This window comes from Hyperoodon ampullatus, assembly GCF_949752795.1.
Source record: "Hyperoodon ampullatus genome assembly, chromosome: 12".
NCBI lineage: Eukaryota > Metazoa > Chordata > Mammalia > Artiodactyla > Ziphiidae > Hyperoodon > Hyperoodon ampullatus.
The window spans coordinates 58,724,056-58,868,234 of NC_136925.1; the positions used below are offsets into that span (position 1 = coordinate 58,724,056).

At 38.0% G+C, this 144,179-nt stretch overlaps 3 protein-coding genes across 3 annotated transcripts; 1 reads left to right on the forward strand and 2 right to left on the reverse strand.

Moving 5' to 3' along the window:
* Positions 1-602: 602 nt before the first annotated feature.
* On the forward strand, positions 603-65,191 carry ENPP1 (ectonucleotide pyrophosphatase/phosphodiesterase 1; the record flags this gene model as incomplete). The annotated part of the gene is made up of 25 exons (XM_079716597.1): positions 603-842; positions 33,195-33,267; positions 35,474-35,590; positions 36,322-36,447; positions 37,352-37,412; positions 39,531-39,628; positions 41,508-41,587; positions 42,488-42,607; positions 43,679-43,788; positions 45,155-45,220; positions 45,528-45,600; positions 46,753-46,861; positions 47,838-47,969; positions 50,089-50,120; positions 51,098-51,225; positions 52,483-52,552; positions 53,416-53,503; positions 55,204-55,373; positions 56,234-56,285; positions 57,654-57,837; positions 59,387-59,511; positions 60,586-60,666; positions 61,501-61,633; positions 63,249-63,411; positions 65,021-65,191. 25 exons carry the CDS (start codon positions 603-605, stop codon positions 65,189-65,191), a joined length of 2,802 nt encoding a protein of 933 aa, XP_079572723.1.
* A 43,556-nt stretch (positions 65,192-108,747) lies between these two features.
* Positions 108,748-110,710, reverse strand: CCN2 (cellular communication network factor 2; the record flags this gene model as incomplete). Its single annotated transcript, XM_079716101.1, has 5 exons — positions 108,748-109,044; positions 109,442-109,653; positions 109,785-110,036; positions 110,315-110,537; positions 110,645-110,710. 5 exons carry the CDS (start codon positions 110,708-110,710, stop codon positions 108,748-108,750), a joined length of 1,050 nt encoding a protein of 349 aa, XP_079572227.1.
* Positions 110,711-143,187: 32,477 nt separating this feature from the next.
* LOC307061191 (short transmembrane mitochondrial protein 1-like) lies at positions 143,188-143,331 on the reverse strand (the record flags this gene model as incomplete). The annotated part of the gene is made up of 1 exon (XM_079716236.1): positions 143,188-143,331. One exon carries the CDS (start codon positions 143,329-143,331, stop codon positions 143,188-143,190), a length of 144 nt encoding a protein of 47 aa, XP_079572362.1.
* Positions 143,332-144,179: the final 848 nt, after the last annotated feature.

Sequence of the window (144,179 nt, forward strand, 5' to 3'; positions counted from 1 at the left end):
GCTGGATAGTCCTGAGTAGCGTAGGTAGTGGATAGCAGGGCTTTGAGGGAATTCTTGTCTGTTGCTACGTAGGAGACAAAGGTCGCTTCCCCCAACGCTTGACCCCATAGCCTCTCTGCTTGTCCATCCAAAAACACACAGGTCTGTCCTGACTGCACTCTCCCGCCTTTGAGAAGCTGCACTAGCCCGGCGGCCGGATCCTCCCTCTCCTACGCTCTATTTTGGGGCCCCATGATCTCATGCCCTCTGCAGACCACGCTCTGCAGCTCCAGTCCAGCCCGCGCCGCGAGGCCACGGAGGGCGATTCCTGCAAGTGTTCGGCTGGTGGCCGGGGCGCGAGGCTGGGAAGGCTGGTGGGTGTGGGAGGGGGGGAGTTAAAGACGCGCCCACGTAAAGGACCCAAAATAACCCACACACAGAGCGCCCGCCATCAGACAGGAAGCCAAATAATCCGGGGCGTTGAGCTGCTTTCCCCTCATTCGCAGCGTCGGGCTGCGGGCGCCGAGCCAAGGGTCTGGCGGCGAGGGGCGGGCGCGGCGGGGCGGGGCTCGCGCGGAGCCTATTAAAGGCGCGGCAGTGGGAGCCGAGCGCCCAGGGCCACGATGGAGCGCGACGGCTACGTGGGGGTCGGGAGCCGCGGCGGCGAGGGCGGGCGCGGCTCCCGGGAGGGCTCTGCGGGGAACGGCCGCCACCCGGGCCGTGGCTCTGCAGCCGAGGCGCCCGGGGAGCCGCAGGCGGCCTCGTCCCTGCTGGCCCCCATGGACATGGGGGAGGAGCCGCTGGAGAAGGCGGCGCGCGCCCGCACGGCCAAGGACCCTAACACCTATAAAGTGCTCTCGCTGGTAGGTCCCGGCGCGCGGGAGGGCGGGGAGGGCGGCACCCGCTCCTGCGCTCCGAGCGGGCGCGGTCAGCACCGGGGGACGGAGAGAGACAGCTTTTGTGCCGCTCCTCTGCGCCTTCTCGCTCTCCTCTGCCGGCTTTGATCGGTGCTCATCACCGCCGAGCCTTCTCTAACCCCCGGGGGGAATAGTTCACTCTCACTTGTATTACTGAGGCTCAGAAGGGCCTGTTTATGAAACCAGGCTGTTAAAAATCGAGATCTTTAGAAATCCCACCTCTTCCCCCACCAAGAGAGCACAAGGTTTTTCGTGGGGAAAAATGACCAGCCCGAAAATTGTTGGTCTTAGGAAGAACCGACAAGGTGTTTTTGTTTCGTTTTTTTTTTTTTTAATTTTATTTTTTAATTTAATTTTTTACCTCTTTTGGGGGAATCTGGGTGCAGTATTGATGACTTTCCTTGCATTAACCGATTCCACTTGAAAAGATTTAACAGAGCTCTTTAAGTTGTATCAGGAACTCTAGAAAATACTTTTTCTCTTGGCTCTGTTTAGGAATTTCCATGCAGCTGTTCAGAAATTCCGTCAATATTCATGTTATGTGAATGTGAAGAAAAGTTAATGATTCTTCGTCTACTCTTTCAATCATAGGTTACACGGTTTTTGTTGCTAACAGAGGTGCACACTCTCCCTCTGCTATTTTGTCGTGACAGCTGCAGGATCCACAATTTTATGAAATGTGGGGTGGCTTTTCATTCTACATGTATGATAGGAAGTGCTGGGCTGAGAGTCAGAAGCCTGGATTCTTGCTTTCATGGCCGTTATTAATTGCTGGGGCCTCCTATAACTCTCCCCAAACCTCAATTTCTTCTACGTTAAAATGAGGGCAACATCACTTCTATGTGCATCAGATAAGATTATTGTGAGGGTCACTGTGCAACATTGCATGTGGGGGAGTAAATTCGAAAACTACAAGGAGATATAATCATTTTACTGTATTATATGGAAGTGACAGTTCTATGTATAGTGTACCTTAAAGCATATAATCACTTACATATTATGATTAAACAATGCAGTGTAGAAGATATCTTTTCTGATTTTTGAAATCTTTCCTTTCATAAGCATTTCCATTTTCACTGTGTCTTGGGTATCGTGGAGATGATACAGTGCTCTGAGGAACCAACATTCCTAGACTAAAGAGATGGTGTCATATAATTAGTACTTAAAAATAAGCCTAAGATTCAAAGGGTAAGTGTCCCGAAACACATACTGTTTGTATCTCAAGATACATTTCTGCATCATATATCACTGTTTAAGAACACCTGATATTGATGAGAACTTAGTTTTAGTCTTTTGAGTCACCTTTTTTGTTTTTGTCAATGGAAGACCTTAGCTTTTGCAACACTATCACTTAACTTAGTATCAGTACTTTTCAGTGTTTGGCAGGCATTCCATAATTGTACGTCAAATCTGTATGTAACTCCCGTGTGAAATCACTTCTACGTGCCAATCTACAGTCTTGAAAGTTTGGTAAATTGCCAGTTGCTAAATTCCATTTTAAAATCTTTCCTATTCATTTACCTATAAATCCACAATAGGTATCAGCAGAGATCTGCCTTTGGAACATGCATTTCAGTCTTTGACACCTGCAGTCAGCTGGTCAAAAAGCATTTCTTTATGCTCTGATGATGCAACTCTGGGCTTTGACATGGAAGTGTCTTTAGTACTTTTACAAGTAGGACAATCATGAATATATTTTATGCCATTAGGAGGGGTCTCTTGCTGTAACACACGTTGAATTGGACAGAATTCTTACTTCATGACTTTTGATGAAATACAGTGGGCCATTAATGTACACCAAAACTCATTGCTGTATTTTTGAAACTCTTAACTAATGGCTTCAGGTGAAAGTGAAACCTCTTACCCATTCTTCTTTCCCTCCCCTACTTCAATACCCTTCTTCCCTCTAGACTTTCCTAAATGCTGCACTTCTAAAGGGAAAAGCCTCCAAGAGGAGCTTGACAGTTGTCATCAGAGAGCTCTGGGACATGTCTTCTAGAGAGAAGCTGCAATTATGGGATTCCTTTTTCAGGTGAAACATCAGCACACTTTTCATAAACCTGAAGAAATGGGTTGACTAGTTGCATCTGGGATTGGGATTACAAGAGCCCAACCACTGAGGTGGTCCTCAGCCACACAGTTGTTATCTAGTAGGATAAACACAAGAGTTGCCTTCTGGAGAGATAGGCAGTGGTGACATGACTGTTGCATTTTTCTGAAAGTGTTTCAGATAAACTTAAATGCCCGAGGTATGTGAGAGTATATGCAGAAGGGACGATCCCGCCCTACCCTGGCTTCTCCCCATTTGATCCCTAGGAAGATCACAGGCTCTGCTCTGGAGGCTTTGGCCCTGGGCTCTGGAAGTACTCATGCCTAGGCACTGAGCCAGACTGTGGAAAACCCCAGAAGGGCAAATAAGTACATGCTTCAGTAGATACGTTAGATCTGGATGCCTTTACTGGTTCCAAGTTAAGTTTTGAACTGAAATGTCAGCTTCCACTGAGGTTGGCCACGGACCTTTATTTGAAATAACTTTCCTGTTCCCTGGCAGGTATTTTCAACCACGTTGCAGTACACTTCTCCACTGTACAGTAAGCTCTTCCATGGCATAATTTTGTGTTTGTGGCCTTCTGCTGTCCTTATGAATACATATACCTGTGTGTGTGTTCATAAGGGGCCTTGTGTGTGGGTGGCTGTGAGTGCAGACAACTTTCACCTTTTGATGAAAGACTTCTTTGTAAGTGGCAGAAGTTGCCCTTGTTTATCAGAAATTTGAGTGTGAAAGTTATTAATTCTGTTAGCTTTTCTCTCCCTCTTGCATCATATCATCTTATTTCTAGAATACAGCATGGAGAATATTCAAGACAGTCCTCTGCTCTTAATCTGACTCAGAATTGACATTGCTTTTTGGTTTGTAAAATTTTATATCTGTCCAGCTATAGTTGAGCATTTTATTTCAAAAATGACCAGAACAGGCTTCCCTGGTGGCACAGTGGTTGGGAGTCCGCCTGCCGATGCAGGGGACACAGGTTCGTGCCCCGGCCCGGGAAGATCCCACATGCCATGGAGCAGCTGGGCCCGTGAGCCATGGCCACTGAGCCTGCGCATCCAGAGCCTGTGCTCCACAGCGGGAGAGGCCACAACAGTGAGAGGCCCGCGTACCGCAAAAAAAAAAGAAAAAATGACCAGAACATCTTAGGGGCCCGAGTCATCTCCTGTTTTCCCCTTATGGTGTTTGTTGCACGTGTTCTAGTAAAACATACCCAAGGTTTCTAGGAACCCAGCAAGACTGTTGTGTTTACTTCTGGGCCTAAGATGGTACCTCACACTCAGTGTCATCTTTTGGTCGAATGAATGAAGTGCACTTTTACTTAGACTGAGTAACACTTTGACTTGGAAAAGGACAAGATGGGAAGACTAAATACACAACCACATACCCATATGGCCAGTTGAAAGTCAGGAATCCAAATATAGATGCATTAATAGAGATGACATTGGGTATCAATTCAGGGATAAGATCAAACTGGAATATCATTTGTTTAGCACATAGGGAGATGGAAGAGGCAGTGAATGAATGATAAACAAAAGTTCCCAACTAAGGCCAGCATACTGAAGAGGCCAGCAGGGCCTCCATGATAACTTGGATTCAGAATCAAGATCTAGCTACTGGGCACGCCCTCAGAAAGAAACAAGGCAGGTGCAGCCGTTTGGCAGGTACAAATAAGGCCATCCTTCAGGTACAAATGGGTCTCCCTTGCTTATACCAAGGCATCTTCTGTTTTGGTGACTTTGCTGTCACACCCCAAATTCAGTCTTTGTGGCTCTTGTAGGAAACTGTTTTCTTCAGCATTGCTTTCTGTGACTTACCTTCTTCTGCTTTGAGTCATATTCTGGTCTCTCTCTCTCTCATCATTTATATTTTAGCTGTTTCTTCTTCATGCAGCCTCTTAGGAATACACAGGCACCCTTTCAACCCCCTTTTTTTTCCATTCTATTCCACTTTTTCAGTTACCTCTGGGCACTCAGTTTTGCCGTCTCCTGCCCCATCATATCCTAATCATGACTGTGAATCATGACTCTCTCTAGAGCCATGTTGAGAGACCTTATGCATTTTGTATAATAAAGATCTGGGGACCATTAACCTTTTTAGAATATTTATAGGAATTTTTTTATCAGCTTCTTATCTTCCTCCAGTCAACTCTTTCTCTCAGATATCAGTATTAAAGGCAAATGAAAATAGTTTTAAATTCAGTTTTGTTTTTGAGTTTGATAAACTCCATTGCAAAATATCTGTGTTACTTTTAAGACATAGCAAATGTATTTCATCTATATTACGGACATTTTAGACAAGCCAAAGAACTTAATCATGATTCATAACTTTTTGGGAGGGTAGGTAGGGGGAAAGCCACTTCAAGTTTCAAACAACACAGGAAAAAAAACTTTTGGAATACAACTTGTAATTAGAGATCTGCCTCTGGTTAAAATAAACATGCCTCCATCAACCATGAAATATCCCCCAAACAACAAAAATAAACAAGAAACCTTTTAGCAAATGAGCCCAAGGCAGAATATAGATTACTGTTCTAAGTTCTGTGCAACAAAAACTGATACTCAGAGTGCTGACCCAATATGAAAACCCTTTGGCATCAAACAAGAGCTAAGTTATGTATTTACCAAGGAAAGAAAGAATAATAATATATTTAAAAGGGCTTCTCAAAATAATGATCAGAATGTTCAGCTAAATATTAACTGGAACATTCTGTTTCCTGATTGTTTTAATTGTATGAGGTTTGAGTACAAGAATTAAGATATTATCGATATCATTATAGATATCAAATAATGTGACATTTGTCTAAAATATGAACTATACTAGAAGAAATAAATAACTTAATAGTGAAAGAATACCACTATTAAAATCTAACATTTCTCTTTTTTTAAATTTCATCTCATAAGGTGAGATACTAACTTTACCTTGATCTTGAGCAAATTCAGAGATGAGAAAAATATTATTATCAAGCTGAGCATCCATATGTAGGGGAGCGTGGGAAGATGTAAACCTCTCATTTTTAAGCAAGTATAAGGTCAGTGACGTAGAAATCAGTTATGAAAATCCTTTCTGGTTCCATCTAAGTCAGTCTATCTTGTGCTGGGCTCCCTCCCACCTCCCTGACAGTCTTCATTAACAAACAAACAAACAAAAAAGGTATTATCGATAGTATTTTTCATTTTATCCTCCCACTTTTGGTTTTTAGAATAACGTTTGGTGGAAAAGTAGGCGGTAAAAGTTCAGATGATTATTACATAGCACTTTGTACTTTCAGAAGCATTTTCTCATATATTTTTAACTGATCCATGGCATATCAGCAACTCTGAAATAGGAAAGTATGGTGACAGTCAATCCTACTTTACAGATAAGGAAACTGAGGCTCTCAGAGGTGTTTCTTAAACATTAGGGTGCATAGGAACCAGCTGGGAACTGTTAAAAGACCATAGATTCCAGGGCTCCAATCCCAGAGACAGTGATTTAGAAGATAGTTATGGACTGAAGGTTTGTGTCCCTCCCAAATTCATACGCTGAAGTCCCAACCCACCAATGTGATGATACATGGAAGTGGGGCCTTTCAGAGGTAATTAGATTTAGATGAGGTCATGAGGATGGAACTCTCATGATGGGATTTGTGGCCTTGTAAAAAGGGGAAGAGAGAGAGGAGATCTGAGCACACACACCCATCCATAGAGGAAAGACCATGTGAAGACATAGTGAGAAGGCAGCCATCTGCCAGCCAGGGAAAGAGCCCTCACCAGGAAGCAAATTGGTCAATTCCTTCATCTTGGACTTCTGAGCCTCTAGAACTGTGAGAAATAAATTTCTGTTATTTAAGCCACCCAGTCTATGGCGTTTTGTTATAGCAACTTGAGCAGACTATGATAGGAATGGATCTAAAGAATCTGTATTTTTTAAACAAGTACCTCAAGTTGTTCAGATGTAGTTGGTTCAGTTATTCCACTTCTAGAAACAGTGGGTTAACTTTATAGGCATAAGTCACATCATTTGTAAGTAGTGGACTATGAGAACTGAAAGGACTTTTAACTACAGATTTTTATTCTGGGCTAATGGCTACCTCCTTCCCCCATTTATTTCCCTTTTATCAGTGTGAAGTCAATAATCATGTTATCGTGAGCTTCCAAAGTATACAGATTTGGGGGAAAGTGACTTCCTTCTTTTTTTTTTTTTTGCGTTACACGGGCCTCTCACTGTTGTGGCCTCTCCCGTTGCGGAGCACAGGCTCCGGACACGCAGGCTCGGCGGCCATGGCTCACGGGCCCAGCCGCTCCGCGGCGTGTGGGATCCTCCCAGACCGGGGCACGAACCCGCGTCGCCTGCATCGGCAGGCAGACTCTCAACCACTGCTCCGCCAGGGAAGCCCGACTTCCTTCTTAATCTGAGTTTCCTTCTTAATATATCTTTAGACGTACTACAACAGGAAAATAGAGTCATGGTAGTCGTTTTGGAGTGAGTGGATTTTCGCAAGCATATCTCATTTGTGGGTCAATCATTTTCTCACCATACCTTAGGACTCTACACAGATTTAGGTGGCAAATATTCTATCACTGATGTGGTTTGAGACCCTTAAAGATCACTCTACCTTGGTTTTCAGGGAATAGTCCTGAGAAAGTATTGGGCTGCCAAAAAGTTCGTTCGGTTAATGAATATGTTGTTCAATAAAGTTCTTGGTGAAAATGAAAAATGCCTTTTATGTTTACTTAAAACCGAAGGAACTTTTTGGCCAACCCAAAAAGCTGATTTCTTTCCCTTGATAAGTTTTTTGGCATTAGCAAGCATCTGGAGCCTTTGGTCTCTCATGGAGAGAGTGAACTGAAAAACTCAACAGTTTTTTTATGATGCTATTATGCAATAAAATAAATTTAGCTATTATTATGTGATTTTTTTCTTCCAAATAGAGTTTCATATTACTCCAGAGTACCTGTAAGTGATTTTGGATAAATACGTTTAGAAGCAAAAGGCAAGACAGGTAGAACAAAGCTTCAGCCAGAGTATTTCAAGCAACAGTTCTCAAAGTGTGGTCTGTAAATCCCTGAGGGGTCCCTAAGAGCCTTCCAAGGGGACTGTGAAATCTAAACCATTTGAACATTAATAGACATTATTCACTCTTCTCACTGTGCTGCCGTTTACACTGCTGGAAAACTGCTTGCCCCTCAGCAGGAATCAGGGCAGTGGCACCAATTGTACACGTCCTCATGCATCTGCAGTTAAAACCAAAAAAGCCAGTTTCACTTAATGAAGAAGTAAAGATATCCTCAATGAAGCAGATTTTATTAAATTTGAACCTAAATTACCTTCCTTTTTAATATTCTGTGCGACAACATTGGAAGTCTGCCTTTAGCACGTCTGCTGCAGCCTGAAGTACTGTTGTTTTCTGGAGGGAAAGCAGTTGAGCTGCTGTTTGAGTTGTCAGCTGAACTAGCTGCCTTTTTCATGGAACACCATTTTTATTGGAAAGAGCAACTGACAAACCAGTGATTCAGACTTGGGTATTTGGCACATACTTTCACAAAAATGAAAAGCATTAGCTTGTCACTTCCAGGAAAACAAAATGAGGTACCTGCTGCCTGTGATAAAATTCGATCTTTTAGGTAAAAATTGAAATTTTGGAGAACTTGTTTCTGCCACTGTAAGCTTGACAGCATCCCAATCCTTAAAGATTTTTTGGACGAAATAGATGGAGATAGTAAGGAATGTGATTTTTTTCATCTGGTACAATGACATGTGTCAACATTTGAAAGAAATACGTAGCAGTGAACCAATATTTTCCAAAGGACCAATGGATGATTTACAAAATTATGCATGGGTGTGAGTGCCAATCAAACTGCAAGATAGACTAATGATTTTAATATAATGGTATGAAAAGTTAATATTGTTTCAAGTTTCATGTTGCATTTCACCTTTAAGAAATTATAACTAAGAATTTTAGTCTAGTTTTAAATAAGAATGTATACAATTATCTGAAAAGGCTTCTTAGGGTCCTCAGTAATTTTTAAGAGTATAAAGGGATTCTGAAACCAACAGTTTTGAGAATATCTGCTTTAAGGAAAGGTGTGTTCATTCAATACTATTTTTAGTACTAGGGAGAGAGGGAAAGGAAATTAAGGCATATAAAAAGAATCAGCTATTTACAACAGTTGTATCATTATTTAGGTAAGATCCTTTATGGATTTCAAAATACTTTTACATCTACCACCTGGTTTGGTCTAAACCACACCTCTGCCATTATCTCCATGTTAGAGATGAAAAAATCATGCTCAGAGAAATTAAGGGGGCTTTCCAAGATCATAAAACTAGTATAATAATTCTCTTAATCTCATTGCTGTAGCTTATTGAGAAATGAAGTCAGACATAATTGGATTTGAATCCTGGTACTGTTATTAGCTGTTTTTGAAGGTAGGCAAATAACTTAAATTTCCTGAATATCAGCTTCCACAACCGTAAGATAGGCTTGATAAAACCCTGGTGGTGGTGTTAGGAGAATTAAATTAGATAAAGTATACAAAGTGGCACATAGTGTGCCCCGAATAAGTGGTCATTTTTGTTGTTATTTTTGATAAGCTTCAGTGTTATTGTTATTCAGTGAATTTAAAATTTTTTCCTTATGCAGAAGACACTTTACATCTTTGCTACCCAAAGTGTGGTCTGTAGACTAGCATATCAGCATCATCTCCTTGGAACTTTTACAGAATGCAGACTCTTGGGCCCCACCCCAGACCTACCCTACCAGAATCTGTATTTTCACAATCCCCAGGGATCTGTCTGCACATTGAACTTTGAGGAACAGCACTCCATAGGGCTATGAGGAGGCACAGAAGGCGCCCCCACCTGGATTTCTTTAGCTGGGGGTTCCAGTCAACCCTTATCCTGCCATTGACTTCATACATGTTGCTATGATTTAAAAAAAAATTACTGAATGTTCCTTACTAACCTCAACTGTGTTAGCGTTGGGTGGAAGTGGTGCTGCTGCTGGTTGCATTTGCCCCTTGCCTTCCTTGAACTTAAGAGGCATATCGATTAAAGTAGCCCCACCGCTTTTGTCGTGTCTACAGGACATTTCATACACAGTCTGTTTGTTTCTTTAACTTCCTTTCCTTACCCTGCCTTGGCTTGTCCTTTAATTGCTCTTTATCGCTGTCCGCTGTGCCAGTCTTCTGCCTTTGCTGTGATCTGATAACACTCCAGTGTTCTTTCCAATTCAACCATCCATCTATCAGAATATCAAGTAGATTTCACTTTACATTGCTCCATCAATAGAACTCTTCAGAGTTTCCACTTCAGTACATTCTCAACAATCTACAATATACTTGACATAATACCAAAACAAAGGAGTCTTAGACCAGGGCTTTTTCAAGTGGTGTTGAGGTATTGAGTCAGGTTTGGTGTCTTTGGCACAGAGTTTACTCCATAATACTTCATCGTCTAAACACGTTGGCTTCCTATAAAGTGCCACCCCGCACCATTTAGATTAGAAACCTCCAAGACCAGGAGAAATAGGTGAATGAAGTATATCAGGTGGGAAGGATGTAGGTTAGGAGCACTGTGAATAGACTGTTGATCTTATCTCTTTTTGGATTAACCAGAGAAACAGTACAAAACAACTCTGCTTGTACACTATTTAAATACCTTACTGATCAGCTCACAGGAAGTAAATGTGAAGAATATTGACATAGGAAAGTATTTATGCCTTTGTCATTTCTTGGAAACTTTCAAAGGAAAAAAGAACATTGATTTTTCTGGGAAGCTTCAAAGATCTTGAGAGACGGGTTATGTGAAGGGTCCTAAACTTGGAGTCACAAGAATTATTTGCTGTGTGACCTTTGAGCAGTTGTTTCACTTTCTGTGACCATAATATGAGAGTTTTGGATTAGGCGGATTTCTTCTCGGTTTTAAATCTTTGTTATAGAGAGCTTATAATATTTTCCCCTTGTTATAAAGGTACTACGTATTGCAGAAATTTCAGAAAGTATAAAAAAAAGTATAAAGGAGAAAATAAAGATTGTGTACTTGTTATTATCTGTTATTAATATTTTGTATTTTTCTCTCAGGACTTTTCTATGTGTATGTATCACTTCTTTTTTTTTTTTAACAAAAATGAGATCATGCTGCATATACTGTTCTATTTTCTTTTTTAACTTATATTTCCATTATGAGATTTTTCCATTGCTAGATGGATTTTTTTTTTAATTTTTAATTTTTGGCTGTGTCGGATCTTAGTTGTGGCACACAGGATCTTCGTTGATGCACGTGGGATCTTTCACTGCAGCGTGCGTGCTCTTCCTTGCAGCGCGCAGGCTTCTCTAGTTGTGGCATGCAGGTTTTCTCTTCTCTATTTGTGGCGCGTGGCTCCAGAGTGCCTGAGCTCTGTAGTTTGTGGCATGCAGGTTCTCTAGTTGAGGCGCATGGGCTCAGTATTTGTGGTACTTGGGCTTAGTTGTCCTGCGGCATGGGGGATCTTAGTTCCCCGACCAGGGATTGAACCCGCATCCCCTGCATTGGAAGGCGGATTTTTTACCACTGGACCACCAGGGAAGTCCTGCTAGACAGCATTTTAATGGACCTTTCATGAATGGGATTTTGAGACTTTTATCAACTTTAGTTCATGGGGTAATCTTTGAAACCATCTCTACTCATACCTCAGACATAATCATTCCCCAAGAATTTAAATATTTTTTAGGACACAGTTTTTGTTTAATTCATCCCTCAACTCCATCTCCATTGCCTGTGTCTCTTCTTATGGTTCGATTATTAGTTTTCTGAAAATAATTACTTCCTTGCACTTTGTTTCCGCTCAGAATTTCTCAGAGACTGCCACAACACGTGGGAAATTGTGTACTCTTAAATGCACTCTTCAGCTTTATTTCTTATTACTCAGGTAACAGTGTTACCACTTGAGGGCTTAACACTTAGAGCTTCATCCATTCACAGAAATCCTGCAGGCCTGGGACATATATATGTAGCCATTTATTAGTCCATATTTGTCCAGCACTCAGAGCAGACCCATGACATAGTAAGTGCTGTGTGTTTGTTGAATTCCCATATGCCTCTATTGAGTTTACTCTATGTCAGACCCTATGTTAAGCCCTTTATCTGCTTAATTGGCACAGTTGTGTGAGGCAGGAGGGAGCAACCGTGTTGGCTGGTGAGTGAGTCTGGTATGGAGCCCACACCTCAGGGGACTCTATGTCCCATATGTTATAGGGGACTCGCACATGTTATATGCATAACTTGGATTTAGAAGTTCAAAGGATTCAGGTTATTTTTCAGCTTCTGCTCTGGTGGTACTTTGCCAATTTAGAGGGTCAGAAAGGGTCTCAAGATGCCTGTCTCACAAAAGTTCCAGCTGTGTTGAAACACACCTTCCATTACAGCTCAGATTTTTACTGTTCGCCAGATACAGTTTACAGGGACCATTTCTTTCCTCTACCCCAGAAATGGTCTTTCACCTCCTTTTTTCTCACCCAACACCAGGTACCCCCTGGGATCCAACTGAATTTATCCTCCCAAAGGAAACGTTCCTTTACTGCTCTTTGTCTTGTATCCCCTGTCCCTGGATCACTTAACCGCAGTTGCCACTTAATCATATAAAGGCCGTAGAGCTTAGTGGTTAAGGGCCAGACTGCTGGAGTTGAATCCTGTCTCTGCCCATAACTGTTGAGTGTCCTTGGGCAAGTCCCTTAACTTCTCTATGCCTCAGTCTCCTCACCTATAAAATGGAGATAATAATAGTAGCTACCTCACAGGTTTGTTTTGAGGGTTATATGAATTAATCTATGTAAACTAATTAGAAAAGTGCCTGAAAGATAGTAGAGGCTAGATTAGGGGTTATTGTTATTATCATGGTTATGGTTAGTAACTTTTTCAACAAATATTTATAGAGTTCCTATTGTGTGGGCAGTAATGGTTAAGAGGCTGGGGGCTAAATGGTGGTGAGGGGAGAGGAAAGACTTACTCCTTGTTCTCATGGTCCATCCCCACAGGACTAGATGTTTATCAAAAAATCCTGCAAGAGTGTCTCTCACTGCAGCTGGGATTGGTGCTGCCTAGAAATTATATGCAGGGCTGTGAGAGAGGGTAGTGAGGGGGAGTTGGCTTAGTCAGAGAGGTCTAAGAAGGTGTCCAGGAGGAAGTGACAGGCGAGCAGAAGAGGATTCTGAGGGGAGGCAGCAGCACATACAAAGGGCCTGGGGTAGCAGGGAGCATGGTGTGACCCAGAATTGGGAGATGACCAGGTAGCTGGTAGGCAGAGAAATGTGTGATGGGTGATGAGGCAGGAAAGGTAGTCAGGGGCCAGGTGCAGGCAGGGCCTTGCAGACCATCTTAGGGCTTTTGGGTTTTGTTTTAAGAGCAATTGAAAATCACTGACATATTTTTCTGTTTGCTTGGTTTTGTTTCCACTTTTGTTCATAGTGACAAAGTCTCATTTACATTTTGGAAAGGTCGTTTTAGCTTTAGCGGCAAGAACAAATTAAAGAGAGCACGTTGGGTGTAGAAAGAGCACCGTCTTATTTTTTTACTTGGCTATTTCATAACTACTTTCTCTTTTCTACTAGATTTTCAAGTTTCACATGTGACTATGCAAATTAAAATTTGCATGAATTAAAATTAAAAAGTGTAAAAAGGAAGTCAGTTCCTCATCATGCTGGCCATTTTTTAAGTGCTCAGCAGTGATGTGCTGGTACTACCCTGTAGGGCAGCACAGACAGAGGGAACATTTTATCATCTTAAAAACTTGAATCGTGCCAAAGATGGTGATATCATAGGGTTTTTTACTTTTATGTTTTTTCCAGCAAGTAATAATGAAAATGTGCATAAAACAAATGTTGTTTGTTGAAGAAACATTTGTTAGAAGAAAAGAAGTTGCTTAAGGGAGTTAAGTTGTGAATGTTTTTACAAATATAATTTTAAGATTCCTTATCCAAATGAACGCATGTAATTTTGTTGACTTAAGCCTAAAGATACACATTAAAAGGTGACACATTTCTAAAATTATGGTTCCCTCCTAAATTATAAACCTCTATATCCATTACCAGATTTTAAGTTCTGTCTTTAAGTTGCGACTGTAATTGTGATTGAGTACCTAACCACTGGATCTTTAAAGAAAGCAAATGGTCATTTTAATCTCCCTGTTAATCCCATTCTCTGTTCTCAGGAAGAATACCAAAAATCCTCTGGAAGTTATCTTTTTGTTGTCTATTTCCACTGAGCTCATTTTTCAAGAATAAATGCAAGGTGCTCTAGTCATTATGTTCCAAAAATTATTTCAGAAAAAAACTAGAAATAAATCACATAAACTTAACTGAATATGACATTCTTTCTCTTTTTGTGTTTCTTCATCTCTGACGTACCACCTGCATAGGCAGGAAACCTGCCTAGGCAAGAAAAACAATGTCGTTTAGACAAAGCCCATAGCCCTTTACCTCTTAGTCCATCTGTTTCATCCTCCGCGTGAGGGTGGCAAGGGCTGTCCTGTACCACTAATAAACTGGTTTCCTCTCTTTCCTGTCTTATGAGCTAAAACAAAACTTAAAACATATTTTCCTAAAATGACTTAATACTCCTTTTATTTAGTGAGTCATGTCTTTCTTGATTGTAGCTTCTAATGAAACAAACTGTTTTCCGGATTATTTTGGCAGTGCTTTTTTTTTTCCCCCTTGAGATCCAACTGAAGCAAGATCTAATTAAAATATGTTTTGCATCTAGGAGACTGAGAACTAAAAACAAGTTAACTCTCAGAATGAAAAGTTCTTTGCCTATATTTGATTTAGCTTCGTTTATGCCTTGGGGTTATATGTATGTGTATATCTGATGTCTGATCATTTGCTGTACGGCCAATTAGAAAAAGACAAGTCCATACCTGGTAATTTAATCAAGAGAATTTAATATAAGAAACCAGTTACAAAGGTGTTGGAAGAGCTGAAAGTCAAATATTGGAAGAGCCGAAAGCCAAATGGGATGCTATGGCAATGTGGCAACCCAGGGAATAGTACCAGAAAGAAGCTTGTACTACCTTGAGGGCAGGAAAAGCAAAGGGGAAAAGCTGATGAAACCCAGAGCTGGCAGCCAGGACTTCCCTGTAGGAGCTGGGACCCTGGAGAGATGCAGCCCCTGCCAGGGGTCCTGTCTGAGGCTAGAACAGGGAAGATGTATGCTGACTTCTCCCGTCCTCCCACCCTCCGATCTTCTGTGTTTCCCATTGGCTTATCCTGGTCTGATGCTGGAGCCAGGGAGCCTGGGCGATATACTGATATTTACTAAGAGGTCCTTTCTCTGAGATAGAAGCTCAGGAGAAAGACAGTGTCAGAGTTTGGGTTTCTCAGGAAACTGACTCTGAGATGGAGACTGGCATCCCAGGGGTTTTATCAGGTGTGCCCTTGAGATCAGCTCCTATGGAAGGAAAAGGACTGCGGGGAGGGCAAGGTGAGCTGTGAAGCAGTCTCTCAGTGGAGGCCTCCCCCCCACTCCGTGAGCTGTTCCTCCTAGCATGACCATTTAGAGCTGTCCAGGAGGGAGCTGGCTTTCCTGGGAAGGGGTGTGGCATTGGGCAAGTTCTCTCTTCAGCTGAGGCAGGCCCTGCCGGCTGGCACCCCCAGCAGCCAGGGGAGTAATTCCTTCCTTCCCGAAGGCAAATCCAGGCAGCTTATCACAGTCTCCACCACTGACGGCGGCAGATGTGAAAGCAGCGTCTGCACATTGTTTAGTTTTAAAAATCATATAGCGCTGAAATATATAAAGCGGAGGTTCAGCTTTTTCACTTAACAATACCATGTATTGTTTAAATGGGTCTATATCCCAACCTATGGCTCTACATAAATTTAATAATATATATATTTTAAAGAATTTATTGATAAAATAAGAAATGCTTATGAAATAGTATTACATGCAAAAAAGAAACAAAATTATGTATAGAAGAATTTCTTGATAAAAAATGTATATAGAAAATATTGTGTACATTTATGTGTGTGTGCATGCATTTTTTAAAAAATTAAAAGTAGCCAACGTTTTTAAATAGTGGAAATTTTGTGGTGGAATAATATGGATTCATGCCTATTTCTTTTTTGCCTTCTCTTTTTAAATAAACTTTTAATTTATAGAATGGTTTTAGATTTACTGAAAAGTTGCAAAGCTAGTACAGAGAGTGTCAATATACCACACACCCAGTTTCCCTGTCACTAACATCTTACATTAGTGTAGTACATTTGTCACAACTAATGAACCAGTGTTGGTACAGCCTTATTAACTAATGTCCAAACTTTATTCATATTTCCTTAGTTTTTCCCTGATGTCCTTTTTGTTTGTTGTTCTGGTATCCAACCCAGGAATACCATGTTACATTTCAATGTCACGTCTCGTTAGGTTCCTCTTGGCTGAGTTTCTCAGACATTCTCAGACTTTCCTTGTTTTTGATGACCTGGACAGTTTTGAGGAGGACTGGTCATGTATATTTGTGGAATGTCTGATGTTTTCCTCATGCTGAGACGGGTATCATATGCTTTTGGGAGACAGACCACAGAGGTAAAGTGTCATTCTCAACATACCATATCAAGAGTCTATGCTATTAATATGATTTAATCATCGATGATGTTAACTTTAATTACCTGGCTGAGGTAGTGTTTATCAGGATTCTCCACCTCAAAGATATTGTCTTTTGTGCCTTTCCATTCTGTACTCTTTGGCAGGAAGTCACTGTGTCCAGCCCACACTTATAGAGGAGAGAGTTCTGTTTCACCTTGAGAGTGGGGTATCTACATAGATTGTTTGGAATTCTTCTGTACTGGAGATTTGTCTACTCTTATTCATTTATTCAATCATTTATTTATATCAGTATTAACTCATTGATATTTATTTTACACTTTGGATTATAACCTACTAATATGTTGTTCATACTTTTGCTCAAATTATTCCAGCTTTGGCCATTGGGAGTTGGCTCCTGTGTCCCTTTGACATACCCCCATCATTGTGTATATGTGTTTAGTACTCCCTTACTTTCTGGTGCTAGAAGATGAGTCTGAAAGTCTAAAACATCATCACACATGGTTACAGTTTTTTGTCTTGTGATGAGAACTTTTAAGTTCTACTCTCTTAGCAACTTTCAAATATACACTACAGTATTAGTAATTATAGTCATGATACTGTATATTACATCTCCAGCACTTATCACTTATTTATTTTATAACTGGGAGTTTATACCTTTTGACATACCCCATCATTGTGTGAGCATGTGTGTGTGTCTGTATGTGAGTGTATGTGTGCCTCCCCTTATTTTCTGGGATAGGACTTTTAGGCTCCTCTTGTCCTATTTTTTTCCCCCTAAATGTTTACTAACATTCTTGCTGCTATAAAACTAGTGAGTGTAACCAGAAGTCCACTTCTCCACCTGAAAATTAGAAGTGGACTTATGTAAACATATATGCCTAAACTCTCTGTGCATTGTACACATCACAAGTACACATCACACCACTCACATCCCTTTATCACTCTGTGGAATAGTTTTCAGACATTTCCCTTCTCTGTGAAGTGATGAAGAAGCAGGTGGTTACCTCTGAATGAAGCTGGCCAGCTGTGCACTTTCAGCAGAATCAGCTATTAGATTCCTTCATTTACCATTTTGCTGTGGAAATGGTTTAAGCATAAAGTCTGGGAGAAAGAAAAGCAAGCATGTTCTCTGATGTGGTCAGGAAGCCATGTTGGTTAGTACTACCAGCTTGATAAATTCATCTCTGTTCAGCATCTGGTCATCAGCTCTGTAGACTCAAAAGTCCCTCGTGGTTTTTGATGGGTCAGGGATTCAGGAAAGGCTTGGCTGGGCAGGTGTGGCTCAGGGTCTGTCATGCAGTTGCAGTCAGATGGTGGCTGGAGTTGCAACAGGGAATGGAGCATCTAGATGCTGGCCAGGCATCTCTCTCCCACTTCAGGTAGTTTCAGGACTTTCCCACTGGTCTCTGTGCCTAGGATAGTCTGGGCTTACTCGCAGCATGAGGCCTCAGAGTAGACTGCCAGCATGGCGGCTGAAGGCTTTAAGAGCAAGTATTTCAGTGATGGATTTACATAATTTTAAAGTAATTGGATAGTATTTTATATTGTTTGGGTTTACCATAATGCATTATATTAACTCAATTGTTTATTGACAGAAATTTAGGTTATTTGCGTGTCTTTGGTATTACAAATAATGCTGCAATAAATAAATATCTCTGTGCATATCCTTATGTGCTTATGTGAACCTTTCCATCAGATAAATTAAGAGATTTGGAATTGCAAGAGTGGAGGATATGTACATTTTGAATTTAGATAGATTCATCTAAATGACCTTTGAGAAAGACACTTATGCTTCTGTGAAGACAGTGTGAAAGTGCCTGTCTCTCCTTATATCCTTCCCAGCACTTGTAATTATCAATCTTTTTAACATTTGTCAATTTCATTGGGTAAAAAAGGGACTCTTTGATTTATACTTCTTTGAATTTTAATGAAGGCGTATGACATATTTTTATTAGCTGTTTTATTTCCCGAAATATCCGGTTTATTACTTTTGGTGTTTTAAAATTATGAGTTATCTTTTTCTACTTAACTTTTATACACTCATAATCTATCATGGAAATTAACTTTTTGTCATATGTTGGAAAGTTTTACCTTAGTTTCTCCCACCCTGATTTTTCTTGTGGTAGGGGTTCTTTTTTTGGAATTTTTACAGAAATTCCTAATTTTTATGAAATCAAATATATCAGCTTTTCCATTATAATTTTTGGATTTTGTGCCATGCTTGTAAAGGTATTTATCACCCTAAAAATATAAAAATATATGCCTATATTTTCTTCTAGTGATTTCATGTTAAACCTTTAAATATTTATTTCATATGTTATTTTGTTGTAAGGCAAGAGATAGAAATCCAGTTTACTATATATTTCCCTCAAGATCTCTTTTCTCAATAGATTGCTTTTCTTAAAAAGCTAAGGTAATTCTGAAGATTAGATAAAGAGAGGCCACAAAAATGTATTTTTCAATACTAACAGTCCTGTTGAAGACAGAAGACGGTTAAATAAGCCGTCAGACTAAGAACAGTGTTGATATTTAATAATTCTGTGATCCCTTGTGGGCATTACCCATTTGTGGATGTGAATAGAAATTCTAGGGGCAGGAGGCTATATCTGAGGAGTTACCCACCAGCTTTTTAAGAGGATCCTGCTTTGTGTTGAGGTGTTTGCTGTTACTGATCTTGTTGATTAGGTGCTTGCATCTCAAGATTCAGTGAGGGTGTGGGAGTCATGGAAGGAAGCTTGCCATCAAAGCTGAATCTCTGCTGAGACCACTACTTTAAACTACCAAATGGACTTTTATGCTTTGACCTTTAACTTCAGAGGGAAACAGAGGGAAAAGTCTGTGAGGGAAAGTCTTCAGAGGGAAAAGTCTGTGAAAGCAGTCACTGTGATCTGGGAGAAGTGATTTGCTCACTCAAGCAGAAGTTATAAGTACTGGATGTTTTTTCCTTTGAAAATGTTTGGTACTTTTGGAAAAAAAAATATATGATCATGTTTTTCTTTTTATTGTATCTGTATGAGATGATGAATGTTAGCTGAGCCTGTTGTGGTAATCATTTCACTATATATTTAAATCAAACCATCATACTGTACGCCTGAAACTTATACAGTGATATATGTTAATTATTTCTTAATAAAACTTGGGGGAAAAAATGAACACTATAGGAAAGGAGAATTACTGGCCTAGATAAAGCAGTTCTCTGGAGGCCTTGCAGGGTCCCCAGGAAAAGTTCTGATACGGAGGATATGGCTCAGGTGAGTTTCTGACCCCCTTTCTGCTTCACCTGGGAAAGTAAGGCTTGCATGCTAGTGTTTCAGGTACTTCTCATGACAGGCCTAATAGTTTATTCCAATGGCCTGTGTTCAACAAGAAATCTTAATACATGTATATATTTGGGGTTATATTTCTTAAGAGAGGAGGATAAAGGATGTGGGGTTAGGGGTGATCCAAATAAAGGTAACATCAAATGTCAGGGGAAAGTAGATTCATAGATATTTTAGATTTATTAGGGAGAAGAGAAAATACCCAGTCCAACCCAATAAAGGGGCTATAGATAACATGCTTTTCTCAATATCACAAAGCTCCAGAAGTAACTCACATCTTAATTTGGGTATAAAGGCATGAGAGTTATTGGTTTCTTTGAGATTAGGGCTACAATTTTGCCAGACTTATATTTTTAATCGAAAATGGATAGAATTTTAATAATTTCCTTACAGTTTATGGTAAAGTTCTAACATTGTTTCTGTTTTCTTAAGCTAGAGTTCTAATTTGATATTCCATTTTAACCTGTTCTCCTAAAAAAATATTTTCCAGTTATCATTACTAGCTCCCTGGGCTACTAATTTGAGCTTTCTTTGAGACTTTTCTTCAAATGCTTATTTTACCAGGATAATTCATTGAAAATTAGGGAAATGATGAAATGACTATTTGCTTGAATATTAAAAGTGCCAAAACCCTTCTCTGGACTCTTAGAGTTTAGACAAGACTCTCATAGTTTTATCTGCCTGAGAGACTGGTTGAACCAAGTGTGTACAGCACTGTGCTTATTCAAGATAATTGTTTTGAACTGCACTTTCTATTATCAGCAACTCCTAACAGATTTATATTTGATTCAGGGCATTATCTTCTTTATCTTTCATGTACATAGTGTCCTATCTGGATGGTAAAAAGTATGTCTGCCATTATCTTTCTTTCTCACTTAGGAAAGGGTTAAAAGCTCAGAGCTGCTGAGTGACAGATGGGGGGAGCCTTTAAGAGCCAGTATTAAAAAAAATAATATAAATATTACATTAAATATTTAAGTATTAATTTAATGATATTTTGCACCTCATAAAACTGCTCTACTGCCTTCTAAGTTTATTTCTCCTCTGTTCTTTTTTACAAGGATATGAGAAAAAAGATACCAAAGAAGAGTGTGTAGTTTCTCAATGTGAATATATTTCTTTTTACTCATGACTAGAATTCACTTTGGTAAAGTCTGTTAAACTCAGCCTGCTACTGATTTCCCCCATTCACTAAATATGAGAAGTAGTTTGTATCTTAAGAAATGTGCCAGATTTCATGGCAATATTTCTGACATAAATTGGAAGAAGTACTGTTGGAAATGATGGTATACATCCAGCAATTCTGTTAATCATTATTGTAAAAAAATGTGTCGATGGTGAATTCTTAGAAAGTCAACCAAAATTTCTGTGCTACGTCTTTGAAGCTTGTTTTTGTGGACTCCTGTCTTAGCATCTCTCATTTTAAAGGTAATATTTTCCATTTTATGTTTGTGGAAAATACAGTATCCGCAGAGCAGAGGTTCCTTCTATCCATAGAAGTAAGAGTCTCTCTGAGGGGGAGTGCTATGGCTTGTGATCTTAGGTTGCTTATAACTCATACAGAGGTCCTAGAAGTGCTTTAGCAGCTGGGCTTGCGCAGGTAGTGACACGTTCCACCCCACATGTATGGATCTGTCCAGAGTCAAAGGAACCCACCATGGTGTTCCTCTCCATTATGTTGTCATTAGCCTCGTGATTGGTCCTTCTAGTTACTCTTAGAAGCAGTGGTTTGATAAATGGCCTTGATCACCAAGACCCTGGATATTTTTGGGGTTTTGTTGTCATTCTTTGTGTGTGTGTGTGTGTGTGTCTATTATAGTTTAAGAAATTGCTAGTTATTGCTTGAAACGTCATAAAATGACTCCCCCATTACACTTTCATTTTAGCACCTCTTCTTCCCTCTGTCATTGTAATCTTCAACCTATGCTAGTCATAAGTTGGTATTGCGATAATGATTTCTGTGACTCCTAATTGAGACCTGTCAATGAGAGAATAAATATTATCATTATTTTCTTAATTGCCAATGCTGATGTAATTGTGAGGGTAAAGGACATCCAGCTTAATACAGTTGTCATATGAGATATTCCCTGGAATAGTACTGGCAGGGACTAATATTTCTTAAATTGAAATTGAAGAGGTTGAGCATGGGCCAGAGAGACAGAGATATAAAAGATATGTTTTTGGAAACTATCAGAAATTAGAAATTGAGATATGGTTTTGAAGTCATAATTTCATTTTATGAAGAAATTGTGCATGCTTATATACCTTATAAGCTATGTATTATATTATAAGTGAATTATCTTATATATGTAATATGTTGTATGAAGTTGGAACATCCTGTGGAGGACATAGGTACTGTGTAATTTATGGTGTATCCTCCATATATAAAGATATATACAAGCTGATCTCACTTTATCTACCTCAAGTTGTGAAGGTGGTCTCAAACTTGAAATTTCCCCAATGTTTTTGGCAGAAGCAAAACATAAATCCTTTTTGGAGGAAAACACCATCATCCTCAGCTTCAAAGAATCCTGAAAATTTTTAACATCAATGAACAGAACACAGTTACAAACACCTAAGCACACAAAGGAAAATGGCAACATGAGCAAAAAGCAGCAGAACCAGCAGAAGCATCACACAGCAGAAGCATCACACAGCAGAAGCAAACAAACAATGACTTCAGACGGTAGTGTTATCAGACACATTATAAATTCTTGTCCTTTTTAAAGAAAATATGGAAGAAATAATAGTGAATTGAATTAGAAGGATAATTTCTTGTGATCCTTCTTTGTGATACATGCTAGATAATGTCTTCTGATCTATTTTTCAGCTCACAAATTCTGTCTTCCACTACTCTACATCTCTTCTGATGTGAAGCCTAATCCCTTAATTAATTTTGTTCATTTTATTTCTAAAAATTTATTTGGTTCTTTAAAAAACTTTCTAGGTTTCCTGATTACTGCTGGTATTATCCCTTTTACCTTTTATTTTGGACACTATTTGAAGAGATGACAATTTTCTAGAACTGACGAAAGATATCAGTCCTTAGATTCAAGTAGCTCATTGAATCATAAAAAGAATAAATAAAAGAAATATAGGTCAAAAAGCAACAGAATAACATTGCAGAGTACAAAGGTAAAAATAAAAATCATTGAAGGTATAGGAGAAAAATGACAACTTTTCTTCAAGTGTGACGGACTGACAGCTGAATTCTCATAGTATAATGAGATCTTCACTGTGCAGAAAGAAAACAATTGCCAGACTGGAGTTGTATACCCCTGCAGAAATACCGTTCAAGAATGAGAATAAAATAAAGACACGTATATACTAACAAACACTGACAGAATCTGCCATGAGGAAAGTTTTAAAAGATTTCTTTATGCAGAAGGAAACTGATTCCAGATGTTTCCAGATGAAAAGTGTAAAGGAAAAAATGCATTAAAATGCACAAACTTGTAAATATTTGGGTAGACATAAATGTACTTATAAAACAACAATGTCTTAGGGGTTTAAAAGTTAGAATAAAAGTAATATTAAAAGAGAATAAAGTCCAAAAAAGCTAAAACCTAAGCGTCCATATCAACAACTTAATAAAAGAAAACCCAGAAAATTAGACCTGGGATATGGAAGGAAAGAAAAAAATAAAGATAAGACTAGAAATCAGTAAAATAAAAAAGAGACTGACAAAGTAAAAAGCAGATTCTTTGAAAAGGTATGATCCCCCATGGTGAGCCTGATTACCCAAAAAAAGAGAGAAGGCACAAATTACATCAGGAATGAAAAAAAGGAACACAAATTCAGTGCTACAGCCACTGAAAAAGTAACAAGTGATTATTGTAAATCACTTTATACCAACATAGTTGAAAATGCAGATGAAGTGAAAAATTTCAAGAAACACTGAGTCAAGAAAAATTAGAGAATCTAAGCAATTCTATAATCAATGAAGAGATTGAACCAGAAGTCAATAAACTTCTTGCACAGACCTTTCTAGGCCCAGAGGGCTTCCACAGTTAGTTCTATCCTTCAAGGAAAAACTACCTCTGATCTTATACTTCTTCACTGCTTATTGTGAAGTGAAGTTGGCATCGCCTTTCACTTGAAGATCTTTTTATTGTTGGTGTTCTGGTATTTTATAGTGATGTGAATAAGTATGAGCCTTTGATTTATTATTCTGGTTACTTGATATTAGTAGTATGAGCCTTTTGATTTCAAGATTTGTATGTAACTTCTTGAATCCTTTTGAGAATACTATTTAGATGGATTTGTTTTAAATGTTTTTCTCTCTTCTCCTCCCTGTTTTTCCTTTGTGTTGATCTTAGACCTTTTCTTTTTGTTGATCTCATATTGTAGGCTTACCTCAAATGACTGGTGAATCATGGTGGTTCATTGATATTTAAGAATGAGGGATTAGGTAGGTTAAATGGAGGCAGAATTTGTTGATTAGAGTTTGTTTAGAGTAAGTGGGCAGGGAGGACTTCCTGTTATGCTGAAGATCACTAAAATGCCAGAATGAGGTAAACTTTACTCTGGGTCACTAGTATCCGTGCTAGCTCCCTGGGTTCTCCAGTATACTGATTCTAAAATTATATGGGTTCATTGTGGAAACTGGAAAATAAAGGTAAGTACCAAGAAGATAACAAGAATCACTGTGAACCCATCAGCCAGAGATAAGACTATTTGTAAACTATGTATTATGTATAACATAAAATTAGGACCATATTGCCTATTCTGTTTTACAGTTTGCAGTTCATACTCAACAGTGTCTTTCCCCAGGTCATTAACTGTTCTTCTAAATCATAACTGTTAATGGCTGTATAATACTCATATTATATACATAGTCCATATTTTCTTTAGCCATTTTCCTATTATTAGACATTGTACATATGTCTATTTTTTGTTATAAATAGTACTGCATGTATATATTTGTATCTAAATATTTGTACATAATTTTTTTACCTTAGGATAAAGTGTAGGAAGTGTAGTTTCTGAGAAGTATATATACTTTAAGGTGTTTGTTTCAGACTTTTTCTAGAGATTTTTATATGCACAGTGCTTGGATCCATCCACAGCTAATCTTTGTTAAGTGTGCAGATATGAATCTGTAGTAATCTCTAATACACAAATTGGTGTTTACATGGATCCCTTTTTCAGTGGCATGGGTTGGAGAGCTGCTGTATAGGTATAACTAAAGTTACCAGTACAGCCATTCCCTGCAAAATAATAATTTGCTTTTCTTCTCTATTACACCTTTTCGACATATTTTCTTTACCAGTGCATGGTCTTCAATCACTGTTAAACAGATTACTGCAGAATTAACACCCCCCCCCAAGAAAAAGGGAAATATTAGTATACTAGTTTATGGCATCTCTTTTAACAGCAAATAAGAAAGAATGCCCTGAAGTTTGATTAAACATTGATAAGGTTATATTGTTCCTGTGGAAGAATCTGTAATGTCTCAGTGCTCTAAGTCTGTTGGATATTCCTAGTAGGAACTGTCATTTATGGAGCACCTCAGTGCCCCAGTCACCAATCTGGGTACTTTCTGTAAATTATGTCCAAGGCTTGTGCCAGTTTTTTGAGGTGTGTATTATCACCACTTCATAGATAAAAAATAATGTTTAGCAAGGATATGAAACATTTTTCTAAGTCACATAGTTGGTGGTTGTCTATAAGTCACAAGAAGGTAAGCTCCATGAAAGCACTGAAATGTTTTCGTTTCTTAGTGTATACCCAGCACGAGACTCTTCTTAACACGTGGTAGCCTCTCAGGAAATATTTGTTGAATGCTGAAAAAAAATGAATGAACAGAGGTGGGATTTGAACCCTCGCCATTTTGAAACGGAACCCCTTTCTGCCAGGTAGATGTCAGCTTCTTCAGCGTGTTCAGGTTTCACTGAGAGGTTGAGTGTGAGGTTTGCCCCTAAGTGATGTGCTTGTCCAGTGCGTAGTATCTCCTTCCCCCATTTTCATTTGACCAGTTATATAAATTGCTTCACATAAAATTTCACTGCCATTTGGGAGAATCTTCAGTTAAGTCAAATGTAACTAAAACGATACTGAGTATATAAGAGGCCAAGCAAAAGTCAGAACCTTGTCTTTAAAAAACTTCTCAGTACACTCAAGCAGTTGTTCTAACTTCTACACTGAATTTTGTAACACTTCAAAGTTCTTCAAAAACAAGACATTATCTTTGAGCATGACATCCCTCTGAGCCTCCGGTGGGAGTTTCTTGGCATTGGGCTTGTTGCATTAGGATCTAATCCTCATCCTCTAGGAAAGGAAATCCCCCGAAGACTCCAGCAACATGTAGGTCTGAGTTCCCACAGAGTCGTTTCCAGAAAGCATGCTGCTTGAGTTAAAGGTCAGAGGACTGACTGATAGGCAATGTGGTCAGCTAATTCATCTTCAAATTGGAGAGGCATCTGTCACATTTGAATACCAAATCCAGCAATTGTCCATTTCCTAAAAAAATGCTTTTCACCTATATTTATTATAGGCACCCTTTATATAAAGGCACTTAACAAACTGATTGACTTTGTCAACTCAGATGAAGAAAAGGGGGAAATTTATAATTTTCCCCCAAATTGTTTAATTAAATCAGTTTACTGATTTTTCAGGTCAACAGTTATTTTGAATGTCTATGCGCTAGGCACTCTGCTAGACCTAGAGTATACAGAGATGAGTCAATAAATCCACGCCTCCCTGGAGCTCACAGTCCAGTTAAAGACAGACAGATAAACAAATCTCCCAGAGCATGGTCAGGGCTGCAGTAATTGGAAAGACCCAGAGGAGGACAGAGCATCTCCTGGGAGAAGACAGGCAGGTGAGTGGCTTATGGCACAGCCTTTCACAGTGTCACCACAGGATCTTTCTAGAATTTATAAATCCAGTCATGTCGCTTTCATGTTTAAATCCGCAGCAGCTCCACACTGACTGCCCCGAAGGCCACAGCCACCTTTCGGACACTCCCGTGTGCCCCCCTCCTGCCCCCCTCTCTTTACAATCTGACTGCTTAAGTCCTAATCGTGCCCATGTCGCTTATCAACTCTGTGATCCTTGGCAAGTTGCTAACCTCTCTGCAGCTAAGTTTCCTTAAACTGGGTAAATACAATAATCTGTGTCACAGTGTTATTGTGAGGATTAAATGATTTGATAGAAAACTCTTAGAAAAGAGCCTAGCACATAGTAAGTACTATAGAAGGGATGGTTGCTATTCTGTAGAAGTGATGGCTACTACTGTAATCACTGTTATTCTCTCTTTCCCAGACTGGTGTTACTTTCTGTACTTCCCTGGCTCTGCACAAAGCACCATTGCATAGATTTGTTACTGAATTAGATACCAGGCCCCTCTCTTGGGGCGCTAGCTGAACTGAGGCCCCCTGGCAGGATCAGGGAGTTCTTTCCCGCGCTCAGGTTCACGCTGCCAATAATGAAACTGAGTTTGGTGCAAGCAAGACAGGCTTTTATTCAATGGCCAGAGAATGGAGAAGCGGAGCTCATGCTCTAAAGGTACCATCTCCTCTAAGGGAGGGAAGTAAGGGAATCTTAAGGGTCAGGAGGCAGACAGGTCATCAGGACACTAGGAAAGGGGTGGAGATTTCCAGGGGCAGCCTGGGCATGCGCGATCTTCCACACTCCTTTGCACACGGCACCAATTGTGCAAGCAGAGTACAAATCCCCCCGCTGGGCAACGATCTTAGCATGGTGATGAAGCACAGGAAACTCTTGGGCTCCTCCAGGTTTCATCTGCACAGATGCGGTCCTGTGGTCAAGTCAGGGCCAGGTTCTGAGCGGTTGACCACTGTGTATCTCTCAAAGCATGTATCTCTCCCAGTACAGCTGCAAACCATTGGCCCAACACCAGGTACTTTTGAAACAAACACAGAGATAAATCAGGGCAAGTGTCCTTCAGCTCTCAGGGGTTGATATGGAAACACAGAGATAAATCAAGTCAAAGAAAATGGTGACCATTAGCCTACTTTGTCTGCCATCTTGGATCTAGCTGGTTCAGTCTGGTTTTGCCACGGGCCTTTGTGGCATCTTGTTGATAAAACACAGCTAGCCTGTACAGTTAAAAAATAGTTTCTGTACCTATGCATGGGTGCATGGGTGACACATTGTCACTATGTAGTTTAATTCTTAGGTTACTTCTCACTGTCTCATGTCTTTGTCATCAACAAATTCTAGAGTTGTTGCCCTGAGTAGATTATCAACTCAGATTAGGGATTTCACCACAAATTCTTTTTGTTTTAATTTTGTACTTCTCCACAGAATCGAAGTCCAGTGCGTATTGCAGGCGCTCAAACATTTGTTTATTGATTGAAGGGGAAATTCCTTTTTTCTCCCCTCTCTCTTTGTGAAGCCTTTTGTAACCATTCTCTCCTTTTCTTCTCTCCACTGTGCTGGTAGCATGTTAACATTTTTTACATATTTCAACTGTAGCTCTTGTCCAGTTCCATTGTAATCATTCATTTTATTTTATTTTTATTTATTTATTTATTTATTTATTTTTTGCGGTACGCTGGCCTCTCCCGTTGCGGAGCACAGGCTCCGGATGCGCAGGCCCAGCAGCCATGGCTCATGGGCCCAGCTGCTCCGTGGCATGTGGGATCTTCCTGGACCAGGGCATGAACCGAACCCGTGTCCCCTGCATCGGCAGGCGGACTCTCAACCACTGCGCCACCAGGAAAGCCCTGTAATCATTCATTTTAATGTCTACCTGCTTTCTCTGTCGGGGAGGAATTGCTTTCATTTGCATCTCTGGCCTTTAGCAAAGGCCAGTGGATACATATTTGTATGAATACTTGATAAAGAAAGAATAATACTCATTATGTTAACGCCACTGTGTTTAAGGGAATTTGTGAGAAAAAAAATTGAGTGATTTCTTTATATCTGTTTTGGTTCACTAAATGTCCAAGAAATGATTCAGGGACTCTAACTAAACAAGCAGGAAACTCCAAATAAATATTGTTCTAACATAGAGGCAAAACATTCCAACAACTTTACTTTTACTTATATGTCTCCAAGCTTCATGTTTTCTAAGATAAAATATTTTGTCTATAGCTTCTAGGAAAATATCAAAACTTGAAAACTACCTAAAGTGTTATAGAGGTATGAAAGGATGGTGGATTTTGACATTGTTGGATTAAGCTACTTTGAGAAGAAAATTCAAATTGAATTAGATTTCGCAGCTCTGTTAATTGTTGGAGAGAAATTTCCTACTAAAAACTATTCTGATTGGGTGTTGTGTAACAAAGTAGTAGGTAATTTAAATTTCATCTTTTACAGAGGTGAAATGTTTGTTTCTATGGTCATACTTTAGTTTCAGTTTCATGCTATGCATTATCTAAAAGGTAAATCTAAATAACATCTTTTAGTAGCAAAGAGGTGATTAAAAAGATCAGCATGCCTCTTCTGTAGCTTAACAAGAGGGCAAAGATTTTCATATATCATGTATGCTTTAAACTCATGGTTGCAATTTAAATGCTTGCTTACCACTAAATCTTTTCATAGTTTTCTTCAAGATGAGACTTATTTGTAGCAGAACTGTTCACAAGTTTTGTTTTATATTTAGTTAGAACAGTAAGGTTATTGGTAATACATCTTCATGACTGAATTTCTTCAGCAGTGAGGGAATATGTATTGTAAGTCAATAAATTTGAGAATATAAATAACTTCTCTTATCATGATTTTCATTCATTGTCAAAAGGTTAACTCCGATTACTAGTAAAAGTAGTAGAACTTTTTCATCTTCTTACTTCCAGCAAGTACCTTATGCCAATTTCAGGTTTCTACTTTTGGGTTCACCTCCACTCCAAACCATCCCACTTCTGAGAACTCAGACTCTGAAATTCTCTTCAGAGTCCATAACTTCTGTTCTTCTTCCTTCCTCACTCCCTCCCTCATTCCCACTCCTTCATTCGCTCGATCCTTCACTTCTCACAGTTCTCCATCCAAATACCCATGTTCACGTGGTCCTAACCCTCCCTGTTCAGCTGTTGCAGTCACACCTTGACTCTCTTGTTCCCTTTTCTGTTTCCCCTCCCTTCCTATCTCCCCATGCCATGTTATCTTTTTACCCCACTCCCCCACTCCCACTCCTGGAATTCCAGGCCTCTGGGTCTTATTACAAACAATTCATGATCTCAGTTAAGCTGGGCCCCCAGAGCTGGAGGGTCTGTTCACTCTTCCATTATTGATTCCATCTCTGTTGTCCCTACTGATATGCTGCCATCCTTCACGTGGGGTCTCCTAAGCCCCCTTCATCACTTCAGAGCCCCACCTTGGCTTCCTCACTCCCCACAGATGCTTCTTACTTACAGAGAAAGATTGAAGGGCTGCTTCCAACTTCCTATGGCTACCCCTCAGCTTTTTCTGGTTTTTGTATCTTTAAGCCTTCTCATCCACCTATCTCTGAGGCTAATCCCCTGAGAGTATTTTATTGTATCATTAACCTGACTGTTTAAACCAGTTTCTTATAATGAGCTTAGGTTGTTTCTGTTTTTTTTTTTTTTTTCAAATACGAACAGTTCTGAATTAAACATCCTTGGATATATATATTATTATGTTATATACTATATTACTGCCCACTTGTGAGAGTACAGGCAGTGCTAGCTTTGCATGGTTCTCTGACATGTACAATTTCAGTTCCCACAGTTTAATTAAATAACACCAGTCTCCCAAAAACGTGGTTCAAATTTCAGTAACTAAGATTTATTGACTATGAGTAATAGCATAAAGTACAATCTTTGCTACTAGCTTTTTCAGTCCACAAAACACTTTGCAAATAGCAGATGCATATCATGGTCAGTGACCAATGTCACTTCTTTTAAAGTGTATCAGTGATTGGTTACTATGCATCTGTTGGTCAGTTCAGCACAGACAGAAAAACAAATATTTGTGTTGCTTTTTTATCTGCCAATGGTAGACCTACATCACATTTTATAGAAATGAATTATTGAAAGAGGGAATTGGCTGATAAAGTGCAGTTAAAAAAAGAAAAGTGATAATGCTGGAAATGAAATTCAGATCAAATGTAGTTGGGGTTACGGAAGAGATAGCTGACTGTGGGTAGGCAAACACTGCCGCTGTTCAACACACTCTAGATATACAGCCAAAGGAACTTAGTGACAGTGAATTTATTGACATGAGAAGCATGGTTGTGATGAAAAGGATGAAGATGTCCCAGAGGAAGTGACAGTGATACAAAGATTCATATTAATGGAAGTTTTGGAGATGTTTCATGATATTAAAAGTACAAAGGTTAAAACGTTGGAAACTTATCTAAACTTAGAAAGGAATGTGACAATTTGCCAAGGCATATAAAAGATTCTCACTCTGTATTGTGAGAAGTAGATAAAGCAGTGTTCAAACTATTCTTGATAGGTTTATTACAAAGAAATAAAACTTTAATTTTCCATGGTTTAAATTACAGGATACTAAATACAGATTAGTTTTACTGTTTTTTCATTTCCCTATATATTTATAATTGACAGTAAGAGAATTTTTATTGTTTTTGATAGATCCTTTAGAATTACTCTTCCATAAGTTTGTGTTAGTTTACACCACCATTAAAGGCTTAGGAGAATCCATTAGTACTCTTATGACCTTGTTCTATTTGCCATTCTTTACATATTTGTTCAAGCTCTTCTTCTGATGGCTCTCTATTTTCATGGACATATATACATTTAGGTTTTTGATTTCCTAAAAAAAGAACCTGACCTAGACCCTGTTGTATTTTAGACCCACTGTACTTTCACTCTTTTTTCCTTAACCTTCGTTTTCTTTAGAAATGAGTTAGACCTGCTTCCTCCGTTTATTTGCCATTCACTCCCTCTTTAGTTCTGCAGTCCCTTGACAGTAGGCATGCTGAGGACAGAGGTCATGTCTCTTTTACTACTGAGTACCCAGTACCTAAACTACAGATCAGCATACAGTCAACACTCAGTATGTTTTATTTGAGGGAATGAGTTCAGAAAACATAAAAAAGCCTCTACCCACCACCCACCCTGTCCCATTCACCCATCCCTCCTGTCTTTAGTATCTCTTCATCTTGGCTTTTGGGAAATGCCATGCCACCTTTCCACACTGTGTCCATTCCCCTTTTTCATATTCTTGGTTCCAGCCAAAGTAGGCTGCTCATCATTCATCTGCCACGTCCCATATGCCTTCCTTCCTGCAAGCCTTTCCTTAGACTGGCTTTTCTCTGCTCTGCCCCCTCTTCCCTTCCATCAGCTCTGCCTGGCAATATCATGCCATCATTTCCCCTCTTCAGAGTCCAGCCCAGAGGCTTCCTCTATGAAATCTTTTCTGATCTCTTTCTCACTGGCCACCCCAGCCTTTCCTCTTTAAACAGCTATAGAACTCTGCACATAGAGTCTACCAAATATGAGCCATTTGTGCTGTTGCTTTTGCCTTTTCCCAAAAAGTAGAAGCTCCCTGGGGGATCTCTTATTCTTTCCTTCAGTTCATAATATAGTCTTTACACATAGTTGGTGCTCAATGCATATTTTATTGAATTGTCCTGAAATGTGACATTCCAGAGAGCTGCCAAGGGAACTCCATTCCACTGAAAACTATTGAGGACTATTTTGTAGATTATTCTGCTCCTTTTTTTTTTTTTTCTAACTCACAAATAAACTTCTGTCATTGTTCTTGGGAATTATATGGTGTAATCACTTACACCATGTTAACCAAATGATCTAGTTAAAGTCAAATGTCAAAGTGCAGAATAGTGGAGAATGAGAAAGTTGCAAAATGTTAGAGCTGGAAAGATTTTTAGGGATCCAAGGAGTCCAGCCCTTTAATTTTATAAGTGAGTAAATTGATGTCTGGAATGTTGAAGTGACCTGCTCCAAATCTCTACACAACTAGTTTGTGGTAACATTTGGGTCCGGGATGTAGTCATCCAACCCTGTCTGTTGCTCATTCCCACAAGCTGTCACAGTGAATATGAGAATAGTGTTTAGGTTTGTGTAATTAAACTGTTAAAAGAGGCATCTGATATTCTTATATTGCCTTTTATAGATTAACAAGTAGAAAATTGTTAGGTTTTCTTTTCTCCCTACCTTAATTATTATAAGTTTTTGGACTGGATTCATTTACATCAACTGGGAAATTTCTGGCGACATTAACGCAGGAAGGCATAGATTTGTTTGCTAATATTTAAGTAAACTTTTTGTTGAAGTATGACATACATACAGAAAAATACCTGAAGCAAAAATGTGCAGTTTGAATTTTTCCAATGTGCACACATCACGTGACCAGCACCAGATTAGGAAACAGAGCCGCACCAACAAGTTTAGAAGTATTTAAAGAAATAAAAATTTGAAGAAATAAAAGGGCTTTGAAACTACATCATTTTTTTTCTCTCCACAGGTATTGTCAGTCTGTGTGTTAACGACAATCCTTGGTTGTATATTTGGGTTGAAACCAAGCTGTGCCAAAGAAGGTAATTAGTATAGTAATTAGTGGGTGTGTGTGTTTGTGTGTGTGTGTGTGTGTAGGGGTACTAGTCAGCCTTTTTCAGAATGTGATTGAGATAAGCGTTATGTCCTAATCCCTTGAGTACTCCATAGATAGTGCAAATTTGATGCTGGTTTGAGCCTTTTTCTTGAAGCTTTTTTATTATTTTAGCCATATACTATTTTATTTACTTGCAGAACTTCATCCCAAAATGATGAAGAGGGGCTATGACCAAAAAACCAACCAACCAAACAAACAAACAGAAAAACCTCAAAACAACAAAAAATAAAGAACAAAGACACAAACAAGCAGCTGGCTGACAGGTTCTGGTGCTGTGCTCCTGGAGCCTCTCTCCCTGACTTCCTCCAGTGACTCTCAAACACATTTTCTCCCTAAGGAGTTAGCCCTGGAGGTTACTAGGTAACCAGTTAGCATCCCTGGGCAACCAGAAACTTATCCTTACATGCTTGTAAGTCTTTTAAAATTGCAGACATGTCAAAGCAACAGTGATATTTTTAAGCTTCTAGATATATATGTATATATATATATTTTATTGAGTACAGAAATCTAGTCAACACTGACAAGATTACTATGAATAATAAAACTATGAATCACAGTACACTGTAGCAGTCATTATTTTGGCTCTGAGGTAGTTTTTATTTTTTCCCCGTTAAAATCACTGATGGTCTTCCTAGGGAATTTGGTTTTGAAAATTGAACAAATCCTTCTGTTCAACTCTTCTGTAATTGTAATAAGAGTCATTTTAAAAATTTTAGTGATTGTTAAGCTGTCATTTATTGTTGAAATGAATGAAATGTAATTTTATATATTTAGTCGGCAACTATTCAGAGCAAACTGTCAATGTTTAATAAAATTAAAAAGCTATAGACTTTAGTGTTCATCTGTGTAGCCTTTAGACACAAAGCAATTCCCCTTGAATTTAGTTTGGCATGTAAAAATAAAACCGAATGATTGAAAACAGCAATTTTAATCCAAACTCAACATGGAATGCATATTATTTTTTAAATGACTAGGAACATATTAGTGAGCTCCAAGTAATAGCTATTATTATAATAGCTTTTCCCCCTTGGGTCAGGAAAGTTAATATTTTTGACCCTAGAAATTATTATTGTCATTTCATGTCCTTAAAATTGCCTAGTTTCCCGGTGTTAAGTGAGAGTTAAACTCTGTGGCAGTGTCTTCTTGGGTCAGGAGACCATTGCAGTCAAGAGCTAGGATTATTCATTTTTTTCTTTTGGACTTCCATTATTTTATAAGTGGATTTTTTTTCTTACCATCCTGATTTTTTAGTAATCCAATAAAAACCTAGCTTATTCTAGATAACTAGTAAAGAGTTACAATGTAAAATTGTTTTTAATGAAAAGTATTTTCCTTCCATATCTGCCATTTATCCATTTAACAAAAACGTATTAGTACCAGCTATAGTCAAGGCTCTTGCTAGGCACCAGGGATACAGTGTACTGGGTAACATCCAGATGTGGTCTCTGTTCTTAAGAAGTTTGTGCTCTAGGGTGAGACTGGGATATTAACCAAATGATCTAGTTACAAATGGAAGTAAGTGACTGAGATGAAGGGTAAGGTTTTATACAAACTTAAGAAAAGGAAAAAGGACCTAGACTGGGAGTTTGGGAAAGTTTCTCAAAGGGAGCAGGCTGGATCTGAAGGTGCAATGGATGTTTTAGGTGATGGTGGGAGATGGGTCCTGCAGAACATGTTCTGTACAAACACATTACTTCTCCTTTACACCAGACTGAGAATGATGTAAGTCAGGTATTCTCTGTCTTTCTGAACTATTCATAGATTATCACTTTTTAGAGAACTCTGCATAAAATCTTCAGAACAAGCTCTTCTTATTTTTCTTTTCTTTATTATTCAAAAGTATTTAAGTTTTATTACCCCCAGTAGGGTTTATAATATATAAAAGAAAAAAGTCATCTTTTTTTCCTATGGCAAGAGATAAAATTGCAAACTCTATAAGGTTACTGCCTTCTGTTTGTGTCATTTTCTACATGTATTTGTGAAAAGATTCTTGGTTAACTTTATTGCCCACCCCATCTGTGTTTTCCAAAACAATATTTGAACCTGACTATAACTAACTTAGGTGTATTAATTGATGTTTGCTTTGTAATTATATAATGATTAGAAACATCTAACTCCTTCAATATTTTCAGTCAAAAGTTGCAAAGGTCGCTGTTTTGAGAGAACATTTGGGAACTGTCGCTGTGATGTTGCCTGCGTTGACCTTGGAAACTGCTGTCTAGATTACCAGGAGACGTGTATAGAGCCAGGTAAAAATATGCAGGGGAAAAGATGGAGTCATGGGCCTTGGTAAAAGAGCAAAGAAAAGTTCTGCATCTTTTAGGTATGTGATTTACCTAACCCATTTGAGATTTTTAAAAATTTGGCCTTTATATTTTGAGAGAAAAGACATTTACATATTTTGCCTTGTTCAAAGTTTTATGGAGAGCAAAACTGCCTGTTTTTAATGTATGCTGACAGCCTATGTAGTCTAATTTGCATTTCACCTAAGTTCAAAAAGGCTGCTTAAAATATATGAATATTTCTATGGGCTTATTAAAGCAAGAGTTCTTAAGATGTCCACTGAAACTTCAAAGTAAAGCTATCAGACTATGGAAATTTTCTGTTTGATTTGGTCTTCTCTACGTATGACATGGAATACCATTTAAATGAGAGCGAGCCAGGTTTAGATTAAATTTTGAGAACTCTGACAAGGACTGGTGGAAGAAGCCAAGGTGGACATGGGAGTTGTATAATAAGAATTATGTTTGTTTACATTTTAAAATGATGAGATTCTGGCTTTTCAGTGAATGATAATTACTGCCTGCATATTTTCTCTTAGTTCAGATTGACCACTGTGGTGGTAGGTTCTGTGACTGACTCAGGGTTAGAAAATGGTCCATTGTCTCTTCATGGATCATGTTCCAGAGACATTTCTGTATTCACTTTGGACATGTTGAATTTGGACCATGAAACGTATTGTGTTGATATTTGTTTCTAGAACGGATATGGACTTGCAACAAATTCAGGTGTGGTGAGAAAAGGTTGTCCCGAAGCCTCTGCTCCTGTTCGGATGACTGCAAGGACAAGGGCGACTGCTGCATCAACCATGGCTCCGTGTGCCGAGGTCAGGAGGTCATGCTCTCGCCGGGTTCAGATGCAGGCTTACCTCTTCCTAGGTCCTAGCGGGGTTTAGCACAGATGTATTTTTTACATTAGAAGTCATAGTTATTGACCAACCATATTGGCTGAAAAAATATTTTAAAAACATTGTATTAAGGAAATTTTCAAACATATATACCTGAATAGAGAGAATATGTGATGAAGCTTGTGTCACCCAGCTTAATAATTACCATTATCTAACATGGCCAATGTTGTTTTATCTGTAGTCACTCACTCTCCTGCTACAACCCCCTCATGTTATTTTGATATTAGCTGCATAGTTAACGCTGTACTTGTGGAAAGATCACTTTTGCGGGCCTGGCTGACTATATAACAGGTTCCTTTATAGTAAGTGAGGACGATGTCTGCTGTGCATTGAGAGAGTAGATGTGAAGTTAGGGCATAAGATTCTGTGTAAACTGATGTCATTATGATGTCTCGTCTAGGTGTTACAGGGTTCCTTGAAATTCTTTGACAGAACCTGGCTCTGTATGAGAGGAACTAAGACATCAAGGATTTAATACCAGAAGATTTTGTTGGGTGGATAGAAGGAGGGTTGTAAATTTTGGCTGAAAATATTAACAATTTGAAAATGGAAAAGGTGCCTTCAAGTTCTCCCAAATACAGTAGTATGTTTTAGTCTTGCAGTTATACATTCATTTTTTAATTCCTGATATCAGCTAACTTTTATTTTGAAACAGAATAACTCCCTTTATTTGTTTTGTTTCCCTAGAATCACGTCCCATATTATCTACGTATCTGTTAACATATTTTGTTTTTGGAATCTGTCCTAATGTGTCTCACAGGCATCACAATCATTGTTTCTATTGAGTGTGTTTAACTCATTGTACTTCTTGAAAATGTTTTAGGTGAGAAAAGTTGGGCAGAAGAAACATGTGAGAGCATTAATGATGCACAGTGTCCAGCAGGGTAAGATTATATTCTGAGATACTAATTCTTTTTAGGAGTACCATTTTTTTCTCTTTCCAAATAAAAATAATAATTATTCATTGGTTCAGTAAATATTATTTTTAGTTAAGCCTTCTTTTGGCACTGGTGGTATAGAGATGATTATGGCATGACTCCCCACTCTGGAAGCTAGTGGAAAAAAGAGAGGTCATAAATATTTAGTATTCATGAGTGCTGGGTGAAAGTATTTGTGTTTTCCTTCTTAGGAAGGAAGGATCTTTACATTCATTTGAAGTTTTTCAAGTTGAACTTATAGCAAATTACAGCTTCTTTTTATTTTTTTTGTGTGTTTTTGTTCATTTATATATTTTTGGGATAACGTGTCTGTGAGAAGATGTTACATAATTTTTATAATTTTTACTTGTTATTTTTGTATTTAGAGTATTTTTACAATACCTTATGTTTACAAGGTCATCAAAAAAAATTTGTGTGGAATTCAGGTGGAAATTTGGTGACAGTATTAAACATAATTATCTTTGCTCCACTTGAACAAAGATATATGAATTCAAATTCATATAATTTGAATTATTAATCTTCAGAAATATATTTTTCTGTCTTTAAAATAATGATTTTTCCAGACTGTTAAACATTTTAAAGCTGTATTTTAGCTTACTTATGTATATAATTTATTTTTGTTTTTTAAATATGTATTTTTGTTTTCTGTTGGATGGAAGAGTTCTTTTCTGTTTAAAACAACAGTAATAACAGCAGCAATAACTAAACCCAAAAAATTCCAACAGAAGAGACTTTTTTCAAAGAGGACTTCTCATATATCCTAAGATGTCTGTTAAGTCCAAGGTATATTGGAAATTTTACACTTAATGAATTTTGAATCTTCCTTTTCCTTCTAAACATTGACTATTATTTTCCAATTGTAATGTTGACTCTGTTAGTGGAAAATATAAGTCCTCCTTTCTTTACAAGAAGACCATAATTTAGGACATATTTTATTATACGGGAAATTATTATACCCATATATTTACCTGGAGGCCCAGCAAACTGTTTTTATGTTTTCTGTTGATTGAATAGAAATAATTTTATACAGACATGGACCATTGAGACTATATGCAGCTGATTCTGCAGAGTCTCCCAACAGAACTATGGTACAAATACTAGTTAGTGGAAATTATTCACAAATTTCCTCCTTTTTCCATTTGTGTTTGGGTATGAGAGTAAGCTGGGGAGGCAGTACAGTTGGAAAAGACAAGGTAAGGTAAATCTTTGTGCTCAGATTTTTAAGTTACTGAGTAAACTTTCAGTGGAAAGTTTTTTCATGGTTATCTAATGATATACGACTTTCCTACTGTCTATCAGATGTCATTAGAAGCTGCAAAATTTCTGAACCATGCCTATTTTGGTGTAGCCATGGAATGGTTGTCCATAGTTATTCTCTTTTGTTGAGTATATCATTATACATGTTTTTTTTGCTTCCCTCTTTGGATTTCCATACCACACATGTAAATCTGTGTGTGTGTGTGCGTATGTGTACCTTCATTGTTTGTTCATTTCTAGCTTTGGATCGTTTCTTTGTTGTTTATATATTTAAATGTAGTAAATACCTCACCAACTTCTCTGTTAAATATTAATATGTTTTAAATATGGTAAACTTAAAAGCTAAATATTATATATAATTTATGTGATATGAGATACTATCTATTAGGTTCAAGTAGAGACAATATCAGAAAATGCTTTTACAGAAAAAAAATAGTAGAAACAAGAACATAATTTAGAACATGCTGTTTGTTAACATTTATTCTCTTGCAAATTGGGAAAATATTATTACATTTTAGTTGCTTTTGGTCTAGCTTTTGGAATAGCAGGAATCATAAATGATGGTCTCTGTATGGTGGCTCAAAATGGTATGAGTGCTTAATCAGTACTATTTGATGATATATATAATAAAATATAAAAGCATATATATGAATATAGATGCTTACAAAATATTCTTTATGAGGATGTTTGTTGAGCTTGTTAGTTTACCTTAGATTACATACCAGCCTCAGTGGAAAACCTTCACTGGATCTGTGTCTTCTTTCTTCTTCTTTAAACAATTTTTTTTCTTTCTTTCTCATTATCCAGGTTTGAAATGCCTCCTACCCTCTTATTTTCTTTGGATGGTTTCAGGGCAGAATATTTACACACTTGGGGTGGACTTCTTCCTGTTATTAGCAAGCTGAGTGAGTAACTTCAGAGTTTACTATTGGAGTGCCACAGTTTCAGTGAGATAGACTAAGGAGGGAGTCTTTTTTTCAAAAAATACTGGCAGAATCTGTTTTACTAAACTCCTCTATTGCAAAAGAGTTAAACCTAATGATAAGGAACTAGTATTTAATATTGTAATTGTGAGATAATAGTATATAATTCTGAGATAATAGTAGTTATTTTAGGACTTTTATCCCTTGGTGATAGATGTAGATATAAGGATGAGATAAGATATACTTTTTTTTTCTTAGACTTTTGGATTCCTTTTATGGACAAATTATTTATATATTTATCTAATATGTACTACATCTTAAAATAGCATTTCAAAAACTGAAGGTATTTCTGCTATGTTTCTAGTAGTGTAGATATAGAATATTTGTTATTTATCTTATAGTATCGTGTAGCATCCTTCCAACTTCTTTATCTCAATAAAGCCTTAATTGAATGATTATTGTATAAGTTACTAATGCAATAGTAGAATAGTCTTTTCTTAGTATTAATGCCAAAGTTTTAAATCACATTAACCACTAGTAATATGGGCATCACTTGTATCATCATTGTTACTGAAAAAAGAAAAAATTAAATATGGGTATAAAAACTGTAGAACATTGCTTGTTATCAGTGATCAGTATTTAAGTAGCCACAGTGTAATGCTGGACTGAACTAGAAGTAAGTAAATACACTGTTTTAGTGTTCTTCTGGAGTTCTGAAACATTATTTACTAGACTTGAGTATATGAGGTTGGTTTAAACATCAAAGTCACTCTCAGTAAATACATAGGTACGTTTATCGCACTTCTTTTGTGACAAGCCAAAATAATATTTGGAGAACTTTTAAAATTTTCAGTTTTTAATTTCTCCTGGGAAGAAAATAGTTTTTATAAATAATCATTTGACATAAAAATGTCTTTAGCAGAGAGCTTGCATGGGCAAGGAAGGCTCTGTTCTTACCAGCCAGGCTCATGAGCTTTGAGGTTTGAATATGGCCCTTTGTTATCATCAGGAGGAAAGTTTGTTTCCATAGCACCAAATATGAGTTCAGAACCTGAGTTCAGAGTTAAGGAGCTGTAGGTACCTATATATGAAGTTAAAAGGAAATCAATACACAGTTAGACTAAGTCCTCTCTTTGGGTAGTTGGGGAATGTAGCTTGTAATTCTGAACTATTTGGAAGGCAGTGAGATAGATAGACACATGCCAATCTGAGGATTATTTTCAGGCAATGGGGTATTGATATGCTAGAATCATTAGTTATGTATTCCCTCTTCAATGGTAGAGACAGAAGAGGAATGTGTCACTAGGGCTAAATCAGGAACAGTTTGACTTCTGTCCTTTCTTGTACTTGAAGCCAGAAGGTGCTTTTTATCTTTAGAGCAGTGTTGAACTTGTCTAGAGTTAGCTAGATTGGATTTTTGGGGTGGGACACTGTCATCCCAGCTACTGCTTCATTCTTGTTTTAATTTTTCAGATTTAGCTACTAGTGCAGTTTTTTGTTGTTAAAATATAACTACATCCTATAATTTAGTATGTTACCACCAAGTAGTAGCAGACAAAGATCTAGCAAGAATCATTATGGTCCATCTGGAACTTAATGTTATTGATAAGTATGGGATAATTATTTCATTGGCTTAACTATTTTGTTTAATGATTTTCTAAGTAAGAGGAAAAACTAACTCTTAACATTGAATTCGAATCCAAAATGTTGCTTTGTAATTCACCCTGAATTTTTATATGGTTGTAAATCCCTTCTGGGTTCATTTTTTAGTACTATTTAGAAGTCTGTGGTACCAAAGCTAAATGAGGGAAACAGATTGTTAGTTGTATTTAATAACAATATTTAATTTTTTCCCTTGTAGAAACCTGTGGAACATATGCTAAAAACATGAGACCAGTATATCCAACAAAAACTTTCCCCAATCACTACAGCATTGTCACAGTAAGCTCTGCATTTCAACTTTTATATGTTCACAGAAGTGAGATGTAAATGTAACATTTTTCAAGAGAATAAGTAGATTTCAGATCAGAAAAAAATAACTTCTTTTTCATTGTGTAGTTAAGCAAGGAAACCTAGGTTCTGGTCTTAGCTTTTCTACTAACTAGTTGTGACCTTGGGCAGGTCACTTTACCTTCTGGGTCTCCATTTCCCATCTGTGAAAAGAGGTGACTAAAGACTCCAAGAAATGATTCCTTGGTTTCCTTTCAATTTAAGAGTCTCTGATTATTGGGTCCTGTTTTTTCTGATTAGTTTTTATCTTACTTTATTTGAGCCCCAGACTGTCTGCCCTCACATGTTCTCAGCTGTCTTTCCAATCATGTTGATGTACGAGTTCTAAGCAAGCCACTTTGCCTGACTTTAGGTAGGATTACAGCTCTATTTTTGTTTCACTCAAAGTTTGAAGATTTAATTTGAATCCAGAAAAAAAAAGTAGAATTCATTAGGCCTTAGGGTTGAAGCCAGAGAATTAATATTTTAGTTTGTGTTGGTACAAGCTATTCTTGGACCCAACCAAAAAGCAGTTTGTTCTGCAGAAATGTTTCACTGAGCAATGCAAAAGGACAACACAGTACTTTTTTCAAAATTAGGCCGCTTCTTTATATAGAACTTCATCCATATCATTCCTAATTTATTTTCTCTATTACATAAATTAAAACTCAAATACTCCATAAAATCTTGAGCGGTTGGTTGTGTTTTAACAATACCCATTGTTTTGTTCTTCTCTCCTTAAGCTGGGTTAAGCTCCGTGTAGCTTAAGTTGTCTGTTTCTCTTTGATGATTTTGTTCTGTAACTTTAAAAACTTAAAACTTGCATAAAACTTCTATTTTATATATTTTTAGGGACTTTATCCAGAATCCCATGGCCTCATTGACAATAAAATGTATGATCCCCAAAGGAATGCTTACTTTGCACTTAAAAGTGAAGAGAAATTTAATCCTGAGTGGTACAAAGGAGAACCAGTGAGTTGTTTGTTTTATCTATTAAAATTATTTTTATTGTTCTCATCTGTTTCTATCAGAGTAAAATATCAGATTCCCTGGAGCTTTTAATAACTCATTTAATTTACTATGTTTTATGCCATCCTTATGCAAACAGAGATGAATTCAGGTAACTCTAAATATAGCTTGTATCATTATGTAGTTTATTCCAGAGTGGGGTTTGGGTTATGCTGAGCCAGTTTTCTTTTCTGCTTGATTTTACCTTTTTGTCCTAGTAGCGAAGAGCAGTAGTCTGGGGGTAATATTTTGATCTGCACAAAGCTAACTGTTTCTACACGTGTAAACTTTGACTTTGTTTGCATTTGCTAACTTAGAAGATTCTCTCTGATTGTGATTTAGATGTGTTCTCCTTTTGAGTTTTTATAAATTGCCATGACAATTCTATAAGGTCTATTTGGATAGTCTTGATATTCCTCTTGGAAGGAGAAGAGCATTTGCAAGTTATAAATTCAAATTTTAGCTCTGACATTTAAAGCTGTGTGACTTTGGGTAAATTATTCCTTCTGTGCCTCAATTTTCTCATATCTGTACTGTAAATAATACTGTAAATACTGTTAACTACCTCATAGATTTATTGTGATGATTAGTTGAATTAATAATCTAGGATGCTTATAGAATACTATTTAGAACTGTAATTGGCAATAGTAAGTGCTTAATAATTGTTAGTTGCATAAGCAAAAATGTCAATAAGTTAAAGATATGTATATTTAAAAATTTTTCTTTTCTTTTTCCTTTCATGAAGTTTTCTTCTTTTAAGAGGAACCTATTAAGTAAAAGTATGACTATAAAAGTTGCAGGAGTTACCAACTGTTCATATTTTTTAGGTTAATTTAATTTCTGATTATTTAATTTCTCTTTGCTGCTGTTCAAAGTCACATTACATTGTTATTTTGTAGTCTAACTGCTGGAGCTTATTAACGTCAAAAACATTCTAGCATTTGGGAGGAAAGCATTGGTGTTGCGTGAACACGTGGTTTCCTAAGAAATGAATGCTTGCATAATTTCCTAACTTTCCTTCACTGGCTTCCCCAGATTTGGCTTACAGCTAAATATCAAGGCCTGAAGACGGGCACATTTTTTTGGCCAGGATCAGATGTGAAAATTAATGGAATTTTCCCAGACATCTATAAGGTGTATAATGGGTATGTATAGCTGTACTTTTTCTAGGACCTATAACATAAAATTGTTTATTTTCTTATCATAGCCTGAGTTCTCACATTTGAATGATATGTTGTTTGAAAAATGAGACCTGTCAGAATAAGAACTCTGTCTCAAAGTGTTTTAGATGGATGATAGATGGACAGTAAAACTATGATGAGTTTTTTCCTGGAGGTTTTCTAGAAAGCACTGGTAACATGTTAGAGTTTGCATTCCGATCTTTGGGCAGGAATAAGATTGAAGTCCTGGTGAAAGTAGAGGTCCTGCACATTTTTACTCTGAGGAGAAGGAGGTGAAAGTATTAAAGGGACACAGGTAGGAGTGACTCTCTGGTATCTGGAAATATTATTTAAAAGAAGATATTAATGGCACCCTTGGATTTACATTTTCAAATTACTTTGTTAAACGTTCCATTTAACGTGAGAACTGATTGGAGTAACCTTCCTGTGATATTCAAAGTCCATGAGGTACCACGAAAAAAACAGAAGCTTTTTTTCTGGAAAACTCTCTTTGGATCATTTTAGGGAGACTAGCAAAATAATTTTGTCTTTCACTTGGGAAATTGATGTCATAAAATCAATACGATAATGTATTTGAGGGATGAAAGGAAAAGTTCATAAATTCCAAACAAGAAATGCATAATGATTTCCTTTGGTGACCTTATGCTGTTGTTTATTCCTTATGGTTCACACGAGCACCTTGTTATTTGCCACTAATTTCATTCCATAGATGGTTATTGAGATTCTATGTGCCAGGCACTGTCCTAGGCCTGGGGTATTTGAAGAGTAGTGATATATGTTCTCTGGCTTCTCAAGGTCTGTTAGAGACCTTCTCAAGGTACAGCTAAGTGTACTTGAGGTTGGGCAAGCACTCTGTGGAGACGTGTAAGCAAAATCCTGTGCGCACAGGAAGGTGTCGTTAATTCTGCCCAGAAATTGTTGCCTGGAGAACTGTCTGCTCATTAGGTGTCCACTTCCCAATTTTACTAAGAGTCATCAATGAGTGAGTTCTTCATGAGGTCCTCTTTGAAGAGTGTATTGACACATGGGTTATTCATGCTGTAGCAATTGCTATTCTCAGGTCCAGGAGTAAGATCCTCAGCTAGAGTATAGGAAGCAAATCTTTTAAACCCGGCTACAACTTCCATATGTGTAAAATTTAATGTTCGTTTCTTTGTCGGGAAAACAATTTTAAGTTTTCAGATGAAACTCTTACATTGCTTGGAACACATTTGATGCCTTGAATTGTTTTAGTGTCTCTGAATGCAATTTTCAGTGAGACACACATTTATATCTTAAACCCAAACAGTTGTCACAGATTTGTTTTCATTTTGTTTATCTTTCATATTAGTTCAGTACCATTTGAAGAAAGAATTTTAGCTGTTCTTAAGTGGCTGCAGCTTCCTAAAGATGAAAGGTATGTAGACGATTAATTTCTGTCATAAAATACTCCTTTGTTTTATAAAAATGTCAGAATATTTTAAATAGATGATAGGAAAACTTTGCTATTGGCTATGATGTTTTATATCCAAATGAACTCTTTAATGCCCTATTCCAGACACATTTTGAAGAACTCTAAACATGTAAATTATTTCTCAGCAATTTTAGAAATGTTACCCCAGTGTTGTATTAACTTTTATTCACTATCAGTTGTTGAATTATTCTTTCTATTCTGTTTTACAATGTGTTCGTAAAATATTACATTTTGATACTGTTTGATTTAGACCACACTTTTACACTCTGTATTTAGAAGAACCAGATTCTTCAGGTCACTCTTATGGACCAGTCAGCAGTGAAGTAAGTATATTTTTATTAGTGATTACTTCATTAAACCTGATAATATCTAACTGAACCTTGCTTTGAAGCAGGTTTCTAGACCATTCTGTAAGAATCCGTGATTTCTGGAAAGAGTGAGTATTAAGCACATTTTTATTAAACCAAAAGATGCACTTTAATCAAAAAGAGTTGGGAGCATTGTTTTGTTTTACACTATCTACAGTGCTAAATTGAACCAGTGATGAGTTAAATTCTATGTTTTCAATTTCAAATGAGACCTGTCCCACTCCACCCTTTGTACTTTTTCCATCAAAACCTATCTCCAGTAACTTCAGTGTAGTTAACAACCCACATGCCCTTGCTTTGATTCTGTCCTTCAGCTAAGTAGAAATGCTCCTTCTCAGAGGTGGGAGATGTGTGGCCATCAATGCGGCCACGTCATAATTAGACAAATGGAAGTTTCCTGTAGTTCTTATCTTGGTTTGAACAATTGGCCAGATGCTAGTATAATTTTTATTCTTTCACTATTAAGACCCGTGTCTAGGTCAGTTTGGCTACAAGTAAGTCTAAGGATCATTTTGTAATTGATTATCAGATCACATAAGTTTTAAGACCAGTGCTATTTTTTCTATTCACTAAAGATTTCCCAAAGTACCTGCTTTTCTGTTTCATCTTCGTTCAAGGTCGAGCCCATCGCTTTTCAAATCATATTCATCAATTTATAAACTCAGTTAAATGCTAGTATTATTGGCTCATCGAAACCCACTTTATCTTCATACTTAAAAATTCCAATCCACGTTGCTTGGATATCTTTGAGTGAAAGAAAGACCATGTTGAAAGAGCTTGTTTCATAATACAGTGAAATACACAGACTATAGATAAAGGTTAGACTGTTTTGATACAGTACCGAAGACACAGGCAAAACTGCACAAGAATTTGCCTCCGGTGGTTTTGCCTGGAGAGAGGAGGAGAGAAGAGCCTGAGGTAATTTGCCAAAATCATATGCCATTCTGTGTCCTTGTGACATTCATATGCAAAATAATACAATTTGTATGGAAACAATGGGTTGTATTCCTAGAAGTTCTAATTTAAAAAAATTAAGTACATAGAACTATAAGAAGCATTTCGTGAATACTTTTAACTGCATGACATGAGATTGTTTCCATTTCTTAGGTCATCAGAGCTTTGCAGAGGGTTGACAACATGGTTGGCATGCTGATGGATGGTCTAAAAGAGCTGAACTTGCATAGATGTTTGAACCTCATCCTTATCTCAGATCATGGTAACCTGAATTTGCATCATTTTTCCTTCAGGTTAAATGGTGCCCCCAGAAATGTACTTGATTGATTATTGTTTTATTATTTCCTCTGACTTTTGTAGTTAATTCTTTCTTTTAAATGTGATTCCTTGTAGAGAGCCTTTAGAAAATACTACATTAAATATAAATCACAAGTGAAACGTAGAATTCACAGAAACCTAAGAGCCTATTAACCACAATGCACTCACCTCCTGATTTGGGGAGGGCTTACACCAGGAACTTGGAGAGTTAAAACAATTTTTTTAATATTAAATTTTGGTAAATCTACTCTAAAAAATTTAGGTGTAATTTGAATAGATTATTATGTGCTGCTTCTGTTTTCTCTAACATGATAAAGCTGACTTTTAAAAGCAGTATGTATTAATTTTGGCAATATTTTAAGTTAACTTTTACTTACTGTGACCTTTAGAACATGTATGTGTATAGCCTTGGGACTGTAAAAGCGATGTATATACAAGAAAATAAGAAAGAGGTTCTTTTTGTTTGGTTTTTTGTTGTTGTTATTGTTTGCTTCAGAAATAATTACTGAAAACTATTTCTAGAAACAGTCCTAAGAAGCTGTATCCTAAAGAAGCCCCCAGTCCTGGAATGAGGTTGAGAGTTTTATACTCATAGTTAGTATGCTAGGTGATTCTGAGAAAGTAACTACGCTTTCATATTCAGTCTAAAACTGTGATATTCCTCATAACTCACATAAAGATATTGTAATATATAAATAAGAAGAAACACTAATTTTGGATGAAGGAAAGGGAAAAGATTTTTTTTAAGTGACGTGGTAGATATACATGAAATTCTGTGTCTTACCTATTAGATGGTCAGCTGTCATGAGTGCTGACCTCATGTTTATTGATTTAAATTCTGGAAGTGAAAGAAATTCTGTCCTACATGTTAAACGTTTTTTATTAAAGTTGTAACATGTTTGGGGATTTTTTTGTCCTAGGCATGGAACAAGGCAGTTGTAAGAAATATGTGTATCTGAGTAAATATCTGGGGGATATTAAAAATGTTAAAGTTATATATGGACCTGCAGCTCGATTGAGACCCTCTGATGTACCAGATAAATACTATTCATGTAAGTATATCTCTATGCTAATTTTGAATATGATTATATTCACAATACATTCCTCAGAATCATTATGTCTCTAAATTAAAGGGGATCAATTAATTTCCTTTCCATGATTAAATCTCCAGGGCTGATCTTCTGTACCCAAAGGGATTTTATGGAACTACATGTGAGGGCACAAGTCTAACCACTTATCTGTTATTCATGGCTGAGAATATTATTTGATGAACTTGATACAATTTTATGTTACCGCTGTGTCTTTTGCTTGTGTTGGGTTCAAGATTACTTGTACTAGAAAAATAAAAACTTAAGAGAAAAGTTTGGCTACATTTATTCAACTTTAAATAATGTCATTTCATTAAAATAATTTACAGATGTTATAGGATAATATTCCATTATGAGGAGGAATACTGGCAGAGATGATTAATTCTATAAGCAACTAATTTCTGTTCTTAGAAATGACTTTCTTAATCTATTCCAAAAAACAATGAGAATGTGTTTTTTGAACAGAGAAGAAGAAATTTCACATTCTCTCTTGACCCCATGTTGGACTCAAACTAAACTACCAAGAAATTTTAAATATTCATTCTTTTGAAAGTCAAGCCTGTTTCAGAACTGATTGCACCCCTCTTTTTGATTACCATCCTTGGTAATTCGCAAATACTAAGGGCAGTTTTGTTTACGTTTTTGTTACAATTACCTTTGAAATGGAAGGAGAAAAGAGCTTTTCTGGCAGTCATCAGCATTGGATTAGGTTTGGGTATATGCAGTGCTATATGTTTCAGTAGATACTGTTGAATATTCATGAGAAGAAGTAGATTTCCCTGCAGGAAAATAGTTATGCAAATATATTAACATAGTAGCCCAAAGCACAGACTCTAACTTGTACAATAACAAGTTTTAATTAGTGTTTAAAAAATTTATTAAAGTAGTACATGATTGTTATAAAACCTGTTATAAAACTATATAGGCAATGGCAGTCCCCAGAGATGTTTAGGATAGAATGGCTAAGCTTAGCCACACCCTTATCTCAATTAGGCCCCTAAGTTTCTCAATTTAAAGTAAAAGTTACATATCTCTGTATCTACATTCATACATTAAAATATATATACAGTACATATTCTTTTATCTGGATAATTTTCTCAAACTTATGTAAAGTATAGCTAAAAGAATCGTAGAGAGCTAGGCAGTTACTGTTTACAGCACAGAGTACACTAAGTAAGTACACTGTGGGCTTGCTGTGCAAATTCAGTTTCAAAACTCTTCTACCTGCCCTCACTTCTAAATTCCCCTATGTCCTTATTTGGAATTTCTGGAATTATCCTTGAATATCAAAGTATGTAAAAAATAACAGTTTTCCACCCTAAATCCCCCTAATTCACAACTCAGTTCCTCTCTCTAGAGATAAATACTTAGCTTTGGGATGTGTCTTCCCAGGTATTTGCTATGTATATGTAAAACGCATTCATTTTTATTTTTACAAAGTGACATTATACAGGATCTAGATGGGTGGATGGAAGGATGGATAGATATTTGGATGCATGGACAGATAGAGAGACAGATGGATGTATAGGCAGATGGACAGGCAGATGGATGAATGGACACATGTACGAATGACGGATGGATAAACTGATGTTCTATAACTTGCCTTTTCACTTAACAATAGGACATAATTTCACAGGCATGGTGGTTGGGTGGTTCCTAAAGATCTGTCTTATTCCTGTCAATGGCTAATATATAATAATTGAAATCAATGGTCCCCAACCTTTTTGGCACCAGGGACTGGTTTCGTGGAAGACAATTTTTCCACGGATGGGAAGGGGGGATAGTTCAGGCAGTAATGCAAGCAGTGGGGAGTGATGGGGAGCGGCGGGGAGCGGCAGATGAAGCTATGTTCACTAGCCTGCTGCTCACCTCTTGCTGTGTGGCCCAGTTCCTAACAGGCCGCAGACCGGTACTGGTACGTGGCCTGGGGGTTGGGGACCCCTGATTTAAATGATCTGTTTGAAACCAGCTTTGGTATTTAAATATAGGGTTTGAGTCTGACATTATATATTTTTTGTATTATTTTTATTTCTAATGGTAGCATACCATTCAACTATTAATTCTTATCTTTGCCCCCCTTCAGTTAATTATGAAGGCATTGCCAAAAATCTTTCTGTGAGTATCTTTTTTCTGCAATTACTTTGTTATTACTAGTTTTGTATAAAATATATTTAGAAGAAACTTTCAGTATTTGTTCTTGGGATTGTAGAATTTAATCTAATTTTTTGAGTATCTGGGCCAACATTTAAATGCTCTGTAGTTTTTAAAGATCTTTAAGGACATACCCGAATAATGTAGGCTTTCTTTAATTTTAAGAATTTATTTATTGACACTGTTAAATTTATATGACAATATAAGAAATAACTGAAGACAATAGAAGGGAAAACCCTATAGCTGTACTACCAAAAACAGTTAGCATTATGATGTATTTTCTACCAGTCTTTCTTATGCCTATTTTTTAAAATAAGCTTTTGTCCTAGTGCTGATTTATCTATACTACATTTTTTTACTTGATAGAAAATTCTTACAATTAAAACAAAAATCTTGGGCCTCCCTGGTGGCGCAGTGGTTGAGAGTCCGCCTGCCGATGCAGGGGATACGGGTTCGTGCCCCGGTCCAGGAGGATCCCATATGCCGCAGAGCGGCTGGGCCTGTGAGCCATGGCCGCTGGGCCTGCGCATCCGGAGCCTGTGCTCCACAACAGGAGAGGCCACGACAGTGAGAGGCCCGCATACCGCAAAAAAAAAAAAAAAAAAAAAAAAAAAATCTTAAAATTGTTATGAGTGTTTGAAAATATGATCATCAGTAGTAACACAAAGGTAAACTAGTGACTCAATCTAAGCATCCTGGGACTCTTATGTAATAATTATGATTTTTCTAGAAAAATAAGAATATTCAATAGTTGGGAATATTCAACTTGTACTTTATATAGGTAGTAAGAACTCAGTTTATTTGCATCTGTGACTTATTGGGCATACTGATTAAATGTTTGTGAGAAAAAATTCATATGGAGTTAGAAAGCAATTTCAAGGGAAGTTTACACTTAAGAAAATATGGAAATAATGGTTTTTCTTTGCCTTCTACAATTTCAGTGCCAGGAACCAAACCAGCACTTCAAACCTTACCTGAAACATTTCTTACCCAAGCGTTTGCACTTTGCCAAAAGTGACAGGATTGAGCCCTTGACATTCTATTTGGACCCTCAGTGGCAACTTGCATTGTAAGTTCTGACAATCTCCCAGGTAAAGTTAGCTTGATCTTATAGTAATTCAAGGTAACCATTGGGCCCTTTCCAATGATGTCATTATATGAAAACTACAAATATGATTCTCTTCACTCTATCCCAGGGTCTCTCAACCTTGGCCTATTGACATTTTGGATCAGATAATTCTTTGTGGTTGGGGAGTTGTCCTGTCTGTTGTGGGATATTTGAAAACATCCCTGGCTTCTACTCACTAGATGAAAAAAACACCTTTTCTATAGTTGTGACAACCAAAAATATCTGCAGACATTGCCTGAAGTCCCCTGGGGAGGGGAGTCACCTCCAGCTGAGAACCACTGCTCTGTCCCCTCACATCCGTCTTGATTATTTCTTATGCTCACATTTGTGTAACCACCTTCCATTGTATCTCTTCTGCATGTTACAGTTATGCCTAATAATACCTTCAGAGTCTAACAAATAATTGGCAAAACTCTTTATAATAATGAGCCATTACCTTCTTCATTAGAGCTGTTTTTTCATTCTTGTTATACTAGTCCATTAATAAACCTCAGTTTATTGGTGTGTTCAGCAAATTATTTGGATGGTTCGTACTGTTAATATCTCAAAACTTGATCATTAACTCTGTATGGTTGCCAGGAAGCCAGGGATGATAAATACCCCTGTCCAGCAAAACCTAAGCAGGGAACCAGAATTCAGTCAACAGAATTGTACTGTCTCTGCTTTATTAGAGAGCTGTGCTTTCAGTGTTTAGAAAAAGGAATATGAAAGAAGAGGAGGTCCTCACCTTCATGGGAGAACTAATATTAGTGAGCATCTACTGTGTTCTAAGCACTTCTTTAGTACAAACCATTTAATTTTTATAAACCCAGCATGACAAATTGAAACCATGAGAAGATAATTAAATTGCCAAAGTCACAGCTGAGTAAGTAGTATGGTTAGGGTTCAAAACCATGCTAATGGTTTTCTCCTTTATACCATATTGCTTATAATTGATTCGTCTACAAAATGAAAGATAAAGGTGGCTGCTCCTTAATGCTTTTCAAAGACAAGTGGTTTTATTTACTTTTTTTTTGATTTGCTTAACAATAGTTACTTGTTTTTTATCAAAGAATATTAAAAATGTACAAAAATATTAAAGAAAAATATTAAATATTAGAGAATAGTTACTCTTTATTAATGGAAATAATGTCATGATTGTCAGTTTTACTTTATGAATGGACTTTACATTGTTAATTTATATTATGTGAAAATTAGGAATCCTTCAGAAAGGAAATATTGTGGAGGTGGATTTCACGGCTCTGACAATGCATTTTCAAATATGCAAGTGAGTAAACCTATTATATGTAAAAATTATAGTTTATATCTGAAGAAAAAACTGATATATAAAGTTTTAGACTTAAAATCACGGACTGTCATTATATGTCTTGAATGAGAATTAATGAAGCTTATAATTTCATGTAGCTGTTTTACTTTGGACATTAAATAAATTAGTAGAATTTTGTTAAATATTTATATTCATGTTTTATGAATGTGACTTATACCTCATACTAAATTTCTAGTAATTATTTTGTATGTATTTGTGCTTCATTAAGAATGTTGCTCCACAGTAAATGAAAGCCAGTAATTTAATAGGTGAAAAGATATCATAGTTATGTTTTAAATAAAGATAATGCCGGGAATTCCCTGGTGGTCCAGTGGTTAGGACTCTGTGCTCTCACTGTTGAGGTCCTGGGTTCAATCTCTGGTCAGGGAAGTAAAATCCCACAAACTATGCAGCGCAGCCACCCCAAAAATAATAATGCCTTCCATTTACCTAGCACTTTAAAATTTTCAAAATATACTCATAATAATTTTCTGATTTGATCCCTACGGCACTGTGTGTGGTGAGAGTGAGATTTAGATCCCATTTCACAGTTGAAAAAAGATTTCATCATCATTCTGTTCTGATTGTCATGTTAGGAATTATAATACAGTTAAGAAAAATAACCTAGGTGTCCTTAGATTAAAAGTGCAACAGGGGTTAAAATAATATCCTAGAAAGTCCACTGGGAACAGTATTTTTCCACTTACCTTAATATAACCAGTTTATATATGTACAATGGGGAAGATATAAAATACCTTTTTGGTGACCAACTCCATACATAACTGAAATGAGTAGATAAACTGTTTCTTTTCTGGCCAACGTAGGCCCTCTTTATTGGCTACGGACCTGGATTCAAGCATGGCATTGAAGTTGACTCCTTTGAAAATATTGAAGTCTATAACTTAATGTGTGGTAAGTGTGAACAGGCATCTTTTCTCCCTTCTGAACACAGAGCTAGAATAGGATTATCAAAAGTAGGTCACATGTTGGGCACCTTTCTGGAAGTGATGATACAGCAAGACAGATCCTTATATTTCCACCTTTCTTCTTCCTGACCCAGAGTCACTGAAAAAATGTGCAGAACATAATCGTCTGATGACTGACCTGTTCCTTCCACTAGACTGCACAGTGGTGAAATACAACACTCAGAGTAGGCAGGTCTGTACATCCCAAGTGCCCAGTACTTTGCCAGGCCCTGGACTTCATTAAATGACAGTTGAACCAGATCAGGGTGGAAGCCAGAGAAAAGAGTTTGGGGTTGTAGGGCTTCCCTGGTGGCGCAGTGGTTGAGAGTCCGCCTGCCGATGCAGGGGACACTGGTTCGTGCCCCAGTCCGGGAAGATCCCACGTGCCGCGGAGCGGCTGGGCCCGTGAGCCATGGCCACTGAGCCTGTGAGTCTGGAGCCTGTGCTCCGCAACGGGAGAGGCCACAACAGTGGGAGGCCCGCGTACCGCAAAAAAAAAAAAAAAAAAAAAAAAAATAGTTTGAGGTTGTGAAAGGTAGACAAAACAGGTGGATCCTCTGGTAGCAATAATAGTTGAATGGATGGCAATGTCAAGGTTATAGAAATGGAGGAGGACATATTGAATATGTTCTTAGTTTACTCTGTACCTTCTAAATTAGTAGGTTTATGGTTGAGTACTGCATTTTAAATATTACTTCCTTTTTCTGATAACAATACTGGGCATTTGTAAAACCTTAAATATGTTCTAAGTATAATTATTTTAGTGAGAGCCTGTATACTTCAATGAGTTAATATATCCTAAAGCACTTAAACAGTGCCTGGCATATAATAAGCGCTTTAGTGTATAAGTGTTTGCCATCATTATTATCAAGAGCGTGAGTCTTAGACTTGGACAGAGCTGGTTTTGAATCCTAGGTCTACTACATTAGTAGCTTGAAATCTTGAGCTAAGCACTCTGGTTACAGGCATACCTTAGAGAAATCGCAGGTTCAGTTCTAGACCACCGCAATAAAGTGAATACTGTAATAAAGCAAGTCACATGATTTTTTTGGATTCCCAGTGCATATAAAAGTTACATTCATATTATACTGTAGTCTATTAAGTGTGCAATAGCTTTTATCTAAAGAAACAATGTACATACCTTAATTAAAAAGTACTTTATTATTAAAACACGCTAATTGTCATCTGACAATGTGGGGTTGCCACAAACCAATTTGTAATAAATGCAGTCTCTGAAGTGCAGTAAAATGAAGTACAGTAAACGAGGTCTGCCTGTACTCATCTACCAAATATTGACAATAACTTATTAAATTGTTTTGAGGATTAAGTAAGAAAAATATATTAGCATACTGATTGGCATATAATAAGCATTCAACAGGAGATAACTATATTTATTGTATACATTAAAATTTAGAAATTTTTATAGAGAAGTACAGCATGCATATCAGTATTTCTATTGAGAATAGCATGGTCATAAATACTCTACAACCTAAGAGAGAGAGATTTATAGTTTTATTTTAGGTAAAGAGTTAAGGACTCTTAAATAGATTTGGCTTTAAAAGATAAAATTCGTAGTGCAAGTCTACTATTTATTTAGTTTTGAAATTTCTAAGTAAATCTTTACTTACCATTCTTGAAATTACACAGATTTACTGAATTTGACACCAGCTCCTAATAATGGAACTCATGGAAGCCTTAACCACCTTCTAAAGAATCCTGTTTATACCCCAAAGCATCCCAAAGAATTCCGCTCCTTGGTCCAGTGCCCCTTCACAAGAGCCCCCAGGGGGAGCCTCGATTGCTCGTGTGATCCCTCGGTAAGTAGTCCCAAGAAGTTTAGCCCAGTGAGTATGATTTTTTTAACACCCTCTGCATAGCATATGTTGTAGAAATACATAATGATTAAATTAAAATTTATGAGTGGGAGTAAACATATATTTATTTTCAATTCCAGTGACACATGCCGACCTTCTTATTTATTTTTCCTGCCCCGGGTTTTTGCACTCTTGCTCTATTTTTATCCCCCTGTGTCGAGACTTGATTTGGCTGCAGGCTGGGAGAGGTCTAGCTGAGTCCTGAAATGTACTGAATCCCAGAATCTGTGCTGATATCCTAGCAGTGAAACTGCTAGATATATGAACCAATCTTTTGAGAGGTCTTTTATGAACCAATCACAATATTCCTTTTCTAAACTACATCCCAACCTATTTTAAATTTAGAGGGAAAATATCATTTTTTGGCATGAAATGGATTTATGACACTTTTCCTTTTTTACTCCTATCTTAATATACAGTTGTAAGGAGATGAAAATATATGACAAGTTATGAACAAAATCGATAGTGTCCATAAAAATAGACATTTGAGTAGCTCATCTTATGCTTTCCATTTTGTTTTAGGTTTAATTTAGACTTGTAAAAAGACTGTTAGAGTAGAGATAAGAATTATAAAGCAGCAGTTACATTCTTGTTTTCAATGACTTGTGTTATGCTATGCTAACAATTTTCTTTTTGCAACTGTTATCCCTATTTTATCTCTTCAAAAAAATAACTTTCACTTGCACAAAATGATTTTAAATTTATCTTTGTTCTATGGTGGAATACTTAAGCTGTAAAATTCATTTATTACAAAATGAAAGCATGTTTCTCAGTCCTTAAAAATTGTATCATTAATTTTTTAGATTTTGCCAATTGTGGATTTTCAGACACAGTTGAATCTGACAATGGCAGAAGGTAAGGCATGCTTAGTCTTGAGCCTGGGATGTGGAAGCAAGCTTTTTCTCAACAATGTGAACCACAGAATTAGTTTTGGGTCATTGTTTGAGAATAACCAACAAAAGAAGGTAGTAATGGAGGACCACCTGATGAACTGGAGAGATTTCTTAGCTTCATAGTCTAGACTATTAGTCATAAGGAAAGAAGGCGTGTTTACAGTGGAAACAGCATGTAACATAATTAGTGGAAGCTGAATCACTCTTTATGAACTTAGTGGAGTGTTTTGAGATTTTGAAGATATTTATAGGTTTATACAATATTATAATAATAGATCCTCAGATTTCCATTTAAAATACCCATTAGCTTTCTATCTTACCTAATTCTTAGTTAATTATAAGGGAGTATAAATTCATTTATTTACCTAAAGTTATTTCTTCATGACTTTTGAATGAAAATTACGAATACGCAGGCAGCTGATGAACTGTGGATATTTAGCATCACTTTGACACAGTCTCTGATCCTTAAGTTACTTGGCTCACAGCTTTTTCTTGCTGAAATAAAAAGGTGAATTATGCATTCATATATGCAGAATGAATGAAGTTCTGCATTCATTTATATGACTGAAGTTCTATTCATATAGAACTTCTCTATATAAAATCTCTGCAAGTGTTCAGATTAGAGAAATCTCTGATGGCCCCAAGGTGGCAAAGTTTTGTGGGGAAAAGTGACACCTTGGAACTGAGTAGATATGGGTTTGCATATGAGCTTAGGAACCGTATGTCCATGGAGAAAGCATTTACTCTCTATACATTGCTGTCTTCTCATCTATAAAATGGGCATATAACCTTAATTCTTAGGGCTCTATAAGAATTAAATTCAGTGATGTATACAAAGAACTCTAAAAAAGCATCTGATGCTTGGAAAAAGGGGCAGTAAACGGTATGCATACTATTGTTGTTTCATTCAGTGTAGCCTCATAATTTCAGTTTTGAACTTTTGCTTTCCAGGTACACACATCATCCAGAAAATTTTCCTTCTGTAGTATATCCTGGAAAATAAGTAATAAAGACAATGTTAAAGTATTTTAGTAATATAATTTAAGTCCTAATTGCTGAAATTCCTAGCAATTTCATGTAGTATCTTGTGATATCTTAGCATTATATTGATCTTTCAGAATCTTCATAGGCAAAAACTGCAGTGAACTCCTTTTTTAAAAAATTGTTTATAGTTCTGCTCTTTGTAATTAGTTTAATTTTATAGTTACAAATAATTTTTCAATAGGGTTAAGTAGAGGAGAGAATTAGATCAGTGTATCATTATGTATTATCATATCATGCACACTAAGTATATTTGAATGGTGGTTTCATTTTCCCTCTGTGACCCAAGAGAAGGCCATTAAGCGTGGCACTCTACCTTATGGAAGACCCAGAGTTCTCTGGAAGAACAGCACTGTCTGTCTGCTTTACCAGCACCAGTTTGTGAGTGGTTACAGCCATGACATCCTGATGCCCCTTTGGACAGCCTACACCATCGACAGAAATGCAAGTATTTGTCACCTCTTTATCTCTGTGTGGTTATTTTATATTATCATTAAGCAAAACATTGAAAGCATAGTTTCTCACTGTCAATCTTGGCTCTGTAATCAGTTCCCAAATTAGAAGATCACTGAACTGAGAGTCAGAAAAATTAGATTCTGGTTCTAGCTCTGCTGCTAACTAGCTACGTAACTTTGACACTCAGAGCAAACTTCTTCTGTGAAATGAGGGTGTGCAGTGAAGATTTCTCCCTTGCTTTTGTTTTTTCTCAGTTTTAATATTTGATGATTCTAATTTCTAATTTAATGAACTCAGTTTTACAATCAGTTTATCTCAAAATACATAGCTGTGTAAGTACAAGGATTTCCCTTGGCTGCCCAAATCTTAGGGGGTCCTCAGTGATGGAGAAGGCCATTAAATCTCAGTTACCTCACTGTGTATACCACCTATAGGAAGACACCCAGACCAAACCAGGGAAAGGTCAGGGATCCTGTCTACCACCCAGACTAGAAGAGTTTGGCCTTGAAAGAAGTAGGGGAAAATATCCCAGAATAAGACCACCATTGCCCCTCACTCTTGTCCCTTGGGTGCAGTGGTAGAAAGATAAATGATGAAGGAAATAGGCCTTAAGAAAGAGAATGGGGGGAGGAGATGAGATTTAGATCTTACCTGGAAGTGAAGTTTTAAACTAGACTGACCAGATTTTCAAAAACTGAAAATGTCTGGCAAGCTATAGGATGCCCTTCAGGGATGGAAAGGGGATTTGAGAGAGCTTAGTTGACTGTAGCAGTTAGATTTTAGAAACAGAGCTTTTGTTACTACTCACTAAGACTGCTAAATAAAAAGATAGGAAGACATGTATATATATGTATATATGTATATATATGTAATTTCTGTGTCTATATATAGATATATTGAATATACACAGACATTTCACATATTAACATGTTTTTACCTTAATTTGATTTTTAATTTTTAAAGAGCATCTTCAAACACTTTAAACACATTTTACTTGACTTTGTAGTATATAGCAGTTTACCCAGTGTTTTGTAGGTCCCCATCCTATTTATTGTTGTTTAATACCTTAATTATGGTGTTCTTGGACTTTGAATTTTCAGTTTTCTTCTATAATGAAAGCTGCAAAAATTGAGTCATCACTACTCCTGAGATTTTCATATCGAATTGCTGTTCAGTGGCTTTTCTCCACCCCCTAAGCCCCACTACTTTTGCTGTTGTGGCTGTGTTGGATATGAAAGAGTCTCATCTCTAAAAATCAGCAATTCACTACACAAAAGTTTGAAACTGAGTAGACAAAAACATTATAAACAAAATTAGCACAACATAGTAGGAAAATATTTGCACACATATGATTAATACCCTAATATTGTAAAGAGTTCTTACACTTTGGTTAGAAGCAAGATGAATACTCTCGTAGAAAAATGGAAAATGGTGAAGGACATGAACCGACAGCCAGAACTCTATGATTTTATGTTGTGGCTCACCTTTAACTATTTATAAAACTCTCTCTTTTTCTTCCGTATGCCTGATCCCTGATGGTCCTTTTCATTTTGTTCTTCAGGATAGTTTCTCTACAGAAGACTTTTCCAATTGTCTTTACCAGGATCTCCGAATTCCTCTTAGACCTGTCCATAAATGTTCGTTTTATAAAAATAACACTAAACTGAGTTATGGGTTCCTTTCCCCACCACGTAAGTCTCTTCCTCTTTGACCTTCCCTTTCCCTTATCTTCTTTCTCTCTTGCATTTCCTTTTCTTTCTTATGGGGCAGTGTACGTCTTGTTTATTTATTGGTGAAAACTGTGAATGGGAAATAGAACTATTAGGGAAAATTTTCAAGTGTCTAAAACTTGAGTTTTGGAAACCTTTTTACTTTTGTTTGGAGGGTGATGGATTTAGTGCAGGCACTGTAGGTAGAACATTCTTCACTTTTCTGCGTTTCTTTTAAACAGAATTTGGGAAAACTCAGGTCAGAAGGATGCATCAGGATTCTTAGGAAGGAGATACCATTTTGTTGTTTGAAAAGGAAAATGTGACTTGTCAAAGAATTAGGTAAAGGGAGAGCCTAAGTGTTCTTGTTCTTTCACTGATACAAAGCCCCTAGGGAATGGCTTTTTTTGAAGTTAAGTGTTCTGTGTTTTCAAGTGGCAGACTTGTATGTTAATGAGAAGACAATTTGAATCTGTCCTAAAAAGGCAAAACTCAGAAGCCTCCAGGTGCTCAAATACACTCAATATCCAATCGAGTCCCCAGAGCAAGCTTCTGAAGTCAGAACTTGGCTATTGCATTATAAAAATAGACAGGTCTAAGCCAAAAGTCCACACAAAGAAGCCTTGTACAGCATTTTGAGGCAGACATCCTGTGATGTTTTTTCTAGTTAGTAGGTGTTGTTCTGAAGCCAGATAGTCTCTTTTTTCTTTTCACTCTGAGAGAGTTTAAGGAAAGAAGATTGTCAACACAATATACTTTAGTTGAAATAAGGCAAATGAGGTAAAATTTGAATATGTTTAATTTGGGACCTTCATATTAAAGATTCTGTTTCATTGATAAATTCATCTTGAAGAAGAAAAGATCCAAATATTTTGCTTTTTTTTTTAAGGGACTTGACCAAACACATTGCATTTCCCCTTGACCCAGTACCTGGGAAAGTTTTACAAGTTTAAGATGATACTCAGCTGATGTTTTTAAATGCCTCCCATGAGAAAGTATAATTCCTAGGGTTATTTGTGAAGAATGAAATACTTGACCTTGTTATTTTCTTTGTAGAATTAAATAAAGGTTCAAGTCAAGTATATTCTGAAGCATTACTTACTACTAATATAGTGCCCATGTACCAGAGTTTTCAAGGTAAAAAATTTTAATCTTATATCTCATAATTTCAATGAATTTCCCTAAATTATAGGTATGATTTATATGTAATAAGACTGATGCTCTAAATTAAATGACTAAACATCAGATATGTTCTTATAGGTTTGTTTAACTTGGAGAATACCAGAACACAAAAAATTCTACAAGTATTAGAATTATGATATATTCCTATAGTTATTATTATGCTTTGTACTTAAGTGTTTACAAGCATTTCTGGTGGAAAAAGTATGTAATGTTCTTCCTAAGTTATGTAGCTAATACGGTCTACTAACATACTAAATTTCAATCTATTGTACTATTTAACTATTTGGAAGTTCTTGATAATTGTTTTTTATTTTAAAATGAATAGATTTTACATCATTAATAATTATTGCAATACTTGACTCTTATAAGAATAAATACACATTTATACTTTGTGACATATAGAATTTCAAAATATAGAGCATACAAGGAAAGTTTTACTCTAATTTACATCTAGAATGCTTTTGAATATTTCAAAAATTTCAGATATTAACAATAAATTTGAATAACCTGCCTTGTTTGTGTTCATGATTTTTTTTTATTCTTAATGATGATGTGTGATCACAGCTTCATGATAATGCACATGTTTAAGGATGCCTGAAGTAGAGTTGAATTCAGCATTTGCTGGTTAGTCCTTCCAAGGGCCAAAGCTGAACAGTGTATTCTTGGCCAAACTTGACTTTATCCCTAATTATGACAAACGCTAATTTTGAATCATGGTGTTGATTTATTTCACATGACAACATGGCACCTTGTTCTTTTGAAACGATACTGTCTTCCTTCTTGTTTCAGTTATATGGCACTACTTTCATGGCACCCTACTGCAAAGGTATGCTGAAGAAAGAAATGGTCTCAATGTTGTCAGTGGTCCCATCTTTGATTCTGATTATGACGGACATTATGATTCCTTGGAGACTCTGAAACAGTAAGAACGTATTTCATTTACTCTTAAAAACAGCTCTCAAGTGAGATTAACATCCAGCTGAGTCAGCAGAACCTTTTCTATCTGATACTGTTCATATTTATGTACATGACATTTCTGATTACGCTGGAAGCCCCTTGAAATATCTGATTAATTTTGATGTTTTGCTCAGTGTTAAATATTTTTTAGATGAAAGTAGTGTTTATCGCCCACTCAGCTCAGATGAATAATTCTGTAGTTCATATTAAATACTGAACTCTGCCTTTGTTAAGAAAATAACATCATTGTTGAAAATCTCTCTGTGTGGCTATTGTTAAGATACTGTCTTAACTTGCATACTGCCAATTAGAAGATGAAGAATGATATAGTGTGGCTGGAGGCATCCTGAGTCAAGGAAGCAGAAGGCTTATAAAGCGGTAGTGCCCCAGGGTTGCCCCTGGTCTAATGTCACAGCTTTTACCCAGCTCTGCCGGGAGGGGAATGATACAGTGACCTTCTTGAGAAACCATCAATTGGTGCTGTTTTTATAAAGGAGAGGGGAAGAACATTTTAGAGACTAGTTAATCTTTATTAAAACAATAATTACAAGATTTTTGGAAGCAATTTTGCTATTCAGACTGTAAGAAAAAGAGAGTGAAACATCCACTGAGATTCAGCCCCTTTCTGAGAACCACTCTCTCAGGCAGATTTAGGGATTACTGTTTACACACATACACCTGTGACCACTTTAGTTTGTAAAATTACATTTTTCTTTTTTTTTGTTTTTACTATATCCCTTGAGGCATAAGGGTCCCATGTAAATGCCTCAGAGATGACAGCAATAGAATGGGTAAAGAAGAGAACTTATACCTTTCCCATTCACAGCTTCAACCAGAGCGCTGTTTCCATCTATTTTATGTATCATGGTTCTACATACGCTTATGTTTTAAAACAATGATACCACTACCTTAAATTTTGAAAGATGCTAAAATACCACCCAAACAAATCTAGTTTGTTTTTTTTTTAATTTCAAGCAAATCTAGTTTTGAGACCAAAGGAAATGGCAGAATTAAGATGAGGTAAAAGTGTCACTTGGGACATCTTTGAGAATATGCTTCAATTAAAAAAAAAAAAAGTTACGGGATAGGAAAGAAGATCCAGGTAAAACATAGGAGAATTCATAGGTTCTCTGAAGGATCTAGAATAAAAAAGTCCCAAACCAGTTCTCTTTCACTCTCTGTTCATAACTGCCTAGAATATAAAAGACTATCAGTAATGCTTTAGAGTCTTGGTTGTACATATTCAAAATTGACATTTTTCTCTTTAGTGTCTCAATTTCAGTTTGTTAATGTAGAATTACCCCCCAACATCCAAAGTTTAATAAATTTCTATAGAAAATCACATTATGTGGATTGTGTTTAGCTGTCTTCTAATTCTTATTCTTTCTCCATCTGGCAGAAAATATTGAGGTATTATGATAACTAACTTCTTACAGTATGTTTAATTATTTGACTGAATTTTTGGGGGGATGTATTATATTAACAATATACTTGAGTGAAATATTCAATAAGAGGAAGATAGTTATTTCTTTCTTAAACTTAAAGAAATAAAATTATTTCTTTCTTACCATATTTTACAGAAACAGCAGAATCATCCGTAATCAAGAAATTCTGATTCCAACTCACTTCTTCATTGTGCTAACAAGTTGTAAAGATACATCTCAGACTCCCTCACAGTGTGAAAATCTAGATACCTTGGCTTTCATTTTGCCTCACAGGACTGATAACAGTGAGAGCTGTGCTGTAAGTAACCTTTTTTAATTTACCTTAAACATTGATACATAAATATGTTTGTGTGTGTCATATCTAACATAACTGGTATATACATGTACTTCGAAATTATAGGATGGTTTTAAATTTGATCCTCTAAGATGACATATCTTCAGAGAAGATCATTCTTGTCTGTTAAAAGCACTAACAGAAAGATCAAAATGTCAAAACTTAGTGACTTCGTATGGCTTAGCCATTAAATCCATGTATGAATTCTGGGCCCTCCCCTGCAACAAAAGGCAGCAATAGACTTATGCTTACATTTCACTGGCCACAATGATGTTAAGTGCCATGAATTAGGCATTGAGTTCCTTTTCCATCTGTACCATTCCAAAAGCTATTTTACCGATATCTTAAATACAAGCATTTAACAAATTCTATAATGCCAGTGTAATTAGAAGACACTAAATATTGAACGTGAACCAGAAAGAGGATTATTCAAAGGTGTATCACACATACTTATGGAAATAGTGACTAAGGATTAGCTGGATATTGGCCTGAGACAGCAGATCCCTTGTGTGTACTTTTTATTTATTCCTGTAAATATTGGAACAGATGGCAGATATCTACCGGCCAAGTAGTCTATTGAGTCAGGGCTATTCCCCTGAAAGCCAGAGTGAGGACTGCTGCAGAGGAGGAGACTGAATGGAGCAGCAGTTTTGGGTAGTGGATGATTGGAGGTAATGGGAAAGTAGAAATTATTGGTTTGTTCCTTTTTATGTGAAAAGTCTATATTTACCATTTCCAACTAATAATATCTTAAGGGTACATGGACCTTTATTGAAGTATGCCTTTAAAATATAATCATAGCACACCAACCAGTGGATATGTTCTTCATCTGACTTTCTCCAGTAGCCATTTTCAGAAAAATGTATACCAACACATGGATGTATGATTTCCATCCCTATTACCTGCCTGAGCTACCATCTCTGCTTCCATGTGCCAGAGCATAAGGCTTTAATTCTCTTTTGATCTCGTATTAGCTAAAACTTCACTACCTCACCAGAAATGAAAGTGCGTTTTACCACTTCCCCTAACCCTTTCTTCATGGCCACCACATAGATAACTGATTCGGATAAGAACTAGCATTTGTATAGTGCATTTGCACACATCATTACATTTGATCTTCAGAGTAACCCAGTAAGGAGGGTGCAGGTAAGAGAATTAGGATTCAGATGTTAAATAACTTGCCTCAGTTTACCTGGTAGGATAATGGTAGAAAAAGGACTTGAATCCAATTTTCTTTATGCTAATTTCCATATTCTTTCTACATGGCATGTTGCTTCTGTTTTCTAACATTTTTTAACTCCATACTGTTGACGTTCCTTACACCAAAGTAATAGAGGAACATGTGTTCCACGTATACTTTTCCCAAATTTGATACATCTATTAAACAAACATGCATGGTACATATTAGATAGCGAGCTACTCAAGAGCAGGGATTATGCCTAACAACTCTCATGGTATCTGCCATTTAAGAGCCAAGGTGTCACGGCTGATTAAAATGGGGGAGATGGAAAGTTCATAGGGAAGGTTAATTGACTGCTCTCCAGTGACTCGTCTTCCTTTCCCACCCTCATAGCATGGGAAGCATGAATCCTCATGGATTGAAGAGTTGTTGAGGCAACACAGAGCTCGAATCACAGATGTTGAACACATCACTGGACTCAGCTTCTATCAAGAAAGAAAAGAGCCAATTTCAGACATTTTAATGTTGAAAACACATTTGCCAACCTTTAACCAAGAAGGCTGATGTTTTCTATTCCAAAACCACGCCGTAAATCTTTTTGAAAGAACCTTCTGTTTTATACATCCTGTATTTACACTATTGCATTGTTTGGAGACTGTTGACCAGAGTTAGAACTGGGAATCCTCTTGTGATACACAACCATCTCAGGGAAACTTGTGGCCTCCGCATAACAGTAGGAAAGTGTTCCTGTTGAGTCACGCACGTGTCTGAATGTGTAAGAATTGTTCAGATTTGGGAATAAAGACAGACCATACCTAAAACTGCTCTTCTACTTCTCTTAAGGGCAGAAGTAGCTGTGAACATTCTCTGGACACCAGATGTTTGAATCTTACTCTCATTAATAAACTTCTGTGATGCTGGCAAACACTACACTAATGAGTAGGATTGGAATAGGCCATGTTTCATTTGTTTCTTCACAAGAATTTAAAAGTGATTCTGGATTCTTTTTAACTTGGAGTTAATTTTTATTTTAATCATCAAAGTTAATGGAAGCAAAAATATTTGAGGCCCTGTTTCTATCTTTTCTGTACAGCCCCTCAAAAGCCAAAGTATATAATCCTGTGTTATTTTTTTAACTGTGACTGGGCGTCTTCAGATTTAATGATTCTTTCAAGTTAAACTTTGAGGGAAGACCTGTATTGAGTACATCTTTTTATAAAATTTTACTTAACATTTGTACCAAAGAAGAAAAATATTCCCATCCTTCTCACTGGTATTTAACATAGGTTGAAAATAACTCCCAAAATGGTTATTTTAGACTGTTAAAAGTGTGTCTTGTCTTAGTGAAGCTTCACAGAGCTTGTCAACTCATGCAAGGTGGCATTTTTCATCCAGAGATTAGGAATGTTTTCCTCTGTGCACAAAAAATGATGCTACCAGCAGCAGAGCTATACTGTTCTGAGCTGTTCATTTTGAAGTTCCATTGATTTGAAGAGAATGTGTTACCATCATTTTATATCTTCTCAGTAGTCATGGTAAATGAACTTGATTTCTCTGCTTTATAGACTATACCTTTAGTACCAACCTGTGGACTTTCAAAAGCCACATTCACTTTTAGGCTACTTGGGTCTGATATAAGCGCTATATTAATATAACAAAGATCTGTATTTGTCCTTCATATGATACCTGTTCTTCAAAAGCATAGGGGCCACAAAGACCTAATTTAGATAATACAATTTTCATCTGAAAATTATTTACTAATTTAGAAAGTTTCACTGGTTTTGTTTTAGTCCCACAGATCCCTGAGGTTCTGTACATTTTTTCCCCCCAGTCTGTTTTTTTCTCTGTTGTTCAGATTGGGTAATTTTTATTGCTCTGTCTTCAAGTTCACGGATTCTCTCCTCTGTCTAATCCATTCTGCTGTTGAGCCCATCCAGTGGTTTTTATATTTCAGCTATTGTGTTTTTTTATTTCTAAAATTTCCATTTAATTCTTCTTTGTAGCTTTTATTTCTTTGCTGAGAAATTTTATCTCTTTGCTGAGACTTTCCATTTTTGCATTTGTTTCAGACATGTTCATAATTGCTTACTGAAGATTTTTATGATGGCTGTTGTAAAATCCTTGTCAGATAATTCCTACATGTGTCATCTTTGTGTTTGCATCTATTGTCTTTTTTCATTCAAAAAGATTTTTCTGGTTCTTGTTGTAGTGAATGATTTTCAACTGAAACCTGGATATTTTAGGGATTATGTATGAAACTATGGATCTTATTTAAACTTTCTGTTTTAGCTGACTTTCTCTGTCATCACCCTAGCAGGGGAATTGGGGGCACTGTCTCATTATTGCCAGGTTCCTTACTCAGCCTCTAGTGACATGGGGTAAGAGGGGACCCTTGTTACTAGGCAGGGTGAGAATTCAGCTTCCCACTGGGTCTCCATTGATGCTTCCCTGGCTGAGATGTGCAGGGCACCTTGTTACTGCCCCCTTGTGGTCTCCACTGATGTTGTGGACAGGGGTGGCAGGGAAAACTTTATCACTAGGTGGGAATGAAATTACCAGGTTCCTACTCAGTCTTCTCTGATGCTATCCTGGCAGAGGACTTGGGGCACCTTTTCACAACCTGGCAAACCACTGTCTTTGCTGGCATGGGTGGGATCATGGTCTTTTATGTGGTGTGTAGTTGGAGTGGAGCAGTTATTGTTGTCTCCCTTGCTAGGCCACTCCTCTTCTGGTCCTTTGGCTGGTGAGATAGCAGGCCTTTCTTGGGACTTCTTTTTGTCTGTACTCGTTGACATTTCAAGGTTGCTGACTTCTTCAGCAACAAGTCTGGCATATATGAACTAAAAGAAAACCCAGCAGAACTCATTACAGTGTTGTTCCTTGGGTCCCGAGATCCCTAGCCTATCTGCCTTCTCCTCTCCACCTTTCAGAATCTTCCTATGTTTGTTTTATATATAATAATGAAGATTTTTATCTGCACTTAGCAGAAGGATATCTACTTCTTTATAGAAGTGTCTCATTGATTTTTATATATTTTTCAAAACACATGCAGACACAGTTGCCTCTACATAGAGCACCTTAGCAGATCTTATTTAAATGGATAGATGCCTTTCTCCTTTGCCAGACAGCAAGAATACAGAGAAAAGCAAGTTACAATTCTTCCAGTCTTGGTGAGAGAGAGGAGGCAGCAGAAGTGTAAATGATCCCTAAGAGATGGTAAATGTTATAATGGAGCCGTGGGCAGGGTGCCAGGGAGTACAAAGCAGGCACTGGGTGCTGCTTGGCAGTATCAGCAGTGGCTTCCCAGAGGTGGTAATGATTGGGCTAGGACTTGAAGGATGAATTGGAGCTCTGCAGGTGAATAGGTGAAAAATGGCATTCTAGCCTCCCTTGGGTGGATACATTTGGGGCATTTTTCCATTTACTGGTACTTCCGATATTTTCTACAAGTGTCACTGTGACCAACTTACAATATACAACTATTTCATTTTTCTTACTTTGTTAATCTCCTGTTCTTAAAGGAAATGTCAGACTATAAATTCTGTGCTGATTCTTTAAAGGAAAAGGCATCCACATCTGTTCCTACTTAGCTTTCAGTTGCTCTTATACGATATGCTTTTTCTTTTCTCTTGTCTTGAAAGAGACCCTTTCTTGCACTCTTTCATCTACTTAAGACATGTGACTAGTCCCCAGTTTGAATGGTAAATTCACATGATCATATATGGAAATGTATGTATCCTACTTTTTTCAATAAAGGCTATTCTTTCCTTTTCAAATGCACAGCAAAACCTTTATTTATCCCTAATTTTGCTGCCATGCCTCCAGTCAGTACTTCTTAAATGAGGTAAGTAACTCTCATACATAATTTTCTACCTGGTTAGTTTATTCATGGCAGAGCAAAAAATCAGGTGAAACCTAAAAATATTTCCAAGAATCAGAGAAAAGAGGGCAAACCTTAGGGGGAAGAAGGCGAATGTTCAGGTTTCGGCAGGGTAAAGAGATATGCAGAGCATGGTTATGCCAGTTGGCCTGGTTGGTCCTGTTTAAGGAGATAAGACCCACCGGGATAGAGCTGAACCACTGAGTCCTCCAGGATAGGCTATGGCCACTCCCCCTTGACTATTTTCTGCCATTAGCTGCAATAACTGTCCAGCCCGGATCTGTGGGTACATGTTTATCTGTAATTGAAACTGTTGTTTGAACTTGGAAACTAAATGTGATTATACTTCACGCTGAAGCCTATCACAGGAATTTGGTGTGTGGGTGCTTTCATAAGCACCAAGTTAAATTATATCATGGCTATAGTCCAAGGGCTTTTTCCCTGATTTTTTGGCCAGTCTAAATATTGTAAGGTAGGGAAAAAAAAAGAAAACAAACTTCTATAGAATAAGTGTCTCTAAGCTAAGAAATGTGAATTTACAAATAAAAGTTGTATATACAGAATCTTGGCTGCTTTCCTGCCTGGATGTGGATGTGTGTTTGGAGGGTGGGGTCAGGAAGGGCGGGTGACGGTGTTTCTCCAGGGATTAGTGCTGAGTACAAGGGTTGTAGACAATTAACTCCAGCTGTGTTGTCAGGAGGAGGAAAGAAGATCCGAAGTTCATTTCAGGTTCACAGAGTTAACCATTTCTGATTTGTGACCTATATCCTTGTTTGCGGTATTTTAATTACATTTAGTCATACTTCTAGGTAACAACGAGTGACAAGCATGTATAAATATCTTTCCAGTATTTCAAATGGTCTGAAACCAGGAGGAAAGTCTCCAACTTGTAACTTCCATAGATTTTTTTCAACATAAAATTTTTGCATTTATCCTTTCTGTGATAAGATAAATAATGAGTGAAGAAAAAAGATATTTGCTAGAAATCATATCTGTACCAGAAACCATAGAGGTATGAAATATGTTTTAGTGTACTAGAAATGAAAGAATCTCTGGAATAGGTATTATACCCATGGGATGGCAAAAGGAAGCAATGTAATCCTACCCCAACGTGGTTGTTTTAAATTTAACTTCATACTTTCACTCAAATCCTCAATTCAAGGGACAATTTGAGGATTTTAATAAAAATATCTAACACATTACTTTAAAAACTCATATCCAATTTCATTATATATCAGAAATTCAGAACCCAGAATAGACTTTGGCTTTCACAGAATAGAGAAACAAAACAATTCAATAAACATCCAGGAAATGAGACTTTTACATCTCTTGATAATTTTGCCCCATCATGTCTAGGTATTTTTCACTATCAAAAATCGTTTATGCCTACACTTAGATGGCATTGCGCTGGGTTTAAAGGAAGCAAAACAGGTCTCAGGGGCTTCCCTGGTGGCGCAGTGGTTGGGAGTCCGCCTGCCGATGCAGGGGACGTGGGTTCGTGCCCCGGTCCGGGAAGATCCCACATGCCTCGGGTGGCTGGGCCCGTGAGCCATGGCCGCTGAGCCTGTGCGTCCGGAGCCTGTGCTCTGCGGCGGGAGAGGCCACAACAGTGAGAGGCCCGCATACTGCAAAAAAACAAAAAACAAAAAAACAGGTCTCAGAACTGAACGTTTATAAGCTAATAAAAACTTGAAACAATTTTAAATAGAACAAAATTTTCTCAGTCCAGTGAATAGATCTCATTGCTCAAATTCTCACAATTTAAAAAATCTCAAAATTCTCAATCATAAACTATTCTATACCTTGACACAATTGCACTCTTTTGAAGAGTTACTCACTTTTATTAAGGTCAAAACAGAAACAGGCTGGTAGATCTATGGGGCTTTTATTTGTGTACTTGTTTCTTTTTAAGATAACACCACTTTTTAACTTAATAGCACACTTTAAGACACTGCAACTAGATTAGATTCAATTAGGTCAAGATTGACAATAAATGTCAAAGCTGTGCTTACTCTGTGTCAAGGAATTAGGCATTAGAGATAAATTGGGGAACAGGACAGATGGGATGCCTGCACCCTTGGTACTTCCTTATCAACCTCTTAAGTTCTAGCCCAATGCACATGTCCTTTTGAAACCTCGTCTCTGTCCCACTAAGGGATCGATCATGGGATCATACCCTTCTAGACTTTGGAGATTATAAATAGCACATGCCCTCAAGGCTAGACATTCTTACGTAGTTGCACCCAACTGCCCATGTTCCATAACCTGGCACAGTGTTGCTAGATGGCATTGAGACCTACTAAGAGATTGTCCCCAACCCCTCTCTTCCCCCACCGCCCTGCACCCCCACCCCATGCTAGGTCTAAATACATGGCTTGCTAAAGGCAACCTGCAATCGTAAAAGGAAATAAAATGATTTTAAGGTGATGTAGTTATAGGTATAAGGGGATTGTTGGCTTCTACTTGGGGCTTCCAGGGAGGGACCTGGCAGGATTGTCTCCTAAAGAGAACACATTACCACAAACCGTATAAGGAAAATGAGAAGTCCCAAGAAGCTGCATCATCTATACTTTTCCCAGCCTGTGATCTTCTGTTACATTTGCTAAGACTGTATCCTTTGAGCTTATCTCCAAAAGCTATAATTTTGATGAGATATATGTTGAGTGATGTTGAACGTGCTCTTTCGCCAGGAGTGCAACTCTATACTGTGGGATTTCTTTCCTCCCAGTGGTTGTAACCGTCAAAGAAAATTAGTCAGTCAATGTAAGAAAGAATTGGAAAAATTTTTTGGAGCCAAATTTGAGGATTATAACCCGGGAAGAGCATCTCAGAAAGCTGTGAGAACTGTTCTGCCTGTTAGAAGTCAAGACACAGTTCATATAAGTTTTTTGAGACAGATGGCTGTACATTAAATGATGTATTATTGACATTTTACATAATCCAGATTTAAGTGCCATGATGGTGGGTCATGTGATCCTTTACAAGATTAAGAAGGAATGTTATCTTCTAAGGACTTGTCTTGTTGATGCTAGGAGAATGTTGCTGTTTATGGTTGAGTAGGTATTCCTGCTGAAGGGGAAGGTTTGGTAAATGCATAATGCAGATACACAATGCAGAGTGGGGGGAGAGGGGAGGCCAAAGGGTAGAAAAGAATTTTTATGTTTAAATTTTTCCTGTCTTGCCATAAATATGAATTTTATTTCACATAACTCTCATTTGGGATTTAGCATGTTTCTTAAATTGATATATTCCTTTCATGTATTTATTGTCTTGTCTGCAAAGTCGTCTGTCACTGAGAACAGAAATAATCTTTATATCCTCTGTTTCTAGCACAATGCCTGGCACATAGTAGTTGCTCAATTTAAAAAATGCCCAGGTGAATAAAAACCAATGAGATGATCCTAGCAAAATATCCATTTAAGATAGCCAAGGAATCACAGGTTACAGAAATGCAGCTGGAGGACAATCACACTGAAATTAATTATTCTTTGCATCCCTAGTTTTTAAGCGCCATATGGAATTTTCAATGGGATATTTTTTAAACAGAGTTCATCTATAGATATGTTTCTAGTGCACAACGCAGATTTTTTAAAAAAAATAATAAACAAAAGATCAAGAATGCCTTTCAAGGGTCATTCACAGTTGTTTCATTGACTACATCCTGTGGAAAGTATGATGTCTGGTGAACTGAAAACGAAACAAGGAACTCTTCAGAGTTTTGACATGTGAAACGAAAACCTCTCCATAAAGCACACAGCGTTTCTCCAGTAACAAGCTGCAGTCATAAACATTCAATGGCAAAGGTGAAGGTGCGTGGGAGTGTCATCCATATTATGTAGCCCAGGCCCCAGGAGCAAAAACTGTTTTTTTAACTATACAGGCTAGTTGTGTTTTATCAACAGGCTGCCACAGGCTGCTTGGATCAACTGGCTTGATCCAAGATGGTGGACAAAGTAGGCTAAATGTCACCACTTTCCTTGCCTTGATTTATCTCTGTGTTTCCATACCAACCCCTGAAAGCTGAAAGACACTTCCCCTGACTCATCTCTGTGTTTGTTTGTTTCAAAAGTACCTGGTGTTGGGCAGAGGTACTTTGCAGCTGTACTAGGAGAGATACATGCTTCGAGAGTTACACAGCAGTCAGCTGCTCCAAACCTGGCCCTGACTTGACCACAGGACCACACCTGTGCAGATGAAACCTGGAGGAGTCTAAGAGTTACCTTTGCATCATCCCCATGCTAAGATCTTCGCCCAACAGGGGGATTTGTACTCTGCTTGCACAATTGGTGCCATGTGCAAAGGAGTGTGGGAGACCGCGCATGCCTGGGGTTCCCCTGGAAATCTCCACCCCTTTCCTAGTGCCTTGATGACCTGTCTGACCCTTAAAATTCCCTTACTCCTCTCCCTTAGAGGAGATGGTGCCTTTAGAGCATGAGCTCTCCTTCCCCATTCTCTGGCCATTGAATAAAAGCCTGTCTTGCTTACACCAAACTCAGTTTCATTATTGGCAGTGCGAACCTGAGTGGGAAAGAAGCCCCTGACCGAGCTCGGGGGTGGTGGTGGTGGGGCCTTGGTTCAGCTAGGGCCCCAAGAGGGGGTCTTACATCTCATACAGGAGAATATCTTAGTTCTCATGTTCATCAACTCCAGGTAACACCTGTTGCTGTGGGGGAAAGCAAATCAGCCTGGAAGAAATAAGTAGGTGGTAGCAACCACACCAGAGCTTCTGGAACAGACAGACTTCAGGCAACTTCCCTTTACCAAAGAAGAGAGATTTTCCTCTTTCCACACCTTCCTCCTATCTTTGAAATTTAGAGCAATGGAATCTAGCATTGACTAAGATAGTAGTGAACCAAGAAGTGTTAGAGGTGGGTGAAATCATCCCATCCATCTCTGATGGAAGGTTGACAAGCGATTAAACTTAAATTCTCAAATAACCAATGAATCAGTAATATTATTATGATAACAAAGATCTTGAGATCAAATATGATGTTAATTATAATAACTACCCATTACTGGGTACTTATTTTTTCCAGACATTGTGCTAAATGATTTACATATATATTCTCAACAATCCTGTAATGTGAAAATACTCATCTAACCATAGCTAGTGGGTTATCCCTGGCAAGGATTTGAACCCAGGTTCTGTCAAAGTTCATACATTTAAGGAGTATGTCATATTGCCTTCTTAATAAACACATTGAAAATGTTCAAGTTCATCAAATTGTACTCCATCAGTAATTGAACTCTGAAACAGTTCTTGAAATAAATTTATTAATAGTGTATTAATAGTATGACATATCACCAATTAAAAAAAAAAAAAGCACTTAAAAACAAAACAAAGATACGTTAAACCTCAACTGAAAAATGGGCAAAAGTCTGGATTAAGACATGCACAGGAAAGAAATGAAAAGAGAAAACATAAATGCATAAAATGTTTTAATTCATTAATTAATGTATTTTTGTGCTTACCATGTAGGAAAATGATTAAAAAGATGCAGATCTCCAGTGTTTCAAAGTTATAGGCAGTCAGACCTTGAGGAGGATAGCACAACATAAGATGCTATGACATCTCTGACGGCAATTTGATGACTGTGTTCTGAAAGTCTAAAAATTGTCCACAAACACTTCAGTCTTCTGTATGAAGAACTTTTAGTTCTTCAAATTTGTTCTGAAGAAGACATGATTCAACTGCTGGAAGATACAAAGTCATGCTCAGTCTAAATGGTTGACTATTACTAGAGAAACAGTAATGGTATAGTATATTCATATAATAGAATAAACTCCTAAAAAGTGATGCTTATCTAAATTTACTAAAATGGAAAACTTCACACCATAGGAATTCAAAATGACAGCTTCTAAAATAGCATATGATAATTTATCGGTTCTGGTGAAAGGAAAAATAAAATCCCTTTTCCTCCTCTTTCCCCTTCTTCTTTCTTCTCTTCCTTTTCTTCTCTTTCTCTCCTCTTCAGTGTCACCCCTCTCATTGTTCCCTCTGGAAGTTAATGCCCTAAAATATTAACAATATTTGTATCTGAGTGGTGGGATTTGGGGTGATCTTCAGTTTCTTGTTCCTCTATAATGCATTAATTTTATAATCTGGAAAAAAAAAACAGTAAAATTCATTTAGGCAAAAAATATTTTGAAAATTCATAAAGTATTTGAAGTATCTTTACCCATGTCTATATAGGTGGTAATAAATGTCTGAACAGCATAAAGTATCCAGTACCAAAGGATATTGACTTGGTACAGATTAACAGTGTGTACGTGTCATTCCCTCATTACATTGCTGTTTGCCATGGTGATGCTAACACAATTCCAAAAGGCCCATTCTGACTTGAATTCTGCCGTACTGCACAAGACATGTGTCTTTTATCATCTTCCTTCCTGTTTTCTGTGTGCACACCTGGTCCAACTTCCTTCTAATCCATCATAGAAGAAGTGTGATTCTTTTTCTTTTTCCCCCAGACCTGACTCCTCACTTCCTCCAGGGCTTTGTTTTCTTAATGATTAATGCTTCTTTCTCACACGCACATCTGTGATTCCTACCTCTGAACTGATTCCACATCTCTGCTTTGACTATGCACGTGTCCTTCTTCTATTTCTCTAAAGTATTTACCCTGTGGCATCTGTTCCCTCTGGCTGCCTCACAGTCTTCTCCTCTCACTGTAGGAAAGGACAGATAAGTGATTGGTTTTTATTTCCTGATGTTATTTCTTCACCAACCTCTCCCCTTTTCTGGAAACTCCAATAAATTAGTTTCAGACCACCTCGCCAAACTTCACTACTTCTTATAACCTCTCAAAAAAAATAACAGTTTCCTAATTGACAGATTTTATTTTTATTTTGGTAATTTAAAAAATATATTGTAAAATATAAGGAGGAAAATAACAATCATCCGATGCAGCCACCCACTGTTAACATCCTTTCTAGTTTATTAACTGATTGATAATTGCATTAATCTTTTTGTTTTATATTTTCAAACACTATGATTATCTTAAGCCTCCTTACATGGCCCAGATTCCATTTTTCAGTAATGTTTATTTTCTTCTTTCTTATTTGTAATTTATTATTTCTATATTATTATTTCTTTGAGCCTACTATCCCCTCTTTTAAAATCTCCTCCTATTGTTTTATTATACCTTCCTTAACTTTATTCTTATTTTTTGGATTCACATTTCTGTTAACCTGTTCTGTAATGTGCAGCATTTCTTTTGACCTATGTGCTTTTCTTCTAGATGGGATTGATGTAATGAGCTCTTCCTTCCTTCCCTCCTTCCTTCCTTTGTTCCTTCCTCCCTCCCTCCCTTCTTTCCCTCCTCTCTCCCTCCCTTCTTTCCCTCCTCTCTCCCGCCCTTCCTTCCAGCCTTCCTCCTTTTATATCCTGTAGTAATTTGCTGACTTTAATGCCATTTCTTTTTATATTACTCATCCTATTTTGTTCTGAGATGAAGCAATCATCTTCCAGTTGTGTCTGAGAGTTGTTTGTGTTTTCCTTTAAACTGTGTCAGGGAGGAATATTTTATGTCCTATCCAATTTTCTGAAGTCCAAGGGTAGTGTAGGGATGGGAGGAAAGATGGACAGAGGTTGTCTTAGACTTTCTAGGATAGTTGAGATCTTTCCTTCTTCAGAGATTGTGTCTCAGAGAAAGGTACAATTCACCTTAAGTTAAAAAATCCTATGTTGGATAATTTTGGACTTTGACTTATTTCTCCAATTTAGTGCACACCAAAGAGATTTCACATATCTGTCAACCATATTTTCTCTTTCTCTGTTTCACTGGTTTTCCTCCCATTATGTCCCTATTTAACCATTATAATAGATGATTGGCTCTTTCCATTCCGAATGCCTCTTTGCAATGTGACTTTGCTGCTCCATCCCTTGAATGTGGGTTAGCCTTGTGACTTACTTTGACCAATAGAATGTGGCAGAAGTGACATTTCTCCACTGATGAGGTTGTCCACCAGTGAGGTCACCTTGCCACTTATGCTTTTGGCTCTGAAAATGCTCCTACTGCCATGTAAGGAAGTCAGTGCTTAACTACTGAATGATGAGAAACTATGTAGGAGAGAGGCTCAGCTCACAGCCTGTTCCAAGGGCCCAAATGAGAGGATAAGGCCATCTGATGGCCTCTAGCCCCAACGGAGCTGCCAAATTACTGCAGCTGTATGAGTGGCCCCAAAGGAAACCATCAGAAGAACCACCCAGCTGATCACCGTCACAGAATCATGAGAAATATTAAATCATTATTTTAAGCTACTATGTCTTAGGGAGGTTTTTATGCAAAAATATATAATTGATACCTGAACAAGGATGGTATCATAAGCCCAACTTGAAACATGTGACATTGGCTTTGGGACCAGGCAGTGGGCAGAGGCTGGAAATGGTAGAGACTGTTGAAGGTAGAAGAAAGGACTACTTGAGTTATGTGTTATACGATGTTGCTGTTCTTCAAAATCTGTCTCCAGTTGTTTGTGAAACACTCTGAAGGGGGCAAGGCTGAGTTGAAAATTGAGACTTAAGGCATTTGTGTGCGACTGTTGATTCCATATTTGAAAGGACACATTGATGCACATCAGTGTTCATTGAAGCATTATTCACGATAGCTGAGAGCAACCCCAATGTCCATGGATGGATGAATAGATAAGCAAAATGTTGTCAATACATACAATAAAATATCACTCAGCCTTAAAAAGGAAAGAAAATCTGTTACATGCTCCAACATACATGAACCTGGAGGACATAGGTGAATAAGTCAGTCAACAAAAGACAGTATTGTATGGTTCCACTTATATGGGGCATCTAAAGTGTCAAATTCACAGAAACAGGAAGTAGATTGGTGGTTACCAGTGGTGTGTAGGTGGGGGAAATAGGGAGATGTTAAATGGGCATCTGTTTTGCAAGACAAAAAAGTTCTGGAGATCTGTTGCAGAACAGTGGAAATATATTCACCACTACTGAACTGTACACTTAAAAATGGTTAACACGGTTTTTTTTGTTTGTTTGTTTTTTGTTTTTTTTGCGGTATGCGGCCCTCTCACTGCTGAGGCCTCTCCCGTTGCGGAGCACAGGCTCCGGACGCGCAGGCTCAGCGGCCATGGCTCATGGGCCCAGCTGCTCCGCGGCATGTGGGATCTTCCCGGACCAGGGCACGAACCCATGTCCCCTGCATCGGCAGGCGGACTCTGAACCACTGCGCCACCAGGGAAGCCCAACCTGGTATATTTTAAGTAAGGTGGTTTTTGTTTGTTTGACCACATTTTTTTTTTTTTTCAGTCGAGGGGTGGGGAAGGACATGGTGACAAGATAGGTGGTAAATCCTGATTGTAGATGGGGAATTTGCAAGTTTACAGTTAAGCTTCACAGCAAAAATAAATATAGCAAGAGCAAAAATAACAAAAAAATTTGTCATTTTAGAAACATTGTTAGTTCTGTAAATGTAAACATGAGATAAAACTGAATATAGGAAACTCCTGTAGCCACGGTACTTGGTAGATTTCAGCACTAAACTGAGGAGCAGTTCGCCCCCTGCTGGCCATCTTGGAATTGTTTCATTTTAGGAAATAACCAGGACTGATGGAATAAGCATGTGCCCTGTAAGATTAGGTGCTTTCATTTACCAAAATATTTCCTGTAGAGACTCTAAACTCCCATAGCTGTTATCTGCAATTATTCACTCATTCATTCTTCCATTTTTTAAAAATGAACGTACAGTTCATTTGGATATAGCTCACTCATTCACCAACCTTTATTTAACCCCTAATAGGTGCCAGGAGCTGTGCTAAACACAGGTTTCAAAGATGACACTGGTGTAGACCTGAATTTGGCATCTAATAGAGTGACATTGACACGTAAATCATTAAATTCAGTCAAGCGTTATAAATGTGATAGAATTTGTCTGTGTACTAGAGAATAAAAATTGGGGCATAAAGAGTCAGTAAAGAGACTCAGCAGAAGTATAATGAGTAAATGGGATCCCTACCCTTAGAATTCACTAAGAAGAAGTAATCTGATCATACAAATATTAATATATTAATTGTACATTAATATATTCTCTTTTTTCTCTAGTTGGATTTTTCAAGAACGTCTCTTTATTTTGAAATAATTACAGATTCACAGGAAGTTGCAGAGGCAGTACAGATAGTCCCACGTATACCTCATCCTGTTTTCCCGGTGATTGCATCTTCAAAACAGAAAGTTGATAACGGTATAAAGTGTGTGCATAGTTCTGTGTCATTTTATCAGATGTTTAGATTTCATAAGTGCCACTGCAATCAAGTATTCCATCACCACAGACCTCCCGCAGCTACCCCTGGAGAGTCACACCCACCTCCTCCCTCCATCATCCCTAACTCCTAACAATAGTTCATCTGTAAAAGATGACATTGGCCCCCAGAGATAACAACTAATAGAAAGACATAGGTAAATCATGTAAATCAAATTCAGGAGATATATACATATATTAAGGTATTTTGTCATTTTAGGAATGTTATATAAATGGAATCATATAGTATGTGACTCTTTGATATTGGCTTTTGTTTCTACACAGTACAATGTCCTTGAGATCCATCCTAGTTGTTACATATATCACTAGTTTGTTCCTTTATTTTTTTTTTAATTGCAGAGTAGCATTCTTGTTATGGATGAACATGGTCTGTTTAAACATTCATCTATTTTGGTTATTTCCAGTTTTTAGCTACTACATGTAAAACTGCTATGAACAATCACGTGCAGGTTTTTGTTTAGACATAAGTCTTCATTTCTCTGGGGTAAATGCCCAGCAGGACAATTGCTGGGTTGTATAGTAAGTGTATGTTTAGTTTTTTTGAGAAACTGCCAAACTATTTTCCAGAATGACCGTACCATTTTACATCGCCACATGTAATGTATGAAAGATCCAGTTTTCCCTCATCCTTGCCAACAATCTGGGTGTCAGTATTTCATTTTTGCCATTTTGATAGGTGTGCAATATCTCATAGTGATCTTAATTTGCATTTCTTTATTTGCTAATGATGTTGAATATTTTCATGTCCTATTTGCCGTCTGTATATCCTCTATTTGCCATCTGTATATCCTCTAGTGCAATATCTCTTCCTGTCTTTTGCCCATTTTTTAATTGGATGGTTTATTTAATTAATTTTTTACTGTTGTGTTTTGAGAATTCTTTTAAAAGTCTGTATATGAATTCTTTATCAGATATGTGGCTTGGAAATATTTTTCTCTTGGTCTGTAGATTGTCTTTTCAACCTCTTAACAGGGTCTTATGAGGAACTTTTGATGCACTTACTTAGCAAAATTAAAATGCTTTTAATTTTGATGAGGTCTAATTTATCCTTTTTTTTTTTTTTAAAGTATTTTGGTGTCAGGTCTAAGAACACTTCACCAAACCTTAGGTCCTGAAGATTCTCTCCTGTGACTTCTTCTAAAGCATTATCATTTTATGTTTTACATATAAATCTATGATCCAAAACCTTGAATTAATTTTTGTTCAAAATGTGTGTTTAGTTTAAGGTTTATATTTTTGCCTGTGAGTATTCAATTTCTCTAACATTATATGTTGAAAAAGCTATCCTTCTTCCATTGCATTGCTTTTGTACCTTTGTCAAAAACTAATTGGGCATATTTTTGTGGGTCTATTTCTGGGTTCTCAATTTTTTTCCATTGATCTGTGTTGCTTACTGAACCTATATAGTGAATGTTGAAATCAGGTAGAGTGAGTCTTCCCATGTGATTCTTTTTTTTTTTTCTTCAAAATTGTTTTAACTATTCTAGTTACTTTACCTTTCCACATATATTTTAAAATGATCTTGTCCTTACCAACAAAATATCTTCTGGAATTTTGACAGAAATTGCAATAAACCTGTATATCAATTTGAAGAGAATTGACATCTTTTCTATGTTGAGTTTTCCAGTCCATGACAGCAGTATGTCTCTTCATTTATTTAGATCTTTGATTTCTTTCATTTATATTTTACAGTTTTCATCATGTTTTTATTAGATTTACACCTAAGCATTTTTCTTTTTTTTAGCAATTGTAAATCGTATTGTATTTAAGATTTTGATCTCCAAGTGTTCATTGCTAGTGTATAGAAATACAATTAGTTTTTGTATATTGATCTTGTATCATGCAATTTTGCTGAACTCTTTTACTAGATCTAGGATTTTTTTGAATAGATTTCTTGGAATTTTTTATGTAGATAATCATACCATCTGCAAATGAGGACAGTTATATTTCTTCCTTTCCAATCTGTATCCCTTTTATTTCCTTTTTTGCTTTATATCACTGGCTAGAACATATAGTATTATGTTGAATAGCAGTGGTGAATGGGCATCCTTACCTTGTTCCCAGTCCTAGCAAGCAAACATTATTTTTCACCATTAACAATAATGTTAAATGTAGGTTTTTTGACAAATGTTGGTTGATAGAAATGCCATTTTATTTAATTTTTCTCAATCAGATTAAATCTGAACATTAGTTGCTATGTTTCTGATGAGCATCCATTTTTTATGTTTATAAAAACAGTAGGTTTATATAAAACAATTAGAAAAAATAATAAATAATACTGTCGTGGAGAAAGAATTTTCCTCTACTTTTCAAAGTTTCTTTCAGCTCGTCTAATAATCAAATTGATGTGAAACAGATAAACAGGAGAAAAACAAAGTTTAATTTTGAACATATGAGAACTCCACATACATGAGAGGTTCAAAGACAGAAAGGTAAAATGAAGCCTATATGCCATTCTGAGCTAAGGAATGGCTTAGGGGCTTGAGGTTTCCAAGGTTAGGGGGGTCATTCACAGGACAATAAGAAGAAAAGCAGATGTTGGGTAATTAGATGTTTGCCCTGCCACACAGATGGGCCACTCGAATAAAACTGATCTCTGGCAATAACTCTAATTCTGGGGAAAACTCCTAATTTAAATTCTTCCAGGTACTCACGGGAGGGGCAAAAGTTTCTCTTGAATCTACAAGTTCTCCGTTGCCTTTAGTGCAAAATGATCCACATACCACAGTGGCACATTTTGGGGAGACTTGTTCTGAACCCCTTCAATACAAAGAAAACTCATACTCCTGGTAGAATTTTTCACCTTGCAGTGATTATATGAAAAGCAGTGATCACATTAATTATTATCTGACCAATTACTTTAAGATATCTTTTGTATTTTCTCTTGGTTATTGTTTTTCTTCTTATAACAAAGTCCTCATTCTTATGAATTAGATTAAAGTAAGAAAAGAAAAAGTCAACAACTATAGTTGGCCCTTGCCATTATGTTTAGGTAGAACTGATAAGCCGTAATCACTTTGCCAAAAAATTGAGGTGACTCTCATTTTATTGACAGGATAAAGTGGATAATCAAAACCTTTAAAATATTATTAGATCACAGTGAAATATCACCATAGGATCCCTTCAGTTTAGGAAATATTAAGGGCATATGATGCTCATGAGCTAAATATACAGATGCCATGGGAATTCCTTGGGAAGCACTGCCTATCATTTTGAGTATCCGTTAGAGCACTGACCACTGAGAGGAACTGTTTGCAAAGAGTATCATATAGGAGAAGTACCTCCCCTTGGATCTCACAAGTCACTGAAGTCTGGGCCAATCAGCAGAGACCTTCAGCAGGCATGTAGATGCTCTCAGAACAGCCAGCGATGGCTGCAGATGTCCGTGGCAGATGCCATTTCTCTGAACTGTCTGCACTATCTTTTTTCAACTGGCTTTTGCTTTAACAACAACAGTGACAGAGGACAAACAGCCCAGAAGTTATAGCTACTTAAGAGTTCAGTTTGTCCTTGAGATACAATTTGTCCTTGAGCGCTGCTTCTCTTCATCCAGCAGGTGGCGATAAGTGATTATGGGAAATACTGTAACAAGCATCAGCGCGAAGGACCTAGGAGTTTACTTAGGCTGCTTAGAAAGGGTAATTCTAAGGGCATGTGGGACATAATGCTAATCTGAAGGTATCTTTTAATTTGAATATCACCTGAAACACTGTTTTATTTGGTGCCTCTAAACTAGTGAAGTGGTACCTACTGTTTAAACATAAAACAGATTTAGAGCTGAGCTACTTTAGTTGAAGAGGGGCATGAAGCCACTCTCCCCCATTACAGCAGACCTGTGGGACTTTGAAGACCCTACTTTGGCTCAGCTTCTCATTGGAACAATTGACCTGTAATTCTTACGACTAGGTGACTAACCTCCGTCTAGATGTCTGACAGTCATCTCAAATTCAATATGTTCAAACCAGGCTGTTTTGTGTAGTGTCCAGCCTCAGTACGCTCATAAAAGCTGATTGATAATTTGTTAGAGATTTTGCAAGTGGGTTGACTTTACATTGGTAGCTTGAAATTGTCTATCACAGAAGCATTTACGATAGAAACTTTCTGTTGTTACAAACCAGTACCTTCCAGCTACTTGTTAAATATTTACCAATATTCTGCTGATCCAAACCCACTTGCTTTGTCCCTTAACAATACCTCTTGTCTTGCTCACACATCCTATCAATTCCCAAACCTCTGATTATCTCACTCTCCAAAGCCCAATTTAAATTCACTTCCTCCCATGGTCAACTAATATTCGACAAGGGAGCCGAAAAGACAGTCTCTTCAATATGGTCCTTGGAAAATTGGATATTCACATGCAAAAGAATGAAACTGGGCCCCTATCTTACACCACTCACAAAAATTAACACAAAAATTAATATGGATTAAAGACTTAAATATAAGGCCTGAAACCATAAAACTCCTAGAAGAAAATATAGGGAAAGAGCTTCTTGACATTGGTCTTCACAAAGATTTTTTTTTTTTTGGATATGATACCTAAAGCACAAAGCAACAAAAGCAAAAATAAGTGGGACTATATAAAACTAAAAAGCGTCCTCACAGCAAGAGAAATGATCAACAAAATAAAAAGATAACCTACAGAATGGGAGAAAATATTTGCAAACCACATATCTGATAAGAGGTAAATACTCAAAATATATAAGGAAAACATACAACTCAATAGCAATAATAATGAATAATAATAATAGTAAATCCAATTTTAAAGTGGGCAAAGGACCTGAATAGATATTTTCCAATGACCAACAGGTACATGAGAAGGTGCTCAAACTCACTGATCATCAGGGAAACGCAAATCAAAAGCACAATGAGAATGACTATCATCAAAAAGGCAAGAGATAACGAGGTACAGCCACTGTGGAAAACAGTATGGAGGTTCCTCAACAAATTAAAAATAAAGCTACCACATGATCCAGATATTCCATTTCTGGGTATATATGCAAAGGAAATGAATTCACTATCTGGAAGAGATATCTGCACCCTCATGTTTATTGCAGCATTATCTATAATAGTCAAAACACTGAAACAACCTTAAGTGTTCCAATGGATAAAGAAAGAAATTGTGGTGTAAATGTAGAATGTTATTTGACCCCCCAAAAGGAAATCTTACCATTTACAACAACATGGATGGATATTGTTAAGTGAAATAAGTCAGAGAAAGACAAACACTGTATGATCTCACTGATATGTTGAATCTAAAAAAACTGAACTTACAGAAACAGAGAACAGATAGGTGGTTGCCAGAGTGGGAGACTAGGGGAAATAGGCGAACAGGGTCAAAAGCTAAAAACAGAAAAACCGAATTCACCTCCTCCTGCAGTAATACTGAAATTCCTTCTCTGACCCCTGCCACTTCCCCCCATGCCTCTGGCTTCTTAAGACATATGGTTTATGCCACAGGGTAAAATACCCTTATTTTATAATGTGTGTTTCTCAAAAGTCTAGTGAGTAGATACTAGACTGTGGGTTCCTAGAGGGGACTTTGAGCTCATGCCTGAGACATCATGGTAACCTCAGTGGCTATGGTAGAACTTGGCACATAGTAGATACTCAAATGGTTGTGGTTTTGGTTGTTGCCACAGAATAACTTTGCAATTCTTTTACGTTGACCATCTGACCCCAACCAGATTATTAACATCACTTTTTACTTCTCATCTTCATTTATCCTGTTATATTTGTTACATTTTACTCAAACCATGACCCTTGATGTACCCCATGGCCACCTCCCATCGTCTCCATCTTTGTGTGTGCTCTGCCCTGTCCCCATGGAGTATCTTTATCCATTTCCCTCAAGGTCTTGCTCAAATGCCTTATCTTCCGTGGAGCTTTTTTTTTTTCTCCTTATTCTTTCGAGTCTGCCACTCTAAGTAATCTGATCTCTCAACAGCACGTCTCCAAATTTGTCCACTAACTCCTAAAATTCCGTGAAAAGGGGAAACTGAACTAATCCACTGTGGTTGACTGGACCGCAAAGGGGAATGCCAGAATTCATGAATATTCTGAGAGCCTTGCCAAAGTCACTCCCTTGTCCAGACCAAACAGGAGTGTGAGTGATAGATAGAGATTTTGGATGTGGGGTGTAATGAAGGAAAGGAGGGCAGGGCTTGAGTTCTATCTCTTTAAACTGGTTGCCTGTTTGGCAGCCCTCCCTGGAGGTGAGAGGGGCCTTTGTGCTCTCACCCATATCAAAGGTACTGTTAACACCCTCCAGGCCAGGACTGTTAGCCTTCCTCATAAAACCATGTTTGGAGAGGTATCTCTGGGGAGGGAATTTGGGGTTGAAACTGGAAAAGAAAAAGAAAGCCTGAAACGTAATTGGGAAGTAAGAGATATATCAAGGGGAAAAAGGCAACAATTTTGATGTGGGAAATATCTTATGAGGAATAAAAATAGTAGCTTTTAGGTGGCACGTGAGGCAGCTGGGCTGCTAACCCTTCCATTAGTTGACTTCCTGTGTCCCACGGGGACTGTCCTCTGAAGGCGGATTGCTGCCTTTGATGCTACTAACCAGTTGGTGTCACTACCGTGGCCATAGAATCTGGGATTCCAGAAAGACAGGTAGATTAGCAAAGAGTTAAAGAGCTTTGCTTTGAAAAAGCTGATTTGTCAATCACTTATCAAGAATTTGTTAGAAGGAGATATACAAAAATAAATGTGTGATTCAAATGTTTGTTTGTTTTTCCCTCTTTGGTGCTTTGGATAAAGTGAATGGTTTTCGTTTGTCCGGCAAGACAGCATAAAGAATGAAGTGGTTGCTTATGCCCCATGGCTCACTCCTCTCCCTCAGTTCAATTCAGCACACTTTTAGTAAACTCATGCTCTGTGCTACATACTTTGATAGGCCCTAGGTATACATATTTGAATGAAACATCATCTATTTTTCCTTTAAGGAGCTCACTGCCTAGTACAGGAGGCAGATCTGTACACTTCTAATATTAGTCCCTGATACGTTATAATTAATGGATGTACAAAGTGCAGTGGAGACTTATAGAAGGGAGTAAGTTGGGGAAGGCATTATGGAGGACTTAGAATGCTTCGCTGCTATTTTTGTCTCTTTTAGTTACATACTTTATTATCTCAAACTACTTGTTAGGCCCTGGCATCCCTGATCCAGAGAGATAAAATAGACAAACAACATTTTCCAATAAGAAGAGAACACTACATACGACAATCAGGCTTTTCCACTGAGCCTGGACGTGGCCTCAGAATTCTCTCAACTCAAGAGCTCAGGGGAGCCATTCACAGCCATTGCCATCTGCACAGAGTAGAGACCTATTTCTCACCCCAAACCCCTCCCGAACTGATATGCTACTCCCCCATTACATTAATTTTTAGGGGTCTAAAATTCCTGTTTTTGTGCCCTAACATTACCTCATGAAAGATTTATAATTTTATAATTTTGAATTGTGAACACATATTTATCCATGGAAATTCTCCACAGTCTGACTTGGGAATATGCTGCTCCAAAATGGTTTCCAGTTTGCTTTAGTCAGGCACATTGAAGATATTAGCATTTTGGGACTAACCTTTATATTAATCTCCTAGCTTGAGGGTTCCTAGACTATATAAGTAGTGCTCCTTCAAACCTCAAACTACTTATGGGAAAGCCCACAACTATTAATGCCAGAAGAGACTTTTTTTTTCCTATCCAGTCAGACAAAACTGTTTCTCTTGTGCTAGTAGTTTGATTTTTTTTTTTCTAGACCACCCTTTCAAGTGTTCTGGCTTTACTGGGCAAAGAGCTTGGGGTGGTGGTCTTATTTTCATCTCCACCTCCTGGCATCAGAGCTTCATATGCTGTGTTTATGTTAGTGCTAAGACTCCAGACTTATGGTTCCTGGGGCTGGAACCCTCTTCCCTCCCAGGATAACCTCAGTGTTATTTTGCACTCATAGCTTTAGTTTTTAATATCTTATTATTTGAAGGCCCTATAGAATTCCTTCTTTTCTTGAGAGCTCAACCATACATTTTAAAGATTGTTGGCTGTATTTTACCCAGAATTTCTAGGTTTAGACATGGTTGGAGAATGTTCAAGTTGTCTACTGCCCAGAAACAGAAATCCATCTGGCAAACACTTAAAACCTAACATCATTCAAGCCGTCCTTAGCATCCCTAGACATATGTGAAAACAGAATGGGACCTGTGACAATGTCTTCCTATCTGATTATTTGGACCTCTACAGGCTTAGATATAGAAGACTGAGTCCTGCCTTCTACTCCTCATGGCAGAAACAAATAATATAGTTCAGGCATGAACCAAATCACCATTTTTTAGTGTACAAATACAGTCACATTTCTTTATTTTTCTGTGGAATCACTTTAAATCCAACTGCCTTTATTGAAAAAGTCCAATGTCTCTCTTTTGAGGCCTCACCCTCTCGGCAAATTATTCAAGAGCTCCTAGGGATTATTTAATACAAAGGGAGTCAGTCCTCTTCCAGCTCCAGGCAGAGAGAACTGCCCTGTACCTCAGCACAGCTATTGTCAGCCATTGCCACATGGTGTCGCTGTTGAGCGTGAGTCCTGCCGGGTCCAGGGACGGTTGTTTACTGCTACAAATTTCTTCCTTGCTGGCACCCTCATTTGGACGGCAAGGTTACAGCTCTTTTAGTTCACTCTCAGATTTTCAGCAATTGTTCTCTAAAGCTGTGACAGAGGAGCTGGTCCTGAGTGCCTTTTCGCCTCAGCTAACCACTGTACCAACTGGCTTATTCTCACTCAGATTCTCGCCCTCCTGTTTTGCAGTAGTGTTTAGACTGTGTATATTTTTCCCAAGGATATTAAGCTCCCATTCTTTTCACTTCTCACTTATACTAAAAAAGAAAAAAAAACTTTTTTAATATAATGATTTCTATTTAGTAATTTACTGATACTCAAAACCCACTCTATGCAGGCAGCACTGGGATGTAGAAAGAAGTGACTTTCCCAAGAGAATTCTACCAATTACTGTTAAAACTGAAACTCCACTGTTCTCTGTACCAATGTCACGTCTTTCAGACACTAACTCTTGCCACGCAGTAAGTTGTCTGAGTACAAATCAAACATCTCCTGTATATCTTCACACACCTTTGCTTATTTAAGTGCAGTCCCCTCACTAACGGTCTGCTCTGGATGTCTACACTGTAGTAGTTACAAACACAACACTAATGATTCTCAAAGCGTGGTCGCTGCACTAATAGTATCAACATCACCAGGAAACTTGTTGGAAATGCAAATTCTCATATTCTACCCAGATGGGCTGAGTCAAAAACTCTAGGTACGGGGACCAACAGTCTGTTTCCACTAACTTATGAGAAACCCCGCCTCACAACACATACAGTCTTTTATCTGTTAGATACTCTGATACAGTGCTTGCCCAGGTACATAAGATCGTGAAGGCCTACAAAAACGTTTGTAATTTGAAAAACAAAGTTTCATCTACAAGTCACAAAAAGAAAACGCCAAACTGTAAATCAACGTTAATAAATAGGTCACTATCTACAACACAACACAATATGTCAGTCAACCAAACCTCAATTCTTATAATTATCTATATGTTTAATTAGGAATGTGGGTGCATTTTACTACATTTGATATGATGTGCACCGTCAAAATAAGTGTATACTTTGGTCTTGTTTTGTTATTTACTTCTTGAACATAGAGACTCAAATCCTCGTATGGCATCCCTGCAGATGAAGGTTAAATATGCAGAGGGACAATCGTCAATTTCCAGACATGTGTTCAGATGACCACAAATATTGGGGTAATTAAAGAACAAATGACTATGCTGCAGTAGACTCCCACTAAAATGTCTTTCAAAACTAAATTATTATAAGCAAATGAAATGAGAAAAAACCCCAGACTATATAGCCCTATTAGTCTGTCTTGGCAGGGCATCATGCTTGATTTCTATTTTCTTCTTATCTCTGCTCTTTTACCTGTGCATTCTCTAATGTAATGACATTAGATGTTTAAGTAACATAAGATGAAAAAGAAAGAATATTTACAGATTGCTTACTTTATATCAGCTACTATGTGCCTGCTGCCTAGTAGACGATTGAGAGAATTCATTGAATGCAATGCTAAATTTGATATTCACATTGATGAAGAAGGCATTTACTATTGTTTCTTTTTAAGGATGGGAAAACTGAAGTTTAGAAAGGTTAAGTTACATTCTAAGGCCACACAGCCATAAATGTCGATCCAGGAGTTAATTGTCTTAGACACTAGAAACTCATGATTTTTCCACACTACCATGCTACTTCTCTGAGAAGTAGCATTAACAGTGAATATTGTCTCTGGACAATTTTTACCGTGCAAGACATATTGATGCCATTTACTATTGCTTTGGGATCTGGAAACTTGTGAAGTAACTAAGTCTTTCTATGCCAGTATATGTAGGCATATGTACAAAATAATTATTCTTTATGTATGAGAAGTCCAGATTTGCTATATTTGAGTTGAACTTCAAAAGTTGACATTTAAGGGGAAAGTTTCTTATAGGAAAATCTATTTTGAGACTTTATTATTCCCCATTCTCTTATAAGACTTTAAATGCAGCAAGTCCCATCAATCTGTTTTATACTGGTTGCTTAGAGGCAGTCTGTAGCTACTTTATGCTTTGTCAACTCTACAGAGTCATCTGCTAAAAATAGTATTATTGCTTGATGATAAGCTTGTACGAGAGAATAGCCCATAGCTACCACTGACAGACAATAGTCTGTTATTGTTACTGCAACTAGGCCGAGTGTAATATGAAAGGTTTAGCTTACAAACACTCCTTTCATCCAAGTCTCTACTCTGTTTCCTAAAAACACATCTCACTGAATGGTCCAGGGCTCCCCCACCTGCTAGCTCTCTGCCATCAATATTTTAGGAAAAAGTCTAATTAAGGAATGGAGATTCAACTCATAATTTACTCAGCAATAAGCTCACCCAGCAAACAAGGATCTCATTTATTTTAGTCCTGATGAGGTTATAGATGAATATCTATTCATACGACAAAATGTTCTTAACATCGAGAAGTGGAAAAAAAGTTATTAAAAAGTTTGCATAGTACTTGACCATTAAAAATTATATTTATTTAACAATCTAGAAGACATACATGAATACATAATACAGCAGCACTGTTCAATAGAAATATGAGTCACATATGTAATTTTAAAGTTTCTAGAAGTCACATTTAAAAAGCAAAAAGAAATAGGTGAAATTAATTGGAATGATATATTAAATGTTCTAAACTATATTAATTTTACATGTATATATTTATGTAATTATATATTTTACACAATATATAAATGTTATATTTATATTTAAATATGTTAATTTATTCTATTAATAATATATTTTAACAATATATTAATCTATATAATAAAATATATTAATGATATAGTGACTGATTTTATTTATATGTGAAATCAATATAAAATTATATATATATATAGATATACTTTACATTTTTTTCATACTTAGTCTTTGAAATCTGGTGTATATTTACATTTACAACCCATCTCAATTTGGACACTAAATTTGATGTGTTTAGATTTCATAAAACTTATAGCTAAAAATAGGTTCATATACTGAGTTATTCCATTTCATAAGTCATACATAAAAGTTTTCCAATAATTGAATTGAATGTCAATTTTAAAGTTAAATTAATTAAAATTAAATTTTAAGAATTAGTTTTTCAGTTACACTAGACACACTTCAAATGCTCAATGGCTACATGTGGCTAGTAGCTGCCTTTCTGGATGGTGCGGTAATAACATTATTTTCATGAAGTCTCAGACTGCATAATCACTTCCAGACCGCAGAGGATGGTCTTCCTGTTCTGAAGCCCAGGACAGCTGAGGCTCTGCCCTCTGCTAGCTTGGCCTGCTCCCAACGTCATTTCTCTCTTACCAGACACAGTTCCCTTTGTCAGGCCCACAGTATACAGTTACACAGATGGCACACTGCATAATTCCAGGGGATACCACTCACCCTGTAGTGCCCTGCTGGTGGACTTTGATGATGCTGCAGGTCAGTCTCCTCACCTAAAGACTGTCCTGGTGGGTGGTCCATCCAGAGCACCCTCAGGTCCAGGTTTTCCCTCCATCAAATCTCTCTTGTGATGTGCTCTCTTCCAGCTCCTCAACTTTCCTCCAAGGCTGCCCAGAATCCAGGCAGGCAGCCATGTCTCCTCTGGAGATCTCTTTAACATGAACGGACACCTCCATAATAGCTCTGTGATTAGAAATTGATTGAGACGATGTCCTTATGTTCCATGATGAAGAAGGGATGAAATTAGACCTGGGAGTCAGACTCATCATCTTGGTCCTCATCAATCAAGGTACTGAAGGTGAAAAAATCTTTTTATAAAAATATGAAACAGTAATTAGATTCCAGAAGTTCTCTTGCTGGAATTAGGTGAAGAGTCACCTGATTTTATCATTAAAGAGAAGCTATGGAAACAGTTTTACTAATGGTATATCAATAACCTCTGCTTCAAAATCAAGAGGAAACATAGTGGTATGTTCTTCAGACTGGAAACATGAATTCAATGGGAAATGGAAAAAATCAGAGGGCTGAGATGCTCCATCACAGTAAGAGAAATCCGTTAATTATTGAGGTCACATGACTCTAAAAGTAATAGAGTTAGTGCTGTAAAGTAATAAAGTGAGAATGAGATGTAGAAATCACTTTGAATCTTGGGAGCAGAAATGCAGCTTTACTTACAGAAGGAATCTGCCTCGACAACTGAACAGTTTCCATTGGACAAGTTAAATCAGGAAGAGGAACTAGGCTTTCCTGGGGTCAGAGTCAGTGACCCTTCATTGAAAGTTCAGGACAGCCAAATGCCCGAGGGAGAAACCCTTGGGGCCACTCAGGAAAAGAAGTGCCTCCTGCAAGGAGCCCAGAAGGAGAGCTACAGAGATCTCTCAGAAAGACGGAGAGGGTGAGAATGGTGTCAGTGCAGGAGTCCTGGAGTCTGGGGGAGCAGTCATTTGGGACCAGAAAGTTCAAGGCACATTTTTGCCCTGGGTCAACCACAAAAATGTGCTGGACTTAAAAGCCAGCTTTTCAGCAGCTCCCACCTCCCCAGAGGCCATGGAGCTACCAGTGACTGCAGGCATCTCACTGCATAAGCATCTCTTTCCACGCTTCTCCCATTCACTCATATTCCTCAGGTTTAATCTCAAATTTCTCACTTTTGTCCTGCTGTCTCACACATAGATTCTACTCTTTGATCTTTGGATGATATCTGACTTTTAATTTCTTCTCAAAGTTCTGTCTCTAGGCTCCACGTTTTGAGGATGTGTTTTTCCTTACCCAGAATAGTTCTAGGATAAAACATTTGACCCACTGGGTGGCGTATGCACAAATCCTGGAGCCTATAAGCATTTTAGAGACCCCTCCCCACCCCCCACCCCCTGCAAAATATTTGAGTCCTGAAAAAAACACGTATGGCTCCAAATAATATAAGAAGACTGGAAAATTGAAAGTAATAAGTGTTTAACTAAAATCTACATATATAGCACCATGTCAACTGTATTAATTGTCAAATTTGGTATTTATACCAATTTCATTGCCTTTGAATATAATTTTGGTATTTGGAATTTCTTACTTTTAAATACTTCCTAAGTATACATGGTGATAGCTGACAAATCATAGTCAACCATCAATCAAATGCTATTTGTAGCCAAATAGCTTCAAAGGTAAAATTATAAGCATCCTTTCAAAAAATTTACAGCTGAAAATTACATTTAGTGTGGGATGAGGATTTGTTTTGCTATGTTTTATGTGATGCAGTGTGAAGCCTCCATTATAAAAGAACTCAGGGCCTACCAAGGCCTTAAAATGACCCTGCAAACCCCTCTCCACCCAGCCCATACCCGGCCTTTCCTGTTCCTGGATAAGACAAGTCCACATAGCAGATAACATGATGTGTTAGAAAGTCCATGAAATTCACATCCTGGACAAATCAATTTCTAGCAGTGAGAAAGTTGGCAACTTCATTAGCCTCTCAGACCTTTCATTTATTTGACTATTCAGAGATTCCTGGGAGGATTACATAAGATGACAATTGGGTTCAGTATCTAGTAGGTTGGTAGGACAGTCTAGAAAGAGACAAGATGGGTTAAATCCTTGTATCCCATGGCAGAACAGAAACAGAGGAATAAAACTGAACTCGTCATCAAGGGCTTAACTAAGGAATTAAAAACTGCAGGTGGGGGGCTTCCCTGGTGGCACAGTGGTTGAGAGTCTGTCTGCCGATGCAGGGGACGTGGGTTCTTGCCCCGGTCCGGGAAGATCCCACATGCCGTGGAGCGGCTGGGCCCGTGAGCCATGGCCGCTGAGCCTGCGCATCCGGAGCCTGTGCTCCGCAATGGGAGAGGCCCGCGTACCGCAAAAAAAAAAAAAAAAAAAAAAAAAAAAATGGTTTCAGAACCACAAACTTTACAAAATTCAGCATCATTTACTGCGAGAAAGATACACTTAAGATACCTATGTTAATCGGCTCTCGTGGTAGTTGCATCATTGTACCCATGACTCAGTCCCCTTCCCTGTAGGATAATTACGCATTCTCACCCATTGCCACAGGACTTGTAGAGCCACCCTATTGGCTGAATACACTTGACCACCATGTCAACTTGGCCACGTGGCTTGTTTCAGCCAATGGAAATGCAAATGCCACATCCAAATAATAGCTTTAAGGGCAGTTGGGTGGTTTGGCTTTGCGTCTTGCCCTTTCCCCTTGGACTCAATATTGATGTAGTGTCCCAAAGAGGGGCTGCTGTTTTAGCCCTGTTCCTGGCATGATAAGGCACATGGAGCAAAGCCACAGCAGCCAAGGCAAAGCTACTAACATGGAACTGTGCGAGAAATAAACATTTGTTGTTACAAGTCACTGAGATTTGGGACTTGTTTGTCACCACAGGAAAGCTGATTAATATAGGCATTTAGGAGGTAGACACTTCCAAGTAAGAGGATTATTCTCCTTGTTCTTTTATTGATCTAATTTGAAAAAGAAGGTTTTTGCATTAATAAGCAGTAAAGAACACCAGCATGTTTCACTCTCCCCAGAATAGTGTTGTGCATAATTTTATAGTAATTAACACTTTAACAGAATTAGTAAATTAACATTAAAGGTATAATCCCTGTGCCACCTGTCACATGCCACAAGGGTCCATGTCAGGATGGAGTCATAGAGATATTTGAACTCCAATAAAGTTACTTATTTGTCCCTAATGACATCTTCTGGGATTTACTGACAGAGGCATTTCATGTTTTTCAATTATAAGTGTGAAGTATTTTTGTTGCCAATTTTGCTAGTGTTAGGAATTCTTTGCAAAGTTCTTTCTGTACTTAGAAAATCATTGTTAATTAAATCAACTCATTTCCCAAAGGCTTAATTTAGCACACTACTTATTTCTTTATGGTGAAAATCTGTTGTTTCCTCTCTGAGCTCTAGATGAATAAAGTACCTTGACTCAGAAGAACGTAACCTTTCATTAATTAAAGTAGCAACTACTAAGATTTTTTTTTTGTGGTTGTTGTTTCTGGTTTACTTTTATTTATTGAGTGAATGCTACTTTTAATTTTTCTTAGTGTAGCTCTCGGACCAAACAGTAAAACTTTATACAGAGGGATGGTCTGTCTTCTTGTGGAACCTTGGAATTCTTGCACTAATCTGAACACTTCTGCGTTATCCCGTTGTCTCTGTGTCTGCCCTTATTTTTCTCGCCACATTTGCCTCATTCATTCATTCAGAAGATATTTATTGACTACATGTCAAGTACTGTTGTATACCCTACCGATATACAAGAGAAACAATATCTTATTCCATTGTACTTAACATTGTTAGAAAATTCATAGGAAAAGATTTGCCTCAGTAGAGGGAATAGAAAGTCAAAAAGCCATGAGGCATGGTTGAGCTTAGACCATTTAAAGAATAGCCAGAAGGTAATGTTGCTGAAATAGAGCTAAAAAGGGGAGAGTGTTAGGAGATGAGGCTAGGAAAGTTGAGAAACTCTAGATCATGGGAGCCTTGTGAACTATGTTAAGAAATCTAGATTTTTTCCAAGTGTAATGGGAAGCCATGGGAGGATTTATATTTTCCAAAGATCACCCCACTGCTGAATAGAGAAAGGAGAGTAGCAGGGCAAGAGGACATAGGGAGACCTCTGGGAAGGTGGTTAGAGAAATCCAGGAGAGGGACCATGATGATGTGACATGGACTGGAGTTGTGGCAGTGACAGTAGGAAGAAGGGGTCAGATTCAGAATGTATTTTGGATGTAGATCTTGCTGACTGTGGAGTGTGAGCAGAAAAAAATTCAAGGACGACACCTCAGCTTTTGGTCTGGATGATTGGCTAAAAGGCAGTAGCAATACCTGTCATGGAAAAGACTGGGGAAGAAGCGAATTATTTGGGTGTGGAGCAGTGGGGAGAGATTATATATCTTAGCACATGAAAGTGTTGTATCCAGAGGCATATTATCTGTTGCTGGAACTGGTACTTGTTATCATGAAGGCTGTCACCTTTCTTCCTGGGTTCCAAGTATTTGTAAGAGCCACCTGGACACTCAGGAGACTATTTTAACACGCAGCCAGGTGAACTTAAAGGAAAAGCAGCCTCCTGAAAGTCATCTGTTAAGATTCTCATTATAAAGAGGGGGCAGGGCTGAAGACTCAGAGAAGCAGGTGTGCCTATATTGTACTATGCATGTCGTAGATACCTACGGTTTGTTTTTTTGTTGCCTGACTTCCATCCTGATAATTGTATTCAATTTCTCTCTAGTAGAGGGCCTGCCTCCTGATTTTGTAAATAAAGTTTTATTGGTACGAGGCCATCCCCATTTGTTGACATAATGTCCATGGCTGCTTCTGAGCTACAAATGACAAAGTTGAATAGACAGAGACTGTATGTTCCACAAAGGCTAAAATGTTTATTATGGGGCTTTATACAGAAAAAGTTTGCTGATCCCTGCACTGGTGGAATTATCATCCTCCAGCTTTCAACCCAGGTGCCTTGGGTAAAGCTGATTCCACTCATAGACTCCAAGGTCCGCCTGAGTTAAACCACTCTCCACATTCCCTTCCGCTGACATGAGTGACCAGTTCAGGAGTGAGCGCTGACCTCAGCTGGTCTAATTTATGAGAACTCAGAACTTTGCCTGGAATTCTGGGTCAAAGACTATAGCTTTTTGTGAATCCAGAAGGCTGTAGGTCTAGAAGTGCTGGTACCTCTTTTGTTGGTGACAAAAGAATACAAGATGGAAAAGAAGAGCTCTGGAGAGAGAGAGGAAGAGGGGGTGCAGAAGGAGGGGGGTGGGGGGAGAGAGAGAGAGGGAGAGAGAACCAAACCCTGGTCATGTACTTTGAGTTCTTTCATCCAGTCCTGTCTCAAACCAGTGTACCTAGGACTTTTCTGTTAAATTCCTTTTTTTTCAATAAATCCCCCTTTTGCTTAAGCCAGGCTAGATGGAGTTTTTTGGTCATTCGCCACTGAAAGAAACCTAATAGATGTAAATGGATATCATGCTGGATCATAATATATGTGATTTGCCTGATCTTGAGATGACATTAAGAAATGTATGCTTTAGACATTTTATCTTTCCTAGAAAGCCCAACTCAAATGATTCCTTTGTCATAAAGTCTCAGCAGAAAGTGAATTTTCATTCCTTTCCTCTCCTATAGGATTTTTTTCCAGTGCAACACTTGGGAAATTTAATATGTTCTACCTTACTTTGTGATTATTTGAGAAATATTTCTATTCTATACATAGGTTTTAAGGTCTGTGAGAGCAGAAACCACATCTTACTCACCTATGCATCTCCTCTAGAACCTAACACAATGCATAGGACTACCATAGTAAGGACTTAAAAGATGGTAAGCAGATCACTGAGTGTGCCTTGGTAGAAGTTTAATTTGAAGCTACAAATTAAAGATGAGGCAAAATGAAGTAGAACAAGTTGAGTGAAAGAGAAAACAAGTGCCACCTCCCTCCCCACCACCCCTGCAAACTTTGCTCCCTACTTGGAAAGAAAAGATATTTAAATTAGATGCAGATTATAGTTTTGATTTAGATTGGAATAGATTTTTAAAAAAGTACCTGAATATAAAAATTGTATAATAGCTAAAAATAAACCAAATCTCTGGGATCTACCTAAAATATAAAGAAATAGGATCAGGATACTTATCAAAAATGTGTAATGGCTAGGGATTAGGGGGTGAGTGAGAAATTAAACTATTTCCTAAGTGTACTCTACTGAATTCAATCCATTCAATAAGCTATTTACATATATTATGCCTGATTTGTCTTGCATTTCTAGCTTTGGAATTTAAATGCAAATGATCAACTCTTTAAAAAGATATTTAAATTTTTTAAATTATTCACAAATAAACATGAGACCTGATTTATTTAAAGATATGACCCATATATTTATGTACTAGCATAATTAAATAACCCATTTAATTTAACCCATGTTTATTGAGAATCTTCCATGTCGAAGCTGAGTTTCTGAGCTCAAGAACTTTGGAGTTGATAGAGAAAGTAAATCTATGAACAACTAGAATGGTGCTTTCAAGTATAACTTTCTGTGACGATGAAGATGTTTGTGATATCTGCGTTGTCCGATCTGGAAGCCACTGGCTTCTGAGCATTTGAAATAATGCTAATGTGAGAGAGAAGCTGAATTTTACACTTTATTTAATTTTAATTCATTTAAGTTTAATAGCCACATTTGTCTACTGGACAGCAAAGAACTAGAATATGGGTAAAATTGACATAAGTGACATAGTACAGATATAAACAGATTGTTTGCTAGATAGTTTTAAAGAAAAGATGGCTGCTGACAGGTCAAGGGAACCAGGAAAGGATTTGTGCAAGTGACTTCTGGGAAGGGTTTTAAAAGATGTGTAGGGCTGACATATATAAATGTATTTATGCATTTACACACATACACATTATGGAAGAATCAGGGGAAGAATTTTTCAAGCAGAGGGACTAGACTGAATGAAGGCAAAGTGTGGAAACTATTTGGAAAATATGGTAAAGCCCAGTTTGGTTTTGGCATAAAAAGTATGTACAAGAGTAATATGAACTTGGACTTGGATGTATCTATTTCATATCAAGCTCAGAAACTCTTTCCTCAGCTGTGTCAAGTTTACTGATGAGCATTCTTCATTTCTGTTAGTGTTTTTTGGTCTCTAACATTTAATCTTGATTCTTTATTAGAATTTCCATCTCTCCACTTACATTGTCCATCTGTCTTTGCATGTTGTCTACTTCTTTCATTAAATTCTTCAGCATATTAATTATAGTTTAAAAGATTTCCTAGTCTAATAATTCCAATATTTCTACCATATCTGACTCTGGTTCTGATGTTTGTTCAGTCTCTTCAAACTGTTTTTTCTTGTTTGTTTGTGGGTTTTTGTTTTTTTTTTTGTCTTTCAGTATGTTTTGCAATTTTTTATTGAAAGGTAGACATGATGTACTGAGTGAAAGGAACTGCAGTAAATAGGCCTCTAGTAATGTAGTAGTAAGGTGTTGGGGGAGGGGAAGCATTTTATAGTCCTATGATTGGGCCTCAGTCTTTTGGTGAGCTTGTGCCTCTGTAAACATCACCAGTACTTTCAGTCCCTCCTTGTCTTTGGTGTGATCACATAGCTAGAGGGAGCTGAAGTTAAGTATTTTCCTTCCTCCCGGTAGGTTAGACTCGAACAAAATCCCAATAGGTAAGGCTCTAGTAAAATAATTTCTCCTTGGGCCTGGCCTTGTTAAGAAGAACAGAGTGCTCTGGTGTATTTTTAAATGGTTACTTTTCCCTTTCCCCTGCATGAAGCAACAGGGGATTTTCCTCCAATATTCATAGAGCTCCTGGAGGTAAGATTCACAAAAGCATGGGGCTGCCCTTATGACTGGGTCTGGGACTACTTTCTCTATAAATAAATTTCTAAATTGAAGTTAAAATATTTGAATGTGAGTAAAAGGAAAGTGGAGGATTCCATGATAACGGAGTGTTCCCACCCGGGTAACAAGTAGATTAATAGTGCTATTAATAGAAATGCAGAGTCACATGGAGAAGTTGATTTTGAGAGAAACTATGATGTTCTCTTAGTGAGGAACATAATAAGACCAATAGTATTCCTCCTTTTTTTCCTAACATCAAGGATGATTCACCTAAGCATATTTACACAAAACTAATAACATCCTCCCTCAAAAAGGTCTTCAAGCAGATGATCCCTGGACCCAGCTCTCTATTAAAAACACCCAAGGGTGCCTCCAGTCAACATCTCCCAGGAGAGCCTCTTGGCTGTTGTTCTTGGCAATGACCACTTCTTGGCCACTACTTCCAATAGTGGTCAGCAAGAATTTCCATAGCAGCAGCTTCCAGTGGCCACCCATATTGTCACAGATCCTAACCAGCAGCAACACATCCCAACAGGTCTTCCTTCTTTTCTTCCTTCCTTCCTCCAAGAGATTGCCAGCAGCTCTTGACCCCTTATCCTTGGAAGCCCATTAAATTCTAAAAGATTTAATTGTAAAGGACCTCAATCCCATACATCTTCTCAAAAGTCTTCTGGTTTCCCTCAGTGACTAATGGGAGCGTTAGACTTCCAGCATCACTCCTCAAGCCCATATCTCAATAGGCTCTCTATTAAGCCCTTTAGGGGCAGTTAAGATGTCACACTGTTCTTTCAAAGTCCTTTATATCTCCATTGGTTACTCTACATACCTAGTAGAAAAGTCCCATAGACAGAGATGTTGGGCTTCTGGCTTGAAGGACTGATGGGTGTTTACTCATTGTGGGGTCCTCTATGTACTCCAGTTAGACGAGCAATCTCTGGGTGTAGGAGGTCACTAGACAGTCATGTTTGGAGCAGAGAAACAGAAAGACTACCTGGAAAAGATAGTTAGAAAATTGACAAAGACTCAAACCCAAAAGGATGAAAGCCACCAGAAACCAGAAGTGAGAGAACTGAGAATATGTATACTATTCTGTATACAGGACACCATTTTCAGTTGTCTTTCCCACTTTCTTTTGCTGTTTACCAAGGCAGAACACATGAACTGACTTCCCCAGACTTCCAGCAAAGCTCCTGTCTTCCTTAAAATGTATCTCCCAATGGTCACATTATAAATTCCATAACTCCCTCCTCAAATTTAGGCAATTTTAGTGTTTGGCTCATGCCCCACACACGTCCCTTCTCTCACCACATCCCTATTTCAAGGTGTTTATGCAAATGGAGTTCTGGGAATTTCTCAGACTTCTCAGAGCTCCTTAATATAAACATGGAAACTTGCCTAGAGTTACAAATTATCAGTGACATGAAATAGTTTTCATATTGAGATTCATCAGCCCAAATTATGGGTAAAGTTTGAAAACCAGCAAATAAGCAAAATGCAAAAACAAACAAACAAAACACAGTCATGTAGAAAATATTTCCTAAGCCCTTGGATTTAATGTCATTTTCAGTATTTCATAATAACTCACTAGAGAGGATACAACAAATACTGACCACAGATCAGAAAGAATCCAGGAAGAGGGGAATTGGGGAGAAAAATAAAGAGTTGAGCCTATGCTTAGTTAAAAAAAAATTCCTCTGGAATGATATAAAAGAACATTTGAAAAAAGAATAAAATAATAATAGTTTGTCTTTTTTTAATGCTTAGGGTTTCAATTTTAAAGGGCTTCAATCTCAAACATAGAATAAATCAATATATACTGGATTGAAAAATGGAGAATATAAACATTGTTAGCAGTTAATGTAGAAGTATAAATTTAAATTTTGATCTCAGTTTCCCAATTTGAATTAACCCAATTGTGTTAACTGTGTGGACAAAAACTGTATTAGAATTTGTTGACCTAATGCAAATCTTACGTATGTTTTACATTCTTGAGACATAAATTTGAATTAATCAGTGACATTCTACATTTATTACTATTCTTTGTCTTTTAAATATCTAATATAGAAGAGAGTCTCCATGTCTACTGTTTTGGATCCTATATTTAGATTTGGAATGTGACAGTATTTTAAGAATACATTTTACATTGCTTACTTTATTCTTAGTCCTAGCAACAGTCTAAATATAATCAGTATGATTCATGAGATAAAGAATAGTTATTGTAAACTTACAGAAGAAAATCTTCCATGAATTTTTTTATGGAATTGGAAAGTGAGGTAAGAGAATACACTTAATATACATGAATACATGTAGCCTAGAAGTTATATGTGTGTTGCACATGCTCCTGGGCACCTGGCACATTAAGGAATAGTAACTTGAATGGCTTAGCCATCTGTTTATGTATCGTGAGCTGTTTATCTAAATCTGAAATCATGAAAAACGCTAACACTTTTTGGCATATTCTTGCTATATTTTAATGAGGAGTTAAAAGATTTATTTTTTAAAACTTTTTCTGATTATAAAATAATGCATGTTCATTTTGGAAAATTATAGAAAATTATTTTTAAAGAATATATAATTACTTTAAATTGAATATTATGAGAAGAATACTACTAAGAGATTTATTTCTTTTAAAAGTCATCTCTGGATTATGTCTGGAGTTGGTACAGATTAGACCAATCACTTCTGAAGCAGTATGAGCTGTGTAGAATAACAAAGATGTGAACAAAGATATGAACCAAAGTCATCATGGAAGTATTACATTTAGTGTATAATGAATAGGTTCCCTAATATTCTCAGGTGGTCAGTTAGGTTTTTTCTTTAGCTATCATAATGAGCCAATCAATTTAAGGATAGATGATAGGCTTAATACACTGCAATTCTTATTCTCATAGAAGCTCAAATTGCCCCATCTTCAGTAGGAGTCTCTTCAATTTGCCTCCCGAATCCTTTCAGTATGATCTTAATGGTCCTTGTTAGCTTCATTATTATCCAATATATAAAGGTGTTCCCTGCATAAATGTATTTATCTTACACATTTACTGCCCCAGTCCTGGAGTCAGCCATTCTCCAAGAAGCCTTAGGTTCTTTTAGTGGAAAATAACAAGAGCACAATCTGGACTTAGGGATGCTCATTGCTTTTTAGTTGTCATTGTAGCTAAGCTTTTTCAGTGAGCAGATGTAGGAAGAAATATACATACGTGTGTGTGTTTTAAAAGATAAAATACATCATAAGTTTACGCTGATATTTCTAATTCAAATTCAGGACTACAGAATCTAACTTAATCACTTTTATATTACATCTGTATTTTCTGACTTCCTCACTAAGAATCCTAGGAAAACTCACCACCACTTGGGATAGTGTTAGAATGTCCATAATGGTTAATTTGCTTGATCTCACCTTACACACCCCACAGTCTAAGAATAACAGTACCACCACCACCACCACCAATAAAAGGAGTTAAATGTGTGCGTGTGTGGCATATGCTACTTTAATTCTCTCCCCAAACATTTTATGGTTGCACTCCACACTATCAGAGTGTATAGCCACTGCATACTATACTTTCTCCTCTTTAGACTTTATTTAGTTTTAGTTCTAAAGATAAGCTATATTTAATGCTCACCACCAGTCCTTACATTAACATCTCTCAGACATTTTTGTTTTTTGAGCTTCTTCTCAGGTAGGCTCCTCAGAAAGTGTTCATAGGAGCAATATGCCCTGAGTTCTTACCTGGTTTTGATGATTTGTCTGTGTCCTTTATTCTTGAATATCAGTTTTGAAGGGTAAAAATTCTTTGGCTCACATTTTCTTTCCTTCAGTATCTTAAACATGTTATTGTAATTTTTCTGATATGAAGTGTTGCTGTCATTATCAGAATAATGAATTAATTTTCTTTTACTTATAAAGTTCATATTCTTTTGCCTAGATGTCCCAACAGTTTTTCCTTTTTCTTTATAGTGAAGCAATTTTACTAGAATATGTCTTAGTGTTGGTTGAGTTTATTATGTATATGGCATGCTTTTTCAGTATCTCTTTCTTTCTTTCTTTCTTCCATCTTTCTTTCTTTCTTTCTTTCTTTCTTTCTTTTCTTACTTTATTTTCAGTATCACTTCAAATCACTTTTTATTTCAGTTTTCTTGATTTATAGTTTTTGGTTTTGTTCTTCTTCAGGAACTCCTACATTCATATGTTGGACCTTCTTTGCCTATCAGTAATACTTACCACTTTTTCTTGAAACCATTTAATTCTTTTTTTATTTAAAAAAATTTCTCTCCTCATTATCTCTTCATCTTAAGGAATTAACTGTTGTGTTTGTTCACTCTTGTGTTCCTTCTATTTTTCTAATATTTCTTTAATTTCTAATTCTTTCTTGAGTTTTTATCATCATATTTCCAGGTTTTACTGAATCATTTATGTTGTTATTTTATGTCACTAGTCGTTACCCTTTAGTCATTTATGTCCAGTGTTATTTTCTTAATGTTCTTTTGAAATAGTAGGTTATAGTTTTGACATGTTTTCTGGGCATGTATTTCTGGCATGCTTTTATTATCTGTAGATATGTTATTCTGTCCTTTATTATTTTTTTCATATAATATCTTTGTATGCATTTGGCTTTTTTTTTAAACATCTTTATTGGAATATAATTGCTTTACAATGGTGTGTTACTTTCTGCTGTATAACAAAGTGAATCAGCTATACATATACATATATCCCCATAACTCCTACCTCTTGCATCTCCCTCACACACTCCCTATCCCACCCCTCTAGATGGTCACAGAGCACCAAGCTGATCTCCCTGTGCTATGCGGCTGCTTCCCACTAGCTATCTATTTTACATTTGGTAGTATATATATGTCCATGCCACTCTCTCACTTCGTCCCACCTTAGCCTTCCCACTCCCCGTGTCCTCAAGTCCATTCTCTACGTCTGCATCTTTATTCCTGTCCTACCCTTAGGTTCTTCAGAACCTTTTTTTTTTTTTAGATTCCATATATATGTGTTAGCATACCATATTTGTTTTTCTCTTTCTGACTTACTTCACTCTGTATGACAGACTCTAGGTCCAACCACCTCACTACAAATAACTCAATTTCGTTTCTTTTTATGGCTGAGTAATATTCCATTGTATATATGTGCCACATCTTCTTTATCCATTCGTCTGTTGATGGACACTAAGGTTGCTTCCATGTCCTGGCTATTGTAAATAGAGCTGCAATGAACATTGTGGCACATGACTCTTTCTGAGTTCTGGTTTTCTCAGGGTATATGCCCAGTAGTGGGATTGCTGTTTTGTATGGTAGTTCTATTTTTAGTCTTTTAAGGAACCTCCATACTGTTCTCCATAGTGGCTGTATCACTTTACATTCCCACCACCAGTGCAAGAGGGTTCTCTGTTCTCCGCACCCTCTCTAGCATTTATTGTTTGTAGATTTTTTGGTGATTGTCATTCTGACTGGTGTGAGGTGATACCTCATTGTACTTTTGACTTGCATTTCTCTAATGATTAAAGATGTTGAGCATTCTTTCATGTGTTTGTTGGTAATCTGTATATCTTCTTTGGAGAAATGTCTATTTAGGTCTTCTGCCCATTTTTTGATTGGGTTGTGTCTTTTTTTGATATCAAGCTGCATGAGCTGCTTGTATATTTTGGAGATTAATCCTTTGTCAGTTGCTTCATTTGCAAATATTTTCTCCCATTCTGAGAGTTGTCTTTTCATCATGTTTATGGTTTCCTTTGCTGTGCAAAAGCTTTAAAGTTCCATTAGGTCCCATTTGTTTATTTTTGTTTTTATTTCCATTTCTCTAGGAGATGGATCAAAAAGGATCTTGCTGTGATTTATGTCATAGAGTGTCCTGCCTATGTCTTCCTCTAAAAGTTTTATAGTGTGTGGCCTTACATTTAGGTCTTTAATCCATTTTGAGTTTATTTTTGTGTATGGTGTTAGGGAGTGTTCTAATTTCATTCTTTTCCATGTCGCTGTCCAGTTTTCTCATCACCACTTATTGAAGAGGTTATCTTTTCTCCACTGTATATTCTTGCCTCCTTTATCAAAAGTAAGGTAACCATAGGTGCATGGGTTTATCTCTGGGCATTCTATCCTGTTACATTGATCTTTATTTCTGTTTTTGTGCTGGTACCATACCGTCTTGATTACCGTAGGCTTGTAGTATAGTCTGAAGTCCGGGAGCCTGATTCCTCCAGCTCCGTTTTTCTTTCTCAAGATTGCTTTTGCTATTCAGGGTCTTTTGTGTTTCCATACAAATTGTGAAATTTTTTGTTCTAGTTCTGTGGAAAATGCCATTGGTAGTTTGATGGGGACTGCATTGAATCTGTAGATTGCTTTGGGTAGTACAGTCATTTTCACAATGTTGATTCATCTAATCCAAGAACATGGTATATCTCTCCATCTGTTTGTGTCATCTTTAATTTCTTTTGTCAGTGTCTTATAATTTTCTGCATACAGGTCTTTTGTCTCCTTAGGTAGGTTTATTCCTAGGTATGTTATTTTTTTTTTTTGTTGCAATGGTAAATGGGCGTGTTTCCTTAAGTTCTCTTTCAGATTTTTCATCATTAGTGTATAGAAATGCAAGAGATTTCTGTGCATTAATTTTGTATCCTGCTACTTTACCAAATTCATTGATTAGCTCTAGTAGTTTTCTGGTAGCATCTTTAGGATTCTCAATATATAGCGTCATGTCATCTGCAAATTGTGACATCTTTACTTCTTCTTTTCCGATTTGGATTCCTTTTATTTCTTTTTCTTCTCGATTGCTGTGACTAAAACTTCCAAAACTATGTTGAATAATAGTGGTGAGAGTGGGCTATCTTTTCTTGTTCCTGATCTTAGAGAAAATGGTTTCAGTTTTTCACCATTGAGAATGATGTTGGCTGTGGGTTTGTCATATATGACCTTTATTATGTTGAGATAAGTGCTCTGTATGCCTACTTTCTGGAGGATTTTTATCATTATGGACTTGGCTTTGATAATTTTGTTTTTCTGTTTTTTAGGTAAAATTAGTTTTCCTGGACTTTATTTAGGAAGGAGGCGTGGTTTAAATAGCTTTTCTGACTTCATAGAGCTCCCTCTTTGGTTGTTTTCATGCAGCATTAAAAATATAGTCATTTGTTTCCTGAGATTTTGAATCTGTTTCTATTCTTATTTTTACCTGGACCCTCTCTCTCAATGTTTTTGCTGTCTCTGACTTGCTTAATTTTGATTTTACTCCCAAGAATGTGGAGTCCTCCCTTGGGAGAGAGCCTTGGTTTCTAAGTTTTGTTGGGATGGGCAAAACTCCTACCAGTTTCATAAGCTATCCTCAGATTGATCTCCTATATTTCACTGTTGGATATTTTGGAGCTCTCCCCTTCTCAGAAGCATCAGATACCCTGCTGCATTCCTTTGCTTTTTCTCACATTTATGCTGACATAGTGTGGGTCTTGTGGTGGTTGATGATTTTCCCCCTCTCTTATCTTGGGGCAAGGGATGTTTTGCCACCTAATTTTGTTGTAAATATGTCTCATGGTGTTTTGATTTTGCAATCTAGTTACTCTGTTTTTATGTAGATTTGGAAAATCTAAAATCTATGCTTCTGCTATTACTTCTATCTTCCCAGAATTCTCAAATTCCTTTTAAAACAGTTAGGCTCATTTACAATGGCCCTTCATCTTTGCAGCTAGGAGTCAACTGACAGAAAGGAAATGTAAAGCAAACAGTGTGCTCTGTGTGTGTGTGTGTTTGCATGTGGGCTTATTTGGGGAAGTGGAGTGCAGCTACTGATGGCATTGCTGTATACATATGTAGGTGTATCCTAAAAGTCCAAAGTGTTGACCAGAAATACTTTTCACATTTTGAACATGGGAAGCTTTCCCTTTGGTTTGTGGCATGGGTACAGTTTGTAGAACTAGTCTTTATTTTCGGATGTATTTTTGTCTCTTAGAATGACACTGGCACTACAACATTGCTAATTACCTTGTTGAGGGCTTCGTCTGCCTGCAACTATTTTTTTTCCCTAGAATCCACAGCTATTCTGATCTAGAAAAAAAAAATGGGCTTTTAGTTGTCCCTGGAGTGTTTTTGTTTGCCACTTATGTCAGTTGATTTTTCAGTGGAGACCTGGTGAGGTCCAATATCATTTCTACACAGGTCTTCTTGAACAATTTCATTTTATCAAACCACTTGCTAAATTATTGATTTTGAGATCTGATAAAGTGGAAAACTTGGGGAAATGGAGGAGTTGCTTTTAATTTAAGGCAAATTTCTATGATACAAATGAATGGAAGATTTGCTTATCCTTCTTTTTCTACTTATGCCATCATGTATTTGTGATGTTATCTGGCAACTGAAAGCAGAACTATACAAAATAAGACTTATTAAGTTGTTCCACTTTAGTGGAGATTTTATACTTTTTCAGATTTAACAGCAAGATATTAAAGTTCAGAAATAGATCTACAGTAGAGCATACAAATTCAAAAAATAGTTAAAATTTTTCTATGTGCAAGGCACATAGGCTTTTGTGTGATCTACAGTAGAGCATACAAATTCAAAAAATTTTTCTATGTGCAAGGCACATGGGCTATTGTGTGATGACAGGTTGGAAATTAGATGCCTACAATGGCCAGAGAGGTATTAAATGTAAACAGGGCCAAGTGTAATACAACAGGGGTTAGTGGAGACTGAAATAATCTAGAGAGAATTGAAGTGTTTATAAAGTACCGTGAAGATAACAAAAAAATGCCTGTGTACTCAATACAGTGTATATGCCTGCAAATTTGTGACACCTGATTCAGTGTGATGTGTATTCATGTAAAAGTTCTGTTGAAGGGATTGACCAATTGATTAGAGGATAAAAGATATCCAGAAAATTATAAGTGAATTGTTTTAAGACAAACAAAAGCTTTCCATTTTTACTCAAGAAAACTCAGAAATGTTTAGAGAATAAATGAATAACCAAGCCCTTTGTAGAAAAAATATATACTTTATTTTCAACTAGAAAGGTGCAAACATGTAACTTTTGGTCACACTCTCAACAAATAAACTGTCCAAAAAAACAGTCATAGTCAAAGTAGAAACAAATGCTTCCAGGTGGAAAAACCAATCAGCTATACAGAGCCACTCATTTTTTAATAAAGGTCATTTGTACATTAAAAGTGAGCCTACCACTTTTCCAACCTACAAATCAGACTTCCAAGGACATTGCTGCCTCACCTTCAGCAAAAAAACTGTTTTGATGGACTGTTGCTCTAACTGAGCAGAATTTCCATTTGAATATCCATTTCATGCTTTGAGTTATCAGACAAGCTTTATGTCCTACCTATGGTGTTCAGAATTGAGGCTAACATTTGAAATATCAAAGCATTAAAAACATAAACAAAAAGGCACAAACAACTTTAAATTAACTTAGATAACTGTACAAATATATATATATATATATATATATACACACACACACACAGTATTTACAGTATCAATAAAAAAAATCTGGCTTGTTACAGGCAAATTAGCTTGCCACAAGCTGTCCAGTCTAATAGACAGGATTCTGATTCCTGAACACTGTCATCCGAATCAGAAGGTCAGAGCTGAATCTGCTGTTATGACTTAGAGAAGAACTTGACTCATCCTCATGATGGCTGGAGAATGCACATCCTAGCTGTCACTGGAGCTACAAGCAGGTCAGTGAGTCTTCCTTCCCAGTGACACTCCAAATAGCAGGCACATCACTACTGTAAGAAGACAAGGCTTCCTACTGGTCCCCTCCCACTGCTCCTAGCATACATGCTGGTGCTATGCACTAATGCAGTCCCACGGTCAAGTCTTACTTCCTTCAAACAAGTGTCTGGGGTTGACAGACTGTTTGAATGTCATATGGCACAAGATTTTGAATTTGGTGGGAATTTTTCTTTTCCCCAGTTAGAAAAACAAATTTAAATAACCTGTGCTACTGAAATCATGTTTACACAAAAATGAGATGTGAATCAGTTCAAGTGACAGCCTAAAGAGTTCATGTCTCTCACTCTCTCTGGCTTTAGGCCATGTCTCCATACATCTTCCTGTAGTACAGCGACTCAAAGATGTCATTGTCTCCGGGGCAGTTGTAATGGCAGGCACAGGTCTTGATGAACATCATGCTCTTCTTCATGACCTCGCCATCAGGACACTTGAACTCCACGGGAAGGGTTGTGGTTCTGTGCGGGGTGCAGCACCGCCCATCGGTGCACACGCCGCAGAATTTAGCACGGAATGTCTTTACGCTGGTGCAGCCAGAAAGCTCAAACTTGACAGGCTTGGAGATTTTGGGGGTCCGGATGCACTTTTTGCCCTTCTGAGGAAGACAAGGGAGGAGAGAAAAATCAATGACTCTGCAAGGGGTGTGGCTTTCTTCAACCTCTGGGTGTTCTCGCCTTAGGGCTGTCTGACTTCTGTTTATATTTTGAGGATGGGAAGGTTGAGTCTCATTTGCCAGTTTTCTAAAAATAGACATGGCCTCTTCTGGGATGTCTTGAATGAACTAACACTGTGGAGGATTTCCGAGTGGAAAATTGGTGGTTCCTATTACATAACATCTCATTCCATCAAAACAGTTCAATGGTTGGATATTTTTGGAGATGACAGGCCTATAATAACAAGGGTGGTAAGAGACCTAACTTTGGTCCTGTCTTAACTTTGGTCCTGTCCACTCTTGTTCCATGATTATGAGTTAATAGGAGGAGAAAACGTACCTTAATATTCTCTTCCAGATCAGCTTCACAAGGCCTGACCATGCAGAGGCGGCTCTGCTTCTCCAGCCTGCAGAAGGCGTTGTCATTGGTAACCCGGGTGGAGATGCCCATCCCGCAGGTCTTGGAACAGGCACTCCACTCTGTGGTCTGGACCAGGCAGTTGGCTCGAATCATGGTTGGGTCTGGGCCAAACGTGTCTTCCAGTCGGTAAGCTGGGAGAGCAGAGCACGCAAACACGAGGTAAGACGCCAGACTAAGACATTTCCCCCTGCCCTTGGCAAAGTCAGGACTCAGCCCCAGGGGGGAGAATCACGAGGCTGACTTAGAGGAAGACTCAGCTCACCAGCGAGGGCAGGGCCGACCATGGTGTGGTCCTTGGGCTCGTCACACACCCACTCCTCGCAGCATTTCCCGGGCAGCTTGACCCTTCGTGGGAAGGGGCAGTCGGGGCTGGGCAGGCGGACATCCATGCTGCACAGGGGCACGCAGCCCACCGCCCCGTCCAGGCAAGTGCACTGGTATTTGCAGCTGCTCTGGAAGGACTCTCCGCTCCGGTACACCGTCCCTCCGAAGACGCAGGGGGCACCATCTTTGGCTGAAGGAGAGGAAGGGAAAAGGGGTCGTGCAGGGGTCAAGCATCGGTTCTCTAGCCTGAACCGGAAGCGCGTCGGGGATGCGAGCTGGGAGCAGGGCTCCAGGGAAACAGCCTGAGGAAGGGACGCAATTCGAGCGGCTTTCTTTTCTGGCGGGACGGTGAGCGTGAGGGAAGAGGTGGTGGGTCATCGAGTGTCGCCCGGCGCCCCGGTGGCGGTGGCGGCGGCGCGGGTTGAGGGGCCCGGGGAGGCGGGGAGGGGACGGGGCCGCAGGTCTTACCGGTGCACACGCCGATCTTGCGGTTGGCCGGAGAGCCGAAGTCGCAGAAGAGGCCCTTGTGCGGGTCGCAGGGGTCGCGCTCGGTGCACAGCTCTCCCAGCTGCTTGGCGCATATGCGGCAGCAGCCGCAGCTGTCCAGTACCAGGCTGACGCCGGCGGGGCAGCGCGGCGCCGGGCCGGCAGCGCACTGGCACCGGCCGCCGCAGTCCTGGCCGGAGGTGGACTGTGGAGGGAGGCGGCTGTCAGCCGGGCGCACGCCCCTCGTTGCCGCCGGGGTCCCTCCCGGTCCCCTGCCCGGCCCCGGCCGTCGCGGGGGTCTCCAGTGCTTACCCGGCTGCAGAGGGCGAGCAGGAGCACGAAGGCGCAGCGGACGGGGCCCAGGCCGGCGGCGGACATGGTCGGGGCGCTGCGGGCGGCGGGTGGCGGCGGGGCGGGCGGGCGGTTCGGGTTCGGGCCGGAGGCGGGGTCGGGACGCGCCGGGCTGCTGTCTCGGGAGCTGTCGGCCTGGGCGGCTGCCGTCGAACTGAAGGCAGTGGGTCGCCGGCGGTGGGAGTCGCACTGGCTGCCTCCTCTCGGCGGGGAAGAGTTGTTGTGTGAGGCCAGGACGGGCGGCCTGAGGCTTTTATACGCTCAGGGCGGCCCCGGCTCGCCAATGAGCTGAATGGAGTCCTACACAAACAGGGACATTCCTCGCATTCCTCCCCACCTTCCTGCCTCATCAACTCACACCGGATTGATCCTGACCCCTTGACACTCAGCATTCCTCCCGTCTGAAAAAGCTGGCACACTCCAGCTCACCAAAAAAAAAAAAAAAAAAAGGCTCAGTATTTCCAGCCACCAAATAGGATTTTTTTTTTCCTCTTGCCTCTTCGCATCACTCCTGATTTATATCATTTAAAAAACACATCGGCAGTGATTATCATTATTTTTATGCCACTCACTTCTGTTTCTAATAGCTGTGCCTGTTCTACACACTGACATAAATCCTTTGTAGGAGGTAGGTAGCTGAAGAGGCTAATAGCAGGGATTCCTAAAAAATTTGAAAGGGTTTCCTTTTTTATTGGTTTGGTAATGATTTTTAGTTTTAGAGGCTGTCTGCCTTTGAAACTCTTCAGAGAGCAGAAAAGTAGTTCGTTGCTTTTAACTGCTTGAAATCCCCTAGAAGCAGAAGCATACCTGCAAATCCCTGAATCCCACATTGGAGATGCAGGAATTTGATCATTTGTCACTTGGAATAACGGTTTGGATGCCCATGCCAGACGAAAAGGAGAATAAAGCCAGGGGTCTGAGTATGGATGCAGTTTTCTGGGAGGGATTTCCACCACTCTTGCTTTGTTTTCTCTTAATATATGTAGCAGTTTTATCGTTGGGGCTATAGAGAGGGGAAAAGGATGAGTGGACATCAACACTTCCAGAAAAATCCATCTATTGTTATGTCAGAGCAAGTGATTATGTGTTGGGTAGGTAGAGGCCCTGGGTGTTGGGATGGAAAAAGGAGTGGGAAGACAGGGGAACCATACAGGAGGGGAGCAGCAAGAAGCTTGAGGTTCACTTGGGGAGTTTTAAACACATTTGTGGGTCTTTGAGAAATGAGTGATTTTCCTTATGCTAAAACCTGTAATCTTCAAATATGAAGATTTAGTTGTCTTGCAGTTGAAAAAAATCTGATTATATAACGAGAACACTGTATCCCCATTATATTTGGTTATAAGCTAAGAGTGTCAGTAAGTAATATATTTTAGTGACTCTCCACACATCTGTGAATAGTAATTGTTACTTCTTATTACCCAAGGAGCCTGTAGCCTAATGGAGGGAGATCAGGGCAAGGAAAGAATAGGTTTTATTCCCTCTGCTTGTGTGCAGATGTCAAATATGGCCAATAAAGTCTAAACATATGTCCCTTTCCTAATATTGCTATTTAGCTTCACTAAGGAGTCAGTTAATTAACTGTGCTTCCCTCTAGAATCTATAGTTCAGTATTTTTTTGTTGTTAATAATTCCAGTTTCCACTTTATGTAAAGAGAATGATCCCATGGCTATGCCATTTTTTCCTATTGTAATGCCACATCCTTTGATACTGGTGTTACCCATGAGTAGATTCATTTTAGTTGCTGATGCTTCCTTGTATAGGTTGAAATTAACTTATCTGTTTCAGATGCAAAGGCAAGCTTTCAGAAACATTATAGATTTATAATTTGAAAATAGCCTGTTTAAACTGGCCACATTTTTTCAAGTTTCATTTCATTCTGTTGAAAAAGAGCCAAGAAAAAAAAAATAACTACTCCAACTTCAGCACAGACCACATCATCTGGGCACAATTACCTTGTTAAGCAGTCCACATGTTGTACAGTGTAGTTGCATGTCAACAGTGGGAATGGCCAGCCAACGATGGGGGTCTCTGAAGCTCAGGAAGAATTTTCATCATTGTTATTTCATGTTCTTTCCAAGCATTCCTCAAAGAGAAGAGGCCTTAAAAGTTCCTATTTAAAGACGGAACATTCCGAGTTATGTTAATAGCCACATGTGTATTAAAGGCAACTTGGCCCCCAACTTTTTCTTCCCCTGTGGATGATTTTAAAAGTCCAAAATATGTGGGAAGCCACAGTGAAATCTTTCAAGACCTAAACCCCCAATTATATCTACCACTAATGGTTGGAAAGGTGTGGTGGATGGAGAAGGGGAGGGATGTGAAACTGGGACCTCACCCAAAGTGACATGTGGCCTGGGCCATGAGCTCTTGTGGCTTGCAAGGTGAGGGAGATGGAAGAACTGGTTGGGAATTTTTGAATACTCTGGAGAGTCTAAGAGCCACCACTTCATGCCCAGCAGAGTGGAGGCTCTCATTCATGGAGGGGCTAAATTGCTTGACTGGGTTACAGCTGGGTGACCTGGGTTGTATTCTTGGAGCTGCCATTCACAAGTAGGAGTCAGATTCCTGAGTTTCCGTTTATAAAATGATGGTTTAATGATAGTTAATTAGACTACAGTTCTCAGAGAATTGGTGCTTTATTTTATTTTACTTTATTTTTAAATTTAATTTAATTTTATCTTTTTGATCTTTCTTGATTTTCTCTTTCTCTGCAAGCATAACAAGTATATTCCTATTCTGCTGTGTTGTTAAAAATATCGGGAAGTATTATAAAAAGAATTTGGTTTTAATAAAATTCACGTGGTCCCTCAAAGTCTCAAAAGTCCATAGTTAGCTCCAGTTGGATGGTTTTAATATTGGCTAAGAGAAAATAAGCATATTGAAATATACAGAACATGGAATCTCAGAATAGAAAAATATGCTGTGCATGTAAGGTTAGATTGGGGCTTTATGATCAAAACTCTTTTGAAAGGTTTAAAATGAAAGATTATTAAGACAGTGACAGAAAGAGGGCGGGAGAGAAAGAATGAATACACCCAAGACATTCATAGACTCAAAAGTATGTTTATATTGTGATATGGACCATCAAATGCCAGGAAATTCAAAGGGAAAGGCTGACACTCTGTCCTTCACTCATGCCATGGGATGTGAATTCTTGCACTATTATAAGTGACTCAGCAAATGTTTGTGTGTGCCTAGGCAGTAAAGTGGAAATAGTGGCTTCTTATAACTTCTTCCAGCTCTGAGTTATCCCAACCCTTTTGATTGACAGCAGGTCAGAACTGGGAGAAAAAGGTCTTTGAATTTGTGTGAAAATGGTTAAGATGCACTAATTTTGTCTTGTAAGCAAGTGTTTATCTAGCAAATGCTTTTTAGAGAGCATTTTTTCTTTTTCCTGGTAGAATGAGGAATTCACTCAGCTGGCCACTGAGTCCTATTTGCAGAGCTATATAAGGTACATGTGTGTCTACTCAGGCATCATTTGTACAGGTCGTTTGGTTAAGGCTTGTAAGATGTTCAGCTGCGGATGTACTACATTCCTTCTCTTATGTTTTTTGTTTTTTTTTTTCCCCTGAAAAAAAAGGTTACTTGATCAGGTATCAGACAGAGAGAAAACCTGGCAGGACTACAGGAAAGTGGCCAGACTTGGAGTGTTTGTGTACTTGAAGAAGGAATCTTGCACATTTCAGCTTTCAGTCGTAGACATTTTCTTATAAGAGCAAGCAGGAGTCTGTGCCAGCCCTCAAAGCGGAAATCAAAGCTCCCAGGGAATGTGACTCAGAGCCGAGACTCATACGCAATGCATACACTAAGCCATCAGATTTATAGGAAGTCTAGCCGTATAAGGACATCTGGACGGGGAATGATTTGTCGTGATGGTCAGTTGGGAGTGGGCTTCCGATATTTCTGACATGCCTCAAATCCAATCATGTAAATGAATTCTAGCAAAAAACATGGTGTGCCAGAAGGCTTTTTGAAAAATAGTCATAAATATTATCCTAAAATCTTCGGGGACCCTGGCTTGGCTTACATTTCCTTGTATTTGCTTAAGATGAAGGTTAAAGAGAGGGCGTACTCCCTGGGAGTTCAGAGGTGGGAAAGAAGCACGGATGTTTACTATCTAAATTACATTCATTTCCTTCATGCTTTTCCCTCCTTATAATTAGTTCTCTGATTTTCTTAGGATATTTTCTGATGCAAAGTTATTTGTAAGAAGGTAGTCAAGACTGTTGCATGTGGTCTGTGTTTTATGTTTGCCTGTTCATTTACTTGCTGGTAAATGGAATTGAGGGTTAGAGGAGTGAGGAAGGAAAAGAATTTTTAAAAAATATGCTATTTCCTTTAGTTTGCTACTTGTCTCACTTATTCTGTTAGTTTAGTTAGAATCCTGTGTTGCCTGTAGTCTGCTTGCATTAGTCTGAGATGGTGCTGGAGAATACAGATGCTTCTACATGGAGGTGTCTAACACTTTTCCTGACAGATTAGCAACGCAAATATATTACCATAGCAACCAGGAGTATTTACAACCCTTTGTTTTCTCTACCTAAACAGGTAGAGTCCCCTTGGTGATACTTAAGGAGATAAGTGAGTAGGAATGAAAAGAATGGAGGTAACCACTCTTTCAAATGTGTGATTTGGGGAAAGCAAATCAATAGGTTTAAGAGGAAGACAGAATTGAGATGAGAATTTATTTCAAAGAATGGGAGTAAATGAAAGGATAAATAGTTTGAAAGCCACTTCTCACAACTTCAGGGCTTCCTGAATGATTTTTTGAAAATCATTAGGTAGGACCCAGAGAACCGGCTAGGAGGGTGGAGGTGTGAGTTCCACACCTGCCCTTTACCTGCCATGGGAGCCAGGGTCAGACCTAATCTTCCCTGAGCCCCCAATTTCCCACCCGCTCATAGTTATTTTCCAGCCCAAGGAGACCATGTTTATGAAAGTACTTTTAGATAATGTATGAGGATTTTTTAAACATCTTTATTGGAGTATAATTGCTTTACAATGGTGTGTTAGTTTCTGCTTTATAACAAACTGAATCAGTTATACATATACATATGTTCCCATATCTCTTCCCTCCTGCGTCTCCCTCCCTCCCACCCTCCCTATCCCACCCCTCTAGGCGGTCACAAACCACACAAACCACCGAGCTGATCTCCCTGTGCTACTCGGCTGCTTCCCACTAGCTATCCACTTTACCTTTGGTAGTGTATATATGTCCATGCCACTCTCTCACCTCGTCACAGCTTACGCTTCCCGCTCCCCATATCCTCAAGCCCATGCTCTAGTAGGTCTGTGTCTTTATTCCCATCTTACCCCTAGGTTCTTCATGACCTTTTTTTACTTCTTAGATTCCATATATATGTGTTAGCATACCATATTTGTTTTTCTCTTTCTGACTTACTTCACTCTGTATGACAGACTCTAGGTCCATCCACCCCACCACAAATAACTCAATTTCATTTCTTTTTATGGCTGAGTAATATTCCATTATATACATGTGCCACATCTTCTTTATCCATTCATCTGTTGATGGACAATTAGGTTGCTTCCATGTCCTGGCTATTGTAGATAGAGCTGCAATGAACATTTTGGTACATGACTCTTTTTGAATTATGGTTTTCTCAGGGTATATGCCCAGTACTGGGATTGCTGGGTCATATGGTAGTTCTATTTGTAGTTTTTTTTTTGTTTTGTTTTGTTTTGTTTTGCGGTACATGGGCCTCTCAACGTTGTGGCCTCTCCCACTGCAGAGCACAGGCTCTGGACGTGCAGGCTCAGTGGCCACAGCTCACGGGCCTAGCTGCTCCGGGACATGTGGGATCTTCCCGGACCGGGGCACGAACCCACGTCTCCTGCATCGGCACGCGGACGCTCAACCACTGCACCAACAAGGAAGCACTATTGGTAGTTTTTTAAGGAACCTCCATACTGTTCTCCATAGTGGCTGTATCAATTTATATTCCCACCAACAGTGCAAGAGGGTTCCTTTTTCTCCACACCCTCTCCAGCATTTATTGTTTGTAGATTTTTTGATGATGGCCTTTCTGACCGTGTGAGATGATATCTCATTGTAGTTTTGATTTGCATTTCTCTAATGATTAATGATGTTGAGCATTCTTTCATGTGTTTGTTGGCAATCTGTATATCTTCTTCAGAAAAATGTCTATGTAGGTCTTCTGCCCATTTTTGGATTGGGTTGTTTTTTTGTTGTTGTTATTGAGCTGCATGAGCTGCTTGTAAATTTTGGGGATTAATCCTTTGTCAGTTGCTTCATTTGCAAATATTTTATCCCATTCTGAGGGTTGTCTTTTGGTCTTGCTTATGGTTTCCTTCACAGTGCAAAAACTTTTAACTTTCATTAGGTCCCATTTGTTTATTTTTGTCTTTATTTCCATTTCTCTAGGAGGTGGGTCAAAAAGGATCTTGCTGTGATTTATGTCATAGAGAGTTCTGCCTATGTTTTCCTCTAAGAGTTTGATAGTGTCGGGCCTTACATTTAGGTCTTTAACCCATTTTGAGTTTATTTTTGTGTATGGTGTTAGGGAGTGTTCTAATTTCATACTTTTACATGTACCTGTCCAGTTTTCCCAGCACCACTTATTGAAGAGACTGTCTTTTCTCCACTGTATATTCTTGCCCCCTTTATCAAAGATAAGGTGAGCATATGTGCATGGGTTTATCTCTGTGCTTTCTATCCTGTTCCATTGATCTATATGTCTGTTTTTGTGCCAGTACCATACTGTCTTGATTACTGTAGCTTTGTAGTATAGTCTGAAGTCAGGGAGCCTGATTCCTCTAGCTCCATTTTTTGTTCTCAAGATTGCTTTGGCTATTTGGGGTCTTTTGTGTTTCCATACAAATTGTGAAATCTTTTGTTCTAGTTCTTTGAAAAATGCCATTGGCAGTTTGATAGGGATTGCATTGAATCTGTAGATTGCTTTGGGTAGTAGAGTCATTTTCACAATGTTGATTCTTCCAATCCAAGAACATGGTATATCTCTCCATCTTTTGTATGATCTTTAATTTCTTTCATCAGTGTCTTATAGTTTTCTGCATACAGGTCTTTTGTCTCCTTAGGTAGGTTTATTCCTAAATATTTTATTCTTTTTGTTGCAATTGTAAATGGGAGTGTTTTCTTAATTTCACTTTCAGATTTTTCATCATTTGTGTATAAGAATGCCAGAGATTTCTGTGCATTAATTTTGTATCCTGCTACTTTACCAAATTCATTGATTAGCTCTAGTAGTTTTCTGGTAGCATCTTTAGGATTCTCTATGTAGAGTATCATGTCATCTGCAAAAAGCAACAGCTTTACTTCTTCTTTTCTGATTTGGATTCCTTTTTTTTCTTTTTCTTCTCTGATTGCTGTGGCTAGAACTTCCAAAACTATGTTGAATAAGAGTGGTGAGAGTGGGCAACCTTGTCTTGCTCCTGATCTTAGTGGAAATGGTTTCAGTTTTTCACCATTGAGGATGACGTTGGCTGTGGGTTTGTCATATATGGCCTTTATTATGTTGAGGAAAGTTCCCTCTATGCCTACTTTCTGCAGGGTTTTTATCATAAATGGGTATTGAATTTTGTCTAAAGCTTTCTCTACATCTATTGAGATGATCATATGGTTTTTCTCCTTCAATTTGCTAATATGGTGTGTCACATTGATAGATTTGCGTATATTGAAGAATCCTTGCATTCCTGGAATAAACCCCACTTGATCATGGTGTATGATCCTTTTAATGTGCTGTTGGATTCTGTTTGCTAGTATTTTGTTGAGGATTTTTGCATCTATGTTCATCAGTGATATTGGCCTGTAGTTTTCTTTCTTTGTGACATCTTTGTCTGGTTTTGGTATTAGGGTGATGGTGGCCTCGTAGAATGAGTTTGGGAGTGTTCCTCCCTCTGCTATATTTTGAAAGAGTTTGAGAAGGAAAAGTGTTAGCTCTTCTCTAAATGTTTGATAGAATTCGCCTGTGAAGCCATCTGGTCCTGGGCTTTTGTTTGTTGGAAGATTTTTAATCACAGTTTCAATTTCAGTGCTTGTGATTGGTCTGTTCATATTTTCTATTTCTTCCTGGTTCAGTCTTGGCAGGTTGTGCATTTCTAAGAATTTGTCCATTTCTTCCAGGTTGTCCATTTTATTGGCATAGAGTTGCTTGTAGTAATCTCTCATGATCTTTTGTATTTCTGCAGTGTGAGTTGTTACTTCTTTTCCATTTCTAATTCTATTGATTTGAGTCTTCTCCCTTATTTTCTTGATGAGCCTGGCTAATGGTTTATCAATTTTGTTTATCTTCTCAAAGAACCAGCTTTTAGTTTTATTGATCTTTGCTATCGTTTCCTTCATTTCTTTTTCATTTATTTCTGATCTGATCTTTATGATTTCTTTCCTTCTGCTAACTTTGGGGTTTTGAGGACTTTAAATGTACCCATCTCTTCTGTCTTTCAGTGGCTCTTCCTCCTCTTAATTCCAACTAAGCCTTGATTTTAAAAAGCCCATCGCAGTTTGACTTGATAACACCATTCATCTTTGCAGGGATTTCTGAGTGTTAAAATTCCACCTGAGGTTAGAGACATCAAATGTGACTTCTTCATTTTTTTAGATTAGGTGCTCAGAACTGGTAGAGACATTTAACAAATGAAACTTTTAGGTAAAAATATCATGTGTAAATATTCAAGAGACAACTAAAAATTTATTATTATTGCCTGTTTCAGTGATGTTTTCTTTAGCTTATTTATTCCTCAGAAACCAAGATGGTATTTTTACTTTTTTTTTTTGCGGTACCTGAGCCTCTCACTGTTGTGGCCTCTCCCGTTGTGGAACACAGGCTCCGGATTCACAGGCTCAGCGGCCATGACTCACGGGCCCAGCCACTCTGCGGCATGTGGGATCTTCCCGGACCGGGACACGAACCTCTGTCCCCTGCATCAGCAAGTGGACTCTCAACCACTGCACCACCAGGGAAGCCCAAGATGATATTTTTTTGCTTAACATAATGCCACAGACATTTTACACTCTACATTAGACTTTCTTCTTTCATTTAATTTTAAATGTGAACTATGCTACCATGATAGTGACAAGCAAGTTTTCAAATTGAATGGAAACTGGTAGCCAGTACCTGCTAAAGTGTTAAAAACTAAGCTGTTCAAATTGTCCAAAGAGTTTCTAAAATATTCCTCTATGTGGGAATTTTTAAGTAACTATGCCTATGGGAATCATATATTAAAATCTGAACAGATGGATAAGGCTTTTTGCAAAGGCTTCATCAGGCTTCTAGGTCAGAGCTTAACACCATAAAGGAAGAAAAGCCACTCTGCTTAAACTCTTGACATCATCAGATTTGAAGTAAATGTGAACTAATGCATTGTTTAATCTGATGTTAGGACTCACAATGCCAATTTTGTCTGATCAATTTAACAAGAATGCTTCTTAGTGCTCTGTCAGGGTGCCTGAAATGGATACCCTATATGGCTGTATCACCTTCCCTTTATGTAGAAATTTTACATTTACAGAAGTCCTTTCACATGCACGATCTCACTTCAGCTTCATAACAGTCCTGTGAGGAATTATTCTCCCCATTTTGCAGGTGAGGAAATTGAGGTCCAAGAAGGCTAAGTAATATTACATAAGCTTGGGCAGAGGTGGAGCAGGGACATGAGAGTCTGAATTTGGTTCTAAAGGGAACACTTCTTTTCAAACTACACTGCCTCTTTTCTTCACGTTCTATATACACTGATCTGTGAACAATGTATGTTCTTAAGATAGTTATCTCAGAGCTTCTTGAAACTCTTAAAGCACAAACCCTAGAAGGCATATAAAACACTGTGGGCTAATTAGCATAGTCAGTATTATGCTGCGGTCTGAGATAAGCATGAAGTAGAAAGATAACGTTTACTGATCTGTATTAGGAGAGACTCTTGGGCTTAGACAAAGATTTCCCCACCCCACCCCCCCGCCAGTTAAGATTTTTGTGATTTTTGCTGTGTAGGCAGATGTGTTGCTTCTTATCCACTAAGGAACTGATGTAGCTAAAAAAGGAAACATGAATCAAGATGATGGGTATGCTTTGGGAGGCTTAATATCAGGGTGTGTACTACTATGACATCAGCCGCAGCCCACACTGAAAATGTGCAGTCTCTAACTCAGTGCTGTCTTGTTTAGGCTGAGACTCGGACCAACCACAGGCATCAAAAACGTCTTGAATAATTGCATCATTCACTGATAAGCAACCCTTGTGCATAAATACCATGGCAGACTCTCAGACAGGCCATTGGCATTGAAGCAGTATCTACCACAGACAGAATTTTTTCACAAGTATCCCTTAATAGGCATGTCTCAGCGTGTTATTAACATAGTGCTTATCTTATGAACTTCATATTCAGTGAAAAAGCACTTTCCTCATACAGAATAGAGTGTGCATTTCAGGCTTACAGCTTTCCCCTTCTTTTGCCATGGGATGATTTGATTTGAATCCTGATGAGTTTCATGTTGTTAATGGAATGAGGTCTATGTCGTCACTACACATGGCAGAGATTGAGAGTGCTGTTGTCTAGGAGAGGCAGGTTTGTAACGTGGGGATATCCGTACGGACCCATGTGTGTGTGTGGAAGTGAACAACTACAGGATAAAGTTTCACGGAACCATAGACTTACTTGCTCATGTCTGGAAATATTTCACCATTAAGCCATTTCTCACATATAGATGATGAAAGCTGATTTTGTCCAAATGAGTCTTTTGTGGCACTTTCATCATTTCTAACTGCTCTCTGTTGATTCTTCTTGCTCATGTGTTTTGCCCTGCTGTTTCCAAATATGGCTGATTCCTGAGACTCCCACTGCTTGCTTTCAACTCTGTAGGTAAGCAGGCAAACTTCTGGCCCAGCTTCAGATAGACTTTGAACCAACTTTACTTTGCAGTGGGATGAGGCACTGCTAGGCGCTGTGCCCAGTGGGGCACTGTGGTGGGTGCTGTGCTGGGTACTGTGGTGGGTGCTGTGCTGGGTACTGTGGTGGGTACTGTGGTGGGTGCTGTGTTGGGCACTGTGGTGGGTGATGTGTTGGGCACTGTGTTGGGCACTGTGATGGGTATTGTGCTGGGTACTGTGGTGGGTGCTGTGCTGGGTACTGTGCTGGGTGCTGTGTTGGGCACTGTGGTGGGTGATGTGTTGGGCACTGTGGCGGGCACTTTGCTGGGTATTGTGCTGGGTACTCTGGTGGGTGCTGTGCTGGGTGCTCTGCTGGGCATTGTGGTGGGCACTGTGCTGGGTACTATGGTGGGCTCTGTGCTAGGTACTGTGCTGGGTGCTGTTGGGCTGGGCACTGTTGTAGTAGAACTGAGCACAAAGCCCTGTTGGCTTTGACTCTATCTGCACAGGCCCCTCCTCACAAGTCCAGCAGATTCCTCCTGGCCAGCTTCTGGAGCAGCTGCCAGTGAGGGGCCCCCATAGCATGGTGGTACCTCTTCTGCTTCTCTGATGTTCTCTTCTTGCTCACGGAAGCCTGGCCTTAATCTAAAGAGGGCTCAGGAACTCCAAACTCCTGTATTGCTCGTGCTTCACATCCGACTCTCCAAGAAGGGAAAATGACCTTATATTGAGCAGAAGTGGTGACCTGTAGACTTCTGTCTACAACTGCCAAAGACTAGGGGATTTCTCAGAATCCGTGTGTGTCGAGGGCAGGTGACCAAGTGCATTGACAGTGTATCACCTGGTGTCCTTTAGACAAGCACAGCTGACGGTCATTTGCTTAGACTCCTTCTTTTTCTTGGCAGTGGTGATGGTAGGGAAATACTACTGTTCTACTATTTCAGGCAGCCCAGTATTCAGTCAAGCCCAGGAAAGCAAAGGAAAAAACAAAGAAACCAATAGATCATGTTTTAAAAACCTTTGGTGTTTACATTTTAAGATCTCAAGAATAAAGCCTACAAAGTAAACTTGATTCATATTTAATTAAAGATGATTTTCAAAAATTCTAGTTTGATATTCTAGTATGAATACTTATTACCTAAAGTAGGTTAATTCTGTATTGGAAAGCAGTTCCTAAAATTAGCCACCATTTTGGATTTAACTAGGGCAACTTTTGTTATCTTGATTTCAACTGTTCTATTGATAGAGGTAATACAGAAGTGACATGAATATAGAATTTACTGGATTTAGTATTTCTCTTTTTGACTATTTCAGGAGAGATCTTTTTTTCTTTTTCTTCTTTACTTCATTAGTCAGCTGTTTTATTAAATGTGTGACATCATGCAAACTACTTAATATATCTGAGCCTCAGCTGGCTCCCCTTAACTTGGAGATATTACTAGTACCCTACCTTATAAAACTGTTGGGACAATTTGTGAGGATTAAATCCTTCAAATCATGCAAAGTGCCAAGCACAATGTTTGTCACAGAATAAGCACTCAGTAAACATTCATTAAGGGAAAATTTTCCTTTTCATTCATATCTAAATATTTTTGCATTAGCACATTGACCAAATATTAGCCCCTTAGCCCAGTAGGTTTCGGGGTCATGCACTATGCAGATTGCATGGAAAGAAAAGAATGTGGTAACAGTTTCTGTTGACAGACTTTTTCTAGCAAAACACATACTATTGTTATGTCACTTGTGAATGATTTATGACTTGTGATTCTGTCCTTAGGATCCCATTCTTTTCTTTTTTTTTTCCTTTTTGCCATCAAATTGCCACAGTTGGGAGTATAAGTTCTTGAAAGAAGCAAAGAATACCGTTAAGGAATTTGATACCAATTATTATTGAGTGATCATATCTAAAATATCTAAGCAGATTATATTAATGTCCATGAGAAAGTAGAAATATTTATGATAAAATAATAAATTAGGCTGCTGTTCCCTCTTGGATTTAATGATTTTATGATAGTTGCAAAAATAGTGCCTGGAAAATGTCTCTGTGGGACATGGAGAGATGTGTGTGTGTGTGTGTGTGTATGTGTGTGTGTGTGTGTGCACACATGGGCAATATTGGCACTGCAAGAGAAGGAAGAAAATTTAAGTTTCTAGTTTTTGCCATTAAAATCATGAAATGGAAGAGAGGGAAAGAGAGAAAGGAAGTGCTAATATGTATAACACGAGGATGAGAATGGTGTGGCTATGATAATATGACACAGCCTCACATCAGGAATGATACTGAACCTACCCTGTACATATGAGAAAATTTAACTTAATGGAATTCAATTGCTAGAAAAGACAATTCCAAAATAAAGAGAACCGTGCAAGTGGAAAATGAAATATCCCTTTGAATGATACAACTGCATTTAATAGCTACAAAAGACGTGACCTAATTTTATAATACTAACAGTCAAAAATGTGGTATTTCCTGTCTCTTTGGAGAAAGTGAGGCACAGCGAAAGTGTTAGGGAAGCTGAATAGAGAAACTTAAATGTTGGGTAGGGTTGATAATGGTACCAACGTGACCCTTCCCTGTTGGGAAATAGTCATCTTGGTAGGTGGTGTGTCAACCTTCTTTCTATCTCTCTGCTTCTCCCCTAACGTCCTCCTACAGGGCCCTGGTATGCCACAGATGAGACTCCCTTTCCCACACTGCCTGTCTTTCCCCCCTCTCCAGTTTGGTGCAGAGTTCCGAAGAAACCCTGTCCTAAAGATTCTTATTCTTATGAGTGATCTTCCTGTGTGTCTTATTAGCACACTTACTGATTTTCTGAGTTGTCTAAGGCTTTGTACCTGGCTTCTGTTCTTCCATCGTACCCTAACTCCTGCCACCATCATGGGTTTACCCCAGTGTCCACCAGAACTTACTTCTAAGCTCTTGTTGCCTGCTTCTTTAAAGCCAACCAAGACTTGCCCCAAACCTTGCCATTACCTAGAAGTGCCCCATCCCCTCAGGTCCTAAACCATCTGCTGTCTCCTGTTCTCTCTCTCTCTCACTTACCCTTTATGTCTATTCTTTGACCTGATTGAGACCAGGATCTCTTGCCCCCTTCCTTTTCTTCTAAACACACAGCTTCCTTCTCTATGGCATCATGTTTTAGGTCAACAGTCTCTTGCTAGCACCTCTGGCGTTCAGCCTCCCAATCTTTTTTCCAGCCAACTGCCCTGCCTTAGTTTCTCCTACACTGCCTGCCATATATTTGTGGTCTCCAGTCTCAGCCGGGCCCTCAGTTCTGCTATGCTGTGCTTTTAGTCTTTCTGGTCAGCCCTTTCCTATCTGCTCCTTGGTGTCCCTTCCAAACCTCCCTGCTTCCCTCAAGGTTCCTACCCTGCCCTCTCCCTCCCAGCACATCAGTCCTCCTTCCTACACGAGACCATCAGGCATGAGCCACTCAAGCCCTCCTCCCCAGGACTGATGGGTCCTCAGCCCCATATTCACTCTAGCTTAAAGCTGCATGTTCAGTTCTGTAGATTCTGGTCACATATGACCATTTAAATTTAAATTAATCAGAATTTAAAATCCATTTCGTTAGTTGTTCTAGTTGCATTTCAGTAGCCACATATGGCTAGTGGCCACTAAATTGGTTGGAGTGGCAAACCTTAATATCATACAGAAAGCTTGATTGGATGGTACTGATTTAGACAGACTTCTACTTGTGCTTTTGGTCTTTCTCCTGTCTACTGTGGAACGCTTTCACTTTTTCTCATCTTTCAATTTCTTTTTTTCTCATAGCTTCTTCTCAGCCTATAAAGACATGTAAGTTTCTCCCACATAAAAAAGAAAAATCCCCAAACAAAATAAAACAATCGGGCTTCCCTGGTGGCGCAGTGGTTGAGAGTCCGCCTGCCGATGCAGGGGACACAGGTTCGTGCCCCGGTCTGGGAGGATCCCACATGCCGCGGAGCGGCTGGGCCCGTGAGCCATGGCCGCTGAGCCTGTGCATCCGGAGCCTGTGCTCCGCAACGGGAGAGGCCACAACAGTGAGAGGCCCGCGTACCGCAAAAAAACAATAAATAAATAAATAAATAAAACAACCTTCCCTTTGTCCTACACATCCCTCTATCTAGTGCTTTTTCATACTCTGAAGCTCCTGAAACACACACATACTCATAGCATATGATGACAAACACGCACACACAAATCTTCTGTATTTACTGTCTCCATATACTTACCAGGCAACTCACTGCAATAAGGCTTCGGATTCTAGCACTTCAAATTGCCACCAAACAACCTATTCATTGCCAAATCCAGTGGATTCTTTTCAGTCCTTATATAACTTGATTTCTCTGTGGGTTTTGTAGTTGAGTTCTGTCCTCTCTCCATCTCTTCGGCCATTTCCTTTGGTCTCCCTTGAAGTCTTATTTCCCTCTGCCTGCTCCTTTGATGTGGATGCCCCATAGTCTTTTGTCCCTGGTCCTCTTTTTACTTACATGTTTTTCCATTGCCACATTGTTGATGGTTCCCTGCTGTCTCGATCTCGACCAGAAGCATTTGTGCCATGTACAGGATATTAATCTGAATGTCCTACACAGACCTTAAAGTAAGCATATTCAAAGCCACACTCATTGCCCCCACCCCCAAATCTGCTCCCTTTAATGTTTCCCAGTCTTAGTGATTGGAACCACCATACCACTCCATATTGAAGCCTGTATATTGTTTGATATTCTTTTTTCTCTTTCACCTCCTATATTTAATCAGTCCCAAATCTCTGTAGACTCTACCTTCTCATGATATCTTCCCAACATATCATGCCATTAGCATCTTTTGTCTGAATTACTGCGTTAGTCTTTCTGTTATTAACTGGTCTTTGACCTGCCTTATTTGCTCTTTCCAATTTACTCCCTGCACTGCTGCCTGAAGAATCTATCACTGCAAAGTATTTACTCACCTGCTTAAAACCTTCACATGGTTTCCATTGTTTCCAAGAGAAATCCCTTTGTCTGGTTCCTATCTTCCCCATTCTTATTTATCACTACCCACCACCCCTGCCCTTATAACTTTTTCATTTCCTATTTTGTTCCAGTCAGTTTCAGTAAAGTAGTTTCATCATGCTAATCATGCTGTTATAACTTACTCATCTTGCATATCTTGCACTTGGAGGAGCTGTAAAGTGTGTTTACACCAAATGAACTTTTGACTATAGAAGGAGATTGTTTTATATTTGTTCCAGTACATATACACTTACACATACACACACACAGTGAAATAAAAAATTTATGGAAACAATATTTGTTGTTACTATATGTGATAGCTTTGGTATTTTAAAATCGATTACATTCCATTTAAAAAAATGCTGATCTTGACCTCCATGATACTGTGATTTATAAGAAATATATTTGGCCCTTCAGATGACCAAAATGTATTTCTAATATATACTCAGTCTTTGTGCCATTTCTGTCTCATGGCTTTCAGAACACTTGAAATTTCCTAAGTGTTGAGAGCGATACAGGTGTGTTTTGTTATATGAATGAGGTGACTTTTGGAAGAACCTAAGCATGGAGCTGGTTGCCATTGGCACCAACCATGAGATTAGAGGGTTGGAACTTTCTGTCCACTCCCCCCCTCACGCCGCCATTATGTCAGACCTCTGGGGAGCTGTGAGGGGCTGGAGGTTGAATCAATTGCCAATGGCCCATGATTTAATCAACCATGCCTATGTGATGAAGCCTCCATAAAAACACAAAAGGACAGGGTTCGGAGAGCTTCCAGGTTAGTGAACACATGGAGGTTTGGGAGAGTGGTGTGCTGTGCCTGGAGAGGGCGTGGAGCTCAGCGTGCCTTCCCATATACCTTGCCCTATGTGTCTCTTCCTTCTGGCTGTTAAGTAAAATATTTCTCTTGAGTTCTGAGAGCTGTTCAAGCAAATTAATGGAAAGCAAGGAGGGGGTCATGGGAACCTTTGATTAACAATGCTTTCTAACCCACCCCTTTTAAAAAAGACATAATGGAATGCATAGAAAATAATATTTTTATGGCATTTTTGGGCAAAGACTTTCTAAAAGTTCTAAAATTTTGGAATGGTAAAGGTATAGAAATTCCTTTGGTTTGAAGATATCAAAGATCATAGGGAAGCTTGCTGGAAAATTGCTACTTAAAAAAAAGTTTTTAGGTAATTTAAGGTATTTCTTGGAAGTTGATTTCTGAGTATTTGTGAATAACCTCTCACACAGCATCGAGTACAAACAAATCTGCCATTGAATGAATTCCTTATATAAAGTTTGAGAACTAGCTGGAACTTTAAAATAGCCTATAAATATGCTATATTTAGCTAAAACTCACAATTACTAAGGTTTTAGGAACTATGGTGATTTATATTATAGCGTACTTCTATCAATTTATTTATTGATCATATAAATAAAATATCTGAGGCTCATGTATTCATATCTGATAAGTCTGTGGTTTTCAGAATACTAGGGAATACAGTGTTTATTTCATTCAAGACATAATTTATTGAAGTAAAAAATTCTCTAAAAAATTGGATATTAGGTATGTAGGAAAAGTTGCTGGTTGACTGGCTGATGCATTTTCTAAAAATTAATTCAATTGTCAAAATTGCCTAAACTTAGGCATAAGAAGATATTAGTGGAAAATTCTTCCAAGCAAATAAATTTGTTCAAATGCTCTAAATTAAAACTCAGTCAGACATTTGTTATTGTTTCCCTTTCAGTGAAATAAATAATTCACAAATATTTTGAGCATCTGATATATTTCTAACATTGTTTTAAACACAGTGGGATATCAAAAGACATCTAGTTCTTGCTTACAAGGAGGTTATGATCTATTTGCAGAAGCAAGTTACACATGGACTAAGCATTAAACCAATGATCTTCACAGTTTTCTGACATGGTAACCACACGACACTGAAAACTCTGGAGGATTGGTTTGATGTAATATTTCATGACCCCAAAGTTTATTAGAACTTTTGAAGAACTTTGAGGCATAGATAATGATACAGACATTTGCTATGAGGCTTAAGAGCCCTTTCTCAAGTGTCAGTGGGTCAGTGGTGAGTCATTAAGTGGTCATGGAGGGATATAGCATTAAGTGCTCTGTAAGTGAAGAGGAAGGAGCAGTAACCAATGTGGAAAACCCAGCGTGACCTTTTAACGGATATACGCTGGTTTAAAGGATGAGGACAATAGGAACAGCAAGGGCGTTCCAGACCTTAGGAATGGTGTGAACAGTCTTGACTTTGTGAATGTTGTGACATATATGGAAGAGAATAGACGGGCTGTTTGGATGTGAGCCAACGTGGGGATGAACTGGAAGGATTAAGGAAGGGACTACAGTGCAGGAACTGCAATCCTAATTTCTTTCTTTTACTCTAATGTTGAATATATCACTTTCAGTTTTAGTCCTCTAGTCTTTGGAACATATATATTGCTTTATAATAGTTTTCAGGGCTTAGAGAATGTTAAGAATACACTTGCAGATTTATAAGGAATGATTAAGAGAGTCTCAAAACTCAGACTTAGTAATGCTGAAATTATTGTTATGCTCTGTTTCTCTTCTGGCTTTAAACAGTATCTATTATTTTTTCTCTCCACAACCTGCAAAGCGCCAGGGATATGGAAAAAACACAAAGCACAATAAACATTTGTTGAATTAATGCATCTTTCTTGAGAGCAGCGATTATATTTCTTCTTTTTTGTGATTCTCCATGACTCCTATATGACGTTATGCAGGCAGTGAACATCCCATAACTATAAAGTATTGAAAATGTTTATGTTACCGAGAAACAAACATGACTGAAACCAGTATTACTTGCTCAAACTGTCTAGAGCATTCTTTCATTCATTCAGCCACTTAGTAATGGGTGCCTTCACAGGACACTTCACTAAGAACTTTTAGTCTGAGGGTGATTTTATGCCTTTTACAGTCTGGCCAACTCTTACCGATCCTTCAACTCTCAGCGCACATGTCACTTTCTGTTTTAACATTCCAGACTGGGTTAGGTGCTTATCCTTTCATAACCATGTTCTCTAACTGTATGGTAATGTGCTCCAGACGGTGCCCCACAAGAGTGGAAGTGAGTCATTCCCCTCTTGGTCCCTAGTACCAAGCCCAATACCTTGTTTATAGATGTCACTTGATGAGAGTTTGTTGAGTAAATGTTTGTAGAACAAAAATAATCTTTAATGATGGCATTGTCAGATATATGGCTTTGAATTGACAATTTGGTTTTTAAGTATCACATTCAGAAAACTAACTGAAAAAACAAAACTGCCACAGTTATAACAGTTTGGAGACAAATGTGAGTCAACAAGACAGAATGATTAAAAAGTCACAAAAATGTGATATAAAATATAAGATGAAATGTACCATTAATAAACTATTCATATTATGTGGGTATGTACATTTTTTATTGCGGCAAACTTTTACTGTGTATCTAGTAATTAAAATATAATTGTTAATGAATGGGTGATGTTTATTCAATGTATGATTTAATAAAGACTGTCTTTTTAAATAACCAACTTAAATAACAAAAATTTATTTTTGACACTGTCAAATCAAATAAGTAATGATTGTTATCTTTAGGCTAGAAGTGGAGACTGATTAGATTTAAAATATTTTTCAAAAACTTAGCAGTGTTGTTTGTAACAAATAAAATGGAATCCACTAGCATGTCCTTATTTATTTGATTGTGAGTTTTCCATCCCCACCAGAACTTTTTGAGAATAAATAGAATCTACGTGTAAAGTAAAATTTGCTTTATAATCAGACATGTGCCTTTACGCATTTGGAAGTTAGAGACAACTCACAAGTCTTGGATTGGGTGAAGGCAATGATGCCATTTCACCCTCAGAACGCTATTTGGAAGAGCAGTTAAAACAAATGCAAAATGAGGGGGAAGACTTAGCACAAGTGGATTTTTGTCTCATGAGATTTGCTGAAGTGTATTATTTTCCCTAGAAATGCCTTAGTCCCAGCTTGTGCTTGTCTTAATTTTCTCCACAGCCCTTGCAGGATACTTTGCATATTAGTAAGTATGAGTTGACTTGAATTTAATTAAGCTTGGTGGGATCCAGCTGCTCTTGAGGCAACTGGCACCCCAAAGGCATGGAGATAGAGCAGTCCTTTCCAATAACTAATCTGTGGAACTATTTCCTACTCTGTGTAACTCCTGGAATTCTTACAGACAGTCACGAAGTGTGGAAAATGGCTGGATATTAAAGCAGGACATTACAGACCTACTAAGCCAACCTTGTCAGATTTCTCTTCCCTTCACCCTGAAGTAGAGTATCAGGAGTTAAAACTTCAGGAGTTACGCAAAACTCTAAGCCACATCTACTCTTACATTCTTGGGATTATTTGGGTCAATAGTTTGTCTTTCATGTGGTGTGTTTACATATGGTTGGAAGTGGTGAAGTCATTTTCATTGAGAGCATTACAAAGTAGAGAGTCTGAATGCTACAAAGGGGGGGGGGGGTGATTGTTATTAACAGCCAATCAAGAGAAAAAATTGAATCAGAAGATGAATGGGTAAAACAATATAGAGTTAGTGTTTTGTGAATTTTATGTATTTAAAAAAAAGACCTAGGACATTGAACCAAAAGTAAACCAACTGAAAATTGGTAGTTCTTTTAATTCTATACTCATTTAATTTGTGGACTAATTCTTGATGCATATGTTTAGCCAAAAGTTGAAAAGCAAATACAAAGATCAAATTTCCGCCTCCACTCCCCACCCCTAAAGAAGGAAGTTAAAAGTACTTAACTTACACATTTTACTGGGTTGATTTATTTAAAGCTCAGTTGACCTAAATGGTTATAAAACGTCTACACATAAAGATGTTAGCAGGTATTTTTATATGGGCAAATCCTGAATATTATGGAAATGTAATTTCAACTTGGAACGTACAACTAGCAAATTTAAGAATAGGAGTTTCCTTTTTAGCTTGTTGTGGAAATAACACCATGTCTTTGGTTTCAGGTAACAGGATGAAGTCACTGCCAGAGCCTGACTTCCTACTATGAAAAAGGTAAGGTATGAAAGAAAGGAACAATCCCAGTGGAAATTCCACCATAAGATCACATACCAACCAAATCTTACTATTTAGTATTTCCACTTGTAGACTAGATTTTTTTGACATAAATATATCAAAAAATATGTGCTTTTAATTTAAATTTCTTTCTTTCTGAAAAACAAAAGGCAAGGCATCTGTTCTATAAAATGAATAAACTTAAGTAGAGTTTGCTAAGTAGCATGTCTTCTAACTGTGGCCTCTCTAGAGTTTATTTAATGTGGTTCATCTTCAGGAAGTTGCAGAGTAATGAAGAGTCTTACAGGAAATAGTGACAGCTTTACTGTTATCTTTAGGAAAAGTCCCATGAAACAAAGGAAACCATTTTTAAATTGTCTTAGAATGTTTTTTTAAAGCTCAGCTTAGGATTGTATAATAGAGTAAAGCATGCCTATTATTTGCAGTTATTCCTTTAATAATAATAATTATCACACATGTTTTGGTGATTAGTAATACTATTGATATGGCTCCCTAAAAACCTCATGAATTCTAGTTAGGTTAAATTAGAGTTATTTTTTTTTTGTTTTCTGTTTTTTCCCTTAAGGCTTGGAATAGATATTTAAAGACATGTCCAAAGCCACATAACCAGTTAGTGGCAGAACTCGTGCTAAGGACAGGTTTGCTGACTTTAGCTCCATCTCCATTGTTTTGTTTTTTTCTCATTACTTCATCCTATCTTATTTAATTTACTATGGGGAAATATATTCTGAGGAAAATAAAAATAAATGGAAAAGAATAACATGAATTCTAAATTAAGGCTGTTGTTTTAGTAATTTTCAGCACCCTGGTTTATTTCATTCCCAGGATGTTAATGCCCTGCAGTGGCTGCTGACATGCAGCAATGAGGCTCCAGACTTGGGCTCAGGAGTCAGGCACTTGGGTGGGGCTTGTTCTGCCCCTCACTAAGTGTGAGAGTTTGTGTCTCAGCTGCCCCTTTGGAAGATGGAGAGCATAGCAAAACCTACCTTTGGGGGTTGTTGTGAGAATTCAATGAAGTACAGTTTATTTAAAGTGTTTATAATAACATTGATGTATATACTAAGTGCTCCCCAAATGTTAGAGACTATTATATTTACTTTAATAATTAATATTATCAAGGAAGATGAAAGATTTATTTTCCCCAATTAAAAAACTAAAAAAATTAGGGATCAAGGGGAAATTCACTTTCCAGAGAGGGGCTTCTCAGTGCTCCAGTGATCTCATAAGCATTGTTAGTTCACGGTAAGGGCCATTGAATGAGAAACAGAAGAATAATGTTTTCAATTAGTAAAAATTTTATAAACAAGGTAAATTAGCATCTTAGTTACTAAATTAAATTATCTTGCTTTGAAACTCAGGCTTTCTTCTAAAGAAATATTTGTTAAATAGACTAAGACGTCCCTTTAGATGTAGCATTACTTCTCAGAATAAGCACTGTCACGAATTCTGGGTAAATGTATTTAAGACATGGATTAAATATTCACTAAGTGTGTGAGTTTAAAAATTATGAAAGTCTTGGGAGTTTGTCTTAGAAAATCTGCCAAAAGTAAGCACCGTGAAAGTAGTAGTTTAATTTTTGGTTCTGATTAGAGAAACTGACAGCTTCTTTTTTTTTCTCAGCTAGTTAAATATATATAGAATTAGAAACTGGTAAAGTTGGAAGAAAACACTTCTGATCATGCGATCTTATGCTTTTCAAGCTTCTCACCATGGCACCTAATTACAAAAATGTAACCTATAAAAACCAGGAGGAGCAGCTGTAGTTGTTTCAAGAGAGGGGGTTGGAGCTGGGCTCACTGCTTCTGCATAACTCTGCAAAGCCCGTGAGCGCACCTCCCCTTCAACAGGTGAGGAAACTGACTCCGTAGGCAATGTGTGCCTTACTCAGAGACACACTTTCAGACAGACAGTGGCGGAGCCAGTTCTTGAATAAATATCCTCTCCTCTTCTGCTCTTTTGATTTTACCCTATATCCTTCCTAGTAAAGGGTCTGTAAATTAGAGCTCTTTAACAATCCAGATCCTTTTCTCTTCTCCACTTTTATTATAGAGTTGTACCTGACAGAAAGTCCATTTAGCTTGATATCAGCATGACGGGCATGTCCTTGGATCAGTGCAAATCCATCCCAGTGTTTAATTGATTAACTCATTAATCATCTGTTAATCACCTGCTCTGTGCACCTATTGGGCACCATATTACGCCCTGGGAATATCAAGTTGATGAAAATGCCATCTTTTCCCTCCTTGGTAGAAGAGGAATGTAGAGAGAGATGCATAAATAAATACTGTGTCTCTTGTAGTGGCTTAGCTAGAAAGTAAAAATTGTGTGAAAAATATTAATTCTTTAAACATTAAATATTAATCATTATATAATGCTCTGTTCATGGTAAATGCAATGCTTATATACTGGAAGGAAAGGCAGGATTTCGATTAATTTTTATTAATTTATATTTTTATTTAGACTTTTTTAAAGCAAAAAAAGTTACTTTATTTTTAATGATTTTTTTATTAAGTAAGTAATTTAGTTATTGCTGTGAGTCACAAATCCCATGGACTGGATTCCCCCTGATCTCTGTTGGATGGTTAGGTCACTGATGAAGTTGAATAATACTGAGGATGGAGGGTTCTTTCTTGTAGTCTAATCCTACAGTGGAACCTGAATGGGTGGTAATGGAGAATAGATCTCCTGATAGAAATATATCTCCTTAGGTAATTACTGATGGCCAAGGTCGCTGTTTATTCTAACTAGTCAAAGTTGCTTTAAGCCTAGAATCGTTCCTCTCAATGGTTAAGCTTGATTGATTAGCCATGATCAAGACAAAATAAAAGACTTCCTTTGGCAGGGAAAATTAATGGCACCAGAGACCCGTGCAACTATGCTAGGCCTTGCTTCGGGATTCTTTGCCTTCTAGAAGCCTTGTTCACATTAAAGTTCAGAATTTTGAGGATCACCTAGCCCCTGTTACAAGGGCTCACCTGATTGTCGCTACCTTGATGTTGAATTGTGCTTATTTTTGTTCGTTACAGTAAATCAGAATTTCTCTATTGCTTGCTATCATAGTAGGCTGCCCACCATACAGTGAATCCTCCCTTACTTTATTCTACCATGTTGAACAATGTTTACTGCTCTACCAACCTTAAGGAGGGTATCTGGTTCTCTTTTGTATCATGATCCATGTATCTGTGCTTGCTTCTACCTGAAAGCTTACCACACTAAGCGTTCTTTGTAATAACGTTTGTATTGTAGACTTTAGTTTCCATGATGGAGTCATTTGTAATGGACAAACCTTCCTGCAATAAATAACTATAAAAGCTGGACAGAATATGTAAGATAATAGATTGAAGACATTGGAGAGCAACCGACATAGTCGGGACGCAAGGGTGGTTATGATCCTTGAGAGAAGAGAAGCACATTGGCTGCACTTAAATTCTCCCTGGCTACCCCTATGAGAGCATTGTCTAAATTTTAGCACAGGTGAATGAAGTATAAGAAGAAAGTGGCAATTGTTATTGGACTAAGGAGAATGATATCAGACTTTGGGTCAAACAGAGTGGCTAGAACTACAGGGGAAATTTTCTGGAGGGGAGTAAGCCTCAGAAAAGTAGCCCAAATATCTCCATATAAATTCTGTTCAAGTCAGTTGTCAACTACGAGTCTGTACATAAGCAGGACAAAGACCTCAAGAAATGTAGCACAAAAGGACATCTGAATGGCTAAAAAACAGATCTCTGGGGTATCTTAGCCTCATGACACCAGGGAGAGAGAGAGGAATTCAAGTGCTGCCAAAGTACAGGGGCATCGGTAAACAACCTCAGGATCTCAGTGGAGACCCTGTCTGTCAAGCCCTAGGAGTAGGGACCTTACCCTAGGAAAAATGAAATACAGCAGAGCTTTAAATCAAGCTTAGACAGGATCAATTGATCCACAAGCATTTTTTTCCTGAATTTCAGAAAACAATTTAACTCTCTTTTAAGGACGATATCAGAGTCTCTGTGATACTCAGCGGTCAATAAAAAATTACAAGATGTTGGGCTTCCCTGGTGGCGCAGTGGTTGGGAGTCCTCCTGCCGATGCAGGGGACACGGGTTCATGCCCCGGTCCGGGAAGATCCCACATGCTGCAGAGCGGCTAGGCCCGTGAGCCATGGCTGCTGGGCCTGCGTGTCCGGAGCCTGTGCTCCACAGTGGGAGAGGCCACAGCAGTGAGAGGCCTGTGTACCGCAAAAAAAAAAAAATTACAATTTGTGCTTTAAAACAGGAAAAAAAAATGACCAAAACCCAAGAGAAAAAAGACAATAAACCCATGCATGATTTAGATATTGCTATTATCAGATAGGGACTTTAAAATAACTATGGTTAATCTGATCAAGAAAATGGAGAAAATGATGTACAAAATAGTTGAAAATATAACTTCAACAGAGAATTGGAATCCATATAAATTAATCAAATGGACCTTCTTGAGCTGAAAAATACAATATTTAATATTAAAAACTTTGGATGTTTTGAACAGCCAGGTGAACACATTATTGATGAACTAGAAGACACAGGATTGATGAACTAGAAGACAAGTCAAAATAAGCTAAGAGAGAATGGAAACAGAATAGAACATAAAAGACACATGGTACACAAACTGACTTCTGAACTCACTATTCTCCAGAAAGAGACTTCATACTTGGAAGCTCTATGGATTGCTTTTTTCTAGACTATTGGATGCTACTAGAAACATACTTAGACATATCTAATTCCATTGCTGATTCAAAGCATTTGCATTTTCAAGGGAACTTAGGGAACTGAGAGATGCTTTTGTTAACTTTAATGGAAAATCTATTTCCTTTAAGTGATATCTTTACCAAAATTTGACAACTTCTGAAAAGAGAACAGAGTACAAGATCTTAGGGAGTAGAAATAAACTAGATCAAGTTTTCTTCCTAAAGGAAACAATGCAACGTCATAAGAATGTATTTTCATGTTTTAGGTTTTTTTTTCATTTTTATTCTAGTTTTTATTTCAAAACTATTTGGATCAGTAGCAGATCTCAGCCCCTTTTACTTTCTCCTGTTTTCTTTGCTTCCCACTTTTGATCCGTCAGTGCTTGTGCTCTGTGCCTTTTTACTATATTAACAGTCTATAAGGTTTTCCATTTCTGGAAAATTAGGCAGAGAGCAGAATTTTTGATCCAAGTCTTCATAATTTGCAGCATGAGAACTGTTTCACCAGTTGCAATCCATCTTTTATGGGTTTTAAACTATTTTTTCTTGAGACTTTTATGCATTGCTTGTAGCCCACCCTGACACTGTTGGGGGAGAATAATATACTCTGACAGTAGTCTTACTGGTGTCTTGGAAAAAGACAAAAACATGGAAGGCAGTTTAATGAAGATATTAATGAAAAGTGGATAGTATATTTTATTTCTTTCTATTCACTGATTCTCAACTAAAAATTAACCAAAAGCCAATGTTTGGTATCATAAAACCTCGGCTATTTTATATATTTGGAAATGGCTTCTGACCTAGAAATAACATTGTGTTCCCTCCCACCCCCTACCCTTTTCACCCAACAGCCTCATCCCTTCCCCTCCCCCACAAATCCTTGATGATAAAGAGATTTCCTCTGTATACCCAATAACACATGAATCCAATTGCAAAGAACTGATTACACCACAACTCTGCCTAATATATTGATACTATGATGACCCAGTTTCTGAGGCTTGATCATAAAATGCTTTCACAGATGTTAAGTCATTTGACTTTCTCAAAAATTGTGTGAGGTAGGGAGAGTGAGTATTATTACACCTATTTCACAATAAGGAGACTAAGGTAGATGAAGTGACTCACCCAAGGCAATAGCTAATAAGCTTTAAAGCCAGGACTCATGCCTTTGCTACTCTCCAGTATTGACATCCTTACTTAGCAGGCTTGGGTGGAATGGTAGGTGGATGCTAGGAGCATTGTTATTATTGAAATATTTTCATAGTATAAAGTAGGACTATGCCTACCTTAAATCCATGATAGGTATAGACTATATTTTGACTACTGTTCTAGCGCTAGTGGAAGAGAGATGTTCTACTTTGCACAAGCCTTTTACAATATGAATCCCTAAATCCTTTTGGGAAATGGTAAAAAATAATAGTTTTAGAAATTTGTGCTAACCTTAATAAAGAGGAAATGAATACCCGTAAGTGGTTTGGCAAGCTCAGGAAAATGTTCTTGGGAATGTGCAATAATGATTTGTTCATATTAGATGACATCCTGAATCAGAACGGACTTTGCAGATCCAGTTATTTAAGGTGTGGACCAACAGGATGCCAAGCACTAAAGCATGTTCTGTGAATTCTCTTAGTGTCAAGGTCATATTGGGAGACAATTCTTGGAGTGTCTTGGAGTCTCACATTTCTCCCTGTCTTATGAGCAAAGGAAATAACTAACTTTATTCCACTCTATTATTTCCAGAATGTTTGTGCAGTGAACAGCCTTAGAAGATGTAGATAGTGTCTCCCTTCAGAGCAAAGGGCAGGCATGCTTACTGTCCAGTATAAAAGATTCAGGTTCCCTAAGCTCAGAGTCCTTCTCCTATAATGCTTATTGTATGTACAGGTGTCACCTGACCCTCTTTGTGTTGCTCTATGGGAATTGGCTCTCTGGGAACTAGTGCAAGAAAATAATGATATTCTGGCTACCACTACTGCTGAGAAGAATAAAGTCAATTGTCTCTGACACAGGCATGTCACATATTCTTCCAGCATCTGTAAAAGTATGAATGTTAGTTTGCAAATAGCCTTCACCACACAGTTCTGACATGTCTCAAGCCATCTCCTCCTCTCCTAATCTCTGGTCTAGTGCAAAAAAATCCCCAGAAAACCACAAGACATTTTGAGTCCATGAATGTGGTTTCCTGAGTCTTGTGTATTTTTAGCAGGATGATTCTGGCATTTCACAATGAACATTGTCTGTGGAAACCAGATATGTAGTTGGTGGTGACCAATCAGGAAATCATGACACTGCAGAGAAGTTGGGGATTCTTAGATCATTCACTGCTCCTCTTCCCCTGCAGACTTCAGTCTCTTTAAGACCAACCTTGAGCAAACCTTGGATATAGGTCTTCAGTCTGAGGAACTGCTTTTATTTTCCCATTTTATTGCTCAACATATTTGGGAATTATCCTCATTGTTCCTCACCAGGCTGGATTTTCATCCTTATCTCATTACTAGACTTCCATTTCTGCATAGCCCTCCAGTTCTGGGCAAGATAACTGTGTTCGCTCTCTTGATTTTTTCATGATGATGGACATTAACACAACAAACCATCTCTGGTAATATTTAAGATCATTTAAGATGGGGAATGTTTTTTAGCATTCTAGATTAGGTAGGGGCCAGTCATGGGTAAGAAAGTTCTCCAAACTTGGACTCTCCTCTTGCTAAAGGTTAATACAATTTTCTAAGACTTAATGCTGCCCAAGGACTCTGAGGTTCACTTCTGTGCCCGACCCCTTTTATTTATGCTCTCTGTCTTCAGGATTTGGAGCTTAGTTTGGGCTCATTAACTTATGGTTTACTTGTTCTTCCACAGTTCTGCCTCCTCCCTTCCAAGCCCCCCGTAAGTCACCCATTTGATTCTGGGAGCTGGTCAACCCTGATGCCTTGCAGAAGCTCAATAAATACTTGTAGAATGATTAAATGGAGGTACTGGATCTCTCTTTGAGCCTTTTAACCAGAGCTCTTCAATCTAACCAGTACCTTGATTTCCCCAATAAAAAATACATGGAAAGAGGGATAATAATGCTACAACTCATGCATAATATAATAATACCAATACTGGCCGAGAGCTTACCTTATGCTTGGTACTGTGCCAAGCTCTTTAGTTATATTGCCTTATTTAATCCTCACAAATTTAATATGTGATTACCAACATTTTACAGATATAAAAATGGGCACAGGGAGAGTTTGTAATTTTTCTAAAGTCACACACTGACAGAACTGAGATTCTTCTACCTTGTAAAGCCAGAGTTATTTGGTGCACATATTACATGGTTAAAGAAGAAAATTGAACTTTTACTTTTGGGTAAGGCTAACTTAAATCAGCCATAAAAATGTCTTCTTTGTCTCAGGATCAGGTAAAAGATCAGAGTCAAGCCAGAAAACCTGAACTTTTTAGAAAGCAAGCCATGGGTATTCTCGTTCAACTCCTCATTTACACAGCTCCCTCTCATATCAGTTGGGTGATTAGTTAACTTCTTCTTTCATTTATTCTAAGAATATTTATTGAGACCTGATTTGGTACATAGCACTGTTCCTAAGAATTCAGGCTAAGTGAAGAGAAGTAATTCCCCTTAGGGGAAGGAGAGCATTCCTTGTGGACCTGCCTGAGGCCAGGAGTTTCCCCCAAAGAATTGGAAGAAGATAGAACTGTTGTGAAGGGTTGAGATACAGACTGGGGACTCCTTCAGTGCTTGTAAATTCCTGAGGGCAGGGACTGTATCTGTGTCTTTCATGGCTGCATCGTTTGTGCTGAGTACACTGCCTGACACACAGGAGTTGCTTCAAAACTATGGTCCAACTGAATTAAATCAATAGCCTCCTAGGATGGTTTTTTTTTTTTGCCTTAATCATTCTTCTGGAATTTTACTGAAGTTGTTGATTGGAAAAATTGGATACATTGGTTTATTATAAGTGTTCAGATATTAGATTAAATGTGACTAAGTTTCAGTTTCTACTTTCTTTTTTCCCTAACCGGAAAAGAACTTTGTCATTCACCACATTTCATATTCCTTTAGTACTGTATTTTGGATCAGGACAGTATTTCTTTTTTTTACTTCCAAGGTACAGAAAACAATACTATAGAAAAACTGCTCACATGTGATAAACTGAACTATGTAAATATACATAGTCTGCTAGGTTGGGTCATGTGCAACTGACAATATTTGGGAGTATTTGACCTTTAGTTGTTAAACTTAATGGATTATGCTTTATTTTCTTCTTCTCCTCCTTCTTCTTCTTCTTCTCCTTCTTCCTCTTCTTCTTCTTCTTCTTCTCCTCCTTCTTCTTCTTCTCCTTCTTCTTCCTCTTCTTCTTCTTCTTCTTCTTCTTCTTCTTCTTCTTCTCCTTCTTCTTCTTCTTCTCCTTCTTCTCCTTCTCCTCCTCCTCCTCCTCCTCCTCCTCCTCCTCCTCCTCCTCCTCCTTCTTCTTCTTCTTCTTCTTCTTCTTCTTCTTCTTCTTCTTCTTCTTCTTCTTCTTCTTCTTCTTCTTCTTCTTCTTCTTCTCCTTCTTCTCCTCCTCCTCCTCCTCCTCCTCCTCCTCCTCCTCCTCCTCCTCCTCCTCCTCCTCCTCCTCCTCCTCCTCCTCCTCCTCCTCCTCCTCCTCCTCCTCCTCCTCCTCCTCCTTCTTCTTCTTCTTCTTCTTCTTCTTCTTCTTCTTTCTTCTTCTTCTTTCTTCTTCTTCTTTAAATAAAACAACTGAGATGCCTATAAAAGAAGAAAATTTTCTCCACAAAAATTTCTATGGCATTCTCCAGGTTGGTGTACTTCTGGCTATAATGAAAGATATTTACATTTTTCCTTTGCCTTATCAGAATTCTTCCTAACTGGATGGCCTGTGGCACAAACTTACTTTCCCAGCTCTGACTATTATGTGAATGTGTGCTGGATAATTTATTTCATATTACTTGAGGCCTTGTGAGTATTATTAGAATGAGAGGAAACCATGAAAATTATGGGTTCTTGGTTCATTACTTTAACAAATATTTACTGAGAGCCAACAAAAACAATATTTACTGCATGAGCAGAAAACGAAAAGACACAGTTCTTGCCTCCTTTGACTTTAATTTTTATTTTTTTTACTTTTTAAATTTTTTGGACTAATATCTACCATTTATTGGACAATTTGCAAAGCACTGTGCTACACATCACATACATTATTTCAGCTGTTTCTCATGGAAGCCCTATGAGGTAGGTATTGCATCCACATCTTACAGAGAACACAACAGTTTCAGAAAAATAAACTGCTTGCCCCTGATCACACTGCAAGGGAGAAGCCAAACCGTAATATGATCCTAACCTGTCTCACACTCCAGTACAATCTGACAGGGACAAAACTTATCTCCATGTATGAAAGATCCATGTTTTCAAAGAGAGGTAGAATCACTTCATTTTGTAATCACACTTAGTATCAGTGGCATCACTGTCTGAAGAAAAGGTCTCTAAACCATTCTTCCAGTTTACTAATTCTGCTAAAATGTCTTCAGAAATGGCATCATCAGTGAAGCTGCCCAACAAGCCCTCTGGAACAAAACACCCAATGAAATGGGCCTTTATTTATATTTAGTGCAATTACACTTCCAGGACTTTAACTTGGAGCTATCCCCCTGCACAGATATGTAAGCAGATTAAATAAATTATGGTATATTCATTCAGTAGAACCTTATGTAACCAAAAAAGGAAAGAGGTTCTTTGTTCCTTACCTAGAGATATGGAATGACCTCCACTGGGGAAAACACCATATATAGTTTGCTATCATTTATATAAAACACCCCCATACATGTGTTTGTTCAGGCACAAAATCTTTCACAAAAGGATATAGGAAACTAGCAAGTGCCTGAATCCAGGGAGAGGAACTAGGAGCTGGGGGACAATGCAGATCACTTTGTATTGACCCAGGGGGAAAGTTATGTATTTAAACTTTTTTTTCAATTAAAAAAAATTATGGACTATTATACATTTGAAAAATTACAAGAGTAATTAATGGTTGCAGAAAGCAAAATACAAAAATTCTTCTTATGAGAATCACTATAAGTTATAATGTAAATACATTTTTTAATGTAAAAAGGCATGAAATTTCCTTTATAGACAACTTCTCATTTATCTACCATGTAGTGTCAAATGCGCCTGTAATCCCATGAAATAAGTATGATCCTTATGAGAGAATAGAACCAGATCAAATGCATCATTAAGAAAAAATATGCATACTAGACTATGAATTCTACTGAGGACAAAGGCCATTACTTTAAATACTTTTAAATTCTCCAGTTCCTGATAGGGTTCTCAGAACAGAGTTTCTTGGTTAATGAATAGCAAATTGATTTATTGGTTAAATTAGCAACTATGGAGCTTCCTGACAACAACATAAAATTAGTGGATAATTCACCAGAAACTGGCTTCTAGATTTTCATTACTGCTTTGAAACAACATAATTTAGCACCAAAGTTTAAACACCCAATATAATTGCTAGACTGTGAAATCAGCATTATTTATATCTCATCAGCTCTACAAAACTCACCAATTTTTCTTTTGAAAACGGTAGTAGAAATCCCAAAGAATAAGGGAGAGACTACTAATTTAAGGTCATGTTTACTAATCTAGCACCATAATTCCATTCTCAGGACCTCCCAAGTGGCTGGAAGGAGGAAGGGAAGAAGTGAGGATGTTTGAAAAGTAAGGGTTGTTCTTAACTTGTGGCCCCATTTGTGCTGTAAGGCAATACAAGGTCAAGCAAAGAAGAAAATTGCTGAGGCTGGAGATGAAAACAAAAAGTTTTGGTTCAGATCATAAAGGAAGACCTCAAGAACAGTAGAATCAGTTTATCCAGGAGGCAGTGCTGGAGTCGGCTTCATGAACTAGGGGGTTTCTTCTTGGTGTCCACGTCCTTTTTAATTTCTTCAAGTTTTTTAGCCAGGTTTGGTATGTCATAGCTCTGAGCCAGATACATTCCCACCACGTTGCCAAGAGTAAATTCAAGCAGGATCTGGAGCATGTGTCAGCAAGGAGGTCTCAAAGGGCAGCTGCAGCTCCGTGGGCCGTCCGAGCCTGCCTCGCCCGGCATGATGCCTCCTTTGCCTTTATTGTTTATGGTCTCTATTGTTTATCTCAAAGATCCTTGTAAATAAATATAAAATTATAGTTGTGATAGGTGCTTTGAAGGAGAGTGCATAATAATATAACTGTAAATACTAGGGGGAATGGATCAAGTTGGGGAGGTCAGGGAGGATCTTTCTGAGGAAGTGAAGGCTGAGCCAAGGTCAAGTACAGTTTTTACCCAGATGAAAGGAGACCAGCAGTGGGGATATGAAACAACACAGTCCAGTTCAGTTCACTGAATGTTTACAGAATGCCTACCATATGCCAGACACTATGATTAGATGCTGGGAAATAAAAAATAAATGAGACATGGTCTTTGCCCCAGTAAATTACTATCAGGGTTTCATCTTCATGCAATTGATAAATTAGGAGAGCCACACCGTATGTGTTTGTTTTGCTTCTATGTAGTTTGAGTTTCCTTTGTGTCAGGATTCCCTCAGCTAGGCAAGTCCTTCTGAAGAAATCAAACACAGTCTTTTTGTCATGGAATCAAAGTTTAATAAATAAATATACATAGTCTTCTAGATTCAAGTCCAGCAAGGCTATTCTAGGCTTTACCATCAATTACATGTGGCCTCACAGTGGAGCTCAGGCCTGTTTCAGACCCGCCAACAGCACGGCTCCTGGAAGGGAGCCTGACTGCCACCAAACAAGAGACCCTTTCTTTCTTTCTTTCTTTTTTTTAACATCTTTATTGGAGTACAATTGTTTTACAATGGTGTGTTAGTTTGTGCTGTATAACAA